Source organism: Phoenix dactylifera, chromosome 7, assembly GCF_051530095.1.
Source record: "Phoenix dactylifera cultivar Ajwa chromosome 7, Ajwa_hap1_PhDact_Kaust_v1.1, whole genome shotgun sequence".
NCBI classification, from domain to species: Eukaryota; Viridiplantae; Streptophyta; class Magnoliopsida; order Arecales; family Arecaceae; genus Phoenix; species Phoenix dactylifera.
In genome coordinates, this window is record NC_143196.1 from 12,152,076 (window position 1) to 12,296,254 (window position 144,179).

General features: G+C 41.8%; 4 protein-coding genes across 11 annotated transcripts; 2 read left to right on the forward strand and 2 right to left on the reverse strand.

Annotated features, from left to right (window-relative positions):
- Positions 1 to 29,591: 29,591 nt before the first annotated feature.
- Positions 29,592 to 75,928, reverse strand: LOC103724067 (myelin-associated oligodendrocyte basic protein). The gene is made up of 6 exons (XM_088701228.2): positions 75,103 to 75,928; positions 74,013 to 74,115; positions 36,444 to 36,499; positions 34,979 to 35,143; positions 30,038 to 30,151; positions 29,592 to 29,924 (listed from the first exon to the last, which is right to left on the reverse strand). Exons 1-6 carry the CDS (start codon positions 75,781 to 75,783, stop codon positions 29,832 to 29,834), a joined length of 1,212 nt encoding a protein of 403 aa, XP_088557354.2. The 5' UTR covers positions 75,784 to 75,928; the 3' UTR covers positions 29,592 to 29,831.
- LOC148702918 (uncharacterized) lies at positions 38,966 to 42,370 on the forward strand. The gene has a single exon (XM_088724383.2). The coding sequence runs from the start codon at positions 39,705 to 39,707 to the stop codon at positions 40,764 to 40,766; it is 1,062 nt and encodes a 353-aa protein (XP_088580509.1). The 5' UTR covers positions 38,966 to 39,704; the 3' UTR covers positions 40,767 to 42,370.
- Positions 75,929 to 86,282: 10,354 nt separating the features above from the next.
- On the forward strand, positions 86,283 to 87,152 carry LOC148702919 (uncharacterized). Its single transcript, XM_088724384.1, has one exon. It carries the CDS (start codon positions 86,283 to 86,285, stop codon positions 86,931 to 86,933), a length of 651 nt encoding a protein of 216 aa, XP_088580510.1. The 3' UTR covers positions 86,934 to 87,152.
- Positions 87,153 to 87,986: 834 nt separating this feature from the next.
- LOC103697269 (ChaC-like family protein) lies at positions 87,987 to 112,217 on the reverse strand. Of its 8 annotated transcripts, none has more exons than XM_089924295.1 (8): positions 111,970 to 112,206; positions 111,804 to 111,880; positions 108,918 to 108,971; positions 88,836 to 88,871; positions 88,697 to 88,737; positions 88,546 to 88,617; positions 88,380 to 88,459; positions 87,987 to 88,279 (listed from the first exon to the last, which is right to left on the reverse strand). In XM_089924295.1, the coding sequence occupies exons 1-8, from the start codon at positions 112,076 to 112,078 to the stop codon at positions 88,203 to 88,205; spliced, it is 546 nt and encodes a 181-aa protein (XP_089780421.1). In that variant the 5' UTR covers positions 112,079 to 112,206; the 3' UTR covers positions 87,987 to 88,202. The 8 variants fall into 8 exon arrangements, with proteins under 8 accessions (XP_089780421.1, XP_089780420.1, XP_089780424.1 ...); XM_089924294.1 differs by having other exon boundaries at positions 88,815 to 88,871; positions 111,970 to 112,205; XM_089924298.1 differs by lacking the exon at positions 108,918 to 108,971 and having other exon boundaries at positions 111,970 to 112,215.
- Positions 112,218 to 144,179: the final 31,962 nt, after the last annotated feature.

Sequence of the window (144,179 nt, forward strand, 5' to 3'; positions counted from 1 at the left end):
TCTAATATCGATTCCGAGAAATGGCTGGAAGCTATGAAGTCAGAGTTAGACTCCATGCATTCCAACCAAGTCTGAACTTTAGTAGACCCACCAGAAGGTATTGTACCTATTGGATGCAAATGGATCTACAAGAGGAAGATAGGTTCGGATGGAGAGGTAGAGACCTATAAGGCAAGGCTTGTGGCAAAAGGGTATAGTCAGCGCGAGGGCATTGACTATCAGGAGACCTTTTCACCTGTAGCCATGCTAAAATCCATCCGAACATTGCTTGCCATTGCAGCATTTCATGATTATGAAATCTGGCAGATGGATGTGAAAACTGCTTTCCTGAATGGATATCTTAATGAAGATATCTATATGGAACAGCCTTTGGGTTTCACTTCCAGTGATGGAGATCACAAGGTCTGCAAGCTGCAAAGGTCCATCTATGGACTAAAGCAAGCATCTCGGAGTTGGAACACTCGTTTCGATGACGCAATCAAAACGTTTGATTTCATCAAAAACGAAGAGGAACCGTGTGTTTACAAAAAGGTTAGTGGGAGTGCTGTCGTTTTTCTCGTACTGTACGTAGATGACATTCTCCTGATTGGGAATGGTATTCCCATGCTAACCTCGGTCAAGGTCTGGTTGTCAAAAGAATTCTCCATGAAAGACCTTGGGGAAGCATCCTATATTTTGGGAATAAAGGTCTATAGAGATAGATCTAAAAGGATGCTTGGCCTTTCACAGAAGATGTACATAGAGGAGGTGCTGAAGAGATTCAGCATGGAAAACTCCAAGAGGGGTCTCTTACCCCTAAGACATGGAATTCATCTCTCCAAGAAGATGTGCCCCAACACATCTGAAGAGATTCAACATATGAGCAAGATTCCCTATGCATCGGCAATAGGAAGCCTCATGTATGCCATGCTGTGTACACAACCTGATATAGCTCTTGCTGTGAGTGTCACAAGCAGATATCAGTCGGATCCAGGCAAGAAGCACTGGACAGCTGTGAAAGAACAGTCTTAAGTACTTGAGAAGAACTAAGGACATGTTCTTGGTCTTTGGGAGAAGATCAGAGTTGAAGGTAGAAGGATGCACACATATTGATGATAGAAAGTCTACATCAGAATATGTGCAATTGTGGTTCAGTAAATTGGAAGAGTTCCAAACAACCGATCATTATAGATTCTACCTTAGAAGCTGAATGTTAAGCCGTATCTAAGGGTGCAGTGGAAACCTTCTGATTAAAAGTTGATTGCAGAGTTAGGTGTAATGTCATTAGATGCCATAACACTTAACTGCGATAACATTGGCACCATAGCACTAGCTATGGAGCCATGGTCTCATCAGAAGTCCAAGCACATAGAGCGGCGCTTCCATTTCATACGCGACTATGATGTAGAGGTGCAGAGAGTAGACTCCGCGGATAACGTGGCAGACCCGTTCACTAAGCAGCTAAGTCAGCAAAAGATTGAAGCCCACCTTGAGAAGATGGGGCTTAGATATATGACTGATTGGCTTTAGTGCAAGTGGGAGATTGTTAGATGTATGCCCTAGAAGCCAATCTGGCTGACGCATTGTTAATTCTAGGGACATAATTTTGTACTTGACTATTTATTATTGAATAAATAAAAGGCATCTTTTCATTCATATTATTTATGTGTCTATGAATCGTCCAAGAAATTAATAAGATGATGATACATATTCTCAAGAGTTGAGAATTTAAGCCATGTATCATTGGTGATTAATTTCTAAATGCTCCTGATCAATGGATCATCACGAGGACGGTGATCGATCCGATCAGTGCACAGATCACTTTCCTTCTGGATGGACGAGACTTAAGTCCACAGTGTAGGGACACTGAAGTGATAGTGCAGGTGCTTGTTAGAGAACAAGGGTACTGAGCGTGACCAAGACAAGAAGTCACTTGGATGTCTATCCACTCGTCAGTGACTTGCTTGATGTTGCAGTAGTGTGACTGGTCCTTTGACCTGCGGTGCTTCGGCTACTCACAGTGAGGTTATTGTAGTTTGACTGCACACATACATGGTCTCTAGCCATATGGGTCCATGCAGTGTAGATTGGCTGCAGTAAGTTCCCTGTAGGAGTAGGGTATGCACCTATAAGGAATCTATCGACCTTGATAGAAGAGGAGTGATCCTATGTGATTTGTTAGACTGAGTTCTAAGACCTTGGCCAGGACAGTAATATAAAGTGGAAAAAGAGTTTTCCACTATCGAACTCAAGTCGAATAAATCTTGACATATGACAGACGATGGGGTTTGACGAGTTGTCCATGACCTCCGTCCTGTAGGGATCCACGATAGTAGGACTGTATCACACGTTAACTGCACCTAGAGGTTCATCATTCCATTCTGCTGGGTAGCCACTACATGCTGCTAGGTGTCACTGGTGGATGGTGGGACTCATAGGGATTATTTTGATGATCGATAAACCCTAACGAGTTGAGTTGGAATCGTTCCAACCTATTGAAAGGAGTTTTCAATGATATAGTGATAGAGATCACAATATATCTCACTACCAGTCAGAATAGAACCTATGGGGTCACACACACTAGAAGTATTGACCGATCCGATGGTTGAAATCGTGATTAGGAATCACAAGTAATCAATTTGATTGATAAGAAGTTGAAGAAGGAACAAAGGGAATTAATTAATTGGACTTGAAACAAGAGTCCTACTTCGAGTAGGATACCTAGAGTCCTAATTGGATTAGGACTGAGAATCCTAGTTGGAGTAGGACTGGGATTCCTACTTGGAATAGGATTCCTACAATCCTAATGAGATTAGGAATTTTGAATTAAAATTGGATTCCTACTTGGAGTAGGATTCCTAGAAATCCTAATTGGATTAGGACTTCGGATTCAAATAGAGTCCTAATTGGATTTGGACTAAAATTAAATACATCCTAATTGGATTAGGATTCCTTAAGTCTAAATTAATTATTAATCTAATGAATCAATATGACTCCTAATTGGATTAGGATTGAAGAGTTCAATTGAGTCATGGTTCATTCAAGTCCTAATTGGATTAGGACTAGCCTAGTTTGGATCCAAATTGGTTCACCCTTGGGCTAAGCCTAATTGGATTAAGGCTAAACCACATTAGGGCCTCCCAATCCTCATTAGATGAGGATTAGGGCAACATGAGAGGGAGGGGCTCACGCCCCTCCTCCTTGGATCTCTTGGTGCGGCAACAAGAGGGGCCGGCGCCCCTCTTGGTAATACATCAAGGGCTCCTAACTTGTAGGAGCCCTAGATGTTATAAAAGGAGGACTCTTGGGGGCTTACCTAATGGATATAGGAATCCCCCTCCTCTCCATCACGTGGCCACCCTCTCCCTCCCTTGGTTCAGCCGCCTGCAAGAAGAAGGGAAAAAGAAGCCATGGCGCCCTCCTCTCCCTCCTTTCCTCCTTCCAACGCAGGGAAAAGAAAGTAGGCTGCAGGGGCCTTGCTTCTTCCTCTTCTTCTTCCTTCTTCTTCCTCCTCTCAAGTACATTCATGAGTTGAAAGAAAGAGAGGAGATCAGCCATCAAAAGTTATCTCTGCAAGGGAGCTAGCACCCCGGTGAGATAGAAAGCTTGGATCGGATCCTGCTTCGTGTGGATACCCGTAGAGGCCGGGCACTTGAACGGCTTCAAGCGAACCCTCTTCCAAAACCACGAATTCAGATTTGCGGTGATCATCTACCCGCGCAAGGTGAAGATCTGATCTTCCTAATAGTTTTAAAAGTTTTAATTCTTACCTAACTACGAAAGGTCTTGAAACAACGTTCATGCGATGAACGTCGATCCCGCACATGCCCCTTTCCGCTGCCATCTGATTTTTGTTTTGAAATATCAGCGGCATGGGCGGGTTTCCAACACCAATGATTGTACTTCTGTACAAGGAGGCTTATACTAACGACCTTAACCCTTCTTTGCCTAGTGTTGCTATATCTCTTTTGCAGGAATTTGCTAATGTTTTTCCCAATGAGGTTCCCTATGGATTGCCACCACTTAGGGGAATAGAGCATCAGATTGATTTCATCCCTGGTGCATCAATTCCCAATAGGCCAGCCTATAGGAGTAACCCCGAGGAGATGAAGGAACTCCAAAGACAAGTTGAGGAGTTGATAGCAAAAGGGCATGTTAGAGAAAGCTTGAGTTCGTGTGCTGTTCCTGTTTTGCTTGTGCCTAAGAAGGATGGAACTTGGCGAATGTGCGTTGATTGTAGGGCTATCAACAAGATTACGGTAAAGTATCGCCACCCCATTCCTAGGTTAGATGATATGCTTGATGAATTGCATGGTTCTTGCATCTTTTCTAAGATTGATTTAAAATCCGGTTATCATCAAATTCGCTTGCATGAGGGTGATGAATGGAAAACTGCTTTTAAAACTAAATATGGTTTATATGAGTGGTTAGTTATGCCTTTTGGGTTAACTAATGCCCCTAGTACTTTCATGAGATTAATGAACCATATCTTGCGTGCTTTTATTGGTAAGTTTGTTGTTGTATACTTTGATGACATTCTGATTTATAGCAAAAGCTTAAATGAGCATCTTGATCATTTGCATAAGGTTTTAAGTATTTTGCGAGATGAGAAGTTGTATGCTAACCTCAAAAAATGTTCTTTTTGTACTAGTCAAATTGTATTTCTTGGTTATGTTGTTAGTACTAAGGGAATTGAGGTTGATGAAGAGAAGGTTAAGGCAATCCGTGAGTGGCCTACACCTAAAACCATAACTGACGTACGTAGCTTTCATGGGTTGGCTAGTTTTTATAGAAGGTTCGTTAAGGATTTTAGCACCCTAGCTGCACCTTTAACTGAAATTGTGAAAAAAAGTGTTGGATTTAAATGGGGAAGTGAACAAGAATCGGCTTCCAATTTGATCAAAGAAAAACTAAGTTCAGCACCATTACTTGCTTTACCTAATTTTGCTAAAACTTTCGAAGTTGAGTGTCATGCTTCAGGTATAGGTATTGGAGCTGTCTTGCTGCAAGAAGGCCGACCCCTCGTCTATTTTAGTGAGAAACTCAATGGGGCAGCTTTGAACTATCCAACTTACGACAAAGAGATGTATGCTTTGGTAAGAGCCTTGGAGACTTGGCAGCATTATTTGTGGCCCAAGGAGTTTGTCATTCATACAGATCATGAATGCTTAAAGCATTTGAAGGGCCAAGGTAAGCTGAACCGACGCCATGCTAAATGGGTGGAGTTGATCGAGTCATTTCCTAATGTGATCAAGTACAAACAAGGTAAGGAAAACGTGGTTGCGGATGCTTTGTCTCGAAGGTACACTTTGATCTCTACTTTGAATACTAAATTGTTAGGATTTGAGTACATTAAAGATTTGTATTCTAATGATTCTGACTTTGGTAATGTGTTTGAAGCTTGCGAACATGCGGCATTTGGAAAATTTTATAGGCATGAGGGATTTCTATTTAGAGAAAATAGATTATGTGTGCCTAATTGTTCTTTGAGAGAGTTATTTGTTCGAGAGGCTCATGGTGGGGGACTAATGGGACACTTTGGTATGAGGAAAACCTTAGATGTCTTGGCTGAACATTTCTTTTGGCCACACATGAAACGAGATGTAGAGAGGGTTTGTGCGAAGTGCATCACTTGTAAGCAAGCTAAATCTAGATCTTTACCTCATGGATTGTATAAGCCATTGCCAATACCTAGTGAACCTTGGGTAGATATTTCCATGGACTTTGTGTTGGGTTTACCGAGGTCAAAAAGGGGTATGGATTCTGTTTTTGTGGTTGTAGACAGGTTTTCTAAAATGGCACATTTCATTCCATGTCATAAAACTGATGATGCTAACCATATTGCAGATTTGTTCTTTAAAGAGATAGTGCGACTACATGGCGTGCCAAGGAGCATTGTTTCAGATAGAGATGCTAAGTTCTTGAGCTACTTCTGGAAGACTTTGTGGGGTAAGTTAGGTACTAAGCTCATGTTTTCTACAACTTGCCACCCACAAACTGATGGGCAAACCGAGGTAGTTAATAGAACTTTATCTACTTTATTGTGTGCCATCATTCAGAAGAATTTGAAGAATTGGGAAGAGTGTTTGCCACATGTTGAATTTGCTTATAATAGATCCGTGCATTCTGCTACTAACTTTTCTCCTTTTGAAATAGTGTATGGATTTAATCCTTTAACTCCAATGGATTTGTCACCTTTACCTATTGACGAGCGTGCTAGTTTAGATGGCAAAAGGAAAGCTGAAACGATGAAGCAATTGCATGAGAAAGTTAGGCAAAACATTGAGAAAAGAACTGAACAATATGCTACTCAAGCCAACAAAGGGCGGAAGAAAGTGATCTTTGAATCAGGAGATTGGGTTTGGGTGCATATGAGAAAGGAAAGATTTCCAGCAAAACGGCGTTCTAAGTTGCACCCTAGAGGAGATGGGCCATTTCAAGTCATTGCTCGCATTAAGGATAATGCATATAAGCTTGACTTACCAGGTGAGTATAATGTTAGTACTACATTTAATGTTTCTGATCTTTCCCTTTTTGATGCAGGTGATGAAGATTTGAGGACGAATCCTTTTCAGTAGAGGGGGAATGATGGAAACCAGGATGCAGCCACCAAGCAACCTAAGGAGGGACTATCCAAGGCCGTGGGAAGCAAGGAGCAATGTATGGAGCATTCTGGTCCGATACATCTTGATGATCCATTACAAACTGGTGGAGGACCAATCACTCAGTCCAAAGCTAAAAGAATGAAGGAAGCACTTAATGGGCTGATTGAGGAAGCTTGGAACCAGCAAGAGGCTATTGGAGTGGATTTGGACGTGAAGATAGCTTGTGGACTAGTCAACATGATCCATGCAATTATTAGGCCAAATTAGATGCTTACTTGGTGGAAATATTGCTGGAGTTTTCAGATTTAGTTTTATGTTGCTGAATGTCTAAAGGCTAGTGGAGCTTCATTAATGTTCTAGGAAATTGTCTTCATTAATTTTCTAGGAGATTGAACTTTGACTAGTGGAGTTTCATTAATGTTCTAGAAAACTGTCTTCATTAATTTCCTAGGAGATTGAACTTTGACTAGTGGAGTTTCACTAATGTTCTAGAAAACTGTCTTCATTAATTTTCTAGGAGACTGAACTATGACTAGTGGAGTTATTATTGTTCTAGGGATTAGACTTTAATTAAAGGCTGGTAGGTTTCCCTTTGGGCTATAAAAAGGGTGTTCCTTATGTAAACAGGCAGATCTGAATTGGAATGAAAATGGTGAGGTTATTCACTTCTCTGGTTCTTCATTGAACTTAGAACTTATCAAGGCAACCCTTGTGGCGTTCAAGTGACTTATCATCCTGATTCTATTAGGATGTGGCGTCAACAACCTTCTATACCTTTGGTTCATGTTTTGCTAAACATCGGGTCAAGGTTCCATCTCTTCCAAACTGATTTTCAGACTTTCTTGGGTTATTCATCAACTTGTTCGTGGGTTTCTAAGAATCTATCTTACGGGGTTCACATCAGGTGACACTTGTCCAACCTTTAGTTGACAAGTTGTTTAAGAAGTTTATCATTTGATTTGAATTTTAAAAAGTATCCTTATTTGGTTTTGAGTCCAAGTAAAGCCTCGTTGTAGTCCTTATCTTTTCCAACCTTCTTTTCTATATAAAGGAAGGTATGAAGAATAAAATGGGAGAAAAAAAGTTTGGACGAAATTTGTGAGAAATCTCTGGGTATTCCAGTGTTCTTTCGTGATGAGAGATTCCTCTACATGCCTGGTGAGATTCCAAGTAAAATTGGAGAAGAAGGTGAGACTCCTTCCTCTCTAATGGTTGGATCTTTTGGAGGTGAGACACTTCCATTGATTCAATAGTTATCCTTTTTATTTTCTACTTTAATTTCTTATTTCCTTAGTCTTCTTTAACATCGGATTATATTCCATTCATTTATCCCATCTACAACTTGTTAAACTTTAGTTTCCACCTGAAATCCAAATAATTCAGCCATACAACCATCTCATCTTTATTCCCTCTTTGAATCAAGTTTTCTTTGTTTAGATCTTCTGGAATCATTCCATCATCATCTAGCCTTTCTCCCACGTCTCACACAATCCAAATCCCATCACTTTTCATTGAAAATCCACGTCCGGATCAAGTTCCACGAGATCAGCCCGTCCGTGAAGTTCAGGATCTTCTGAAAGAGTTGACTCCTCCCGACCTCGGGTCGACTCCACGTCGTCTCGAGTCGACTCCAACTTCATCGAGTCGACTCCAAGGTTGACCCAAGTGGACCTCCAGAGCCTCTCAGGTCGATCCGTTTGGTACAACAGAGAGCTCATTCCCTGACACGCCCTGCGAGTTGACCCCTTCAGAACTCGAGTCGACTCCAACCTTGCTCGAGTCGACCCCAAGGATCCTTGAGTTGACCCCAGCTGGAAAACATAAGTACACGTTCTCTGGATTCTCTAAGAGAGTCGACCCCAGCCTGACTCGAGACGACCCCAACCTTGTTCGAGTCGACCCCAAGGAACCTTGAGTCGACCCCAACTGGAATACAGAAAACTTGTCCTCAGGATTCTCTGAGAGAGCCGAGCCTAGCCTATCTCGAGTCGACCCCAGCCGGTCTCGAGTCGACCCCAGCTTAGCACGAGTCGACCCCAAGCCTGCTGATAGCCTACAGCGAGTTTGCAGAAGTGTTTTCCAAGGTTTCATCCTCCTTTCTTCCATCCACATGAAGTCTTAGGATCTATTGCCATTACCAGAGGAAAGAAAAGAGGAAGAAAAAGACATCAAAGAGAAGTTTAGCCCTTGCCCATCATCAAGAAAAAAAAAATTACAACAATCGGAGCAAAGGATGCTTCACCTATCAGAGCAAAGGATCCATGAAGATCCTTTAACCTGATTGGAAACCTAGGCTCTGATACCAAATGATGCAAACCTCAACGAACCTGCCGTGAGACCCAACAACAATAGTTTGGAAAATCAATTCCTAGATCGTCCAAAAAAAGGTTAAAAGGAAAGGAATATAGACCCCGTTGCTATAAAGAACAAGAAACCTATATTATCAAAGGATTAGGAATATTGACCCCGTGACTATAGGGAGTCAGAAACCAATATTATCAAGGGTTGGAGGTTCAAGTGGTTGTACTTGAAACTACCGTAAGTTCTACTCAAGTACAATAAACAGAAAATTCTCGCAAGAAGATTATATTTCGAAATTCCTTCATTACAAGTGAAAACACCAAGTATTTATACACAAAACAAGCCTTGGGTGCATTGAAACCACTAGACAAACATTAAATGAAAGTTGGTAAAGATGAAAGAAATTAATACTACTTAAAGTCTTAGCAACAATTAATTAACCTTGGGAAGTTGCAGCAATACTCCCAACTATTTTGACTAGGTTCATCCTTTCATTTGCAAACCTCAAAATGTCCTTTAGCCTTCCAAAAGCCTATGATAAACGCACCATAAAGAGGAGTCCAAATTTGAAAGGTTTAGACTCTTCTTTTCCATGTTAAATAATTAATTGGGCTAGATATTGTCGAAATGGACTTGCCACATATTAACCATCTTCAAGTCCAAATCTTCATGTGGGCTAGAACCTTCTCCTTGGGCTTGAGTTAATAAAGTTTGGATAGCTTCTTGAAGTTTCTTGGCCCGAGCTCTTGTGGTTGGCCCAATTGGAATCTCCACATCATCTTGAGCATCTTCTTTGTCCTTGTCAAAGCCCTTGAGCTGGATCATATCAGCAAGGATTGAGTGAAGTTATATTGGGTCATGTGTGGAGAATTTAGTTTAGTCGTGTGAGTGAAATTGAGTCCTTATGTGAGAAGATTGAGTCCATGTGTTTAAGATTGAGTCCTTATAATTGAGTGCCATTAAGAAGGATTACTAATGCCGTGAAGATCACCACTCATTACGTGGAGAAGTTCAACCATGAAGATCTCTCACATGTGGAAGAAATTCAGATTTCAGATCCAGTTGAAGTTCGTGACAGATTGAACATCGTATAGTATTTTATAGATTTCGGAAACTATAGAAGTCCAATTAAGTTGATTCAAATTTTGTTGGAAATTAGACATCCATAGATTTACAATGATTGTAATAACATAAAATTTGGAGATTGGATGAATTTTGAAGAGTCTTCCAAACTTTATGCTGATGCTGGTACTCGAGAAGGAGTTTGAGTCAAAGTAAGAATTGTATGCGGTTGAAGATTATCCATTTAAACTCCAACCCACACACAATCAAGGGGTGACACTTGTCCAACCTTTAGTTGACAAGTTGTTTAGGAAGTTTATCATTTGATTTGAATTTTAAAAAGTATCCTTATTTGGTTTTGAGTCCAAGTAAAGTCTCGTTGTAGTCCTTATCTTTTCCAACCTTCTTTTCTATATAAAGGAAGGTATGAAGAATAAAATGGGAGAAAAAAAGTTTTGGACAAAATTTGTGAAAAATCTCTGGGTATTCCAGTGTTCTTTCGTGATGAGAGATTCCTCTACATGCTTGGTGAGATTCCAAATAAAATTGGAGAAGAAGGTGAGACTCCTTCCTCTCTAATGGTTGGATCTTTTGGAGGTGAGACACTTCCATTGATTCAATAGTTATCCTTTTTATTTTCTACTTTAATTTCTTATTTCCTTAGTCTTCTTTAACATCGGATTATATTCCAATCATTTATCCCATCTACAACTTGTTAAACTTTAGTTTCCACCCGAAATCCAAATAATTCAGCCATACAACCATCTCATCCTTATTCCCTCTTTGAATCAAGTTTTCTTTGTTTAGATCTTATGGAATCATTCCATCATCACCTAGCCTTTCTTCCACATCCCACACAATCCAAATCTCATCACTTTTCATTGAAAATCCACGTCCGAATCAAGTTCCACGAGATCAGCCCGTCCGTAAAGTTCAGGATCTTCTGAAAGTGTCGACTCCTCCCGACCTCGGGTCGACTCCACGTCGTCTCGAGTCGACTCCAACTTCATCGAGTCGACTCCAAGGTTGACCCAAGTTGACCTCCAGAGCCTCTCAGGTCGATCCGTCTGGTACAACAGAGAGCTCGTTCCCTGACACGCCCAGCGAGTCGACCCCTTCAGAACTCGAGTCGACTCCAACCTTGCTCGAGTCGACCCCAAGAATCCTTGAGTTGACCCCAGTTGGAAAACATAAGTACCCATTCTCTGGATTCTCTAAGAGAGTCGACCCCAGCCTGACTCGAGACGACCCCAACCTTGTTCGAGTCGACCCCAACTGGAACACAGAAAACTTGTCCTCTGGATTCTCTAAGAGAGCCGAGCCTAGCCTATCTCGAGTCGACCCCAGCCGGTCTAGAGTTGACCCCAGCTTAGCACGAGTCGACCCCAAGCCTGCTAATAGCCTACAGCGAGTTTGCAGAAGTGTTTTCCAAGGTTTCATCCTCCTTTCTTCCATCCACATGAAGTCTTAGGATCTATTGCCATTACCAGAGGAAAGAAAAGAGGAAGAAAAAGACATCAAAGAGAAGTTTAGCCCTTGCCCATCATCAAGAAAAAAAAAATTACAACAATCGGAGTAAAGGATCCTTCACCTATCAGAGCAAAGGATCCATGAAGATCCTTTAACCTGATTGGAAACCTAGGCTCTGATACCAAATGATGCAAACCTCAACGAACCTGCCGTGAGACCCAACAACAATAGTTTGGAAAATCAATTCCTAGATCGTCCAAAAAAAGGTTAAAAGGAAAGGAATATAGACCCCGTTGCTATAAAGCGCAAGAAACCTATATTATCAAAGGATTAGGAATATTGACCCCGTGACTATAGGGAGTCAGAAACCAATATTATCAAGGGTTGGAGGTTCAAGTGGTTGTACTTGAAACTACCGTAAGTTCTACTCAAGAACAATAAAGAGAAAATTCTCACAAGAAGATTATATTTCGAAATTCCTTCATTACAAGTGAAAACACCAAGTATTTATACACAAAACAAGCCTTGGGTGCATTGAAACCACTAGACAAACATTAAATGAAAGTTGGTAAAGATGAAAAAAATTAATACAACTTAAAGTCTTAGCAACAATTAATTAACCTTGGGTAGTTGCAGCAATACTCCCAACTATTTTGACTAGGTTCATCCTTCATTTGCAAGCCTCAAAATGTCCTTTAGCCTTCCAAAAGCCTATGATAAACGCACCATAAAGAGGAGTCCAAATTTGAAAGGTTTAGACTCTTCTTTTCCATGTTAAATAATTAATTGGGCTGGATATTGTCGAAATGGACTTGCCACATATTAACCATCTTCAAGTCCAAATCTTCATGTGGGCTAGAACCTTCTCCTTGGGCTTGAGTTAATAAAGTTTGGATAGCTTCTTGAAGTTTCTTGGCCCGAGCTCTTGTGATTGGCCCAATTGGAATCTCCACATCATCTTGAGCATCTTCTTTGTCCTTGTCAAAGCCCTTGGGCTGGATCATATCAGCAAGGATTGAGTGAAGTTATATTGGGTCATGTGTGGAGAATTTAGTTTAGTCGTGTGAGTGAAATTGAGTCCTTATGTGAGAAGATTGAGTCCATGTGTTTAAGATTGAGTCCTTATAATTGAGTGCCATTAAGAAGGATTACTAATGCCTTGAAGATCACCACTCATTACGTGGAGACGTTCAACCATGAAGATCTCTCACATGTGGAAGAAATTCAGATTTCAGATCCAGTTGAAGTTCGTGACAGATTGAACACCGTATAGTATTTTATAGATTTCGGAAACTACAGAAGTCCGATTAAGTTGATTCAAATTTTGTTGGAAATTAGACATCCATAGATTTACAATGATTATAATAACATAAAATTTGGAGATTGGATGAATTTTGAAGAGTCTTCCAAACTTTATGCTAATGCTGGTACTCGAGAAGGAGTTTGAGTCAAAGTAAGAATTGTATGCGGTTGAAGATTATCCATTTAAACTCCAACCCACACACAATCAAGGGGTGACACTTGTCCAACCTTTAGTTGACAAGTTGTTTAGGAAGTTTATCATTTGATTTGAATTTTAAAAAGTATCCTTATTTGGTTTTGAGTCCAAGTAAAGTCTCGTTGTAGTCCTTATCTTTTCCAACCTTCTTTTCTATATAAAGGAAGGTATGAAGAATAAAATGGGAGAAAAAAAGTTTTGGACGAAATTTGTGAGAAATCTCTGGGTATTCTAGTGTTCTTTCGTGATGAGAGATTCCTCTACATGCTTGGTGAGATTCCAAGTAAAATTGGAGAAGAAGGTGAGACTCCTTCCTCTCTAATGGTTGGATCTTTTGGAGGTGAGACACTTCCATTGATTCAATAGTTATCCTTTTTATTTTCTACTTTAATTTCTTATTTCCTTAGTCTTCTTTAACATCGGATTATATTCCATTCATTTATCCTATCTACGACTTGTTAAACTTTAGTTTCCACCCGAAATCCAAATAATTCAGCCATACAACCATCTCATCCTTATTCCCTCTTTGAATCAAGTTTTCTTTGTCTAGATCTTCTGGAATCATTCCATCATCATCTAGCCTTTCTCCCACAACTCACACAATCCAAATCCCATCACTTTTCATTGAAAATCCACATCCGGATCAAGTTCCACGAGATCAGCCCGTCCGCGAAGTTCAGGATCTTCTGAAAGAGTCGACTCCTTCCGACCTCGGGTCGACTCCACGTCGTCTCGAGTCGACTCCAACTTCATCGAGTCGACTCCAAGGTTGACCCAAGTCGACCTCCAGAGCCTCTCAGGTCGATCTGTCTGGTACAACAGAGAGCTCCATCCCTGACACGCCCAGCGAGTCGACCCCTTCGGAAATCGACTCGACTCCAACCTTGCTCGAGTCGACCCCAAGGATCCTTGAGTTGACCCCAGCTAGAAAACATAAGTACCCATTCTCTGGATTCTCTAAGAGAGTCGACCCCAGCCTGACTCGAGACGACCCCAACCTTGTTCGAGTCGACCCCAACGAACCTTGAGTCGACGCCAACTGGAACACAGAAAACTTGTCCTCTGGATTCTCTGAGAGAGCCAAGCCTAGCCTATCTCGAGTCGACCCCAACCGGTCTCGCGTTGACCCCAGCTTAGCACGAGTCGACCCCAAGCCTGCTGATAGCCTACAGCGAGTTTGCAGAAGTGTTTTCCAAGGTTTCATCCTCCTTTCTTCCATCCACATGAAGTCTTAGGATCTATTGCCATTACCAGAGGAAAGAAAAGAGGAAGAAGAAGGCATCAAAGAGAAGTTTAGCCCTTGCCCATCATCAAAAAAAAAAAAATTACAACAATCGGAGCAAAGGATCCTTCACCTATCAGAGCAAAGGATCCAAAGATCCTTTAACCTGATTGGAAACCTAGGCTCTGATACCAAATGATGCAAACCTCAACGAACCTGCCGTGAGACCCAACAACAATAGTTTGGAAAATCAATTCCTAGATCGTCCAAAAAAAGGTTAAAAGGAAAGGAATATAGACCCCGTTGCTATGAAGAGCAAGAAACCTATATTATCAAAGGATTAGGAATATTGACCCCGTGACTATAGGGAGTCAGAAACCAATATTATCAAGGATTGGAGGTTCAAATGGTTGTACTTGAAACTACCGTAAGTTCTACTCAAGAACAATAAAGAGAAAATTCTCACAAGAAGATTATATTTCGAAATTCCTTCATTACAAGTGAAAACACCAAGTATTATTTATACACAAAACATGCCTTGGGTGCATTGAAACCACTAGACAAATATTAAATGAAAGTTGGTAAAGATGAAAGAAATTAATACTACTTAAAGTCTTAGCAACAATTAATTAACCTTGGGAAGTTGCAGCAATACTCTCAACTATTTTGACTAGGTTCATCCTTCATTTGTAAGCCTCAAATGTCCTTTAGCCTTCCAAAAGCCTATGATAAACGCACCATAAATAGGAGTCCAAATTTGAAAGGTTTAGACTCTTCTTTTCCATGTTAAATAATTAATTGGGCTGGACATTGTCGAAATGGACTTGACACATATTAACCATCTTCAAGTCCAAATCTTCATGTGGGCTAGAACCTTCTCCGTGGGCTTGAGTTAATAAAGTTTGGATAGCTTCTTGAAGTTTCTTGGCCCGAGCTCTTGTGATTGGCCCAATTGGAATCTCCACATCATCTTGAGCATCTTCTTTGTCCTTGTCAAAGCCCTTGAGCTGGATCATATCAGCAAGGATTTAGTGAAGTTATATTGGGTCATGTGTGGAGAATTTAGTTTAGTCGTGTGAGTGAAATTGAGTCCTTATGTGAGAAGATTGAGTCCATGTGTTTAAGATTGAGTCCTTATAATTGAGTGCCATTAAGAAGGATTACTAATGCCGTGAAGATCACCACTCATTACGTGGAGAAGTTCAACCATGAAGATCTCTCACATATGGAAGAAATTCAGATTTCAGATCCAGTTGAAGTTCGTGACAGATTGAACACCGTATAGTATTTTATAGATTTCGGTAACTACAGAAGTTCGATTAAGTTGAATCAAATTTTGTTGGATATTAGACATCCATAGATTTGCAATGATTATAATAACATAAAATTTGGAGATTGGATGAATTTTGAAGAGTCTTCCGAACTTTATGCTGATGCTGGTACTCGAGAAGCAGTTTGAGTCAAAGTAAGAATTGTATGCAGTTGAATATTATCCATTTAAACTCCAACCCACAAACAATCAAGGGGTGACACTTGTCCAACCTTTAGTTGACAAGTTGTTTAGGAAGTTTATCATTTGATTTGAATTTTAAAAAGTATCCTTATTTGGTTTTGAGTCCAAGTAAGTCTCGTTGTAGTCCTTATCTTTTCCAACCTTCTTTTCTATATAAAGGAAGGTATGAAGAATAAAATGGGAGAAAAAAAGTTTTGGACGAAATTTGTGAGAAATCTCTGGGTATTCCAGTGTTCTTTCGTGATGAGAGATTCTTCTACATGCTTGGTGAGATTCCAAGTAAAATTGGAGAAGAAGGTGAGACTCCTTCCTCCCTAATGGTTGGATCTTTTGGAGGTGAGACACTTCCATTGATTCAATAGTTATCCTTTTTATTTTCTACTTTAATTTCTTATTTCCTTAGTCTTCTTTAACATCGGATTATATTCCATTCATTTATCCCATCTACGACTTGTTAAACTTTAGTTTCCACCCGAAATCCAAATAATTCAGCCATACAACCATCTCATCCTTATTCCCTCTTTGAATCAAGTTTTCTTTGTTTAGATCTTCTGGAATCATTCCATCATCACCTAGCCTTTCTTCCACGTCCCACACAATCCAAATCTCATCACTTTTCATTGAAAATCCACGTCCGAATCAAGTTCCACGAGATCAGCCCGTCCGTGAAGTTCAGGATCTTCTGAAAGTGTCGACTCCTCCCGACCTCGGGTCGACTCCACGTCGTCTCGAGTCGACTCCAACTTCATCGAGTCGACTCCAAGGTTGACCCAAGTCGACCTCCAGAGCCTCTCAGGTCGATCCGTCTGGTACAACAGAGAGCTCGTTCCCTGACACGCCCAGCGAGTCGACCCCTTCAGAACTCGAGTCGACTCCAACCTTGCTCGAGTCGACCCCAAGAATCCTTGAGTTGACCCCAGTTGGAAAACATAAGTACCCATTCTCTGGATTCTCTAAGAGAGTCGACCCCAGCCTGACTCGAGACGACCCCAACCTTGTTCGAGTCGACCCCAACTGGAACACAGAAAACTTGTCCTCTGAATTCTCTGAGAGAGCCGAGCCTAGCCTATCTCGAGTCGACCCCAGCCGGTCTCGAGTTGACCCCAGCTTAGCACGAGTCGACCCCAAGCCTGCTGATAGCCTACAGCGAGTTTCCAGAAGTGTTTTCCAAGGTTTCATCCTCCTTTCTTCCATCCACATGAAGTCTTAGGATCTATTGCCATTACCAGAGGAAAGAAAAGAGGAAGAAAAAGACATCAAAGAGAAGTTTAGCCCTTGCCCATCATCAAGAAAAAAAAAATTACAACAATTGGAGCAAAGGATCCTTCACCTATCAGAGCAAAGGATCCATGAAGATCCTTTAACCTGATTGGAAACCTAGGCTCTGATACCAAATGATGCAAACCTCAACGAACCTGCCGTAAGACCCAACAACAATAGTTTGGAAAATCAATTCCTAGATCGTCCAAAAAAAGGTTAAAAGGAAAGGAATATAGACCCCGTTGCTATAAAGAGCAAGAAACCTATATTATCAAAGGATTAGGAATATTGACCCCGTGACTATAGGGAGTCAGAAACCAATATTATCAAGGGTTGGAGGTTCAAGTGGTTGTACTTGAAACTACCGTAAGTTCTACTCAAGAACAATAAAGAGAAAATTCTCACAAGAAGATTATATTTCGAAATTCCTTCATTACAAGTGAAAACACCAAGTATTTATACACAAAACAAGCCTTGGGTGCATTGAAACCACTAGAGAAACATTAAATGAAAGTTGGTAAAGATGAAAGAAATTAATACTACTTAAAGTCTTAGCAACAATTAATTAACCTTGGGAAGTTGCAGCAATACTCCCAACTATTTTGACTAGGTTCATCCTTCATTTGCAAGCCTCAAATGTCCTTTAGCCTTCCAAAAGCCTATGATAAACGCACCATAAAGAGGAGTCCAAATTTGAAAGGTTCAGACTCTTCTTTTCCATGTTAAATAATTAATTGGGCTGGATATTGTCGAAATGGACTCACCACATATTAACCATCTTCAAGTCCAAATCTTCATGTGGGCTAGAACCTTCTCCTTGGGCTTGAGTTAATAAAGTTTGGATAGCTTCTTGAAGTTTCTTGGCCCGAGCTCTTGTGATTGGCCCAATTGGAATCTCCACATCATCTTGAGCATCTTCTTTGTCCTTGTCAAAGCCCTTGAGCTGGATCATATCAGCAAGGATTGTGTGAAGTTATATTGGGTCATGTGTGGAGAATTTAGTTTAGTCGTGTGAGTGAAATTGAGTCCTTATGTGAGAAGATTGAGTCCATGTGTTTAAGATTGAGCCCTTATAATTGAGTGCCATTAAGAAGGATTACTAATGCCGTGGAGATCACCACTCATTATGTAGAGAAGTTCAACCATGAAGATCTCTCACATGTGGAAGAAATTCAGATTTCAGATCCAATTGAAGTTCGTGACAGATTGAACACCGTATAGTATTTTATAGATTTCGGAAATTACAGAAGTCCGATTAAGTTGATTCAAATTTTGTTGGAAATTAGGCATCCATAGATTTACAATGATTATAATAACATAAAATTTGGAGATTGGATGAATTTTGAAGAGTCTTCCGAACTTTATGCTGATGCTGGTACTCGAGAAGGAGTTTGAGTCAAAGTAAGAATTGTATGCAGTTGAAGATTATCCATTTAAACTCCAACCCACACACAATCAAGGGGTGACACTTGTCCAACCTTTAGTTGACAAGTTGTTTAGGAAGTTTATCATTTGATTTGAATTTTAAAAAGTATCCTTATTTGGTTTTGAGTCCAAGTAAAGTCTCGTTGTAGTCCTTATCTTTTCCAACCTTTTTTTCTATATAAAGGAAGGTATGAAGAATAAAATGGGAGAAAAAAAGTTTTGGACGAAATTTGTGAGAAATCTCTGGGTATTCCAGTGTTCTTTCGTGATGAGAGATTCCTCTACATGCTTGGTGAGATTCCAAGTAAAATTGGAGAAGAAGGTGAGACTCCTTCCTCCCTAATGGTTGGATCTTTTGGAGGTGAGACACTTCCATTGATTCAATAGTTATCCTTTTTATTTTCTACTTTAATTTCTTATTTCCTTAGTCTTCTTTAACATCGGATTATATTCCATTCATTTATCCCATCTACGACTTGTTAAACTTTAGTTTCCACCCGAAATCCAAATAATTCAGCCATACAACCATCTCATCCTTATTCCCTCTTTGAATCAAGTTTTCTTTGTTTAGATCTTCTGGAATCATTCCATCATCATCTAGCCTTTCTCCCACATCTCACACAATCCAAATCCCATCACTTTTCATTGAAAATCCACATCCGGATCAAGTTCCACGAGATCAGCCCGTCCGTGAAGTTCAGGATCTTCTGAAAGAGCCGACTCCTCCCGACCTCGGGTCGACTCCACGTCGTCTCGAGTTGACTCCAACTTCATCGAGTCGACTCCAACTTCATCGAGTCGACTCCAAGGTTGACCCAAGTCGACCTCCAGAGCCTCTCAGGTCGATCCGTCTGGTACAACAGAGAGCTCGTTCCCCAACACGCCAAGGGAGTCGACCCCTTCGGAACTCGAGTCGACTCCAACCTTGCTCGAGTCGACCCCAAGGATCCTTGAGTTGACCCCAGCTGGAAAACATAAGTACCCGTTCTCTGGATTCTCTAAGAGAGTCGACCCCAGCCTGACTCGAGACGACCCCAACCTTGTTCGAGTCGACCCCAAGGAACCTTGAGTCGACCCCAACTGGAACACAGAAAACTTGTCCTCTGGATTCTCTGAGAGAGCCGAGCCTAGCCTATCTCGAGTCGACCCCAGCCGGTCTCGAGTTGACCCCAGCTTAGCACGAGTCGACCCCAAGCCTGCTGATAGCCTACAGCGAGTTTCCAGAAGTGTTTTCCAAGGTTTCATCCTCCTTTCTTCCATCCACATGAAGTCTTAGGATCTATTGCCATTACCAGAGGAAAGAAAAGAGGAAGAAAAAGACATCAAAGAGAAGTTTAGCCCTTGCCCATCATCAAGAAAAAAAAAATTACAACAATTGGAGCAAAGGATCCTTCACCTATCAGAGCAAAGGATCCATGAAGATCCTTTAACCTGATTGGAAACCTAGGCTCTGATACCAAATGATGCAAACCTCAACGAACCTGCCGTAAGACCCAACAACAATAGTTTGGAAAATCAATTCCTAGATCGTCCAAAAAAAGGTTAAAAGGAAAGGAATATAGACCCCGTTGCTATAAAGAGCAAGAAACCTATATTATCAAAGGATTAGGAATATTGACCCCGTGACTATAGGGAGTCAGAAACCAATATTATCAAGGGTTGGAGGTTCAAGTGGTTGTACTTGAAACTACCGTAGGTTCTACTCAAGAACAATAAAGAGAAAATTCTCACAAGAAGATTATATTTCGAAATTCCTTCATTACAAGTGAAAACACCATGTATTTATACACAAAACAAGCCTTGGGTGCATTGAAACCACTAGACAAACATTAAATGAAAGTTGGTAAAGATGAAAGAAATTAATACTACTTAAAGTCTTAGCAACAATTAATTAACCTTGGGAAGTTGCAGCAATACTCCCAACTATTTTGACTAGGTTCATCCTTCATTTGCAAGCCTCAAAATGTCCTTTAGCCTTCCAAAAGCCTATGATAAACGCTCCATAAAGAGGAGTCCAAATTTGAAAGGTTTAGACTCTTCTTTTCCATGTTAAATAATTAATTGGGCTGGATATTGTCAAAATGGACTCGCCACATATTAACCATCTTCAAGTCCAAATCTTCTTGTGGGCTAGAACCTTCTCCTTGGTCTTGAGTTAATAAAGTTTGGATAGCTTCTTGAAGTTTCTTGGCCCGAGCTCTTGTGATTGGCCCAATTGGGATCTCCACATCATCTTGAGCATCTTCTTTGTCCTTGTCAAAGCCCTTGAGCTGGATCATATCAGCAAGGATTGAGTGAAGTTATATTGGGTCATGTGTGGAGAATTTAGTTTAGTCGTGTGAGTGAAATTGAGTCCTTATGTGAGAAGATTGAGTCCATGTGTTTAAGATTGAGTCCTTATAATTGAGTGCCATTAAGAAGGATTACTAATGCCGTGAAGATCACCACTCATTACGTGGAGAAGTTCAACCATGAAGATCTCTCACATGTGAAAGAAATTCAGATTTCAGATCCAGTTGAAGTTCGTGATAGATTGAACACCATATAGTATTTTATAAATTTCGGAAACTACAGAAGTCCGATTAAGTTGATTCAAATTTTGTTGGAAATTAGACATCCATAGATTTCCAATGATTATAATAACATAAAATTTGGAGATTGGATGAATTTTGAAGAGTCTTCCGAACTTTATGCTGATGCTGGTACTCGAGAAGGAGTTTGAGTCAAAGTAAGAATTGTATGCGGTTGAAGATTATCCATTTAAACTCCAACCCACACACAATCAAGGGGTGACACTTGTCCAACCTTTAGTTGACAAGTTGTTTAGGAAGTTTATCATTTGATTTGAATTTTAAAAAGTATCCTTATTTGGTTTTGAGTCCAAGTAAAGTCTCGTTGTTGTCCTTATCTTTTCCAACCTTCTTTTCTATATAAAGGAAGGTATGAAGAATAAAATGGGAGAAAAAAAGTTTTGGACGAAATTTGTGAGAAATCTCTGGGTATTCCAGTGTTCTTTCGTGATGAGAGATTCCTCTACATGCTTGGTGAGATTCCAAGTAAAATTGGAGAAGAAGGTGAGACTCCTTCCTCTCTAATGGTTGGATCTTTTGGAGGTGAGACTCTTCCATTGATTCAATAGTTATCCTTTTTATTTTCTACTTTAATTTCTTATTTCCTTAGTCTTCTTTAACATCGAATTATATTCCATTCATTTATCCCATCTACAACTTGTTAAACTTTAGTTTCTACCCGAAATCCAAATAATTCAGCCATACAACCATCTCATCCTTATTCCCTCTTTGAATCAAGTTTTCTTTGTTTAAATCTTCTGGAATCATTCCATCATCATCTAGCCTTTCTCCCACGTCTCACACAATCCAAATCCCATCCCTTTTCATTGAAAATCCACGTCCGGATCAAGTTCCACGAGATCAGCCTGTCCGTGAAGTTCAGGATCTTCTGAAAGAGTCGGCTCCTTCCGACCTCGAGTCGACTCCACGTCGTCTTGAATCGACTCCAACTTCATCGAGTCGACTCCAAGGTTGACCCAAGTCGACCTCCAGAGCCTCTCAGGTCGATCCGTCTGGTACAACAGAGAGCTCGTTCCCTGACACGCCCAGCGAGTCGACCCCTTCAGAACTCGAATCGACTCCAACCTTGCTCGAGTCGACCCTAGCTGGAAAACAGAAGTACCCGTTCTCTGGATTCTCTACTCGAGTCGACCCCAGCCTGACTCGAGTCGACCCCAACCTTGTTCGAGTCGACCCCAAGGAACCTTGAGTCGACCCCAACTGGAACACAGAAAACTTGTCCTCTGGATTCTCTGAGAGAGCCGACCCCAGCCTGTCTCGAGTTGACCCCAGCCTGTCTCGAGTCGACCCCAGCCTGTCTCAAGTTGACCCCAGCTTAGCACGAGTCGACCCCAAGCCTGCTGATAGCCTACAGCGAGTTTGCAGAAGTGTTTTCCGAGGTTTCATCTTCCTTTCTTCCATCCACATGAAGTCTTAGCATCTATTGCCATTTCCAGAGGAAAGAAAAGAGGAAGAAAAAGACATCAAAGAGAAGTTTAGCGCTTGCCTATCATCAAGAAAAAAAAATTACAGCAATCGGAGCAAAGGATCCTTCACCTATCAGAGTAAAGGATCCTTCACCAACCAGAGCGAAGATCTCCATGAATACTTGCAGCGGACACCCCTACTATTGGGAGAGAGAACTTGCTGAAACCATAAACCCCTATAGTCACCGAACTAAGCAGGTTCGTATAGAGATTGCTAATTACAGCAGAAGCATGGACCCAACCCACTTTCAGGATTGGCTGATGTCCCTTGAAGATTACTTCGAGTAGTTCCCCATGTCCAATGAAACAAAGATCCGTTTCGTTAAGATGAAGTTGAAGGGCCAAGCACGCGTGTGGTAGTATAGCATTGAAGAGAAGCTTCATTGACTCCGACAGCCTCCTATCAATGATTGGGAAGAGATTTAACTTCATCTGAAGGAGAAGTTTCTTCCCCTCGACTATGAAGATCGACATTATCCCTACAATGTTGATCGACGCCGTTCCTACTAGGATGATCGTTGCCATCCTTATAATGATGATCTGCAATGGGAAGTAGAAGAGATGGATCATACGGAGGCACGACTATGATTTCGACGCCAACAAGATAAGAAGTTGACTGAAGTCCTTCATCGAATGGATCTTATACAGCAGAAGGAGGAAGCGTACCAACTTCCGCTTCGCATGGAGTCACAGCAGCAACAACGGCGCCTTGCACAAACACCGATTATGCGACAGCCTCCAGAACGCAGCAGCCGAGGAGTTCTTTTCCTAGAGGTAACGCCTCTGTTTTCAGATCTAAATCCTCTATTAATCGAAGTACATATCAGGATGGAGGTATTAGAAGGGGCCAAGTACCTATGCCCCAATCCATGCTGCAAAGAAGAGGCAAACCCGATTGCTACAAGTGCGGCGGTCGAGGTCATTCCGCCATCGTTTGCCCCACCAGAGACCAACATTTTGCATTGGTACATGAGGACGACGAGATCATAAAGCCTTTTGATGTTCCTCCTCAGTCCACTGATGCCAAAAGAAGTGGAGTAAACGAAGGAACCGAAGCCTACGAAGAAGAAGATCTTGATGCTGAGAATTCAACAGCAACGTCTGAAGATGTCCCTGCTGCTGAGATCCCTTCTCCATCCCTTGAAGTTTTCCCTAGAGCTAAGGTTGACAACAAGGAGGAAGACAATGAGAAGGAAGAAATTTCAGAGGTGATACTATCTAAATCTGAACATATTTTAATTGAATTTCTTAATATATCTTTAGAAGAATTGCCCGAGAAAGATAGTTCACAAGATTCAGTAGAGATCAACCTTGAATTCGGAACCACGCATGCATCGATTGTTATGAAAGATGGTTCTAAAATTTTAAAAGAAGTATCATCTGATTTCGAAGTGGGTGATTTGATCATTACTGGGCACCAAGAGGAACAAACCAGTGAAAAGGAAGCAACCGTGTTCGCATCGGTTGGTTCTAAAATTTTAAAAGCTGATGCGGAGGTTGCTGCAAGTTCAGAAGGCAGCAGCGATGAGCTTCCATTACAAACAGAGGCGAGCATAGAGGTTTTTCATAAAACTGAGATCATGATCGTTTTGGATCTCAAGAAGACCGATTCTAAAATTTTAGCAGAGCATGCAATTTGTCTCGCCCCAATAGCACAGTGGGCGCCCCCTTCAACCGTGGACCAGAGCTTGCCATGCATTAGCCTCGTGATCTCTAAGTGCAGAGCGTGAGTCGACTCCGACTGAGATCGAGCCGACTCTAAGAGAAAGAAAGAGAAGTATTTTTTGAGGTATAGTGCCCGAGTTAACTCCAACTGTGGACGAGTCGACTCCTGCGAAAAGACAGAAGATCAGTTTTTAAGCCAACTGATAGGGAGTCGTCTCCAACTGACATCGAGTCGTCTCCAACTAATATCGCATCGGCTTCAGCTATGGACGAGTCGACTCCAGTTATAGACGAGTCGACTCCGACAAGAAAGATAGAAGAATAGTTTCTGTCCAACTAAGACCGAGAAGATCACGAGTCGACCCCATACAGATGCGAGTCGACCCCGAAACTGTCTCAAACAAAAGATAGAAAGGCAGCCGAAAACAGCCAAGCCTTAGAGTTGACCCCACACATATTTGAGTCGACTCCGAGGACCAAGTCAGAAAACGAGCTGCCTCTAACTGAGAATGAGTCGACTCTGTTGCCCAGAGGTGCAGCCCAAGAGGGGGGGTGAATTGGGTCTCTTTAAAAATAATTAAAGTTAAAACGTATGGAGAGTATGAGTTACTGTTATCTTATAGATTCAGCAGCGGAAATAAGATTGCACAAGTACAACAGTGAATAAAGTTAGGAAAGCAGTTAGGAATATGCAGAGGAAAGGACGAGAAGAACCACAATCACAAACACTAAGGTTTATAGTGGTTCGGTGCACTCCCAGCACCTACGTCTACTCCTCAAGCCTAGCTTGAGATTTCACTATAACCTAGCAGATTATAGCCTGATTGTTTTTCGGGCTCACAATCAAAATCCAATTGGTTTTTCCAGGCAACCAACCGAAAATCTTTTATTTTTTGGGATCATAAACAACCCAGTTGGTTTTTAGATAAACCAACCAAAAACTTTACACCGTTTATTTTTTCGGGCTCACAAACAACCCAGTTGGTTTTTAGATAAACCAACCAGAAACTTTTCCCTTGCTGAATATTCCCGATTCAGCAACTTCCAATCGAGACTTTGAAGAGCCTTTACAAGTTTCAAATCAATAAAACTGTTACAACAGCAATTAATCCAACTAAAAGAATGTTGTAACTAAAAAACTTAAAGCTTCAGAGCATATAAAGAATAAATCAATGAAAGTAAAAGCTGAAGCCGATGAAGAAGTTGGCTATGAAAGGATGTTCCAATGTCCGAACAGCAGCTCTTCACGATGCAGTGAGAAACTTCGACTGATCTCCACATAAGAAAAAGTTTCAGATTACAATGTTGGTGAGGATGATGAACTGTTAAGCTTTTCTTCTCTTTTTCTCAGTGAAAACCTTTTGTTTTCAAAAGAATCTTTTTTCTTTCCCTTTGTTGTTTCCATTCTGAGGTTCCCTCGTATTTATAGACAAATTCTTAGGCGAGATTTGAATTCCTTTCTTCCCGTTCTGATGAGAATCTTTTTCTGTTACAGAAGAAGACAAAAGTCGTTCACAGCTTTCCGTTGTGGTCCCAGCAGTACAAGGATCGACTCATGTTCATTCTGGATCGGCACTTCAAAATGTGGAGAAAGCTTTTGCTGTGTCATCTTCAAAGGGTCGACTCTTAATTCTTAAGGATCGGCTCATCTTTATCAGGAGTCGCCTCTTTAAACACAAGGGTCGACTCATCGTCTTCAGGAGTCGCCTCTTTAAATGCAAGAGTTGTCTCATACCATAATTTTTCGGCTGTCGCTTAAACTGAGCTGGGGTCGACTCTTCAAATGCAAGGGTCAACTCTTCAATTTCGGGGGTTGACTCATTTTGAACAAGGGTCGACTCTTCAAGCTTCTCTCAGGCGGTAAAAACTTTCTGTTTACTTTTAAACTACAAGGGTCGACTCATGTTTTGCGAGGGTTGACTCATTGACTATATTTTAAATAATTTATATATATGTACAAGCATATTAATTTTAGATTTCTTAACCTAGTTAGTACCTTCTTGTATTACTTCTAGCCTATCCTAAATCTCTTTAGAAGAAATATAAGTAGAAATACAATTAAATTTATTTGCATCTAAAGGCTCGTTCTTTGGTGGATAAATATCATAAGAAAGTTGGTCAACTTTTCCGTTGACCAACTTACTTTTCTAGATGAGTAAGTTATTATTCTATATGTTGCATTTGCACATAAAATGGAGGAAAAGTATTACCCACTTAGGAGGTGGGTAAGTCATTTTTTCATCAGCCTAAATAAAAATCTTTTTTTGTTCTTATAATACACTTAACCCTATAATAATATAATAATAATATAATATATGTTATATTATGATATAATATAATATAGTATAATATTATGATAATATATATTACATTATATAGTATAAAACATTTTAATATGTATAATATAATATTATCATATATAATTATATATTATAATATAATAATATGGTATTATTATTGTGTAATATATTATTATTATTATCATATAAAATATTATAATATAATATATTATTTAATATAATATATAATAATAATGTATATTATATTATATGATATTATATATGATATCTAATATAATTAAATTATTATATAATATTTGTATAATAAAGGGTGTTACGGCAAATATGGATAGATCTTAGCAACTTATCCGAAAAAGTAGTAATACAAAAGAACATAGATAACAGATTCTAAAGCCACTTTTTAATACATAAAAAATATACATAAATTATTTTTATTTCTAAAAGTTGCTTAAGAAACACTTACCAAGAAAATTATAATTTCCGAGTAAGTCTTTTATCTACCAAAAACAAACCCTAAAGAATAATACAAGACATTCATTTTTTTAGCATTAAGCTGTGCTATTTTCTTATCAAGTTCATTCAATTTGCTTTCTAGTTTGGGAGAGATCACACCATGAATTAGCTTTGTGAGTGTATAAAGTCTGTTGATTATGATATCTGGTGTCATAATCAAGTATTTAAATGAAAATCTTCATGCTTGCTTTCTAATACATATAATGTATACCATTGAAAAGAGTAGATATGTTTCTGGATTGTCGCTGAGTGAGAGAAAATCTAATTTGGGCCGCCATTGATCTTTTATATAGGCCGTTAGGTCTATAAGAGGCAAGAGTATGAATGTTCTGGTACCACGTATTGCCAAGATATGCAATCCAAAAGAGGGGGTAAATTAAGTTCTTTAAAAATTATTCGATATATGTAGCGAAAAATAACTTTTTCAAGTATTTGTGAGGTGAGAGAATAAGTATATATAGCTAAAGCAAGGATACATGAATGCAAATAATTAAAGCATGCATAAGCACAACAAACACAATAATCTTTATGGAGGTTTAGAACCAAACCCAACTCCTACAACCTATCCCCAAGGCTCCCTTCTTGGAAATTCAATCCACTATTCGTTCATCCAACTAATACACCAATGTTGGTTCCTCACCCACCAATCACCCTTAACTTATCCCCAAGCTAGTTTACACCCCATTTCAAAGCATGGATCAATCTATTCCAAGTTTCAATGCCCTTTGAAACTTGACACCTCAAATACAAGATTGAAAAGAAAACTTTTACAAACTTGATGCTCCTTGAATGAGCTGAATCGAACCCTTTTGATGCACTTTGAATTCGAGGGAAGCCTTGAATTATCGCTTCTCTTGGTCGATGCTCAAGTTATGCTCTAGAAATGGTGGTTGCTCTTGTATTAAATGTTCTTTAATGTAATGACTTGTTCTCCTCTTTTCTCTATTTTCTTTCTTGATTTTTGGAAGCGGTTATATCTTCAAGAATGGTTGGAGAAGCTCTTTTGGCCGTTAGAGAGATAAAACCAGTCATTTTAAGCCATTAAAAGTAAACTATGCTCGCTGGAAAGCTAGCTATTGAAGCAGTCATGCACAAAGGGTGTTGACTCCTAGTCACTTGGGTCAAGCACTGATAGGCTGGGGCCAACTCTTGCTTAGTTGGGATCAACTCCTAAAACAACTAAAAATCATAGACTTCTATCTTCACCTTGTGGCCATCCAAGGGTTGAACTCTTGGCTTCTTAGGGTTGACTCATAGCTTACAGAGGTCGACTCTTGACCTATAGGATTAACTCCTGACCTATAGAGATCCACTCCTAAAATACCAATATTTTAGCCCCTTCTATTTTCACCCTATAGCTTTCTAGGATCTACTCTTCACTCAATAAATTCAGCTTTTAAACTTGTGCCAATCAACTCCCATGTGCCAAGATCGGCTTTTCTGCACTTCGGGTCGACTCTTGATATCCTAAAAAATTATGGTCTTTTGTTTTGGGTATGTGGCATCTAGGGATCGACTCTCATATCATTCTAGAGTTGGCTTCTCTGCTGCAAAATCACCTAAAAATTTTCAAATATTTTTATGCACTTCCAAGCTTTCTTACCTTTTAAATACCTCAAGCTTCCTTATAAAACAACTCCAAGAATACGCAATCATCAGTACCATTTTCAAATATTTTGTAGCTCATTAGGTAAACACTTTTGGTGGTGTTGAATGGCTGCTGTGCTGCAATGTTGTAGTTGCTTCTTGGGTACTCACTTGAAGGGGAAATGGTGGGATGGGACTTTTATTAATTAGATGGAGTGAAATTCCCATAATGCCCAATTCGTTTCTTTCCCTTGACCATGAAGTGCCATAGGATAACCTTTTCCTATTCTGCTCTTGCTTGGCATGGTAAACAGTATTGCCAAGCATTATCCCACCCTTCTTTTAGAATGCTAATTTTTCCGCGCTTCCATTCAACAATTATTTTAAACTGAAGAGACTTCTTGCCTATCATTGTTAAATTCATACACATAATTGTTGAAATAGTGTACTTGACAACTATCTATTTTCATATCATTTTTTTAAATATTTTATACTTATTAAAAATTTTAATTTTTTTTTTAAAAAGCCTCATTTACTGAATTCGCATGTACTCGTATCCCTAGAGATGCAATGCACGTGCCATGCTGCAGTAGAAGACAAGTGTAAATTTGACAAAACAAAACTAAAGAGGCTGAAAAGGTCTGCTGCTTTTTGCAAGACTGCCGGTTCATGGAAAGGGTATGGTGAGCGGCCTTGCAAGCTCCTGGGTCCATAAACACCAAAAATAATAGAAAAAAAAAAACGATCTGGATCACAAATATGGCGCTGTGAAGGTGGTGCCTCTCATTATCTGCCCAACATTCACAACACGTCACCCAAAACCCAGCTGGTTGCCATCCTAGCGTTGATTCAACATTTGCTGCTTTATGCTGTAACTCAAATATATGACCAATTGCTGGAACACTGAGTGTACCCAATTTGAAGATTGCCACATGCCTATCGTTCCAAAACAAGAAACAAAAGTTGACATGCCCCCAGTTGTCCCACAAGCCTTCATCTAAAAACAAATCATCCTCAACCAAGAGTTTTTCATGCACATCTTTCTAACCCAACAGACTAAAGAAACTATATCCACAGGTTGCCCTGTGTTTGCCATTGCTGCTGAGATTAGAATCAACAAAACCAAGCCAAGAATAATGAATAACTACACTCACATATTACTGGTATGCTAGCAGTGCTCCAAAACCTAACATATTGTAACAAATGACTGTCGCAAGAGTTCTACAGGTCCTCTATTAGAAAAATCCTCCATTTTGTGAGACTGAATATCCTAGAATTTGGGCATGCTTATCTATTAACATTTTTTGTTTACATGAACCACATGGCTATAAAGAGCAGCTCAGAGCACCTTACAGACAGAACAAATAATTCCCCTTACAACGGCCTCAAGAGGGGGTAGTCTTCAAGCAGCTCCCGCTCTGAAAGTGTGTCAGTTTCATTCTGAGGGGTCCACAGCACCTCGACAGCCTGCATTTAATGGTTCACAAATATTATATTTGAATCGCTGGATTAAGATAACAAAATTCTGTTTCCTTCACCACTTATAAAGCAATTTCCAATGTATAAGATATTTGTAATACCAGAGTTTGGCGGGAAGGTATAGATGCCAGCTTTTGCAGTGCCTCCTTCAAGTCTGCACTCCCATTAATAACAGGTAGCTTATATACACCCTCAGCAGCAACCAGAATTGTAATCTAAATATGGAGTGAGGAATCAGAGAAAGAAACATACAAAATTGTGACCAAGGAAAACATTGTCATTATCTAGGTATGAAGCTACTAAACGTTGTACTATAAGAATGACGGGTTCTGTGAGATCATGAAGATTTTACACATTGATATAAGTATAGCATAATATACACTTTGTGGAAAAAATTTGATGTGTTTAAAATACAGTAACAAAATTAAGCAGGTAATTTAGTACACAATATAGTGCAGAAGATGAGGTGGTACTCACTATAACATTATAAATGGTGCCTCATAACCAAATAACCTTGCTAGAATTTATTTGAAAATGATCATATTTTGAATCCAAACCAAGACCTCTAGATTTAGTGAAATGAGCTAGATTCCTATTTGTGAGATCAAATTTCTGTTCATTCGAGTTAATTGCCACATATGCAATATGTAATTATGCATTACTAATGAATTGCATGAAACACTAAAAACTCAAATATGAACGTAACCCCAAAAGCAAATTAGATAAAAATAAACTTTTTGAAATGAAAATTATGGATATCATTTGTTTCAGTCACATAAGTTGGAGTATGTCTCATACATGACCAACATTTGAAAAGCATCCATGAAGTGTCTTCTCATGGTTGGTTGCCATTACAATAAAAGGATCGAACTATTTAAAATGCCTGATGGTTGTTCGGAGTTACTAATGAAATTAAGCATCAATCATTTCGCTTCCATAATGACAAATGTCTAAAGAAAAGTTTTTCCTCCATCGACCAAAGTGCTGACTTTAAAAGCTTAGTGTACTTCTCATTGAGGAGCTCAACGTCACGAATCCATTCCAAGAAACAAGTGTCAAAAATAATAGATGAAGATTCCTGATATATGACATGCAACCCTGAACTAAGAGCATGATGACACATTACATTTTGCCACTCCACAGCCAAATTTGTGTACATAGACCATCTGTGAGGAGCTAGCATGGCCGTCAAGACTAGTCACGAGTTAGACTGACCAGCAATAAATCCACCAAACCTATTTATACAATTTAGACAGAATCATGGTGAAGTAAACTGCTAGCATAAAATAAGTTGATTCTACTGCTAATATATAGATTATCCACCAAACAATAGATAAGCAAGGAGCTACTTCATGAAATCACATCTCAATATAGGCACAGAACTAATCCCAAACAACAAAGAAAAAAACTTTTCCAACTAGTAATAGCAATCAATATCAACTTTAGAGCACAAAGATCAGGTATTCCTTTGGAAATAAGAAAACACCTGAAATATGGAGCTTGACATCTCAGAAAAAGAAAGGAAATAGTGGCAGAATGGAAGAACTCTCATGCGAGCAGCGACAAGGGATCCTAAGGTGCTGCAGGTCAACTCCACAAAACCCTCATTTCCAAAACTTGAAACCCTTACTGAGAGAACAGCAGCTCTAGAGAAAGAAACAGCAGAAAAAAATAGCCCCTTCAATGCCTCTCGAGTTCACATTGAGAAGCTTCATGCCTCAAAAAGTCAAACCTCTGAAACCTCATGTCTCTTTTCCAAAAATTCCCTATGCATAACTACTAATACAAATATGACCAAGAGACGAAATGACCCAAAATCTGCCCCAACCTGATCAGAAGTGGAATACCAAGTCAATGTCCAAACAATTTCTGCTCCTGCGGAACTGAATGATAGGTAGTTTTCTTTCTTCAAAAAGTGAGTCGGCTCAACCTGACTGAAATAACAACACGAGATCCTAATCTTCTTACCGACCACAATTCTCTCAATAGTGAAAGTATATTTTCGAGTGGAACGTGGCCATCTCCATGTGCGAGGTGTTGTTAGAACAGTTGAAGCTTCAGAAGCAGAATGAAAGCTCATGGAAGCAAGCAATTAATCTCACAGAGAGAAATATAGAGAATCAAATTGGGAACAAAAATACCCCCGGACCAGACAGACCATTATGACACCCTCAAAACTCTATTTTCACTCCAACAGTAGTATTAGCAACTACTTATGTATTTGCGATCACTATTTTGCTTCATAGGATCAAACAAATCCTAGATTTGGATTTATAGTACGTTATTTTAAAAGTTGATTGAAAGTTTTATGAGCAATATTTTGTTTTCTAAATCCAGATTAGTAATGTCCATTACTTGTGACAATTAAGGGTTCAACAATGATTAGATATGACCAAAGACCATTAGAAGATAGAGAAAGGACAAAGTGCTGGATTGCAAATATTTATTGTACATGGAGAACTTTTCCGTTAATTCTGCTCTATTGGAGACAATAGAAATTATGCATCTTCTATATAACATTGCTGGTCCATGTGGCTGAGTCATGGCCATATTGAAACGACTAAAATAATAGGAGATGGAGAAAATTTTCTTGACAACTTGCCCACACAACTTAACCTTTCAAAACTTCCACATCATTTTTCATGAAAATATCCTTCATCAAAGTTTTAAAATCTAGCAGTTCATGTGAAGCTCAAAACCTTTTTTCCTTTTACTTTGTTGGAGTTTAACTTGTTTCATAGATGCATCTAACCATTCATAAGGATTGTAAGGATTTATATTGAAGCCTTCATATCAGTCGCAACCAAGGTTCACCAACCCACTATCGGAGGTTGGACCAGCCGGCAATCGGTTCAGTATAGTATGAGATGAGTCCGCACCATACCATGCTAGGGCATACCGAAACAAGGAGAGGGAGGGAAGAGAGAAGCAGATCAAGAGAGAAACAGCGGAGGGGAAGAGAGAGAGAGGAGGGAGGAGAGAGGGAGAGAGGGAGAAAGGTGAAGGGGCTTACCTAGGCACCCTTGAAATTCCTCACCTCTAAGGTGTTTCATCGAACATGCTCCGAGCGGGCATCAAGGAGGCCGAGGGTGCTGTAGAAGTGGAGGGAGGTGGCGACATGGGAGTAGGGTTAGAGGCTGTGGTGGAGGGTGATCACATGGGCGAGGGAGGGATTAGCATGGACATTGGTGGAGCGGAGGAAGGGGAAGGAGAAACAATCCGAATAAAGGCCAATGGAGCATGTTAGAGAAGAGGCAACGACGGCGGCAGCAATGGTGACGTAGGTGGAGACAAAGGGGTCGTGGAGGAAGCTGATGGCGACTGCTCAAGCAGGGATTTGGAAGAGAGAGAGAGATGGAGAGGAAGAAACGGCCAGAGAGGACCTCAGAGAGCATGGCGGATGGGGGTGGTAGGGGAGCAAGGGAGAGAGGGAGAAGACTTAGAGGGCATCAGGGGGTGGGGGGTGGGGGGCCTTTGGAGGCTCTAAAGGGGTGAACAAACCGGACCACCTAAAACATTCCAATTGACTATTTCAGTTTGATACAACCCGAACCACCCCGTTCGGGTCAGTTGGCCTTCCTTGGGAACAACTTTTATTTTCATAGTTATCTTCCTATAAATGAATGCCATGCTCAATAAGCACATTCAACATAAGCAAAAAAATCCATTCATCTCTTGATGCTTGAACCCTTCTAAGAGAAGTCCACCAAAAAGCATTACATGCATCTTGTTAACTATCGTACGGTTATTTTTCAGAAATCTTCTTAAGTAGATTAAGGGGAAGGTTGATGAACAAATCTCAATTAATCAATGTTTCTTTAAAAATGTAGCATCCCAGGAAACGGAAAAATCCTACTTCAAACAGTAGTTGTGGTAAGAATGCTTTAGTTCATTCATCTCTGCCTCATGACAATCATCATTTATGAAAACAGCTCCGTATCAATTTTTTATTTTTTATTATGGGAGTACGGAGATTGTCCAAAAGGGCCTCTTTTAAGCTCTTTAACCTCTCCAAAACAACAACATAGCTTCACTATATTGACTTACTTCCCAATTGGTGCAAGTTCTGATTTTTATTCAATAAATCCTACATATAGTTGGACATAATTGTAGAAATAGAAAATACAAAGAAACTATCAGCATGCATGGATAAACACCAAGTTTTTGCCTCCAAATGAGAGAAGCTTGTGATGCGAATCTAAGCATGGACAATAATAGTAACAACAATAGATTTTAGAGTTCTCTCGAATCTGAAGTTGGTCACAGTTGGTCATCATTAATAAGAGTTGGACCTACAATCTTGCCTCTTAATTTATGTGGGTATGTTGGCAAGAAATTCTGCTCCACCATTTCATTGACCATGCTTTCTCTTGATTGATTTAGAAAGTAGCATTTCCAAATAGCTTGTTATGTTCCAAATGACAATTTAGACTGCATGTATATGTTCAAGAGAGCAAAGGAAAAAAAGATGACCTTGAAGGATGTCGCTAGCAGAACTAATACCACCTTGCTCGACCTAGTCTCATTTACATCCCTAAGGATTGCATGATTGGTCACTTTGTTCTTCTTTTACCTTTATTTGTGCTCTAGTTGTTTTCATCATAATTTTCTGGGTAATAAGCACCAATGCTCCCATGGATACCAACTTTTGATATTTAGTTAAATCTGTATAGAAACTTTACATTCTTCAAAAACTAATAGACACACAACAGTTCAAGAGTAGTTCCTGCTTTTGTTCAATTAAATTAGGTCCAGATTTATGTTATTTTTAATTAATCAAAGCATAAATTATAATTACAACATACTCCTTGTTCACTATATATCATCACAAAACAGAACACTGGCAAGTAGAGACAGACTATAACATTTATCAAAATCTGGTCCAAATACACATCCTCCTTTCATGTACAATTAGTTACTTTATAGGAAAATATATAATAGAGAACAACGTCCCTTTCTCAAACATAAGATCACAGACTTATGCAAGAAAAGATTTTAATAGCATGGCAAGGCAAAGCTAATTTTTAAGGAGCTATACATACCACAATATACTCATTGCTGAAACCCTTTGATCTCTGGCTGGTCGTTTTTCGCCTCTTAAAGTTGTTTACATTGACAAGTGTCTCTTCATCAAATTTACCTCTCTCCTCAATTGAAAGTTTATTGAAACGTTTCTCCCCATCTTCTATAGTCCGTTTTACATCCACCTTCAAAATTTCCAATCAGATAGGGTCATATTCAGGCTATCGCAATGGCTTTAAGCAGCAACATCGGAAAAAAGTTTCACAATAAAACCATCATTGCCAGGGGATGAATTGTTCAAGAAATTTGGCATCATTGAGAGAAAAAGAATGATCCTGATGCTTAACAACAGTTAAACAGTGCAGTTAAGAATATCTTTACTTTATTTCTGCATGAAAAAAAAAACAGCAGATAATCAAAACCAAATGCTTACCCAGAGGTGACTCTTTATTCGTAAGTGCACAATGAAAAACTTTACAACTTACAATGAATATCATTTTCTTGAGTCATAGAAATTACAATTGGAAGTTTCAATGGCCTTTAAATTAATATGGAGCATTATAGGAAATTAATTCTTACCTTGTATTCGTATTCTAAATCCAGCATCTATTTTCACTACATGAGATTCAAATTTGCCAAACTCCAATATAGGAAAAAAAATGCATTCACACTCTTAATCTTGCATGGTGCAAATTAACAAATATGCATGTGCATCAAACAAGCATATGCACATCAATAGAGGGATGGGCATGTACGCAAAAATCTGGGCAGCATTAGTAACTAGATTAATAGATAAGGTGTTGAAACTAAAAGATAACAAATGAACTAGGTAGAAGAAAAATATCGCTAAACTATAAAAATTAAGGTTATGTACAAATCAAAAAGTAATATATGACATTAGATGTGGTCTTAACATCAATTTGATGGTTTCATATGCATTCTCAGTGATGTTCATTAAAACAAATGACGTGATTTGTGAGATGTCATAGTTTATGATTTTAAAATAATTGAAATTAAAAGTCAAAGTATTTCAATTCATCACGAAGTAGCTTCTAATATCATGTAAATCAAGGGCAAATTTTACCAGAAATTTTCAATCATCTTTAGAGTATGGTCAGTGAGTATATATCAGTGTTAGTTCCTACAAGTAGTAATCAATAGGTACATTAGTAGTACGTAGACCAAGGTACGCCGTATCGGCCTGAACCGGGCCATACGGAGCATACAGTACCATATCGATTCGGTACTGGCACCTAGTATGGGTGACGTACCAACACTCGGTACACCCAAAAAAATTTGTACGATATCGACATTGTACTAGTGTGGCACCGGTACGGGGTCCGGTACCGAGATGGCGAACCTTGATGTAGACATCTAAATTCATACTAATGTTAATAGATCAACGCCCAAAGACTAATAGCAATATGCAATGAACGGGGATAAAAATGTCTAGAAATGATTCAAGAAGATAAAACCATTGCTTACAGATGAGTAGGCAGAAATACAACAATCTGGATGTCGAAGCAAAGCTAATGTTGTCTCTGAAAATAGATAAGAAAGTGTTAGGGCAATGTAAAGCCCATTAATAGAATAAATACTATCTCAATTGAAAGCAAAAATTGTAATTAGTAACAAATTTCAAACAAGGTCTAAGAACTGGATTCCAATTTTGGTTAGGTCCATGGAATTTTGGTTTTGGCAGTTATAAAAGATTTTAGAGAATTTTGTATTATATAAGGTTCTTTGTCTATGTACTTTCGACCAGTTTAGTTGAAGATAACATTGGACGTAAGTAAAACTCACTAAGATATTGGTAATATACTTATTAAACATCAATTGTTTGAAAATTCATAATATTTATCAATTTTGAAGCTTTTTAATGCCTAGTATTGCACATCTTTCTTTCATTTCTGAATAGAACTCACTGATATATTAGAGTTTTACATTTCTTTCTCAAATTTAAAGGGTCAAGTGGCTACTATTAAACTTTATTTTGCAAAGTATTGTCATTCATGTTAAAGTTCTTGTACTTGGTTGTTCACATTAGTCCTTATAGATTGCGGAAGAAGCATCTTTTTGAAGGCCTTGACCCGTCAAGAGATATGTTTATCGTCTATTCCCTCTTTAACTTAAGGAAAAGAAAGAAAAACTATTGAGAATGATACCGTACATTATAGCCTATGTACGTAAACAGAAAAATCCAAAATGAAAATAAACAGCAAAATGGAACTTGAAAAGCATCTACCACTAATTTTGGCCACTTGCAACTGAAACTAGCTGAAACTATTCAAGCTGGACCAAGATTGCTGAACCTAACTACCCCAAAAGAGGACCTCAATTTCATTTCAGTCTCAACCAAAAGAAGTTGATTTCAGACAAAACTTCAAACCTTGATTTCAAACAATTGCATCATGTAAAATGCTAAAACTTCTGGTGGAAGGACTTTGAAAGAAAAATCACAACATAAAAGTCATCTAAATTGCTATTGACAGATCAAGGATCCCAGGCAACGAAATTGCATAATATAGTAAATAGTTTACTCAGTGTTACAAAGAATAGAAAATAACCAGCCTCAAAGAATATGGATGCAAAAGGAGAAAAAAAAGGCAATATCATGTTAAGAGCTGCATGTTGGCAGGTTAAACCATGCAAGCAGCCAAAAACATTACCTAAGCTATCAGTCTTTGTGCTGCCCCATGGTTAGGTGGCCATAATTGAAGGTATTATGCATTTCTACATCTTGTACTTATGGAGGAAAAAGACACAGAAGAGGTGGGGCAAAGCAAGTAATTTGTAGGCCTTGATATTGGAAAGTAAAAACGTATCTGGAGATTCACCAAATTTCATTCTAACTCGGGATATTAAATCCCAATTTAGTTGAGAATCATATTGTTATTTTGATGTTTACAAAACCATGAAGGCCATATGGAAGTACCAATGCAATTAACAAAGTTAATCAAGTAAATAAGCACTCAAGGAAGAGAGAAGTGATACACTCTCGATACATCCTACAATCTTGATACATTCATGATACACTCATCTACAATGTTTTAATATGACCTACAAGAACTCATCCAAAGATAATTCTACTAGAAGAACTTGAGAGAAAATCTAATTTTCAGTTTGATCAAACTAAGAGCGAAGTTTTCTTGATAAGGGGTATTTCCGTATTTTTGTTAATCGAAGAAATGGAACTTGAATGTGCCATACTTCATCAATTTAGTTGAAATATCTTTTTATTACTTCAATGTGTTAAACTAACCTTCAAATGCAGAAAAACAGAGTTAGAGTCGACCCCGAGTAGTTTGGAGTCGACCCTGATACATTTGACACGACTTGGTACGATGTGGTACACCCTTGTAACACTTCGCACAGAGTTGAAGTCGACCCCAGAAGTAATGGAGTCGACCCTGGCACGATTTGGTACATTCTGGCACAAAATGGCACAAATGGCATAGAACTTGGGTCGACCCCAAGAAACCATGAGTCAACCCCAGGTTGAGTCGACCCCAAGAGAGGATGAGGCGACCCCAGCCAAAAAAGCCTGAAAAACAACTCACTAAAATTCTTGAGAGAGCCGACCCCAGATAACCTTGAGTCGACCCCACTGTAGCTTGGGTCGACCCCAGTTTGAAGAGTCAGAAAATCAAGTCTCTGAAATCCCTGAGAGGGTCGACCCCAGAAAAGCTCGAGTCGACCCCACTGTAGCTCGAGTCGACCCCAAGAGAAGTTGAGTCGGCCCCGCCCAGAATGACAGAAAGACAAGTCTCTGGAAACCCTGAGAGGGCCAACCCCAGCCAAGCTTGAGTCGACCCCACTGTAGCTGGAGCCGATCCCAGTCTGTGGAACAATAACTTGGGTCAACCCCAGATTTGCTTGGGTCAACCCCAGCACGACTGACAGCATAACGACTAGTTCTGCAGAAGTACAATTTAAGTCTCCAACAGCTAGAAATGGCTAGTTTCTCTATTCCAACAGTTAGGGAGTGACTATTAGAAGTTGGGAAAGTATTTAAGAGGAACCATTCATCAGGAAAAAAGTATCTTTTGCAAAAATCAAGAGTGCATTCAAGAGAAAAGAAAGTCCAAGTGTCTTCATTAATTGTGCTTCATTCAAATTCTAAAAGAAGGTGGTTGAGCAGTCTTTAAGTGTATTCAAGAGCTCTACCAACCCCTTGAGGAGTGAAGCAACATTGGCAAAGAAGAGAAGAGCAATCTACAAAGCGATAAATACTTTCTTAACTCTTCTTTAAGTGCATTATTGTATTACTTGCTCATTTAGGAGCTTTAAACCATTTCTCTTTCATTCCTTGTAAGGTTTGTTGGTGAGCCCGCAAAACCAACGGTGTAGGTTGTTGGTGAGCCCGTAAAACCAACGGTTAGGTTATTGGTGATCCCGTAAAACGAATTGAAGGATTTTTGGATTATGAGCCCGGTAAAACAATCCAACTGTAATCCGCGGGATTATAGTGAATTCCCAAGAAGACGCTTGAGGAGTGGACGTAGGTGCTTAGGAGAGCACCAAACCACTATACTTGTATGTTTGCATTGTGTTCCTTTTGATTCCACTGCACCTATATAATTAGCATAAGCTAAATTACTCATACATCTATCGTCTTAAGTAAGGTCCTAAAAATTTAGAAAACTCAATTCACCCCCTTATTGGGTTGTTATCTTGGGCAACAAGTGGTATCAGAGCAGGTGCTCTTGTATTAATTGTTAATCTAACAATCAAGAGCTAAAGATCATGACAACTCATATAGGTAGCTCTCTATCCGAGGGACAATCAACAAATAGACCACCCCTATTTAATGGCACTAATTACATGTATTGGAAAGCACGAATGAGAATATTTATACAAATACTAGACTATGATATATGGGGAATCATAGTTGAAGGACCACACACACCCACTATAAGCTTAGATGGCACGGTCATCCCTAAGCCACAAAAGGAATGGGATGATAATGATAAGAGGATGGCTCAACTTAATGCTAAAGCCATGAATGTCCTCTATTGCTCACTAGATGCTAATGAGTTTAATAGAATATCAACATGTAATTCAGCTAAGAAAATTTGGGATAGATTAGAGGTTACACATGAAGAGACAAACCAAATTAAGGAATCTAAGATAGATATGCTAGTACACAAATACGAATTGTTTAAAATGAAATCCTCTGAAAGTATAACTGAAATGTTTACAAGATTCACCGATATAATCAATGGTCTCAAAAGCTTAGGCAAATCTTATTCTAACTCTGAATTGGTACGCAAAATTCTCAGATCTCTATCGCGTATGTGGGAGGCCAAGGTGACTGCAATTCAAGAGGCCAAGGACCTCAATACTTTTCAGCTAGAAGAGCTTCTAAGGTCCCTTATGACCCATGAGCTAACAATGAAGCAAAAGTCGGAGGAAGTCAAGAAAAAGAAGACAATCGCCTTGAAGTCCACAATCCCTAAAGAGGACAGCGAGTCGGATGAGTCCAATGATGAAGAGGGGTACGATGAGGAAGAAGTAGCTATGCTTGCCAAGAAGTTCAGAAAATTCATAAGAAATAAGAAAGGACTTCACAAAAGAAAGCCATTCTCCAAAGGCAGCACAAGCAAAGAAAAGAGTAAGGACAAAGAAAAGGAAAGTAAAGTGCCAATCTGTTATGAATGCAATAAGCCCAGGCACTTCAAAATAGATTGTCCACAATTAAAATGGATGGCAAGGAAACTCAAAAAGAAAGCTCTCATGGATGAATGGAGTGAGAGTGACGAATCAAGCTCAGAAGAGGAAGATCAGCAACATACAGCTCAAATGTGATTCATGGCAAACGACAATTAGGTAGATGCTGAACTTGATTGTGATTTTACTGTAGATGAATTGCATGATGCTTTTCTAGATCTTATGAAAGAACATAAGAAGCTTATTCATAAAAATAAAACTTTAAAGAATAAAAATCAGACACTTATGCAAGACAAGTTAAAACTATCTATGATTATGAAACATTACGAAAGAAGTTTACTAATGAAACTAAAAATCTAATTAATGAAAACATTAAACTAAATGGAGAAGTAGAAAAATATAAATCCCTAATAGATAAATTTACACTCAGCTTAAGTAAATTAAATATAATTCTTGATAGTCAAAGAGCTGTTTATGATAAAGCAGGATTAGAATATAGAACAAACAAAAAGCAAAAATATTTGAGAAATGTATTTGTAAAATCCAAAAATGAAAACACTACTTGTTATTGCTGTAACAAAATAGGACATAAAGCATATGAATGTGATTTGAGAAAATCTAACAATAACCAAAAATTAAATGAAAAAGGCAAACCAAGATTTAAAAAAATTTGTATTCCAAAAGGAACCATAACTACTAACCCTAAAGAACCCAACATAATTTGGGTACCTAAAATGGATCCTTGATTTTACTTGCAGGTATGTCTTACAATCAATGAGAAGAATAGACTATGGTATCTAGATAGTGGTTGTTCAAGACATATGACAGGTGATAAGGATCAATTCATTACCGTGGAATCTAAAGATGGTGGAGTGATAACCTTCGGTGACAATGCCAAAGGTCACATTATTGGAAAGGATAAAATTCATATCACTTCATCTACATTCATAGATAATGTTTTGTTAGTTGATGGTCTAAAACATAACTTGCTAAGTATAAGTCAATTTTGTGATAAAGATAATAGTATTGTACTCATAGAACATAGGCATGGAAATATTTATATAATAAACCTTGATGTTCTAGCCAAGAAAAATGGATTATGCCTAATTGCCAATGAGAATAAGATAAATGAAACTAGTTGGCTATGGCACCGAAGACTTGGTCATGCTAGTATGGAATTAATTTCAAAGTTAATTAAAAAGGAGTTAGTGAAATGTTTACCAAAATTAACTTATGAAAAGGATAAAATTTATGGTGCATGTCAATTGGGTAAACAAACAAGGTCATCTTTCAAATCTAAGAATATAGTCTCAACTACTAAGCCATTACAGCTTATCCATACGGATTTATTTGGACCAACTAGAACTGCAAGTCTAGGAGGCAAAAAATATGGACTAGTAATTATAGATGATTTTTCAAGATATACATGGGTGTCATTTCTTGCACATAAAAATGAAGCATTTTTAGCCTTTTTGAAATACTACAAAAATGTTATAACTGAAAAGAACACCACTCTAATCTCAATTTGTAGTGATCATAGAACCGAATTTGAAAATCAATACTTTGAAGAATTTTGTAATGAAAATGAAATATCTCATCAATTATCAGCATCTAGAACGCCTCAACAAAATGGAATTGTTGAAAGAAAAATAGGACCTTAGTAGAAATGGCTCGCACTATGCTATGTGAGTCAAATCTTCCAAAGTACTTTTGGGTTGAAGCTATAAACACCTCCTGCTATATTTTAAACCATGTTTTAATTCGTCCAATAACAAAGAAAACTCCTTATGAACTTTGGAAGAATAAAAAACCAATTGTCAAATATTTTCGAGTTTTTGGTTGTCGATGTTATATTTTAAATAATGACAAGGAGAATTTAAATAAATTTGATGCCAAGTCAGATAAGGGTATCTTCTTAGGATACTCTACATCTAGCAGGGCATACAGAGTCTTCAACAAGAGCACCATGGTTGTTGAAGAATCAATAAATGTAATATTTGATGAAACTAACGGTGGTCCTCTAGGAAGGAAAATATTTTTGATGATGATACAGGAACGTTCAAGCTTGAGAAGCTAAGTATTCATGATACACCGAATCATGAGCAAGAGGATACATCAAAGCAAGGTGAGGAAGAAAAGAAAGATGATCATAGTTTACCACAACATCAGGATCTACCTAAAGAATGGAGGTATGCACATGGTCACCCCAAAGACTTAATAATAGGTGATCCATCACAAGGGATAAGAACTCGATCCTATCTAAGAAATGTTAATAACTATCTTGCCTTTGTATCTCAAATAGAGCCTAAAGGCCCTAAAACTTATGAAGAAGCCGAACATGATGTAAATTGGATCAATGCCATGCAAGAAGAATTGAATCAATTTAAAAGAAATAATGTATGGACATTAATTGAAAGACCTAAAAACAAAACTATTATTGGAACCAAATGGGTATTTAGAAACAAACTTGATAAAAATGGCATAGTAACTAGGAACAAGGCTAGGCTAGTAGTGAAGGGTTATAATCAGGAAGAAGGGATTGACTTTGAGGAAACCTTTGCCCCAGTTGCTAGATTAAAAGCTACTAGATTACTACTTGCATTTGCTTGCTATATAGATTTTAAATTATATCAAATGGATGTAAAGAGTGCTTTTCTAAATGGTTACATAACAGAGGAAGTATATGTAGAACAACCTCCTGATTTTGAAGATCATGAATTTTCCGAACATGTATTTAAATTGCATAAGGCACTATATAGTTTGAAACAAGCTCCTAGAGCTTGTTATGATAGACTAAGCAAATTCTTGCTAGATAATAAGTTCAATAGAGAAAATGTAAATGTAGATAAAACACTATTCATTAAAAGAAAAGATCAAAATCTTCTTGTAGTGCAAATATATGTAGATGATATAATATTTGGTGCTACTGCTAATTCCTTATGCAAAGAGTTTGCTGAGTTAATGCAGGGTGAGTTCGAGATGAGCATGATGGGAGAACTCAATTTCTTCCTCGGACTTCAGATCAAGCAAACTAAGGAATCTTCATTCACCAAACCAAATATACAAGGAAAATCCTCAAGAAGTTTGGGAAAGAAGATTACAAGAAAATGGGAACTCCGATGAATTCTTCTAGTAAGTTGGATAAAGATGAAAAAGGTAAGAGCATTGACACTAAACTCTATAGAGGTATGATTGGATCCTTACTTTACCTTACTGCTAGTAGGCCTGATACTATGTTTAGTGTTGGAATGTGTGCTAGATATCAGTCTAATCCTAAAGAATCACATTTATCTGCTATTAAAAAAATTCTTAGGTATCTAAGAAATACATCTAGCATAGGATTATGGTACTCTAGAGATTCATGTTTTGAATTAATTGCATACTCAGATGCTGATTTTGCTGGATGCAAACTAGATAGAAAGAGCACTAGTGGGATATGTCAATTCTTAGGTGCAAATCTAGTATTATGGTTTAGCAAAAAGCAAAATTCAGTTGCACTATCAACGGCTGAGGCCGAATACATTGCAGCTAGAAGTTGCTGTGCTCAAGTATTATGGCTTAAGCAACAATTAGAGGATTATGGAATTAAGCTTGATAACATTTCCATAAAATGTGATAACACAAGGCAATCAATTTAACCAAAAATCCTGTACAACACTATAAAGCAAAACATATTGAAATAAGGTATCACTTCATAAGAGATCATGTGCAAAATGGAAATATAAATATTGAACATGTGTGCACGGAAAATCAATTGGCTGATATATTTACAAAGCCTCTTAGTGAAGATAGATTTTGTATGCTTAGAAGAGAATTAGGAGTATGTGACCCCTTTGCTTAGAAAAGAAAAAATGTTTCATGATACGCTCCTCTCATTTCCTAAATCCTATGAAACATTGATCAAATCATTGATTTAGAGCTTCCTCTCATGTATATCAGTGACCCATAGAAATTTGGTAAGGATCAGAAAACTGAAACATCAAAAAAAAAATTGTTTGGGGATTCGAACTCGGGTCGACCCGAGATCCAAGCAGGGTCGATCCCCTGCAAGCCAACCTAAGCAAAAGCTGGGGTCGACTCGACGGCGGGACCCTTACTTTTTAGGGCCGGCCGAGAGCATTTTTTAGGGCATTCCATTGTTGCTAAATTCCTAGAAACACTATTTCCTCTCCTTCATCCACCTCCAATCGCCGGTAAACTCTAGTTTCACCCTCTCCCAAGCCGGTAGATCGAATCAAAAGGAAGATTAGGTCAAAATGAGACCCAAACAAGCCGTGGCCAAGCGATCTAGCAGAGTGACATGTCAATCTACAGTGGAAGAGCAAACTAGTGGGCCATCTACAGTTCCTCCACGAGCTGAACCACGAGTAGAGCCTCCCCAACCGCCTTCTCCTTCAGTTTTGCTTGCTAGATACGCGGGAAGACCGGTTACGACAGGTAGACACATAAACTTCGAAGTTTTGGATCAAGAAGGGTTTAGACTAAGTGGTTGGATCAAGCATCAAGGATAGGAGTACCTCTGCTCCCTAGATCTACAGACCTACCCGGGTTTAGTCCGTGAGTTTTATGCAACCCTACGGATCGGTGCGGGCGGGCTCGTGTCCGAGGTCCGAGGAGTTGAGATTCATGTCACTGAGGACAGTCTAGGACATTTGCTCCATCTTCGTTGTGAGGATGCCATACCAGATAGGCTAGAGGATAGGATCAAAGCTCTACAATTGATCATGGAGAGAGATGAGATCGACTACTCTGATGATCTGGTAGCCAGTGCCTTCTCTGCTGAGATGAGATTGCTTCATAACTTCATAGGGAGGATATTGTTTCCGAAGAGTGGGAGATTCGACCATGTATCCGAGAGAGATTTGGCTATTATGGAGCATGTTATTCAGGGCATTCTCCTGAATCTCCCAGCTATGATGATCAGACAGATGCGTGAGACCGTGACTAGGGTGAGGGTCTTTCTACCCTATGGTATGGTACTCACACTGATCTTTAGACAGTATGAGATATGTTTAGTTGGTGAGATCTCCAAAGACTTACTGCATACCGACATCTATACTGCACGGTCACCTATTCGCATGGGCTACGACAAGCTGAATGGCCACTGGATGCGCGTAGGTGCAGGGCCACAGGCACTAGAACCTGATGTACCAGAGCCCAAAGACTCTATTCCTGAGCCCGAGATGCCTGCTTATCATCCTTCATCACATACAGAGGCAGGACCGTCATCCTCTACACCTACTGGATACACGGAGGAGTACTGGAGTAGGATGACTGAGGTTGCAGTAGCTCAGGTGATGGGTCTCTCTGATAGGATGATGAGTCGGCTGGATAGCCTTAAAGCTGAGGTTAGGGGAGTATCTGCCCAGGTGACGAGTCTCATGGACCGGATGACCACCTTAGAGAGAGAGTATCATGGTCATCCTGCAGCTCGAGCAGCTGAGTCAGAGGTCTCGGCACAGAGCCAGCCAGTTCATAGGGCTCACAGACCATCCCAGTCAGATCAGACCAGACCTCCTCTCGCCACCTACATAGGAGATCTAGAGCTAGATCACAGCCATTAGATGCTTCTAGGCCTACTAATAGCACTACTGGAGCTCATTTAGATTAGTGCCTAGAGTCACTCTAGTTCTCTATGTATTTTGCCTTTTGTTGATTGTAAACGTTGTTATCATTTATGGCATTTTGGATTACTAGAACATTGTAATTTTGGCTTATATGAAATACAATATCTTATTTTGGCTTATGATCATTGTCTTTATCATGCTATTCACCTTTGAATTACATACTCATTTTGATAATGACAAAAAGGGGGAGAAAGAAATAAGAAGAAATAAGAAAAGGGAGAAAGAATTTAAGAAGAAAAATTAATATTTAAGGGGGAAAATATTGAAAACATGTAAATCTGAATTTTTATAGCTTGATACATAAACTTTTGGCACACAACTAAAGAAAGTTTCAATGCCTCGATACATAATATGAAACTCTTCATTTGGCACAAATCCTTGAAAATTTTGAATCAATGAAACATAAGAGAAAGGGGGAGTAAAGATAAAACAGATTTGGCATCAATTTGATTATGATAGGGGAGATCTTGGTTACTTGATACATACTTCAAAAATAACTATTTTGAAAATCTTGAACCAAAAACATCTTATGATGTTAAATTAAACTTTTTTTATTAATGGCAAATCAACAATACGTAATATTTTGTAATCATCAAAATGGGGAAGATTGAGAATCATAATGTTATTTTGATGTTTAGAAAACCATGAAGGCCATATGGAAGTACCAATGCAATTAACAAAGTTAATCAAGTAAATAGGCACTAAAGGAAGAGAGAAGTGATACACTCTCGATACATCCTACAATCTTGATACATTCATGATACACTCATCTACAATGTTTTAATACAACCTACAAGAACTCATCCAAGGATAATTCTACTAGAAGAACTTGAGAGAAAATCTAATTTTCAGTTTGATCAAACTACGAGTGAAGTTTTTCTTGATAAGGGATATTTCCATATTTTTGCTAATTGAAGAAATGAAACTTAAATGTGCCATACTTCATCAATTTAGTTAGAATATCTTTTTATTACTTCAATGTGCTAAAGTAACCTTCAAGTGCAGAAAAACAGGGTTAGAGTCGACCCCAAATAGTTTGGAGTCGACCCTGATACATTTGGCATGACTTGGCACGATGTGGCACACCCTTGGAATACTTGGCACAGAGTTGGAATCGACCCCAAAAGTAATGAAGTCGACCCCGGCACGATTTGGTACATACTGGCACAAAATGGCACAAATGGCATAGAACTTGGGTCGATCCCAAGAAACCATGAGTCGACCCCAGGTTGAGTCGACCCCAAGAGAAGATGTGCCGACCCCAGCCAAAAGAGCCTAAAAAACAACTCTTTAGAATTCTTGAGAGGGCCGACCCCAGATAACCTTGAGTCGACCCCGCTGTAGCTTGGGTCGACCTCAGGAAAGCATTAGTCGACCCCAGCCTGAAGAGTCAGAAAATCAAGGCTCTAAAATTCCTGAGAGGGTCGACCCCAGAAAAGCCTGAGTCGACTCCACTGTAGCTCGCGTCGATCCCAAGAGAAGTTGAGCCGACCCCAGCCCAGAATGACAGAAAGACAAGTCTCTGAAAATTCTGAGAGGGCCGACCCCAGCCAAGCTTGAGTCGACCCCACTGTAGCTGGAGCCGACCCTAGAAAAACATGAGCCGACCCCAGTTTGTGGAACAGTAACTTAGGTCGACCCCAGATTTGCTTGGGTCGACCCCAGCACAATTGACAGCATAACGACTAGTTCTGCAGAAGTACAATTTGAGTCTCCAACGGCTAGAAACGACTAGTTTCTCCATTCCAACAGCTAGGGAGTGACTATTAGAGGTTGGAGAAGTATTTAAGAGGAACTATTCATCAGGGGAAAGTATCTTGTGCAAAAATCAAGAGTGCATTCAAGAGAAAAGAAAGTCCACGTGTCTTCATCAATTGTGCTTCATTCAAATTCTAAACGAAGGAGGTTGAGCAGTCTTTAAGTGGATTCAAGAGCTCTACTAACCCCTTGAGTGAAGCAACATTGGCAAAGAAGAGAAGAGCAATCTACAAAGCGATAAATACTTTCTTAACTCTTCTTTAAGTGCATTATTATATTACTTGCTCATTTAGGAGCTTTAAACCCTTTCTCTTTCATTTCTTGTAAGATTTGTTGGCGAGCCCGCAAAACCAATGGTGTATGTTGTTGTTGAGCCCATAAACCAACGGTTAGGTTATTAGTGATCCCGTAAAACCAATTGTAGGATTTTTAGATTGTGAGCCCGGTAAAACAATCCAACTGTAATCCGCGGAATTATAGTGAATTTCTAAGGGGATGCTTGGGGAGTGGACGTAAAGGCTTAGGAGAGCACCGAACCACTATAGTTCTTGTGTGTTTGCATTGTGTTCCTTTTGATTCCACTGCACCTATATAATTAGCATAAGCTAAATTATTCATATATCTATCATCTTAAGTAAGGTCCTAAAAATTTAGAAAACCCAATTAACCCCCCCTCTTGGGTTGTTATCTTGGGCAACATTAGTGTTCATGATTGTCATAGAAAACAGGAAATCAAGCCAAAACTCTTCAATGCACTGATTTAAACAACAATTAACTGTAGGGAAGAATAACATAACAGGAGTTAGTTACACAATCGGTACTTCATAGTTACTGGTTTTCTAGTTACATATTTTTGTTACTATTGACAAGAAGCCTGCTAAAGAGCATCATTGATAGCAAACGTAGTAAAGGCATGGAAGCTTTAACAAGGGCATTCTATTACATGATTAGGATTAAAGTCATCAAGCAAGCGACAATATAGGTGTAATGGTTTATCATGGAAGACCGAACCATCCAATTTGGGGAGTACCAAACCATGTACCCCCAAACCAGGAAAATATAGCTGGTTGGCTCATTTCGCGACCTGAATTAGGGCCGAAACTGCTTTTAAACCTAAATTGAGCGGTTCAGGTCCGAACTGAGCTGAAAAGCCTAGTTAAACTTGATTCAAGACAGTTCACCCTTCTCTCCTCCTTAAATGATTGAGAGGGTGGTAGAGAAGACCTCCCGTGCCTTCTCTGTCTCACCTCTCCTATTTTTTTCAACTGATAAAAAAAATCCAGAAAGGGAGGACTTTCGTGCCCAAACACTCGCCTCATGGCAAACTGGAGGAAGCACCACCAGCAAAATAGGAGTGGGTTGTCTATGTTTGGGCAATAACGGCTACTGGAGGAAGCACCACCAGCAGAAGCAACTGCAAAGGTAGCACCACCCATGGCTACTGCAGGTGGCACCACTAGCATTGTCAATGGTAATGGCAGCTGCTATAGGCATCACTGCAGGCATCACAGACAACAACACCAGCTGCTGAAAGCAAAACTCTTGGTGGAGGTGACAACACAAGCGATAGTTGTTTGTACCCATGGCACCATCAATAGCTGTTTTTGGCAACAACTTAGAACCACCTCCACCATCTTGCTGCCCCAATCCAAAAAAGAAGAGAGATTAAAGAGAACAAGAATTATGAGAAAAAACATAGGTGGAATCAGCACCTTCAGCCATCATATGGCGTTCTGCATCCGCCACTCACTGACAACCCACACAGCCACACTCCACCTGGGTTTGGGTTGTGTGGCCACTTGGGGTTTAGAGATTAGATGGGAAAAGGTGGTGAATCAAGAAGCAAGGAAAGGTAAAGTGAAAAGGATAAAAGGTGTGGCTCAGATAGTTGGGTTAAAGGGGTTATCCAAACCCACCCACTCTCCAAGACAGTGCTTAAGCACCCATTTAGAGAGTGCTTTAGGTGAAGACTCATGCCCAAACACTCGCCTCATGGCAAACCACCTTGTGAGTTGCCTACGCCTAGGCAAGGTGCCTGAGGCCAACTTGCTCAAAGCGAGCACCTAAGCAACTGCCTGGCCCTTTTTTTTTTTTTTGAAATAGTGACCACCACCACTATTCCTAACAAGAGAAGAGTTTAAGGATATTTTGATGACTAGATAATGGTTATAAGTGTCTTCAACTGATTTCAAGCTACTTTAGCACTAGATGTTATGTGCCGTATTAGTGCTTGGTATGAATTGACACGAAGGGTGTGATGAGCTTTGCTCGAGCAAGCTGAGCCCATCTCAAGCTCAATTCAATGATCAACAAGCTCATGTTTAAGACAGGTAGAGATTAGACAATTCAATGACAAGTTAATGAAGATATAAGTCTCCCTAGTCCTTTATTTAAAAAATTTTACTGCAACAATATTATCGCTATGGTTTGTATCTTGATTGATTAATTTAGGAAGAATTTTTTTATTATCCAACTCCCAAAAAGCATGCCCAGTCCGACCTCTGCTAGGAAGAAATTCCAATAAAGAAATCTCCAAACAGGTAATCTATTTTAATTACTAGCCTTTTCTTACTATAACATTTATTCATATTTATCATGAAAAAGAATAATAATAAATATTTACATTAGTCCAGTTCTACTATCACGACATCATCACCTATGACCTTCGCAGACCTACTCCAAATACCGCCCACAAAAAAGACCCGTATAAGGTGATCTACTACCATGCCATTAGGTTACTTATTTTGTTCATTATTTTTTTTGTTACTTATATCATTTTATATGCACATATATTTTAGCTATTATTTGTACCAGGTCTTACCAATGGTGGTCACACTACAAATTGTTTAACTCATATTTTCTATGCAATAAACCCAAATAAAATGATATAAACTAAAAAAAATAGCTTCCATCAAATTTGTTTATTCTTTTTCCATCAATGCTAATAATCTTCATCAACATTTTCTTTCTTTTGTTACTTTGGGCAAGGATGAGATAGGAGAAGCAAAATAAAAGTGAAGATTCCACACTCTCCTCAACCAACATAAGAAAAAAAAAGGAAAATTATAGAGAAGAAAATTATAGAAGCACCCCTTCAACTTTGGTGAGAATCATAATGTTATTTTGATGTTTACAAAACCATGAAGGCCATATGGAAGTACCAATGCTATTAACAAACTTAATCAAGTAAATAGACACTCGAGGAAGAGAGAAGTAATACATTTTCGATACATCCTGCAATCTCGATACCTTCATGATACACTCATCTACCATGTTTAAAATGACCTTCAAGAATTCTTCCAAGGATAATTCTATTAAAAGAACTTGAGAGAAAATCTAATTTTCAGTTTGACCAAACTAAGAGTGAAGTTTTCTTGATAAGGGGTATTTCCGTATTTTTGTTAGTTAAAGAAATGAAACTTGAACGTGCCATTCATCCTAAATTAATTGGAATATCTTTTTATTACTTTAATATGATAAACTAACCTTCAAGTGCAGAAAAATAGGGTTAGAGTTGACCCCAAGTAGTTTGAAGTCGACCCTGATACATTTGGCACGACTTGGCACAATGTGGCACATCCTTGAAACACTTGGCATAGAGTTGGAGTCAACCCCAGAAGAAATGGAGTCGACCATGGCACAATTTGGCACATTCTGGCACAAATGGCACAGAGCTTGGGTCGACCCCAAGAAACCATGAGTCGATCCCAGGTTGAGTCGACCCCAGGAAAGCATGAGTCGATCCCAGCCTAAAGAAGTCAGAAAACAAGTCTCTGAAATTTCTGAGAGGTCCGACCCCAGATAACCTTGAGTCGACCCCACTGTAACTTGAGTCGACCCCAGGAAAACATGAGTCGACCCCAGCCTAAAGAGTCAGAAAAACAAGTCTCTAGAATCCCTGACAGGGCCGACCCCAAATAACTTTGAGTCGACCCCACTGTAGCTCGAGTCGACCCCAAGAAAAGTTGAGTCGACTCCAGACCAAAATGACAGAAAAACAAGCTTCTGAAATTTTTGAGAGGGCCGACCCCAGCCAAGCTTGAGTCGACCCCACTGTAGCTGAAGCTGACCCCAGGTAAACATGAGCCGACCCCAGTCTGTGGAACAGTAACTTGGGTCGACCCCAGATTTGCTCGGGCCGACCCCAGCACGACTGACAGCATAACAGCTAGTTCTGCAGAAATACAATGAGTCTCCAACGACTAGAAACGGCTAGTTTCTCCATTCCAACAGCTAAGGAGGGACCATTTGAGGTTGGAAAAGTATTTAAGAGGTAATATTCATCAGGGGAAAGGATCTTTTGCAAAAATCAAGAGTGCATTCAAGAAAAAAGAAAGTCTAAGTGTTCTTCATCAATTTGCTTCATTCAAATTCTAAAAAAAGGTGGTTGAGCATTCTTCAAGTGCATTCAAGAGCTCTACCAACCCCTTGAGGAGTGAAGCAACATTGGCAAAGAAGAGAAGAGCAATCTACAAAGCGATAAATATTTTCTTACCTCTTCTTTAAGTGCATTATTGTATTACTTGCTCACTTAGGAGCTTTAAACTTCTCTATTTATTTTTTGTAAGGTTTGTTGGTGAGCCCGTAAAACCAACGGTGTTAGTTGTTGGTGAGCCCGTAAAACCAACGGTTAGGTTATTGGTGATCCCGTAAAACCAATTGTAGGATTTTTGGATTGTGAGCCCGGTAAAATAATCCAACTGTATTCCGCGGGATTATAGTGAATTCCCAAGGGGACATTTGGGGGAGTGGACGTAGGTGCTTTGGAGAGCACCGAACCATTATACTTCTTGTGTGTTTGCATTGTGTTCTTTTTGATTCCACTGCACCTATATAAATAACACAAGCTAAACTACTCATACATCTATCATCTAAATTAAGGTCCTAAACATTTGGAAAACCCAATTCACCCCCCCTCTTGGGTTGTTATCTTAGGCAATAAGTGGTATCAGAGCAGGTGCTCTTGTATTAATTGTTGATCTAACAATAAAGAGCCAAAGATCATGACAACTCATACAGGTAGCTCTCTATCCGAGGGACAACCAACAAATAGACCACCCCTATTTAATGACACTAATTACACGTATTGGAAAGCACGAATGAGAATATTTATACAAGCACTAGACTATGACATATGGAGAATCATAGTCGAAGAACCACACACACCCACTATTAGCTTAGATGGCATGGTCATCCTTAAGCCACAAAAGGAATGGGATGATAATGATAAGAGGATGGCTCAACTTAATGCCAAAGCCATGAATGTCCTCTATTGCTCACTAGATGCAAATGAGTTTAACAAAATATCAACATATAACTCAGCTAAAGAAATTTGGGATAGATTAGAGGTTATACATAAAGGTACAAGCCAAGTTAAAGAATCCAAGATAAATATGCTAGTACACAAATACAAATTATTTAAAATGGAACCCTCTGAAAGTATAACTAAAATGTTTACCAGATTCACCGACATAATCAAGGGTCTCAAAAGCTTAGGCAAATCTTATTCTAACTCTGAATTGGTACGCAAAATTTTCAAGTCTCTACCGCGTATGTGGGAGGCCAAGGTGACTGCAATTCAAGAGGCCAAGGACCTCAATACATTTCAGCTAGAAGAGCTCCTAAGGTCCCTCATGACCCATGAGCTGACAATGAAGCAAAACTCGGAAGAAGTCAAGAAAAAGAAGACAATTGCCTTGAAGTTTACTATCCCTAAAGAGAACAGTGAGTCGGATGAGTCTGATGATGAAGAGGGGTACGATGAAGAGGAAGTAGCGATGCTTGCCAAGAAATTCAAAAAATTCATAAGAAATAAGAAAGAACTTCACAAGAGAAAGCCATTCTCCAAAAGCAGCACTAGCAAAGAAAAGAGTAAGGACAAAGAAAAGAAAAGTGCTAATCTGTTATGAATGCAATAAGCCCGGGCACTTCAAAATAGATTGTCCACAATTAAAATGGATGGCAAAGAAACTTAAGAAGAAAGCTCTCATGGCTGAATGGAGTGAGAGTGAGAAATCAAGCTCAGAAGAGAAAGATCAGCCACATACAGTTCAAATGTGCTTCATGGCAAACGACGATCAAGTAGATGCTGAACTTGATTGTGACTTTACTGTAGATGAATTGCATGATGCTTTTCTAGATCTTATGGAAGAACACAAGAAATTTATTCATAAAAATAAAACTTTAAAGAATAAAAATCAGACACTTATGCAAGATAAGCTAAAACTATCTAATGGTTATGAAACATTAAGAAGTTTACTAATGAAACTAAAAATCTAATTAATGAAAACATTAAACTAAAAGAAGATGTAGAAAAATATAAATCCCTAGTAGATAAATTTACACTCAGCTCAACTAAATTAAACATGATTCTTGATAGTCAACGAGTTGTTTATGATAAAGCAGGATTAGAGTATAGAACAAACAAAAAGCAAAAGTATTTGAAGAATATATTTGTAAAATCCAAAAATGAAAATACTACTTGTTATTGCTGTAACAAAGTAGGACTTAAAACATATGAATGTGATTTTAGAAAACTTAACTATAACAACAAATTAAATGAAAAAGGTAAACCAAGATTTAAGAAGATTTGGGTTCCAAAAGGAACCATAACTACTAACCCTAAAGGACCCAACATAGTTTGGGTACCTAAAATGGATCCTTGATTTTGCTTGCAGGTATGTCTTACAACCAATGAGAAGAATCGACTATGGTATCTAGATAGTGGTTGTTTTAAGACATATGACAGGTGATAAGGATCAATTTATCACCGTGGAATCTAAAGATGGTGGAGTGGTAACCTTTGGTGACAACGGCAAAGGTCACATTATTGGAAAGGGTAAAATCCATATCACTCCATCTACATTTATAGATAATGTTTTGTTGGTTGATGGTCTAAAACATAACTTGCTAAGCATAAGTCAATTTTGTGATAAAGATTTTGAAGTTTCTTTCAAATCTTCAGCATGTATAATCACTAGTCCCAAAGATAATAGTATTGTACTCATAGGACATAGGCATGGAAACATTTACATCGTTGACCTTGATGATCTAACCAAGAAGAATGGATTATGCCTAATTGCCAATGAGGATAGGATAAGTGAAACTAGTTGGCTATGGCACCGAAGACTAGGTTATGCTAGTATGAAATTAATTTCAAAATTAGTTAAAAAGGAGTTAGTAAAAGGTTTTCCAAAATTAACTTATGAAAAGAATAAAATTTGTGGTGCATGTCAATTGGGTAAACAAACAAAGTCATCTTTCAAATCTAAGAATATAGTCTCAACTACTAGGCCATTACAGCTCATCCATATGGATTTATTTGGACCAATTAGAACTGCAAGTCTAAGAGGCAAAAAGTATGGACTAGTAATTGTAGATGATTTTTCAAGATATACATGGGTGTCATTCCTTGCACATAAAAATGAAGCATTTTCAGCCTTTTTGAAATATTACAAAAATGTTATAACTGAAAAGAACATCACTTTAATCTCAATTCGTAGTGATCATGGAACCGAATTTGAAAATCAACACTTTGAAGAATTTTGTAATGAAAATAAAATTTCTCATCAATTTTCAGCTCCTAGAACGCCTCAACAAAATGGGGTTGTCGACCCCACTGTAGCTTGAGTCGACCCCAGAAAAGCATGAGCCGACCCCAGCCTAAAGAGTCAAAAAAGCAAGTCTCTGGAATCCCTGAGAGGGTCGACCCCAGATAAGCTTAAGTCGACCCCATTGTAGCTCGAGTCGATCCCAAGAAAAGTTGAGTCGACCCCAGCCCAAAATGACTAGAAAAACAAGCTTCTGAAATTTCCGAGAGGGCTGACCCCAACCAGGTTTGAGTCGACCCCACTGTAGCTGGAGCCGACCCTAGATAAACATGAGTCGACCCTAGTCTGTGGAACAGTAACTTGGGTCGACCCCAGATTTGCTCGGACCGACCCAAGCACGACTGACAGCATAACGGCTAGTTCTGCAGAAGTACAATTTGAGTCTCCAAGGGCTAGAAACGGTTAGTTTCTCCATTCCAACGGCTAGTTTCTCCATTTGAGGTTGGAGAAGTATTTAAGAGGTAATATTCATCAGAGGAAAGGATCTTTTGCAAAAATCAAGAGTGCATTCAAGAGAAAAGAAAGTCCAAGTGTTCTTCATCAATTTGCTTCATTCAAATTCTGAAAGGAGGTTAAGCAGTCTTCAAGTGCATTCAAGAACTCTACCAACCCCTTGAGGAGTGAAGCAACATTGGCAAATAAGAGGAGCAATCTACAAAGCAATATATATTTTCTTACCTCTTCTTTAAGTGCATTATTGTATTACTTGCTCACTTAGGAGCTTTAAACTTTTTCTCTACTTATTTCTTGTAAGGTTTGTTGGTGAGCCCGTAAAACCAACGGTGTAGGTTGTTGGTGAGCTCGTAAAATCAACGGTTAGATTATTGGTGATCCCGTAAAACCAATTGTAGGATTTTTGGATTGTGAGCCCGATAAAACAATCCAACTATAAATTTCTAAGGGGACGCTTGGGAAGTAGACGTAGGTGCTTTGGAGAGCACCGAACCACTACACTTCTTGTATGTTTGCATTGTGTTCTTTTTGATTCCACTGCAGCTATATAATTAACACAAGCTAAACTACTCATACATCTATCATCTAAATTAAGGTCCTAAAAATTTGGAAAACCCAATTCAACCCCCTTCTTGGGTTGTTATCTTGGGCAACATTTGGGCTAGAAACACTTAGACCCTAAATTTTTAAAAAGCTTCAATGAGCTACCAAAACTTAGTTTTTATTATGTGGCTCAACAATCTATCTAGGGCTAGATCATGGTTGTATCCTTCAAGGAAAGAAGGATTTACTTTCCTTCATGAGAAACCACCATTGGATCACCTTCAATATAGATCTCAAAGCGCCCCATTATTGTTCCATGGGCATGGACCTCAAAGCAAGCTGGATAGAGGAAAAAGGTGAAGATTTCTCCACCCATGACCATCAGATCTCAAAGCCTTCTGAACATCATAGACATGGATGGCCCAATCAGAGATAAGAAGGACAGAGATGAGAAAGAGGACGAGGAGCTCCCACTTCTAGTGGCAGATGCCCAGAAGGCCTTCTGCCGGAGGGCAAAAATGAAGAGGATGTAAGCGAGAGTGGTGAGGATGAGAACAAGACTCGTCCACTTGAAGATGGTGCACTGCCGGAGCCGACCGCACTTAAAGTTCTCTTTACCAGGAGCATCCTTGCCAAAGGGGTCCTCATCATCGGCGACAACGGCCGGTCGAGAAGCCCCGACCAAAGATGCTCCAATGAATACAGAGACTGATGGCACATCTTGCCATCGTTCGCTAGTGGAGGAGGCATAGGGTCTAACGGCCACGATCAGGTTTTGCCCAAAGAAGGGTCGAGCTCCACCACCCGAAGGAGGCATTCAATGTACACTATAAGGCCTTCACTTTATTATCCCAACCATCGACATCAGAGGCGGAGGGGTAGAAAGGAAGCCTCTGCCCTGCCACCCATAACCACTTCCCCTTCTTCCTTGCACCCAAGCCCTCCTCCCCACCCCCACCTTCGATCCCCACCAAATCGCCGACCCGGGCCCACCAAATAGCCCACCTCCTCAAAGCGCTCCATCCTCCATGATTCATCCACTTGCACAGATCTCAAAGCAAACAATGGGTGGTCCAACCAGCTACATACTCAAAGCAATCAGTGGGTGATCTAACTTGCTTGCATAGATCTCAAAGTAACTAATAGGTGATCAATGGATTACCTTAATTTTTTTGTCTTTCTTCTATTTTTTTTAATAATCTTTCATGATAGATTGAAAGTGGGAAGGGCATTTATGAAATTATAGGCCGATTTTGTTATCACACGACAATTACGTGATAACAATTATGTGGTGGGCCCAATCAACCCATCCAGTAAAGCCAAGCTAATAGGGACATCTAGAGAAAGAAAACAATTCTTCAAATCAGCAAGGATGGGAGAGGGAACGATAGTTCCACTATAGAGAGTGGATGAGGAGTTTGTTTACTCTAATTTCGAGACTGATGAACTCTCAGATGATCGGTTGCCCAAATCATCTCACGATAACAGTGATAATGATAAGCAATTATACATCTGGTGGCCATGAAGGTGACAATGATATGGCACGAGTGCATATGACTGAGCCCCACGGTCATCGATTTACCGATGAGTCATAGTAGTTCATTCATGCCATACAAGATGGAACCATAGTTTGCAACCTAGTAGAGCCCATGAGGATACGATTACATAGAAAAGATGAGTCTCTCAAGATGGTTTGAAATATGGTGTTGCTACCGTAGATGACCTTACAAGTGTGGTAAAGTTTCTGGACATATCTGGATCTGAGTTGTAAACCAAATTCTATTCCACACAGTTAGGCTATGACCTACATGGATATTCTTCATCTAAGACATTGTATTCGAGTGGCTACCATCCTCGGCATTCTCAGGCAACTTATAAGTCAGATTTCACTACATCAATCTTTTGATGGCCAGTCCAGCATCAGACAGAAGATCGGTATCAGGATGGCTATCCAGGAGGTGGAGATTATAGACCACAAGGATAGATGACAGATTATCTAGAAAGTTGGTGTAGTATCTCAGTCTAAGACTCTGACTAGGATTCGACATGTATGAGGGACACAGAAACTTTACAAAATTTTAAATGTTGGCACGTATTTTGTACTTCAAATCTATTTGATATATTATATGTATATTCAATTATATGTACTCATACATTCAATTATGTTGCAATTACATTAATTTATCGATTATAGTATGTTTGTCAAGACTCGAGACTAATCTAGCATCAAAGATATCAAAACAACATTGAAATCCTAAATTAAACAACCACAATCATTAAAATAATTAGTAAAAATAGTAAAATTGAAAAATAAAAAATTGAAAAAATAATATATATATATATAGAGAGAGAGAGAGAGAAATGACAAATTAGTACAAAACCAATACACCATTGCGTATTGTGTCGGTATAGTACCGAACTGGTATTGTACCATACTGTTCACCGATAGATACAACACTGATACTAGTTCGGGGACATTGATCCTGATGTTACAATATGAGATCTTTTTCCTAGTTTCCATTATTTTCTCTTATTATTTTTTCTAGCATTTTCATAATATTTCCTAATTATGCTTAGCTAAAACTCCATAGCCAAAACAAAACCATCGAAACCATCCAAAATTCAACATTCTCAAAACTAAAACTCTATGGGCCCAATGAACTAAAAAGAAATCTAATTTTGATGATTGGTCTAGAGACTGCACAAGATAAACAATTGATTTGGTTCATACATGAATTGATCAGATAATAATGCCGCTTTCATCTCTTTTTGAGAAAAATCTAAACAACTCTAGATCTAAATGAGCAAACTCATATAAGAATATGCTATGTAAAAGAAGAGGAGAGGAAAGATGCTAGTATGCCATTAGCCTTGCATGATCTTTCACTTAAAATCTGCCTAGTACAAATAAATCACCACACAAAAATAGCCAGTTGCTACATATCTTTTGATAGACTTAATTGCATGCCTTTCCTGCTACAACTAGGATTCTTCAATTGGAAATCAAATAAGTCATGACAGTGGACAAAAACCTTCATTGATGTGTGTTACGGGGGAACTTAGCCACCATGCCCCACGTGACCGGCACGCGCGCCCAGGAAGACTACGGCTGCCCCTTGATCCAGCAATCCGACCTCAGATCGGATATCTTCGGCTCCGCAGCCCGACCCCGAGTCGGCTGCCCCTTGATCCAGCAATCCGACCTCGGGTCGGATATCTTCGGCTCCGCAGCCCGACCCCGAGTCGGCTGCCCCTTGATCCAGCAATCCGACCCCGAATCGACAATCTCTCGACAGCAACAGACTGTTCCTCTGAGGCACGCCGCGGCCCCCCTGCTCCACTACTCCCTGCAACGGCCGTATCCGGCGCTGCCCCACGATCCCCTGTAACAGCCGTACAAAGCGGAGCTCCACTATGCCCTGCCATGGCTGTACCCAGCGCTGCCCCACGACGCCCTGTAACGGCCATGTCAGCGGCAGCCCCATCGTGCCACACGATGACGAATCCCCGGAAAAACCCTCCAGCCTGATATATATGAGGCTGGGGGGGAAGGGGGAGGGTAAGAGATATCTTCCAGAGTATCAACTCACCTGCTACCTTCTCCTTCTCCTTCTCCTTCGATCTCCTCTGACTTGATCGTCGGAGGGCCCCCACTACCCCGGTGGTGGTGCGAGGCTTGTTTGCAGGTTTCACGGCGGAAGGCGGAGCGCAACCAAAGCAACTCAAAGGGAACCCCGTTCACACCGCTGTGCCAATCGTTCTCGGTTTGGACCACCAGCAACAGTTGGCGCTAAAGGAAGGGCCCGGATCACAGAGCGATCGTAATGGCACGGCGAGGTGGTCGTGGAGCTTCCAATGCTTCCGGTCGCGGGGCCTCTCGCGCCACTGGCCGGGAGGCCGCTGCATCCCCAACACGCTCTCAGCAACACTCCACCGCCCCACCGCCCATTCAGATGGTCGAAGCCGCCCAGTTCGACCAGCTAACCCAGCAGGTTCGCACCCTCGCGGAAGCGGTGCAGAATCTGCAGGGTGCGATGTCCCGGGCGCCGCAGCAGGCTCAGGAGCCGCCGCTGCCTGAGCGTTCGCCTGTCCTCCTCAACCCGCGTTCCTTCCTCTCCCATGGGGAGGAGCGCCGGCGCGAGGAGGATTCTCGAGCACGCTCCATTCTGTCGGGACCTTCCCACCGGAGCTGCGCGGGGTACGAGAGGCGGGCCCGGGCGCGTTCCCAGACCCCCCAGTCCTCGAGGAACCCGCGCTCCAGTCGGTCCCCCTCTCGCCGCTCCTTGTCTCCCACCCGCCGGTCGCGTTCCCTGGACCGGCGGGTGGACGATCTCCACCGACAACTCCAGGTCTTGAAGGGCCATTCCAAAGATCCCTTCGCCGACTTAGAGATCTCCTCCCAGCCGGCGCTCGCCTCGAGGATCCTGCGGACCCCGAATCCGCCGGGGTTCAAAATGCCGGCGATCGAGCCCTATGACGGGGCGGCGGACCCGCGGGATCACGTCGAGAGTTTCAGGACCCTTATGCTCCTCCACGGAGCATCAGATCCCCTTCTCTGCAAGGCTTTCCCGGCAACCCTCCGTGGCCCGGCGAGGGCATGGTTCGCCGGGCTGGAGGCTGACTCAATCCGGTCCTTCGACCAGTTCACTCGCCTCTTCATCACTCATTTCGCCGTCAGTAGCCGGCGGCGACTGGTCTCCGACTCCCTCTTTGATGTCCGGCAAAACGAGGGAGAAAGCCTGCGGGATTATCTTACCCGCTTCAACAAGGCTACGCTGGAGGTCCGGAACCTGAGTCAGGAGGTAGCTCTTTCAGCCCTGAAGCGTGGCTTCCGGAAGGGTAGACTCACCTTCTCCCTGTACAAACGCCTGCCGCGGAGCTTCCCAGAGCTGTTGTCCCGGGCGAACCAGTATGCGGACGCCGAGGAGGCGGCCGCCCACCGGAGCAAGGAGGCCGCCGAGATCCCACAAAAGCTTGGGAAGAAAAGGCGGAAAGAGGCACGCCAGAGGAGGAGCCCGACGCCCCAGCGTCGGCGCAGAAGCCCGACGCCGGCGAAGAACCACGGCGCCCCACGCCCTCGTTCTCCGCCCCGACGTTTCAACCGGTACACCCCTCTCCTGACTCCCCGAGCCCAGATCCTTATGGAGATCAAGGGGCGAGAGGACCTCCCGGCCCCGAGACAGATACGAAGGATCCCTGGAAAGAGGCCCTCCCGGGCGTACTGTGAGTACCACCGAGACCACGGTCACGACACAGAGGACTGCTTCCAGCTTCGGGACGAGATCGAGGCTCTTATCCGTCGGGGGCGTCTCGGTCGATATGTGAGCGACCGACGTCCCCCCGCAGACCCGCGTCCGGCCGACCCGGCTCCTCCGGAGCCTCGGGAGCAGAATCGACCCGTTGCGGGCGTGATCCACACTATCACTGGGGGCTGCTCTCGGCCCGTGAGGAACGCAGGGGGCTCGACGGAAGCGTCAGGGACGGCCGTCGTAAAGAGGCAGAAGGTCGGCAATGTAATCACCTTTTCTGATGAGGATGTAAAGGGGGTTCAGACTCCCCACGATGACGCCATGGTGATCTCCCTCACTATGGCAAACTATGATGTAAGGCGTGTTCTTGTGGATAGTGGAAGCTCAGCTGATATTTTGTTTTACGAGGCCTTCCAAAAGATGAGCTTGTCCAGACAGTTGTTGCACAAAATGTCCACCCCCCTCGTAGGATTCACCGGTGACGCTGTCCCGGCGGAAGGTGTCGTTGAGCTGCCTGTGACTGCGGGCGTCGCACCCGCAGAAGCCATGGTGCGACTCGGGTTCTTGGTCGTCCGTGTTCCCTCGGCCTACAACGCTATCCTCGGGTGACCCGGGCTGAACGCCCTTCGCGCGGTGGTCTCCACGTACCACTTGCTCATGCGATTCCCCACGGCGGTCGGGATCGGAGAGGTCCGAGGTGACCAACCGACCGCACGGCAATGTTTTCTAGCAACCCTCAAAGGGAAGAAGCCCGTGGAAGCCCTAAGCGTCGAGTCCCTTGATGCCAGAGACGAGGTGGCCTTGCGGCAGGGGGAGCCGGCCGAGGGTGTGGTCGAAGTCCCCCTTGAGGAAGGCCGCCCCGACCGGGCGGTCCGGGTCGGTACCAATCTCGACCCGGGAGCTCGGGCCCGGTTGGTGGAATTCCTCCGAGCCAATGCCGACGTATTTGCCTGGTCAGCGGCCGATGTACCTGGGATCGACCCGGAGGTCATTTCTCACGCCCTCAACGTCGACCCGACCCACCGACCAATAAAGCAGAAGAAGAGACACTGTGCCCCGGATCGGATCCGGGTGGTCGACCAGGAGGTAGACAAGCTCTTGGAGGCAGGATTCATAAGGGAGGTAAGCTACCCCGAGTGGCTGGCAAATGTTGTACTTGTCCGGAAGGCGAGCGGGAAGTGGAGGATGTGCGTCGACTATACCGACCTGAACAAGGCGTGCCCTAAGGATAGCTTTCCGCTTCCGCGGATAGACCAACTGGTCGACGCGACTTCCGGATATCAGCTGCTGTCTTTCATGGACGCCTTCTCCGGTTACAACCAGATAATGATGGCCCCACAGGACGAGGAGAAAACTGCCTTTATAACAGACCGGGGGCTGTACTGCTACAAGGTAATGCCCTTCGATCTGAAGAATGCTGGCGCCACTTACCAGCGCCTCGTCAACAAAATCTTCAAAGAGCAAATCGGCCGGAACATGGAGTTGTACGTGGACGATATGCTGGTGAAGAGCCGCCATGCAGACCAGCACATCGCGGATTTGGAGGAGACTTTCACCACCTTGCGGAAGTTTCGCATGAAGCTGAACCCAGCGAAGTGCGCCTTCGGCGCTTCGGCCGGGAGGTTCCTCGGTTTCATTGTCAACCAGCGGGGTATCGAAGCCAACCCGGACAAAATCAAGGCCATCCAAGGTATGTCCCCTCCGACCAAAGTAAAGGAGGTTCAGGAGCTCGCTGGAAGGGTCGCCGCGCTTGGACGATTTATGGCAAAATCGGCCGAACGCTGCCAACCATTCTTCAAGGTGTTAAAACGCCCGAAAGACTTCCTCTGGACGGCCGAATGTCAAGCAGCATTCGACCAGCTCAAGGAATACCTGGCGTCTCCTCCCCTACTGTCCAAGCCGCAAGAAGGGGAGATGCTCTACCTCTATCTGGCGGTCTTCCCAACCGCGGTCAGTGCGGTGCTGGTTCGGGAAGAGGCAAAGCTCCAGAAGCCTGTGTACTACATCAGCCGGGTCCTACGGGATGCCGAGACGCGGTACACGAAGGCTGAAAAGATCGCCTTCGCGCTGCTGACCGCGACCAGGAGGCTTCGCCCCTATTTCCAGGCTCATTCGGTCACCCTCTTAACCGATCAACCACTACGGCAGATCCTCAGCAACCCCGAGAATGCGGGACGACTGGTGAAGTGGGCAGTAGAACTCGGTGAGTTCGACATCCGCTACCAGCCTCGACCCGCCATCAAGGCCCAGGTGCTCGCGGACTTCCTCGCTGAGTGCACGGTGCAGGAGGCGGAACCTAGACCGCCGGAAACGCCCAGCCTCGACCTCCCGATCTGGACGCTTCACATCGATGGGTCGTCGAACCCCGAGGGTGGAGGGGCCGGGCTGGTCCTTACCAGTCCTGATGGAGTGATAGCCGAGTATGCCTTGAGGTTTGGATTTCCAGTGACCAACAACGAGGCGGAGTACGAGGCCCTAGTCACGGGACTCAAACTCACCAGGGAGCTCGGCATTCGGCGTTTGAAGGTCTTCACCGACTCCCAGCTGGTGGTCGGGCAGGTTCGTGGGGAGTTCGAGGCCCGGAGCCCGACCATGCAGAACTACGTCCGGAAGGTGCAAGCACTCATTCCCGACCTCGGCAGTGTCGACATCCAGCAGGTCCCCAGAAGCGAAAATGCCAGGGCCGACAGGTTGTCCCGCTTGGTGGGCACAGAGGCGCACAACTTGTCAAGGGCAATCTACCTGGAGACCCTGGATGCCCCGAGCATCGGCGAGGCTGGAGCGGTGATGAAGATTGATCCGGAGCCGTCTTGGATGGACCCGCTCGTCGCCTACCTCGCCGAAGGGATCCTCCCTGAACACGAAGATCAAGCTCGGCGACTTGTCAAGAAGTCCGCCCACTACGTACTCTATGAAGGGAGGCTGTATCGGACCTCGTTCACCGCCCCCCTCTTAAGGTGCCTCCGCCCCTCGGAGGCGGCCTACGTCCTCGGCGAAGTCCATGAGGGCGTCTGCGGATCGCACTTGGGGGCTAGGTCCTTAGCGCACAAGATCATGAGGCAAGGCTATTATTGGCCTACCTTGTTGGAGGACTCGAAGGATCACGTACGGAAATGCGACGCCTGCCAGCGCCACGCCAACGTCCAGAGAGTCCCTTCTGTCCCCTTGGCACCAATCACCGCGCCCTGGCCCTTCGCACAGTGGGGAATGGATATCCTCGGACCATTCCCCGTCGCTTCAGCCCAGCGGAAATTTTTGATTGTTGCAATCGACTACTTCACCAAGTGGGTGGAAGCAGAGCCGCTGGCCACTATCACGGAGGCGCAAGTCCGGAAGTTCGTGAAGAAAAACATCATTGTCCGATTTGGGGTACCTCGGGTCCTCATCTCGGATAATGGTCGACAGTTCGACAACAAGCATTTCCGTGACTTCTGCGAGGAGTTCGGTATCGAGCATCGGTTCACATCTGTGTCGCATCCCCAAACCAACGGTGAGGCCGAGGTCACAAATCGGACAATCCTCCAAGGAATTAAGGCGCGAATCGGTCGGACGGGGCAAGCTTGGGTTGAAGAACTCGAGAATGTCCTTTGGGCGTATCGGACCACGCATCGGACCCCTACCGGGGAGACGCCTTTCAGCCTAACCTATGGCACGGAAGCGGTTGTTCCCGTGGAGCTCGGACTCCCCTCGCCCCGGGTGGCCGCGCACCGACCCGAGGCCAATTCGGAGCAACTCCGAGGGAACCTGGACCTCTTGGAAGAAGCAAGAGAAATGGCACAGGTTCGGATGGCGATGTATCAGCGGAGGGTGGCCCGATATTATAACTCCAAGGTCCGACCAAAACTTTTCAGAATCGGAGATCTGGTGCTAAGGCGAGCCAAAGCATCTCAACCCGCGGAAGGTGGGAAGCTGGCGCCAAATTGGGAAGGCCCGTATAGGGTTCGCTGGGTAAACCGACCTGGCTCCTACCAGTTGGAGGCCCTAGATGGTCGAGAAATTCCGAGAAGCTGGAATTCCGCTAACCTGCGGGTGTATCACCAGTAGAACGACAAAGCCAGGAAGACAGTTCGAAAAATGTACAATTCTTTTCATTTCAATAATTCCTGGTTACAACGGTGTGTTCGTGTGATCACAAAGAATTCCCAGAGGAGAATTGGGGAATAAAGAAAACAAGGAAGAGGTGGAGACTCCGTGGAGCCGAAGATCTGGGATCCCGAACCCTCCATCCGAAGCAGCTGCAATCCCACCGGGCGTGGGTGCTTCTCCCCGGAGGCGCCATCAACGCCTCACGCAAAAGATAAAGAGCCGGCGCGGACGAAGAAGAAGTGGACGAAGGGGGAGTTCCCGCTACCTCCAGAGGAACGCCACCTCCAAGGGATATTCCGGTCCTCCCCAGGAGAAGGGGAGGGAAGGAATACAAGGAAGAAGAGCGCGAGGAGTCGCGATCCCGGATGAAGCGTCTGGCGCAGAGCTCAATCGGGAGGCGGGGCTGAAAGGAGGGGGGATGTGATCCCGGATGAAACGCCTAGAGCGGAGTTCCGCCGGGGAGAACCTCCTTGTTGATCCCAGATGAAACGGCTAGTTGGCGGAAGTCGCGAGGGGCGCGCCTCCCGTTCCTCCGGCGGGGGTTTCCCAGCCACACGCCGGAGAGAAGGTCCACGATCCATGGCAACCTGAATAGCTCCGACTTGGCAGGCTCCACCGCGCCTGCACTTATATTTATAGCCAAACTGTGGCCCCCCGGTCGTTCCGATGCGGGTGGCTCCAATAAAGGCGGGCGCACCGAATCCGGAGCCGTTCCAGCTCTCGAGGCGTATCCTCCCACGATCTCCTAAGCGTCGTTCTCCTTAATTGCATTCCTCATGCAGGACACTCCGGGCGGTGTGTATCCCACGGCCCACGTATCTCCGCTCGCGCCCAGGCCGCATCCGCCTCGAAGAACGCGCGTATCGCGGCCGCTTAACTGACACTCCTTGCAAGCAGCAACTGGCGATCCGATTTCCCAGGTAACGCCTCAATTAGCATTTAATACCCTTCTGGTGTTCCCCAGGCGACGCTTGGAGAAGAGGAGAAACACGATTGTAGCTGGCCACGGAGAAATCCCGTCGAGCGGCAAGCGACAGGCGCGTGGCCAACGAGCGGAATTTCCCGAGGCTCGGCCCTCGGATGCCAGGCTAACCCGATGATCATCCCGGGAGCAGACTAGCCTGAAGCCCCGACCGGTCGCCTCGGCTTGCGCCAGCCTTGGTCGACCAACGAGCGGAATTTTCCGAGGCTCGGCCCTCGGATGCCAGGCTAACCCGATGATCATCCCGGGAGCAGACTAGCCTGAAGCCCCAACCGGTCGCCTCGGCTTGCGCCAGCCTTGGCCGATCAACGAGCGGAATTCCCCGAGGCTCGGCCCTCGGATGCCAGGCTAACCCGATGATCATCCCGGGAGCAGACTAGCCTGAAGCCCCGACCGGTCGCCTCGGCTTGCGCCAGCCTTGGCCGACCAACGAGCGGAATTCTCCGAGGCTCGGCCCTCGGATGCCAGGCTAACCCGATGATCATCCCGGGAGCAGACTAGCCTGAAGCCCCGACCGGTCGCCTCGGCTTGCGCCAGCCTTGGCCGACCAACGAGCGGAATTTTCCGAGGCTCGGCCCTCGGATGCCAGGCTAACCCGATGATCATCCGGGAGCAGACTAGCCTGAAGCCCCGACCGGTCGCCTCGGCTTGCGCCAGCCTTGGCCGACCAACGAGCGGAATTTCCCGAGGCTCGGCCCTCGGATGCCAGGCTAACCCGATGATCATCCCGGGAGCAGACTAGCCTGAAGCCCCGACCGGTCGCCTCGGCTTGCGCCAGCCTTGGCCGACCAACGAGCGGAATTTTCCGAGGCTCGGCCCTCGGATGCCAGGCTAACCCGATGATCATCCCGGGAGCAGACTAGCCTGAAGCCCCGACCGGTCGCCTCGGCTTGCGCCAGCCTTGGCCAACCAACGAGCGGAATTCCCCAAGGCTCAGTCCTCGGATGCCTGGCCTAGCGCCGGAAGAATTTCCTGAGGCCTAACCCTCGGATGCCTGGCCTAGCGCCGGAAGGATTTCCTGAGGCCTAACCCTCGGATGCCTGGCCTAGCGCCGGAAGAAATTTCCTGAGGCCTAACCCTCGAATGCCTGGCCTAGCGCCGGAAGAATTTCCTGAGGCCTAACCCTCGGATGCCTGGCCTAGCGCCGGAAGAATTTCCTGAGGCCTAACCCTCGGATGCCTGGCCTAGCGCCGGAAGAATTTCCTGAGGCCTAACCCTCGGATGCCTGGCCTAGCGCCGGAAGAATTTTCTGAGGCCTAACCCTCGGATGCCTGGCCTAGCGCCGGAAGAATTTCCTGAGGCCTAACCCTCGGATGCCTGGCCTAGCGCCGGATGAATTTCCTGAGGCCTAACCCTCGGATGCCTGGCCTAGCGCCGGATGAATTTCCTGAGGCCTAACCCTCGGATGCCTGGCCTAGCGCCGGAGGAACTTCAAGAGTCAGGAGTCGGCGAGGCGCTACCGAGAGTTAAAAAGAGGAAGGATGAAAGTGAAATGAGGAAACACTCTGTTTGCATTAACTTTCGTTGCACCAGGGCCGAGACCCATACAACATGGCAAAACGCCAACATACAAAGAAAAGAACAAAGAAAAATACAGAGGGTCAGCTTGGAGGAACCCTTGGGTCGGGAACGGCGAGCACACCCGCAAGGGGTAGGGAGACAGTTGGAGAATCAGCAGGCTATGGCATCGAAGGGGAGTCGAGGAGGGAGACCCCACTCAGGTCAATTTCGGGGTATCTAGCGGACACCCTCGCCAGGCCTTCATCGAAGCCTAAGACAAAGGAGTCGGACCCCGCGTCCGACATGTCACGGATAAACTCGGCGGACTGACGATAGGCCTGTACCGCCTGACGCCCGATTTCCGCGCTCTTCTCGGCCAGTGCCGCCTCCGCTCGCTCCGTAATCTGAGCTTTCGGCTCCATGACCTTCGCCACAATCCGGTCGTCCGCCTCGGAGGAGACCCTCAGCAGATCGGCCCGAGCCTCCATGTGCTTCGCCTCGGCAGCAACGCGAGCAGCCTCAGCCTCCTCCAGGCGCGAATGAAGCTCCTGGTTGCTCGCGCGGGACTCCTCCAAGGCCGATTCCAATTCGGCCAGCTTGGCTTCAAGAGATTGGGCTCGGTTGCGGGCGTTGTCGGCTGACTGCTGGGCCTTCTCCCACCTCTCCCGGAAGTCGACAGCCTTCCGGGACTGCTCTTCGGCCCGCTCCTCCGCCTTCCTGATCTCGCCTTCGAGACCCGAGGCAACCTTGAGTTGCTCCTGAGTCTCCAACAGTTGCCTCTCGAGGGCGGCGAAGCCGAGTACCCGCTCTTCGGCCACCTGGAGCCTCGTCTCGAGGTCCCTGGTCATCCTCCCTGCCGCAGCCTGGCCTCCCTCCTCTACAGCTTTCAGTCGGCTCTCGGCCCTCGCCAGAAGCCTCGCCTGTTCCTCGTGGCTTTCCTCCAGACGGATCATGTACTGGGCGAGCTAAGAAATAGGAAAAATGAGGGTGTCAGGCGGGGATCAATAGAGCCTATAAATGACGAAAGCGGCCAGAAGAACACTCACCGACATGAGACAGACGCAGCTGGCAGCTCCGACGTCAGGGATCCCCATCTGCCGGACCCGCCTACAGTCACTCTCCAGCAGCACCGTCTCGATGAGGTTTCGGGCGCCGGCGAAAGTGAAGGCTGACCCCGACTTCGCCCCGGAGCCGGACGGTGGTTCTGCGGCCTTACCCTTACCCATTGCTTGGGGGAGAGTCATGCTGACCGTGCTCGGGGCGGGGGCCGCTCCAGAAATCGACAGGGTCCCGCTCGGCCGGGGCCTCGGCACGCTCCTTCTCGTATCATCCGAAGCCGACCGAGTCGAAGGCCGGGCTGGGGACCGATTGCGTCCGACCCGGCCGTCTCGGGCGCGCCCGGGTGACGCCTCCGGAAAAGCGGTAGTCTCATCACCGGAGGGCTGATACGGTGTCAACTGTCGGTCCGAGCCCGCGGCGCCCCCCTGATCGGTGGGTCCGGACCCGTCTGTCGGCGTCGGAGTCGCCTGCTGGCGGGACTTCTTCGCCGGTGGGACCCCGCTCGGAGGAGTCCGTTTCTTCCTCCGGACCGTTTCCAGTAGGGACGCCCTACTGACAGCCATCGCCTTGTCCGACCGCATGACGTCGTCGATTTCTGCAAAAAGGACGAGATGGTTGGAGACTGAGAAACTGATGGAAAGAAGAAACGAAAGAGGAGAAAAGAGCTAAAAAAGAAGTGGTGGCGGGCTCACGGTCGGCGGGGACCGAGCTCAGACCGACGTTCACCAAGGCATCCTCGGAAATAAGGCGGGCCACCGGGGGAAGCCGGCCCTCGGCAACCAGCCCCCTCAAGACGGCAACGCCATCGGACTCCTCCCTCGACAACCTCGATAAGCCGATCGGGGACTTCATCGGCGTCTCCCAGGTTGTCCCGATTCTCCAAGAGGGATCTACGTCAATGAAAAAGAAACGCTCCTTCCAGCCGTGAATGGAGGAAGGAGCATCCTTGACGAGGCCGCACCCTCGCCGCGCCCCGAAGCACCACCACCCTCTGTCCCGGGGGTGGCCGTTCAGGCCGTAGCATTCCCAAAAGACATTCAGGGTGGCGGGAACCTCATGCATGCGGCAGAGAACCTGGAAGGCCGTCAGGATACGCCATGAGTTCGGCACCAGTTGCGTCGGCGCCACTCTTAAACCCCGAAGCACCTGCACGACTAAGTCCGAAGGGGGAAAGCGGAACCCAGCCCGAAGGATGTCCTCATTGATGGCGACCTTCCCTGGAGGAGGATGGGACATCCTCTCCTCAGGCCCCGGGAGCGTAATGTTGCAGGCTTCGGGAAGGTGGTACCGGGCCACGAACCTATCTAGGTCTTCAGGGACCAGCTCCGACTGAATGCGGTCCGCCCTTACTTCGTCCATCCCTAATGGCCAGTGAACCTACGGTCAGGACGGGGTCAAGAGGGGGGAAGGCACCGGAACGACTGGAGTACACTAACACGAAAGGAGAAAGTACGGAGAACCCTAAATTGAAGAGTGGGGCAACTCACCGGAAAGGATGGAAGAACGGCTCCGAGAGCGTCAAAGGAGGAGCGAACGAACAGTTCGGCGGCAACGGCAGCGGCACAAGGGAGAAACTTGAAAATGCCTGTGAAGAGAGAGGCGGACGGGGGAGGGCCCCCCGGTTAAATAGGCGGAAAGGCGGGTGACGCCTCGGTGACGCCAGAGGACGCCTGGCTGCCGAAAGTTTGTTCGCGCCCCAAAGGCGAATCGACGCCATTAAGGAAGGATGTCCGCCGAAATCGCAGACCGCCAGATCAGCGACAACTGCCATACGCCATAAAGAATGCGGGAAGCTCGGAGCGCGCGCGCCCTTCCGAGGGATGGCGGCAATCTCGAAGCATCACTCCCTTCACCCGTTCCCCTCCTGGTTCCAGGCTCGGGAGTGGGGGGCTACTGTTACGGGGGAACTTAGCCACCATGCCCCACGTGACCGGCACGCGCGCCCAGGAAGACTACGGCTGCCCCTTGATCCAGCAATCCGACCTCGGATCGGATATCTTCGGCTCCGCAGCCCGACCCCGAGTCGGCTGCCCCTTGATCCAGCAATCCGACCTCGGGTCGGATATCTTCGGCTCCGCAGCCCGACCCCGAGTCGGCTGCCCCTTGATCCAGCAATCCGACCCCGAATCGACAATCTCTCGACAGCAACAGACTGTTCCTCTGAGGCACGCCGCGGCCCCCCTGCTCCACTACTCCCTGCAACGGCCGTATCCGGCGCTGCCCCACGATCCCCTGTAACAGCCGTACAAAGCGGAGCTCCACTATGCCCTGCCATGGCTGTACCCAGCGCTGCCCCACGACGCCCTGTAACGGCCATGTCAGCGGCAGCCCCATCGTGCCACACGATGACGAATCCCCGGAAAAACCCCCCAGCCTGATATATATGAGGCTGGGGGGGAAGGGGGAGGGTAAGAGATATCTTCCAGAGTATCAACTCACCTGCTACCTTCTCCTTCTCCTTCTCCTACGATCTCCTCTGACTTGATCGTCGGAGGGCCCCCACTACCCCGGTGGTGGTGCGAGGCTTGTTTGCAGGTTTCACGGCGGAAGGCGGAGCGCAACCAAAGCAACTCAAAGGGAACCCCGTTCACACCGCTGTGCCAATCGTTCTCGGTTTGGACCACCAGCAACAATGTGGTTATGACTCCTATAAGGGCTCCATTAAAAAGAGATAGCAGCAAAACTAACCAATCATCTTAAAAATTCACTCCTATAAGACTCCTATAATGGTTTAATAATCAGCTTTCATCTCCTAAGTAAACTTTAGTTATGAACCTTTCAAGGCAAAAGCAATGAATGATCCTATGGGCACCCAAACGAAGCTCATATTGGCAAACAATAACCCCTACAGACATAAGTCCACACAAAATAAAAAATTAGAAAAAAATAAAAGGAGCTCGACTACATAAGAGTTAAGACCCATGAAAAGGGCTGGTAAAGCCTATATGGCTAGCTTTTTCCCTTGACTACTAAGAGCTTCCCAAGGGGCTTTGTTTAGCCAGTCCTTTAATGTTCACAGCTGCACAACAAGCCCAGTGCCTCCTTCCTATTACCATTTATCCTTCTGGTTAATCCTTAGAATCCTAAGCTAATAATTAACAAAATTAGCCATCAATACTATTCAAACTCAGCCCTACAATCTTTCTAAAAACAGTAATCATGTTTTCCCCCAAAATTCCCTTCGCCACTTCAAAACCCATCATTATCCCTTAATTTCAAATTTATTAACATCCCAGTCTATCACCTTTCATCCCATTTCCTTATAGATGGAGATTTGCTTGGCACCATATTTCAATGGACACAATCTTGCATGCTCCCAAATTGCATTTGTAGATGATTTGTACAGTTGTGACAGAACGGAATGATAGAATCCTTCATACACCTTCTGGAATGGCTTCCAAGGATCTAACAACCACCATCCTGTAGGTATAATATTAGATTTACCTTCTGGATATCCTAAAATATCACCGAGGCCCAACAGATACTTGCATCATACCATTTCATTAGCCTATATCTTAGTTTAGCTATTTGTTATTGCATTAGTTTACAGTCTTCCTCACAGCATATTGGTTTTGTACCACTATATGGTAGCTTCAGACTAATCAAGCTAATTAATTGTATACATTTATCATTTAGGAGAGTGTCACTCTAGAGTTGTTCTCCTGCATCACTTCATGCAGGATGTAAGGGAGTTGGTTCGATCTTTACATTTCTAGCATGATTTTATGAAAAAGGTGGTAGTGTTCTCAAGAGAATTTTTCAATTTTAACGATCATACATGATCTAGACAGTGGGATCTGTATTCATTCTTGTGTTTGTGGTCTTGTTGCCTTCTCTTTGTATGAGGAATATGGTTCAGGGTTTCTTTAAAATTGATGTTCATAACCATAAGCTACAAAATCTCCTCAGTAAGACTTAAAGATTTGTTAATTTATGTTGATGCAACAGCTTGTCATCTTTCTTCCTTCCATATCAGTCACATAGAACATTGTGGACTCAACAGAGACATGGCAAATTGCATCAACTAAACTAACTGCTTTGAGTAAAAAATGCTTCAAAACACTGGTATTGATTATCAAGTTTGCCATGACATTTCCACATAAAATGATGTTATGAACAGAAAAGATCATCTCAAAAGTAGCATATTATTCAAAAAATGAAAATATAAGCAAGAAGCAATTTCATGATCAACATGTCTTAATTCCAAATGGTTAATGCGCCCAATGATAGCATGTTAAACACATCAAAAGACACATCATGAGAGACATACATGAGTTACCATCTATAACAATTTCAAACTGATTCCCATTACTGAAATTAAATTAGGAAATGAAATATAAAAGAAGCTCCAAAAAAAGCAATAAAATGAAAAATAGAGTGAAGCTAGTTAAAAGTTTCAAACACAGATATTTGCACTGAAGAGATAAGCATATACAAGTAACAAGTTCTTATTTAATATCATAGAATTGTGATAATTTGATAAAATGAGAAACCTTGTAGATCTGGCTTTACTTTACCTGTCAACACATAGCTCAACCCCTCTGGAGTAGATGTGTCTGCAGTTTCAGCAATTCGATCAAGATCTTTCTGAAGTGATCGTGCCATGCCCAATAAGCCAACCTACAAGAGCATGCCGACTGGTCAAAAAGGGAAAAATTCAAATCATCTAGAAGACCCTCTTTTGTACTGTATGTGAACACTTTGGTCAACTTCTTCATCTTGCAGTAGATGCAAAATTGTTTAATTCCAGCACCAAATTCTAATAACTCCCAGAGGCAGAAAAAGGGAAATAGAACAAGATTCAGAATAAATATTTAGATTCAAATAATGATGTCTCTCTAATTACAGTACAACATAGCAGGTGTTCACAAGTTCTCCAAGTTCTTGAAAGAAATAACTTCTTACATCTATAATTACAAAAGAAATAATTCCCTATAATCTATATGTTGAATAACACTACTATTATATTCAGGATCTTCACACACATAAAAAAGAAGAAAAAGAAGATGATGATGATGAGGAGGAGGAGGACGATAGACTCACTTAACCTCAGTATGCAACTACACATAAAGTTTCAATTAGCAAAAATAACCAGAAGCGGCTTTAGTACCCACTCCTAATGAACAAATCAATTTTTGTGCAAGATGATATTATGTATATAAAACTAAGTTAATTTCGCAAACATTAACAGGGTTATGGGAAAGGAGAATAGCTGAGATTTTTAATACTGCCCGTGAACAAAGAGTTCAAGGACCAGCCACTTTTGAATGCTGAATGACTTTGTATAAATTAATAAGAATTTAGAAAATGTTCCATCAAGTCTAATACTTTAGATACTCAACTTTGTAATATCTTTCAATGATTAAATACTCTTCAGATACTCTCACGCAGAAAAAGATAAGATAGAGACTACGCCTTAAACATGAAGCTTGAATACTGTGACAGGCATAGAGAACAGCTTAATTAATCAAGCAATGAAGTCAACCACAGAAAAAAAAAAAAGTAAAACATACCCAGTAGGACAAAAAGAAAATAGAGAATCAAACACCTTCAGCTAAAAATTTACTAATATTAGTGAAGTATAGGAGAATTAGATATTCCTCAAACCTGAAGTTTGAGGACACTTGTCTTGCGGGTGTCAGCGAGGACGCTCCCACCATCCCTCTGGTCCGAAATAATTCCAGCGAGCAAAATAACTGCCGCAAAACCAAGCATAAGGAGGATAAATCCACCCTCCGAGTTGAAGCCCACCCCGATGGCCCGAACTAAACCTCCTCCTGCTCCGAACGGAGAGGGAGCGTAGTACGGAACAGAGTATGAGAAGCTAGAGATTGAGGGTCTCGAATAAGAATGCACAGAAGAAGAAGTATGGGACCGAGAAGAAGAAGAAGAATGGGACCGAGAAGAAGAAGAAGAGAAGGCACTTCCTCCCATCCTTCCCCCGGAGGCCGCGAGGGCGGCCAGCGGATCGGCCGTCAGGAGGAACCCTAGAAAGACGACGGCGATCGCCGATTTCCTCAGCCTTCTTAGGGTTTCAAGAACCGCCCTCGCGAATTTGTTCCTCTCCTCCGGGGAGGAGGGCGCAGCGGCAGCGGATGGCCGAAGCGCCGCCACCGGATTCAGGACGGATTGGACAGAAACTTTGATGGATTTAGCGATTGTGGGAAGAGGAAGAGGCAATCGGGATTGGAATTTGTGGAAGAAAGGGTTCCATTTCAGAGGGCGAGGCCGGAATTTGGGCGGTTCTCCGAGCAAAGCGGTGGCTTCGAGGAGCGAACCGGTGGCCATGGGTGATGAGGTCGTCGTCCTCTTCCGCGTTTTTACGACGGCGGGGAGATGAGGTTTTGAACCGCAAACGCCGGTTCGAGGGATGTGCGGCTGGGATTGGAAGGGCGAGTCACGGCGGGGAAATGGGATGGGTGGAAATTGCGGATCACCGTCGAATTGATGGGTCCTTAGTAGTTAAATCGGAGTCAGAACATAATCGGAGACCGGATGGACGCGCGCCTGGCCGGGTTACGGTAAAAGGTTTTTTTTTTTTTTTTTTTTGTCTCAAATTGACGCCGATCTGGCCCGATTATAGAATACTACTATAACAACCCAAGATCTCACCCAAAATGGCTAGCCGGATGGTATTATTTAGATTCCTAAATTCTATATAAATACCCAAAATCTACCCAATAAATAACCGATGTAGGACTAAACACATGCCCGCATGGTTCCTCACATACTCTTTCCGTTCAAGTCCTGACGTCCTCATCAGACTAAGGGTTCAAATCTATTCAAATCTAATCACAAACACCATAATTGGCTCATGGTCAGCCCCTATCGATCCGTGCTGTAGTATCCCTTAGTCCACATAGGTTATGGGTCGGATCCTCTCTGATACCATTTGTAACAACTTAGGATCTCCCCCAAAATGGTTAACCAAAAGGTATTATTTGGGTTCCTCGATTCTATATAAGTACCCAAGATCTACCCAGCGAATAATCGATATAGGATTAAACACACGCCTGCATAGATCCTCACATGCTCTCCCGTTCAAGTCCTGATGTCCTCGTCAAACTAAGAATTCAAATCCATTCAAATCTAATCGCAAATACCATAATCGGCTCGTGGTCAGCCCCAATGAATCCATATTGCAGTGTCCCGTAGTCCACATAAGTTATGGGCCAGGTCCGCTCTGATACTATTTGTAACAACCCAAGACCTCGCTCAAAATGGCTAGCCGGAAGATATTATTTGGATTCCTATATTCTGTATAAGTACCCAAAATCTATCCAGCGAATAACTGATGTGGGACTAAACACACGCCCGCATGGTTCCTCACAACTACAGATGCAGATGGTTAAGGCCCTGCAGCCAGATTCTCACTGCAAATAGATCAGATGGACCTGTGACCCAATCCGTCCCAGTTAGACTCAATCTGGACCCAAATTGGAGGACCCGCGGGGTCAGATCGAATCCAAAAATTGAACCTGTTTTATTTTCAGATCGAATTTGAGTTTACTAAATTCAAACTCGACCCGAATGACCCATATATAAAATATAAAAATATTTTTATAAATAATAAATAAATTTGCTTCAATATGGGTAGGTGCTCGCATTGCAGGCTTGTACGCCACAGAGATATGAGAGATATGACTTATGAGTGGTTTGCAGGCAGAGATATGAGAGATATGAGTGGCTGCCGACATCTGAGTGGTTCAATAGGCAGAGATATGAGTGGTTCTTTCTTTTTGTTTTTTTGCTGAAGCTACTTTCTTTCTTTCATAAGAGAGGAGGAAAGGAGGGTAACGGTCGCTTAGTTCGGGACTACTGGGTTCTTTGGAGATGGGAGAGGACAAGGCGACCAATCTCGATGAGATCAAAAACGAGGCCATTGATCTGGTGAGCTGCTGCTTCTTCTACTAGAAATATCCTTCTTCTTCTTTTTGCTCCCTTCTCTTCTTGTTTCTAACTCTCCCGCTTTTGCTTAGTTAGATTTTTGATGATAGCCGCAAACCCGATCAGACCCGAATGACCCATTGGATCTATCGTAGACCCGACCCGACCCGATTTTCTATTGGGTCAGGTTTGGGTCCAAAATTAGGACCCGAATAAGAAATCGGGTCGAGTCGGGGTCACTCAGGATCCGATCCGATCCGACCCATTTGCACCTCTAGTTCCTCCCGCTTCCATGTCATGATAATGGTAATCAGTGGCTGCATCGCTTTATGGTGTCACGTGTGTTGGATCCACGCTCAAGCCCTTGATACTATTTATTTTCAGATTTTTTGTGTGAATAACTCACTAAACATTCAATTTTTTATAAATATTCTCTCAAAATTTATATATATATATATATATATCCTCATAAATATACTTTTTTTATATGTATATTTTTTTTTTCTTTTTGCATATATCCATCCCATTTAATACTGCTAAGAGTAAGCATCTTAAATTTAAAATGATTGAAATATCTTTAATAAGTAGATATGCAAATCGAAAAATTTATATGAATATATATACAAATAGTAACTACGAGGGTATTCATGCAATTTTTTACATTTAGGAGGGCATATGATGCAGGAGCATGAGCCCAAGCATCGCGCGTGCATGGAGATTGAGTCCTCTTCTCGGGTGTGCACCAAATTACATTGGGTCCAAGGTTCCAACGCCAAAATACTTTAGGTCCAAGGAGTTCCAACATCAATTACATTAAGTCCATGTGACGTTGAAGAAGTCCTAGTTGATTAGGAGTCTTAAGTTAGGAGTTTACCCCAACGTTGGGTGTATCCAATATTATATTAAGTCTAGAATTTTCAGTCTAAAGTTAGAAACAGTCCTTGGATTTTGATTAGTTGTTTGCTTGATTGACTCGATCAAAAGTCTGAATTTAGGGGTGGAAATAAGGGCGTGCGTGAATGCTCATTCAAGACGTGCGTGAACTCCTTCATAGAGCGTGCACAAGCTAAGGAGTCCTAATTTCTTTGGAGTCTTATTTATTTAGTCCATGTGTCATTAAAGAGTCCAAGCCGCATGAGAGTCTTAAGTAATTTGTTAGTTGATTGAGTCAAATGATTGATTTGATTTAAAAAAGCCTATGTTAAGTAGGAGTCCTTGTTAAAAAAGGAGTCATCAAATTTTTGGTTGTAAAAGTCCTAATTTTTCCAACCTCTTACTTTATATAAAGGAGAGATTGAAAAATAAAATTCAGAGAATAGAATTGGAATGAGTTTTAAAAACCCTTGAGAGTTTTTCTAGTGAGAGGTGAGACGCTTCTCCTCTTGGTGCGACACCAAGCATTGGTAGAAGTCGGTGAAGGTGAGACTCCCTCTTTTTTATGCCAACCCTTAGAGTTTGTATGTGAGTGAGACTCTTTCATACAATCTCTTAGTTATCCTTTTTTTATCACGCGACAACCCTTCTCACGCCATCCTAGCAAATCTCTTCTCATCCTCATGCCAATATCCTTTCTCAATCTCACGCCAACCTTTCATTCTCATGCCTGTCCTTATTTAAGAGTCCTAGCGAAAGAAGGACTCTTCCATTCCTCACGCCATATTCCATATCTCATGTCCTAAATTAAAGAGATTGAGTCTCATTAGGACTCTTCGCTACTAGCCATGCCACCTTCAATTAACCACACCACATCAAGCCCAATTTAACCTCATTCAACCTAGCTAATTCCACCCAAGTCATCACATCCCAACCCAATCCTAAATTGGGTCCAACACAATCCCATCTCATTTTGAATTCCTTCAAGCCATCCCACACCCCAATTGAATCCAATTGAACCTCAATTTGCCATCTTCCCATCATCTCTTTCCTCCCATCGACAAGAAAAACCCTAGCAAAGCATAGCCGCAATAGAAAAAAAAAGAGAGAAGAAAAATCAGCCGCCATCATCCCCTAGTTGCACCTCCCACCCATCCCCGTCTGCATCATCATGGCAAATAAGGATTGGTGTAGTACACATGGGCCCCATTTGGGGGAGCTTTCGGAGGGCTAAAAAATACTTTCTGGCCTTCCAAAAATACTTTTAGATGAAATAGGGGGTGTTTGGTAAAAATTTTAGAAAACTATTTTATCTTTCTCAGAAAGCTAAAAATAGCTTTTTGGGAAAAGCTCCATTTTAAAGCTTTTCGGAAAATCACTTTAAAGCCCAGTCGAAAAGCTATTTTTTTACTAAAATACCCGTGATAAAATATAACAATTACACAAAATATCCTTTTAATAATTGTTTAACCAATTTTATCACCTATCTAGAAAATTTGTATATTATGAAAAATTAATTTACGCTAATAATTTAATATTTTTTATCTTTATTATTATAGTATACTATAAATATTATATTATATTACATTATATCATAATATATTAATATGTTATGTTAATAATTTAATATTATATTAAATTATTATAGTATACAATATTATATTTTATTATATTTGTTATATAATACTATGCAATATTCTTAATGGTCATTTTATCATACCAAAAGTACTTTTTTTATTTGTTTACCAAACACATGTTAAAGTGGCACAACACTTTAGAAATATAGTTACCAAACAGCAAACAACTTTTTATAAAAGCTCAACTTCAGAAAGCTCTATTTTCAAAAGCTCTACTGCCAACAGCTCCCCCAAATGGGGCCATAGTCACTTAGGTGATATGCCAACCTTATGCACCAATCCATACGACATTGGAATAAGGAATGGAGAGGTATTGTGAAATATTTCTCTTTTTCCAAATTAGGGTTAAAAACTGAATCCATTTCCATATCTAGTTTTGATTGGATTTAGATAGAAATCTTCGAACACGATCATATTCAGATACAACTTCAGATATATGCTTACAATGTTGCCACATATTGGAGACAAATATAAGTGTTATGGTTTTTGTTGGATTTGGATTCAGATATGTTGAGTGATTGTTGTTCTCCTATTTGATTTTGATGAACCCAAAATACTTGAGTATATTTCATATTATACAAAAGAATTCAAATGAGTGTTTCAGAGAATATATTGTTAAAAATGCTAGAATGACTTAGAAAATGGTTCAAGAATTTTAAGCTCAGTCTTTACAAAGTTTGGAACCATTTTGATCTTCGCCCTGCACTCGAGTCGACTCCGAAGATTCTCGAGTCGACTCTGGCATAAAGGCTGTTATTTGGCACGCCCTCGAGCCAACTCCTAGTTTGGGCGAGTCGACTGCTGACAGATTAGCAGAGAGCAGAATTTCTGAGCGCAGAGCGCAAGTCGACTTCGACTGAGACCGAGCCGACTCTTAGAGTAAAGACAGAGAAGTATTTTCTAAGGTACAATGCCCGAGTTGACTTCAACTATGGGTGAGTCGACTCCTGTGAAAAGACAGAAGACCTACTTTCAAGCCAACTGATATCGAGTCGTCTTTAACTAATATCGAGTCGACTCATGCGAAAAGACAGAAGATCCATTTTCAAGCCAACTGATACCGAGTCGACTCCAGCTGTGGACGAGTCGACTCCGACAAGAATAACAGAAGAATATTTTCTGCGGCACTGAGATCGAGTCAACTCCTGTTGAGGCCGAGTCGACTCCGAGGACCAAGTCAAAGATCAAGTCTTCAAAGCTTTTGATACCGAGTTGTTACCCAAAGATGCAGCCCAAGAGGGGGGGGGTGAATTGGGTTTCTTAAAAATTAATAATGTGAAGTGAATGAATCACTGAAAACTTTTGATAACTCGGAGATCTAGCAGTGGAATTAAAGTAGCACAAATAAAGCAGTAAATAAGGTGAGGAAAACAGTTAGAAGCATGCAGTGGAAGAAGAGAGACAAGCCACACACAAACACAAGAATTTATAGTGGTTTGGTGCACTCCCAGCACCTACATCCACTCTCCAAGCCAAGCTTGAGATTTCACTATAACCCAGCAGATTACAGCCTGATTGCTTTTCGAGCGCACAATCAGCAACCCAGTCGATTTTTCCAGGCAACCAACCAAAAACTTATTACCATTTATTTTTCCAGGCTCACAAACAACCCAGTTGGTTTTCAGACAAACGAACCAAAAACTTTACACTGTTTGTTTTTCCAGGCTCACAAACAACCCAGTTGGTTTTCAGATAAACCAACCAGAAACTTTCTCTTTGCTGAATACTCCCGATTCAGCAACTTTCAATCAAGGCTTGGAAGTGCCTTTACAAGTTTCAGATGATGAACCTGTTACAACAACAAATAATTCAAATAAATGATTGCTGCAACCAGAAAACTAAAGCTTCACAACATATAAAATAAATCAATAGAAGCAATGCTGAAACCGATGAAAAGATTGGCTGATGATGTGAATCTCAAAGCCGAGCACCAACTCTTCTTGTTGCAATGGATGAGAAGCTTTGACTGATTTCTTCACAGGAGCAAGTTTCAGAAGAATGCCGGTGAGGATGATGAATTTTTTAGCTTTTTTCTTCTCTTTTTTTGTGGAATCTTCTCTTTCTTGATAGAATATTTCTTTTTTTTCCTTGTTGTTTTCCTTCTAAGGTTTCCTTGAATTTATAGACAAGTGCTTCAGAGGGATTCAAATTTCTTTCTTGCCGTTCTGATGGAAATCTTTGCTGTTACAAAAAAGACAAAAGTTGCTACAAGGTTTTCGTTGTGGTCCCAGCTGCACAGGGGTCGACTCATGTAACTCAAGGGTCGACTCATGTTTATCCTGGGTCGGCACTTCAAAATATTGAGACGGCTCTTACTGTTGTAACTTCAAAGAGTCGACTCTTTAACCTTAAGGGTTGACTCATCTTCTTCAGGAGTCGCCTCTTTAAACACACGGATTGACTCATCCAATAATTTTTCTGGCCAACACTGAGACTGAACTAGGGTCGACTCTTTAAACATAAGGGTCGACTCTTCAATGTCGGGGGTCGACTCATTTGGAATAAGAGTCGACTCTTTAAATCTTATCTCAAGCGGTAAAACCTCTCTGTTTAATTTGAACTATACAAGGGTCGACTCATGTTTTGCAGGGGTCGACTCATTGACTGTGCCACTTGAAGAAAATGTGCCAGAGTCAACTCAAACTTGTCCTTTTTGCTTAGGGATCGACTCAAGTATCTCAAACAAAAATCTTTAGACATCATTTTTGATCTCCATGGATTGGATTAAGATCATTCTCCTTTTAGAACATATCCAATAAAGTGTTTATGAAGAATTAAGGATAAGGATTTTGCAGTGCTTCATTTTTTCTAATTTTTCTTGACTTATAGAACTTCACAATTAAGCCAACATCATCAGTATACTTTATTAACTCAAGTGTTTTGTAATCATCAAAATTCAACCAGTTTTCACAGGCTCACCGACTAGAACCAACCCGATTATTTTTCCGGGCTCACAATCCAACCTAGTTGGTTTTTCTAGATTACCAACTACAATCTATACAATGTTGATTTTACACAGGCTTACCAACAACCCTTAATCCTCTTAATTCAATCCCCTGATCGAATCAGGAAACAAAAAATAGAATATATAAGTTACAACATAATATAAATAATATGAGAAAGGTAGAAGCTCATAAATAGATTTTATGCTGAAGAAAGATGTGGCTTCTTCTTTTCTGGATCATCTCTTGAATGCACCGGTGGTTGAGGATCAGATAATCGAGCCTTGAATGTGGAAGTATTTCTGAAATTAATGTAAGCGTAGTTACTCCTCTTTCTCTTTTCAAAAAGGCTCTAAACTTTCTTTTGAGAAGATGTAAACTTGAATGCTCTTCAATGAATGCTTTGTTCTTGTCTCCCATCTCCTTTTAAACACTTTTCAAGGCTCTTCTTTTTAAAAAATAGCCGTTAGAGAGAGTAAGAGAGTCGTTCTGACATTACTGTGCAACCTAACAATATGACCGTTGAGATTGGAGTCGACTCGCGCAATTGGAAGATAGCTCGGCTGAAACTGGTGACGACTCGTGTTCTTCATGAGACGACTCGCTCATTGTATTCTCTAATAGTACTGTCCAGGCATTTCTTTCAGGAGACGGCTCGCGACATTTAGGAGTCGACTCGCCAAACAAGAGACGACTTGCGACCTTCAGTGTCGACTCGGTCTCAGTATACCAAAAACTGATTTTCTGTCTTTTCTTATTGGAGTCGACTCGAGCACAATTGGAGTCAACTCGATCTCAGTGTATCAGAAACCGATCTTCTACCTTTCTTGTTGGAGTCGGCTCATTCTCAGTTGGAGTCGACTCGATCTAACCTGGTCTTTGGAGTCAACTCGGCCTTCACTGGAGTCGACTCGATCTCAGCACCGCAGAAAACATTCTTCTGTCATACTTGTTGGAGTCGATTCGTCCATAGCTGGAGTCGACTCGATATCAGTTGGCTTAAAAATGAGGCTTTTATTTTTTCGTAGGAGTCGACTCGCCTACAGTTAGAGCCGACTCGGACACTGTACATCAGAAAATACTTTTGTCTTTGCTCTTAGAGTCGGCTCGATCTCAGTCAGAGTTGACTCGCGCTTTGCACATAGAAATCTTTCTTTCTGCCAATCCGTCAGGAGTCGACTCATCCGAATTAGGAGTCGGCCCAAGGGTGTGCCATTTAACAGCCTTTGTGCCAGAGTCGACTCGAGAATCTTCAGAGTCGATTCGAGTGCAGGGCGAAAATTGAAATGGTTCCAAACATAGTAAAGGTTGAGTTTAAAAAATCTTGAACCAATTTTTAAGTCATTCTAGCACATTCAACAATATTTCACTGAAACACTCATTTGAATTCATTAGTATAATATGAAATATACTCAAGTATTTTGGGCTTATCAAAATCAAATAGGGGAACAACAATCACTCAACAGAAATATTTATATAGTTGACCTTGATGATCTAGCCAAGAAAAATGCACAATGCCTAATTGCCAGTGAGGATAGAGTAAATGAAACTAGTTGGTTATGGCACCGAAGACTAGAACATACAAGTAGGGATTTAATTTCAAAACTAGTCTGAGAATCTTAATGTTATTTTGATGTTCACAAAGCCATTAAGGCCATATAGAAGTGCTAATACTATTAACTCAAGTGATTAAGTATATAAACACTCAAGGAAGAAAGAAGCGATACATATTCGATACATCCATGATACACTCTTCTACCACATTTAAAAAGGACTCTCAAGAACTCATCTTAGGATAAATCTTTTAGAAGAACTTGGAAAAAACCTAATTTTCAGTTTGACAAAATTAAGAGTGAAGTTTTTTTTGATAAGGGCCAATTCTATCTTTTTACTAGTCAAAGAGATGAAACTTGTATGTGCCATTCATCCTAAGTTCATTGAAATATCTTTTTATTGATTTAATGAGCTGAACTAACCTTAAGATGCAGAAAATTAGGGTTAGAGTCGACCCCAGAAAGTTTAGATTCGACTCTGATATAATTGATACGTTTTGGCACGCTATGGCACACTATCGAACACTTGGCACAGAGTTGGAGTCGACCCTAGAAGAATTGGAGTTGACCCTGGCACTTCTGGCACATTTGGCACGCCTGGCATAAGGTTCGGATCGACCCCAAAAATCAGCATTGAAGCTCGGTCGACCCTAACAAGTTTCACAAGAAAACAACTCTCTGGATTTAATGTCAGCGTCGACCCCAAGATAGTTGTAGTCGACCCCACTCAAGGTCGAGTTGACCCCAGTTAAGCTCGAGTCGACCCCAACTTGAAACATCAGAAAAACAAGTCTCTGGATTTTCTGAGAGGGCCGACCCCAGCCAAACTCGAGTCAACCCCACTGTAGCTCAAGTCGACCCCAAGAAAAGTTCAGTCGACCCTAGCCGGAAATGTCAGAAAAACAACTCTTTGGATTTCCTGAGAGGGTCGACCCCAGCCAAGGTGGAGTCGACCCTAGAAAAACATGAGTCGACCCCAGCCTATGGAACAGTAACTTGAGCCGATCCCAGATTTGCTCAGGTCGACCCCAGTACGACTTACAACATAAGGGCTAGTTTCGCAGATGTACTTTTTGGTGCTCCAACGGCTAGAAACAGCTAGTTTCTCCATTCCAGCAGCTGGGGAGTGATCATTTGAGGTTGAAAAATTATTTAAGAGATACTATTCATTAGAGAAAAAAATCTTTTGAAAAAATCAAGAGTGCATTCAAAAAAAAAGATCCAAGTGTTCTTCATTTATTTGCTTCATTCAAATTCTGAAAGAAGGTAGTTGAGCAATCTTCAAGTATCTTCAAGTGCTCTACCAACCCCTTGAGGAGTGAAGCAACATTGGCAAAGAAGATAAGAGCAATCTACAAAGCGACAACTATTCTCTTACCTCTTCTTTGTGTGCATAATTGTACCACTTGCTCATTTAGGAGCTTTAAACTTCTTCTTTATTTCTCTTTGTAAGGTTTGTTGGTGATCCCGTAAAACCGATGGTGTAGGTTGTTGGTGAGCTCGTAAAACCAACGGTTAGGTTTAATTGGTGATCCTGTAAAACCAATTGTAGGATTTTTGGATTGTGAGGCCAGTAAAACAATCCAACCATAATCCGAAGGTTTATAATAAATTTCCAAAGGAACGCTTGGGGAGTGGATGTAGGTGCCTTGAGGTGCACCGAACCACTATAGCTCTTTTGTATTTGCATTGTGTTTATTTTGCTTCCACTGCACTCATATACGTTAACACAAGCCAAAACAATTCACTCATCTATCAACTTAATTAAGATCCTAAAAATTTAGAAAATTCAATTCACCCTCCCCCCCTCTTGGGTTGTTATCTTGGGCAACAAGTGGTATGAGAGCAGATGCTCTAGTATTAATTGTTGATCTCATGATCAAGAGTCAAAGATCATGACAACTCAAATTGGTAGCTCTCTATCTGAGGGACAATCAACAAATAGACCACCCCTATTTAATGGCACGAATTACACCTATTGGAAAGTAAGAATGAGGATATTTATACAAGCACTAGACTTTGATATATGGAAAATCATAGTCAAAGGACCACACACACCTACCACTAGTATAGATGGCATGGTCATCCCTAAGCCACAAAAGGATTGGAATGACAATGATAAGAGGATGGCTCAACTTAATGCCAAAGCAATAAATGTCCTCTATTGCTCTCTTGATGCAAATAAATTTAATAGGATTTCAACTTGTAATTCTGCTAAAGAGATTTGGGATAGATTAGAAGTCACACACGAAGGCACAAATCAAGTTAAAGAATTAAAGATAAATATGCTTGTGCACAAGTATGAATTATTTAAAATGGAACCTTCTAAAAATATAACTGAAATGTTTACAAAATTCACCGATATAATAAATGGTCTCAAAAGCTTAGGCAAATCATATTCTAACTCTGAATTGGTGCGCAAAATTCTCAGATCTCTACCGCATATGTGGGAGGCCAACGTAACCGCAATTCAAGAGGCTAAGAACGTCAACACATTTCAACTAGAAGAGCTCCTAGGATCACTCATGACTCATGAGTTGACCTAAAGGCAAATTCTGAAGAAGAGGTCAAGAAAAGGAAAACCATAGCATTGAAGTCTACAATCCCTAAAGAAGATAGTGAGTCAAATGATTCAGATGAGGAAGAGGGATACAATGAAGAAGAGATGGCAATGCTTGCCAAGAAATTCAAAAAATTCATGAGGAAATAAGAAAGGATTTCACAAAAGAAAGCCCTTCTCTAAAGCCCTTCTCTAAAGGCAACACTAGCAAAGAAAAGAGTAAGGATAAAGAAAAGAAAAGGAAAGTGCCCATTTATTATGAATGCAATAAGCCCGGACACTTCAAAATAGATTGTCCACAATTAAAATGGATGACAAAGAAACTCAAGAAGAAAGCTCTCATGGCTGAATGGAGTGAAAGTAAAGAATCAAGCTCAGAAGAAGAAGATCAGCAACATACAGCTCAAATGTACTTCATGGCAAATGAAGATCAGGTAAACGCTGAACTTGATTGTGATTTTACGGTTGATGAACTGCATGATGCTTTTCTAGATTTTATGTAAGAACACAAAAAACTAATCCATAAAAACAAAATGTTAAAGAATGAAAATCAAGTCCTTATAGAAGAAAAATTAAAACTATCTAATAATCATGAAACTTTAAGTAAGAAATTAACTCATGAAACTGAAAAGTTAATTAAAAAAAACAGTGAACTAAAGAGAGATGTTGAAAAATATAAATCCTTAGTAGATAGATTCAAAGCACCTGCATTTTATTTTCAGTACGTTCCATCACAGAATCAGCTGGTGCCATCAAAAACTTTAATCTCAAACTACATATTAGTAGAAGGAAGCTAAAAGATATGAATTTACGAGTCTAGTCTGTGCCACTTGGGAGCAGAATGAAAAGTTGAGCTGCTTTTAAGAAATCAGGTAAAGAATGACTAGGATTATGCTGAGGGTACTCAACATAAAGTCCACTTAATTACTCTTTCTTGTGGTAAAGACCCACTTAATTACTCAATTAATTAGAAATGCTCTTAAATCACAAGAATCAAGTGAATAATAAGGTTAACATACACAGAAAAGCACCTTACCTGTATAACAATCTAATGTTCCTATTGCTGATGGCATTTAACAACTTTAGAAAGGGTTAAAAATACCAGCATTTGCAACCACAAAATCTGGTCCAGTAAACTATGACACTGAGCCAAGCTGAAGTTACAGAAATAAATAATCAAGTACATGGGGTGATGAGCATTCTATTGTGCTCAAATTCACAAGCAATATTGGAGGTATAATGCCAAGAATCGAACTTATGAACCAGTCTTCATCTCTAAGAGAAATTTTCGGACAGCATTAGCAACATCTCTGACATGCAAGTCCAAACATCCTACACAAATTGACAAGGAAAAATTTAGTTGTACCAAAAAATAAAATGAAAATATAAACATCAACATGCTACCAAGCATAGCAGACTGAAATGAACTCACCCAATTGGTTTAATGCATCTTCAAGATGGAAAACATAGTCCCTGTTGGGTCCGGATGGTCCTCCAGCATGGATGATTTGTCTGTATAACAATAAAGATATTCACATGAATTCCTATCACAAGTCAAGCAAGTACAAACTCGCAAATTTAGGATGAAAATTTGGTACTTGGCCATTTCTTCTAGTGGTGCTGGTCCTAAGTAATTCTTATTGGTCCTCGTGTCCGGTGAAGCCATGTATCTAGTTGGTCACAAGCATTATGTAGTGTTCACCACTAAAGAAAATTAATTAGTATAACTTAAATTAATTTGCCACTTACACCATTACACCATTGATAGTTGGAGTCGTAGAATCCGGGTCCTGAAATCATTTTGCATCCCCACCTTGTAGAAGATAACTTTGAAACAAGGAAAGCTGTGATAGTGTAAAGGACTTACAGTAAAGAAATCAAGATAAACCTTTGAGTCGTATTGCTTTTCCCTTACTTCTAGGTACTGCAAAATAAATCAACATATTGTGTAAATGGTTAAATTTTTGCATGCAACATAACTGTTTTTGATATATTAACAATAGAAGTTCAAAATTTTCTCTCCTAAAACCTAGGAATATTTTCTGTGCAGTTCTCACTTGATCTTGAAAATGAGAATTATTTAAGACAAAATAATGGTAGAACGTAATTCCACAAATACTTCAATTACAATTACATGTCAAAGTGCAACATCATTTCTGGGAGCATCTCCAAAAACCAAGGACAATTTTTCAGCAATTCCCAATACAAACTTTAAGATTTGAATGCTCCCCCACCTTTTTTTGATAATATTGTAAAACTAAATGATGATAGCAAGAAATTTCCAACATACTGGAGCAGAATTGCATGTAAATAGAAAAAGGAAAATAGGGGTACTTTTGGTTAACTGTTTCAAAATCAAGTATTTTAAGTTTTGTACTGCATAGGTTAAACCCCAAACTGCATGATTCTATGGCATAGACCTTGCTTCCAACCATAAGGTCATGGTCAGTTCCTTGGATAATTTTACTTAAAATTATAATTAAGCCTTTTATTATGGATCTTAACTGGGCTCAACCTGAGCGCCCAAATGATAATTCAGGAGTGGTTTGGGTCTCACTCAACCAGGGAATTGATTCTGCAAGATCTGGATTGAGTATAGTTTGACTCAGCCAAAGTCAAGCCTGGTTCAATTGAGCAAGTCATCAAAAAGGATTGGCCCAGGATTCAAGGCCAAAATATTCACTACTGGTCTTGCTCAACCAGGTGTTTGATTTTGCAAGATCTAGATTGAGTATAGTTGACTCAGCCCAAGTCAAGCCTGGTTCAATTGAGCAAGTCATCAAAAAAGACTGGGCCAGGATTCAAGGCCAAAATATTCACTATTGGCTTGAAGGCTCGTTTCACTGAGAGAAACCTCAAGAAAACCTATCTAAACCAAGAGCTCTTTCACCCAAAAAAAGAAGAAAAAAGGAGGAGACAATCAGGCTCAAAATCTCCTACTGTATGACAGATGCCTAGACAGCCACTCATAAATAAAAAAGTGTGGGAGTTGCTTTCACCCAGGATAAGAATCCAGTTCTAAGCAAATGCAAACCTTAAAAAAAAGACCATCTACAAGTACAGCTGTCTTCATCAGTCCTCTTTTATCTTATTCTTTTATCTTCTTCCTTTTGTACCACCATCCAAAATCACGTTGAGAAGCATAATTGTCTTTCAGATCCAACTCCTTCAGGTTTCAAAACCTTCGAGCTTAGGAAATAGACCTAGATCCCCTCGAGTCCCAACTCATGTTGGACTCAAAACATGAAGGCTTTTGTTAAGCTATATCTCATTTAACCAAACCAAAGAGCACAGCTTTCAAAAGGCTGGATATAGCTCTTTTCTTTTCTTTTTTTTTTTTGAACCAAATGTAATTTGAATGGTAACATAATTCCAGTGATCCCACAACCTTTGTAATCATGCATTGAAGGGAAAAGAGAAGAAAGAGTATTAATTAAATTTTTTCCATCATCAATTGGATTTAGCCTATGTGAATTTGCTAATTAAAGAAATTTTAGTAAAGAAATGAAGAACTTGATGTAAGATATGGACTTCCGGGCTTTCATAAAGAGGCTAGGTGGGCTGCTTACTCTCCCTTCTCCTATATAACTCATAATATACTTCTAGTCACTAGGTGGGCTCACACTTCAAAGGTTACAAGGCACTTCGGAGTGGAGAAGACTCTGTTGAACTTTAAAAGGTACGTCTATTGGCCAAAGATGCAGTAAGATGTGGCCCAATTCATCAAGGGTTATGTACCATGCAGCACATCAAAGCCCTCCAATAGAAAGTTGGGACTTTATATGCTGCTGTCAGTACCTAGTAGACCTTGGGAGAGCATCTCGATGGATTTTCTAGGAGGGTTACCAAGGACAAGACGTGGCCATGATTATTTGTTTGTCGTAGTTGATCGATTTAGCAAGATGGTAGCCTGAACCCATGCAAGAAAACGGTTACTGGAGAAAAAGCCGCTCGTTTATTCTTTCAGCAGGTATGGAAGAATTTTGGATTGCCTTCTTCAATAATTTCAAATCGAGATAGCCGTTTTCCGAGTAATTTTGGGAGATCTTTATGGGGAATGATGGATACTCAGCTGAAGAGAAGCACTGCCTTCCACCCGCAAACTGATAGACAAATTTACATTGTGAATCGTACAATAGAATATTGCAAAATGAGAGAAATAGAGAGAGTGGATATGAGAAGGGAACGAGACTACATCCAGCCATTCCACCCACATTTTTGTCCTTAATGCAAAAATATTACCAAACTCCCATGAATTTTCAACCCCCTTTTTCTAGTTGCTAATTGGCTATAAAGAGAAAAATATAACTCATGCCAATTTCTTTTCTTTTTCATGATGGCATCCAGTGCATTAGATCCAAACATTTTTAATGTGGCATGAAATTCAAATATGTTATGAGGTGGGCATCATTATATCACAAAGCACTTAAACATGGAAAAAAGCAAAAAAAAATTCATTTAAGATGCATTTAGAATAAAAAAATAAACAAAATGAAAGAACATGAGAAAGGTCCCAATACATTACTGAGATGTAGCATGGTACGGAGAGTCAATAAAGTACATTCCAAAATTGTACTGGTATAGTGGAAAACAAGTACCACCATCAGTATCGGTATTTAAATCCTTGCACCATACCCTCAGCACATGTGATGTACAAACCCATATTTATGCATGAAAAGAATACAAAATTTATGCACATAAAAATATCTATAAAAACAAAATGTCTCAAGTTGTGGATTTGAGGGCATACAATCACATCACAATTATTTTTCTTAATACATAGCATAGAGTGCGTAAGGCTATTTACTGACCAAGCATATTTGATCTTGGGACATCAGATCAAACAATTCATTCCTATGTCCTGGGAATATGTTCTTCAGTAATATCCACCTTAGTAGCATGAGTCTTCTATCTTGGATGGCCCACACGCTTCCTAGTCTCCTCTTATAGTTTAGTTGCAAGTGGATCAACAAGGGTTCGAACATAGTTTAAGTCGAGAAATAAATTTCTAATTCCACTTATGCTAGTTTGAGATTCAGCTCTAGCCAGTCACCAGCCTAGTCTCCAAAATATTACCAGACTTAGGTCTGGCATGAAATATGAGTAATATAACTTGGATTGGAATTGGTCTAGCATAGCATAACCACACCCAAAACATTTCTAGTAGAAAATCTCATTATGGTAGGCACCAAATGGTATGAAGCTCTAGTTCACCATTTGGCTATGAGCAACTTCTAAGGTGCATATATAGACACAAGGCTCATTTTTGTCATGCTACTTGTGGGCAATTCTAGATTGGCTCTAATACCAAATGCATGCTGCACATAGACATACTTATGAAAGTAAAATAAAAAACATATACATGTAAACTTTTCAACAAAACACAATGTTAAATTATAGGTTTTAGGACATACAATTTCAACACCAAACCAAGTATTTAAAACTCAATTTAGGTTTCCATTTTGGCCGCTGCAACAACAACCCCCCCCCCCCCCCCCACTTCCCCGGAGTAAAGTTTCAGCTATAGCAGTTTTGGCAATTTTTCTCTGAGTTTTAGAGTTTTGGTCAAGAGCACCAAAAATATCTAACAAAATAGAAAATCAGAAAATGCAAGAAAATCAAGACAAGTTCTTTCACAACATCTTAATGTCTTATGAGTTATATAGGATCATCCTTGATGCACCAATATCAGATTTATGAAGATGTTTATATTTCTCAGAAGAAACTACGCTGTTTTGGACAAGACCAAAAATCCGATCTGACCGACTTTTTTGGTTTAAATAAATTTCAGTTAGTTTGACTAGTTTCATTCACTCTCGCCATGATTTCAATCTTTGCTGCCAAAACTACTGTTTGTTTACTTATTCATTTTGTTTAACAAGTTAATAAGATTTTCCAAAAATTTTGTAGGAGAGCTCTGTTACTTTGATGAATAAGTTGCATTTTAAAATAGTGAAATAAAATGGGTTCTTATTTATGCGGATTTTTCTTTCTTGCTTACATGGGTTGCTCAAATAAAATAAAATGACATCCTTTTATAGTTTTATTTCTGTTTCTTTCTGCTTAGTGTTAATATGGAACAAAATGAAATATTGCTGGTTGGGTGTTTTGTTGCTTAGATGGGTTATTCAAATGAAATAAAATGAATTAGGCTTCAACGGGTTTCCTCCTTGCTAATTATATGCTTAGTAGCTATCAAAATGAATAGGATGAAATATGCTTAGATACATTTTTCCTTACATAGATGACTAATTTAAATGAAATAGAATGAAATATATATTGAGAAAAATTTGGTCTAATACAAAAAAATGGTAAATATGGGAAATGTACGAAAACAGAAAACTGTAGCTAGATTACAACAGTTAGGGAAAAGTTCAAGGAAAAAGATGGCATTTATAGTGACTGGAAGTTTAGCATAATGCATTAAGCTTCTTGCAGCTTAATTGCATCTTGAAATTAGCCTTACCGAAGATGTTATGATCCTAAATATCTCAAAATATAATAAGAAATGTCAAATAACTTTCCTTGATTTTTTAGTTGTTTTACTTTTTTGTATTTTTGACTTAATTGTCCAAAACTCTAAAGCTTGGAATGAAGCTACTAAAATCATGAAAATTACCAACTGAAACTCTACATTAGGGACTGAAACTGAGTTTGAAAACCTTGGTCTGTTCAACTCTGCAGTGCTCAATAGTATTTTACTATATGTTCAATAAATGTTCCATTATTGACTTGGTTTCTTAGCAGAATTTTAAGTCCACTTCAATTGGTAAATTTATGACACTAGATGCTACTTTAAAATTGCTAAATATTCAAGACATATCCTATTAGTTGAACAAAACTGCAATGTATACAATATGTAAAAAAGTACTAATGCTTGATAGATACCTCTTTGCCAACATGCAACCCATACATGAAGACACATCAAACGAGTCAGAGGACTGAAAACTAAAATTACCTAAACACCCTAATTTCAACCTCAAGAATGGATTGGTTCATCAACTTGTTAAACATAGAAGCAACTCATCATTTTATGTAGTTGCATCCACAAAACATCTAAAAACTCATAGCAACCTATTGAATTTTCACCACTAAGATATACCATATATCAAATAAACATAGAATAGAGAGAATAGGAAACATATTAACTTCTTAAACAAAACAAAGTAAAAAAGGGCAATATTGGTCAATTTTGGTCCAAAATATGAAAATCGATCAAAACTAAAAAATTTGATCAATGATGACCCAAAAAGAAAAATCCTAGTATTCCCAGTCAGTTTCCACTGAAGCTTTAAACCTTCACTAAAACCAGTGGGTTTTAATCTTGTGGGAGCAGTCTAACTGGTATGTCATATTATTCTAAATTACCTTAATATCCTCCTTTATAGCCATTTTCTAGCAGCCATGTTTCACTACCTCTCAACAATAAGAGGTCCACAGTTAGCATATGGTCAAAAGAGACCAACTTTACTTCTCCGTTTTTTTTAAATCTCCAATAAAGACTTCAATTTAATAGAGGTTGTAGATGAGGAAGTGGATGATTTCCTATTATTCATGGTTAAAGTGTCAACTATTGAAGATGATGGTGCATGTCTAACAGGCTAGCACATTTTATTGCCATGATTAAGCATCTAATTGTCAGCTATTTGTATTTCTATCCAAATGTGTTTCTTTTGTATGTCTCCATCATTAATTGTCACACCTCACCTTCACTAAGGATACATATGTTGGAGTGTGTGGAGACCCAAGGTGTTTCAGATTGCACATGGATGTATTCCGGATCGAAATCTTGGATGTAGAAAGCTTCTACAGGTTTTTTCAGCAGCAGTGGAGTCGATCCCAGTAGTCCAGGCGTCGCCTCGCACCGTGCCGGAGTCGACTCGCGTTTTGTCCAGATTTCGGATGTTTCCGTCTCGCCTGAGAGAGTCGACTCGCGCAATCTGGAGTCGACTCGCGCTGTGCGGGAGTCGACTCGCGCTTTGCTCGAGTCGACTCGAGCTTTGTCCAGTTTTTCAGATGTTTCTATTTCGTTTGAGAGCGAGTCGACTCGTGTTGTGATGGAGTCGTCTCGATGTCGGAGAGTCGACTCCAGCTCGGACGGAATTTACGGGAATTTACTGAAACGGGCGAAAAGAGTGCTATTTTTGGGAAATCTCAAGGATATAAATTTGTGGCCAAAGACTCTGGGGAATACAGAAGGTTGTGACGGCTAGGGTTACAACGAGATAGAGAGAAAGCCCTAAGAACGTGAGAGATTGAGGGAAAGAGTTTTTTCTCTTGTAAAAGGAAGAAGGTTGTTTCTCCTTTGTTCGAGCAATCAGTTTGTGATTGACTCCGGATTGTGTTCTCTATTGTAATTGTTCTACTGCAATAGAATCGAGCGGTCTTGAGGAAGTAGGCAAGCTTTGCCGAACCTCGGTAAATTCTGGTGTGTCGTGTTAACTGTTTTCCATAGCGATTTGTTTCGTATTGTTTTTCGTCTCGTGCAAGGTGTAAGATCCTGCAGTTCCGCGTTAGGATTATCCTCCCCAACAGGTTGTCGAAGTTGCTGGGGATTACGGGCTCTCCTTGATTTGTTTATCTTAGAACGAGTGGTATCTGGGCATACCACCTCTTCTCCCAACAACTGGTATCATAGCGCAAGGTTCGTTACACATGGCGAGCGAAGGCAAGATGCAGATCGAGAAGTTCAATGGTGCGAACTTCGGATTCTGGAACATGCAAATAGAGGATTACTTTTACCAGAAGGATCTGTATTTACCTCTCGGAGGAAAAGCACAAAAACCAGAAAGGATGTCCGACGCCGATTGGGAAGTCCATGATCGGAAGGCGCTTGGCACAATCAGGTTAACTCTCTCTCCACAGGTTGCGTTCAACATAAAGAATGAAAAGTCGATGATGGATTTGATGGCAACATTGTCGAAGATGTACGAGAAACCATCGACATCAAACAAAGTCTTTCTCATGAAGAGGCTGTTCAATCTGCGCATGAAGAACGGTGATAGCATGGCTGAGTTTCTCAACGACTTCAACGAACTCACGGCTCAGTTGGAATCAGTAGAAATCAGTTTTGATGATGAGATTGGGGCGTTGCTGATTCTGTTTGAATTACTGGATAGCTGGGAAGGCCTGGTGATGGCAGTGAGCAACTCGTCGCCGACGGGTAAGCTGAAGTTCGATGACGTAATCGGAGTGCTTCTGAGTGAAGAAGCAAGAAGAAAGTCCACAAGTACTGTAGAGTCTTCAGGAAGTGCATTGAACACATATGAGCGCAGTAGATCGCAAAAGGACAGTCGACATCGAAGCGGCTCGAAATCGAGAAAAAGCAGATCTAGACCACCTCAGAACAAGGAGGCCAAGGTATGCGGTACCGACTGTACCGACGTACCGGTGGGCATCGGTACCGGTACGGTACCAAACCAAACCGAACCGAACCGGTACTGTACCGATGGGGCTAAAAGCCAAAAAAAATTTGGAGCCGGTACCGGATCGGTATGCATCGGTACCGGTTGGTACGGTTCGGTACCGAAATATGTAGCTGTACCGTACCGGTAGAGTCCGGTACCAGTATGTACCGGCCGGTACCAACCCGTACCGACCGGTACGGCAGACCATGAAAGAGGCAGCATGCTGAAAATGCGGGAAGAAAGGGCACTTTAGGAGGGACTGCAAAGCTCCTAAAGGGAAGCAAGGCGAACACACTGAAGGAATTAGCGGAGATTCGACCAATCTTGCTGAAGGCAGTGATTCTGATGCCCTAGTCCTATCTTTGTCTACCGGTGATGAGTCTTGGGTTGCGTCTTTCCATGCTACATCCCAAAGAAAATTTTTTAGAGGATATCAGATTGGTGACTTTGGCACACAGTCTACCTAGGGGATGGAGAGCCTTGCAATATCGAAGGAAAGGAAGTCGCGAAAGTGAAGATCAATGGTGGTACTTCACTAGAGCTGAAGGACGTGAGGCACGTACCTCGGCTACAAAGAAATCTGATTTCTGTTGGACAGTTAGCAAGCGATGGGTACAGAACAGCTTTCACGGATGACTAGTGGCAAAAAAGTTGGGACTCTCTATATCACCAACGGCACGCAAAACTCCATTACTGTTGCAGCTGCAGTTGTGGATGCCAAGGTGTGGCACCACCGACTTGGACACATGAGCCATCAAGGCATGATGGTTATGCATCAGATGGGCAAGCTGCAAGGTCTTAAGGCGGTCGAGTTAGATTTCTGCGAGGACTGCGTTCTTGGAAAGCAGAAAAAGGTGTCCTTCAGCAAAGACGGTCAACCTTGAAAGCTGGAAAAACTTGATCTCGTGCACACTGACATGTGGGGACCCGCTCAGGTATCTTCAATTGGTGGAGCTCAGTATTTTCTGACCTTTATTGATGATGCTACCAGGAAGTTATGGGTATTCTTCTTGAGACACAAATCATAAGTGTTTGGTGTCTTCAAGAGATGGCGAGTAGCGGTTGAACTCGAGACATGGAAGAGATTGAAATGCCTAAGATCCGACAATGATGGTGAATACTGCAGCAAAGAATTTGAAAATTACTGTGCAGAGGCTGGACTAATTATGCAGAAAACTATTCCAGGAACACCATAGCAAAATAGAGTTGCTGAAAGGATGAACAGGACAATCAACGAGCGTTACAGGAGCATAAGGATACATGCTGGATTGCCACAACAATTCTAGGCAGAGACGGCTAGTACTGCTGCCTATTTGATCAACAGAGGGCCATCTAAGAAGTTACAACTTGGAATTCCTGAAGAAGCATGAATAGGGAGAAGATTGACTTGGCGCACCTACGGGTTTTTGGCTGTACCGCATACGTCCATGTGGATTCCACCGAAAGAGGTAAACTAGACACCAAATCAAAAAGATGCATCTTCGTTGGATATGGTGGTCATCAGTTTGGATACAGGCTTTGGGATCCAGAAAATAGAAAAATTATCAGAAGCAAAAATGTGATCTTCAACGAGAAAGAGATGCAGAAGAACCCAGTTTCAGAAGAAAAACCTAAGGAGCCAAATTTTGTAGATCCTGAAGAGGAGTCTACAAATTCTGATCAGAAAGTTCAGTCCAGGCAAAAGATGGAAACTACAGTTATGGCACCCCCTCCACAGCTAAGAAGATCCATCCGTACCACACACGGAAAGCCTCCTCAGCGATATGACGGGACTCTTAGCTATTTGTTGCTCACAGATAGTGGTGAACCTGAATGCTATCAAGAAGCATTGCAGGTTGATGCCAATGCCAAGAAGGAGTGGGAGTTTGCCATGGATGACGAGATGAAGTCATTGGAGCAGAATCAGACATGGGATCTGGTGGATCTACCCAAAGGTAAGAAAGCACTATCAAAGAAGTGGGTTTACAGGCTAAAGAAAGAGCATGTTGGTAAGAAAAGATACAAGGCCAGATTGGTTGTCAAAGATTTTCAGCAGAGAGCCGGTGTCGACCTCACAGAAATATTTTCTCCTGTAGTGAAGATGAGCACTATTCGAACAGTGCTGAGCATGGTAGCTGCAGAAGATCTACACTTGGAGCAGCTTGATGTGAAGACAACCTTTCTTCACGGTAATCTCGAGGAAGATATCTACATGCAGCAGCCTGAGGGATACGTTAAGGGTGACTTAGTATGTAAGCTCAAGAAGGGCTTGTATGGATTGAAGCAAGCACCCAGACAGTGGTATCTCAAGTTCGATAGCTTCATGCTTCAGATTGGTTACAAGATATGCAATGAAGATCATTGTTGCTACTTCCAGAATTTCGGGTCATCTTATATTATTTTGCTGTTATATGTTGATGATATGCTAGTTGCAGGTTCTAGTATACGTGAGATAGCTAAATTGAAAACGGAGCTATCCAGAAAGTTTGCAATAAAGGATCTAGGAGCAGCAAAGCAGATCTTTGGCATGCGGATCACCAGAGATAGGTCCAAGCACATCCTCAGACTATCTCAGGCAGAGTACATTCGTCGAGTACTTAGAAGGTTCAGCATGGAGGGTGCTAAACCAGTTAGCACACCAAAAGGTGCTCAATTCAAGCTTTCAAAGGAAAAAAGTCCGAAGACACGGAAGGAAGCAGAGGACATGTCTAGAATCCCGTATGCATTGGCGGTAGGAAGCTTGATGTACGTAATGGCGTGTACACGATCAGACATTGCTCAAGCAGTGGGAGTAGTGAGTCGCTTCATGAGCTGCCCAAGTTTGGAGCATTGGAGATCAGTCAAGTGGATACTCAGGTATCTGAAGGGCACGGAAAGCATGGCACTATGCTATGGAGGGTCTGAGTTTCAGCTACAGGGATTTGTAGACTCAGACATGGCAGGAGACTTGGACAGCAGGATATGCACGACAGGGTACTTGTTCACCCTGGGCGGCGGGGCTGTCAGTTGGATCTCCAGGTTACAGCCGGTTGTTGCACTATCGACGACAGAAGCTGAATACATGACAGCCACAGAGGCGTGCAAGGAATTGATATGGCTTCAGAACTTAATAAAAGAAATTGGGAAGGAACAGAAGGATTGCAGGTTGTACTCCGATAGTCAAAGCGCAATTCATCTAGCGAAGAATTCAACCTTTCACGCGAGGACGAAGCATATTGATATACGGTATCACTTCGTGAGGTCGATGCTCGAACAGAAGCTTGTCAGGCTGGAGAAGATCCACACCAGTAAGAATCCTACGGACACGTTGACAGAGGTTGTCACGGTGGAGAAGCTAAAAGCGAATTCAGCTTCTGCTGGTCTTTTTTGAAGACATTGAGGAGGTACCGTTCCGATTCAGTTAAAGTGGGAGCAAAGAAATCAGAGTCTATGAGAAGGCACACCTAAGATCTCCAAGTGGGAGATTGTTGGAGTGTGTGGAGACCCAAGATGTTTCAGATTGCACATGGATGTATTCCGGATCAAAATCTTGGATGTAGAAAGCTTCTACAGATTTTTTCAGCAGCAGTGGAGTCGACCCCAGTAGTCCCGGAGTCGACTCGCACCGTACCGGAGTCGACTCGCGTTTTATCCAGATTTCGGATGTTTCTGTCTCGCATGAGAGAATCGACTCGCGCAATCTGGAGTCGACTCGCACTGTGCGGGAGTCGACTCGCGCTTTGCCGAAGTCGACTCGAGCTTTGTCCAGTTTTTCAGATGTTCTGTTTCGTCTGAGAGCGAGTCGACTCGCGTTGTGATGAAGTTGCCTCGATGTCGGAGAGTCGACTCCAGCTCGGACGGAATTTACGGAAATTTACCGAAACAGGAGAAAAGAGTGCTATTTTTGGAAAATCTCAAGGATATAAATTCGTGGCCAAAGACTCTGGGGAATACAGAAGGTTGTGACGGCTAGGGTTACAACAAGATAGAGAGAAAGCCCTAAGAACGTGAGAGATTGAGGGAAAGAGTTTTTTCTCTTGTAAAAGGAAGAAGGTTGTTTCTCCTTTGTTCGAGCAATTAGTTTGTGATTGACTCGGAATTGTGTTCTCCGTTGTAATTGTTCTACTGCAATAGAATCGAGCGGTCTTGAGGAAGTAGGCAAGCTTTGCCGAACCTCGGTAAATTCTGGTGTGTCACGTTAACTGTCTTCCATAGCGATTTGTTTCGTATTGTTTTTCGTCTCGTGCAAGGTATAAGATCCTGCAGTTTTGCGTTAGAATTGTCCTCCCCAACAGGTTGTCGAAGTTGCTGGGGATTACGGGCTCTCCTTGATTTGTTCATCTTAGAACGAGTGGTATCTGGGCATACCACCTCTTCTCCCAACAACTAGTATCAGAGCGCAAGGTTCGTTACACATGGCGAGCGAAGGCAAGATGCAGATCGAGAAGTTCAATGGTGCGAACTTCGGGTTCTGGAATATGCAAATAGAGGATTACCTTTACCAGAAGGATCTCTATTCACCTCTCGGAGGAAAGGCACAGAAACCAGAAAGGATGTTCGATGCGGATTGGGAAGTCCTCGATCGGAAGGCGCTTGGCACAATCAGGTTAACTCTCTCTCCATAGGTTGCGTTCAACATAAAGAACGAAAAGTCGACGATGGATTTGATGGCAACATTATCGAAGATGTACGAGAAACCATCGACATCAAACAAAGTCTTTCTCATGAAGAGGCTGTTCAATCTGCGCATGAAGAACGATGGTAGCGTGGCTGAGTTTCTCAACGACTTCAACGGACTCACGGCTCAGTTGGAATCAGTAGAAATCAATTTTGATGATGAGATTCGGATGTTGCTGATTCTGTCTGGATTACCAGATAGCTGGAAAGGCCTGGTGATGGCAGTGAGCAACTCGTCGCCGACGGGTAAGCTGAAGTTCGATGACGTAATCGGAGTGCTTCTGAGTGAAAAAGCCAGAAGAAAGTCCACAGGTGCTGCAGAGTCTTCATGGAGTGCATTGAACACATATGAGCGTGGTAGATTGCAAAAGGACGGTCGACATCGAAGCGGCTCGAAGTCGAGAAAAAGCAGATCTAGACCACCTCAGAACAGGGAGGCAGGATGCTGGAACTGCAGGAAGAAAGGGCACTTTATGAGGGACTGCAAAGCTCCTAAAGGAAAGCAAGGTGAACACATTGAAGAAATCAGCGGAGATTCGGCCAATCTCGCCGAAGGCAGTGATTCTGATGCCCTAGTCCTATCTTTGTCTACCGATGATGAGTATTGGGTAATAGACTCAGGCACGTCTTTCCATGCTACATCCCAAAGAAAATTTTTTAGAGGATATCAGATTGGTGACTTTGGACAGTCTACCTGGGGATGGAGAGCCTTGCAATATCGAAGGAAAGGGAAGCGCGGAAGTGAAGATCAATGGTGGTACTGTACTAGAGCTGAAGGACGTGAGGCACGTACCTCGGCTACAAAGGAATCTGATTTCTGTTGGAGAGTTAGCGAGCGATTGGTACAGAACAACTTTCACGGATGACCAGTGGAAGATCTCGAGAGGCTCGCTGACGGTGGCTAGTGGCAAAAGGGCTGGGACTCTCTATATCACCAACGACACTCAAAACTCTATTGCTGTTGCAACTGCACTTGTGGATGCCAAGGTGTGGCACCACCGACTTGGACACATGAGCTATCAAGGCATGATAGCTATACATCAGATGGGCAAGCTGTAAGGTCTTAAGGCGGTCGAGTTAGATTTCTGCAAGGACTGCGTTCTTGGAAAGCAGAAAAAGGTGTCTTTCAGCAAAAATGGTCAACCTCGAAAGCTGGAAAAGCTTGATCTCGTGCACACTGACGTGTGGGGACCCGCTCAGGTATCTTCAATTGGTGGAGCTTAGTATTTTCTGACCTTTATTGATGATGCTATCAGGAAGTTATGGGTATTCTTCTTGAGACACAAATCAGAGGTGTTTGGTGTCTTCAAGAGATGGCGAGTAGCGGTTGAACTCGAGACAGGGAAGAGGTTGAAATGCCTAAGATCCGACAATGGTGGTGAATACTGCAGCAAAGAATTTGAAAATTACTGTGCAGAGGCTGTATTAATTATGCAGAAAACTATTCCAGGAACACCACAGCAAAATGGAGTTGCTGAAAGGATGAACAGGACAATCAACGAGCGTGCCAGGAGCATGAGGATGCATGCTGGATTGCCACAACAATTCTGGGTAGAGACAGTTAGTACTGCTGCCTATTTGATCAACAGAGGGCCATCTAAGAAGCTACAACTTGGGATTCCTGAAAAAGCATGGACAGAGAAGAAGATTGACTTGGCGCACCTACGGATTTTTGGCTGTACCGCATACGTCCATGTGGATTCCACCGAAAGAGGAAAACTAGACGCCAAATCAAAAAGATGCATCTTCGTTGGATATGGTGGTCATCAGTTTGGATACAGATTTTGGGATCCAGAAAATAGAAAAATCATCAGAAGCAAAAATGTGATCTTCAACGAGAATGAGATGCAGAAGAACCCAGTTTTAGAAGAAAAACCTAAGGAGCCAAATTTTATAGATCCTGAAGAGAAGTCTACAAATTTTGATCAGAAGATTCAGTCCGGGCAAGAGACGGAAACTACAGTTATGGCACCTCCTCCACAGCTAAGAAGATCCATCCGTACCACACACGAAAAGCCTTCTCAGCGATATGACGAGACTCTTAGCTATCTGCTGCCCACAGATAGTGGTGAACCTGAATGCTATCAGGAAGCATTGCAGGTTGATGCCAAAAAGGAGTGGGAGTTTGCCATGGATGACGAGATGAAGTTATTGGAGCAGAATCAGACATGGGATCTGGTGGATCTACCCAAAGGTAAGAAAGCACTATCAAACTAGTGGGTTTGCAGGCTAAAGAAAGAGCATGACGGTAAGAAAAGATACAAGGCCAGATTGGTTGTCAAAGGTTTTCAGCAGAGAGCCGGTGTCGACTTCACAGAAATATTTTCTCCTGTAGTGAAGATGAGCACTATTCGAACAGTGCTGAGCATGGTAGCTGCAGAAGATCTACACTTGGAGCAGCTTGATGTGAAGACAACCTTTCTTCACGGTGATCTCAAGGATGATATCTACATGTAGCAGCCTGAGGGATACGTTAAGGGTGACTTAGTATGTAAGCTCAAGAAGAGCTTGTATGGATTGAAGCAAGCACCCAGACAGTGGTATCTCAAGTTCGATAGCTTCATGCTTCAGATTGGTTACAAGAGATGCAGTGAAGATCATTGTTGCTACTTCCAGAACTTCGGGTTATCTTATATTATCTTGCTGTTATATGTTGATGATATGCTAGTTGCAGTTTCTAGCATACGTGAGATTGCAAAATTGAAAACGGAGTTATCCAGAAAGTTTGTAATGAAGGATCTAGGAGCAGCAAAGCAGATCCTTGGCATGCGGATCACCAGAGATAGGTCCAAGCACATCCTCAGACTATCTCAGGCAGAGTACATTCGCCGATACTCAGAAAGTTCAGCATGGAGGGTGCTAAACCAGTTAGCACACTGATAGGTGCTCATTTTAAGCTTTCAAAGAAAAAAAGTCCGAAGACACGGAAGGAAGCAGAGGACATGTCTAGAATCTCGTATGCATTGGCGGTAGGAAGCTTGATGTACGTAATGGCGTGTACACGATCAGACATTGCTCAAGCAGTGGGAGTAGTGAGTCGCTTCATGAGCTGCCCAGGTTTGGAGCATTGGAGATCAGTCAAGTGGATACTCAGGTATCTGAAGGGCACGGAAAGCATGGCACTATGCTATGGAGGGTCTGAGTTTCAGCTACAGGGATTTGTAGACTCAGACATGGCAGGAGACTTGGATAGCAGGAGATGCACGACAGGGTATTTGTTCACCCTAGGCGGCGGGGCTGTCAGTTGGATCTCCAGGTTACAGCCGGTTGTTGCACTATCGATGACAGAAGTTGAATACATGGCAGCCACAGAGGCGTGCAAGGAATTGATATGGCTTCAGAACTTAATAAAAGAAATTGGGAAGGAACAGAAGGATTGCAGGTTGTACTCCGATAGTCAAAGCGCAATTCATCTAGCGAAGAATTCAACCTTTCACGCGAGGACGAAGCATATTGATATATGGTATCACTTCGTAAGGTCGATGCTCGAACAGAAGCTTGTCAGGCTGGAGAAGATCCACACCAGTAAGAATCCTGCGGACACGTTGACAGAGGTTGTCACGGTGGAGAAGCTAAAAGCGAATTCAGCTTCTGCTGGTCTTTTTTGAAGACATTGAGGAGGTACCGTTCCGATTCAGTTAAAGTGGGAGCAAAGAAATCAGAGTCTATGAGAAGGCACACCTAAGATCTCCAAGTGGGAGATTGTTGGAGTGTGTGGAGACCCAAGATGTTTCAGATTGGACATGGATATATTACAGATCGAAATCTTGGATGTAGAAAGCTTCTATAGGTTTTTTCAGCAGCAATGGAGTCGACCCCAGCAGTCCAGGAGTCGACTCGCACCGTTCCGGAGTCGACTCGCGTTTTGTCCAGATTTCGGATGTTTTTGTCTCGCCTGAGAGAGTCGACTTGCGCAATCTGGAGTCGACTCGCACTGTGCGGGAGTCGACTCGCGCTTTGCCGGAGTCGACTCGAGCTTTGTCCAGTTTTTCAGATGTTTCTGTTTCATCTAAGAGCGAGTCGAGTCGCGTTGTGATGGAGTCGCCTCGATATCGAAGAGTCGATTCCAGCTCGGACGGAATTTATGAAAATTTACCAAAACGGACGAAAAGAGCGCTATTTTTGGAAAATCTCAAGGATAAAAATTCGTGGCCAAAGACTCTAGGAAATACAGAAGGTTGTGACGGCTAGGGTTACAACGAGATAGAGAGAAAGCCCTAAGAACGTGAGAGATTGAGGAAAAGAGTTTTTTCTTTTGTACAAGGAAAAAGTTTGTTTCTCCTTTGTTCGAGCAATCAGTTTGTAATTGACTCGGGATTGTGTTCTCCGTTGTAATTGTTCTACTGCAATAGAATCGAGCGGTCTTGAGGAAGTAGGCAAGCCTTGCCGAACCTCGATAAATTCTGGTGTGTCGTGTTAACTGTCTTCCATAGCGATTTGTTTCGTATTGTTTTTCGTCTCGTGCAAGGTGTAAGATCCTGCAGTTCCGCGTTAGGATTGTCCTCCCCAACAGGTTGTCGAAGTTGTTGGGGATTACGGGCTCTCCTTGATTTGTTCATCTTAGAACGAGTGGTATCTGGGCATACCATCTCTTCTCCCAACAACATATTTAGTAGCCACGACTTTGTTAATTAGACAACTATAACCATTAAGCTATAGGCTTCTAACTATATCCAGCAAAGATGCATTTTTCTCCAATATCATCTAACTTGTTTCATTTGGCCTTTGATACTCAAGCCAATGAACCTCATCCAAATATTGACAGGATTGCCAATATTAAACCTGTTGCTACTACATGCCTCCTACGGTCACATATTCGTAAGTCCTTCACTAAGTCCTTTATCTGAAAGCATAAGTCTTGTCAAATTGAAGATTGTTTGGTGATTTCATTTTCTGATCCCATTCTGTTGCAATGGATAACAACTATAAAGTGCTGTCAAATGCCTTGGTGTGCTTAAAATATGTTTTGACATATTTGATTTATACTTTTGACCACTATCAGATATGAACATACTTAACTTTACAATTGCTCTCCAATGCAAATTTCTAAAAGCAGTAAATGCTTATGTTGATGAAGAACCACATGGCCAAGTTCACATTCCAACCACTTGTGCACATGAAAGTTTGTATCATGCTTGCAATCATATCGAATTCAACAGCAAAGGGCCTAGCATTCAGTAAAGTTGATGCAGAAGCGCGTACGACACACATGACAACACCCGAGTTGCAAGTCCTGGCTGCATGGGTCATGGGTCTTGATCGTTCGGGTTTCAGGTCCCATGCACATGGATCTCGAGAAACGATTAGTTTTTGATGATTAGCTATTTTCCTGTCTTAAGTAGGAAAGTTTGATTTTAGTTAATTATAGAAAGTTTTGATTTTTGTGAACTTTTTTTGGAGAACTTCTGATGTCAGCAAGAAAGTTAGTAGTTAGGGTTCTTCGAGTTAGAATAGGACTTGGAATTATATATTAAAAAGTTGAAGAAAAGAATCTCCTTGTACTACTTATAAATACCCCAATGAGGCTCCTCTTGTAACCACACTTGAGATATTTGAGATCCTTGAGTTATTGATTGGTGAAAATTCTCTTACAGAATTGTTCTTACATTATCCCTATTCCCTCTTTCCAAAGGTTTGCGAATTGAGTGTGTGAGAGTTGTATCCTTAGAATGGTTAGCCAAGATGGTATTTACGACCTTGGAAGAGTAATTTGTCCTTGCTCCTTTTCCAACTATCGTCATCCCCTCTTGTCCTACATGTCGTAGTGGGGTTGCTACCTTGCCACAATTAGTTGTGTTGCCGCTGGGAATCAATATGACCGAGGCGCCGAGCGGCTGAGTCGCTGGAGGGCTTGGCAATCGACTGTTCAGACCGTGGAGGTCAGTATAAGGTCATAATGTGCCTCTGAGGTGGCGAGGTAGGGGTCGATGTGTAACTAATGTTTTTTTTGGGTAATTTGTAACCTCTGAGGTGGCGAGGTGAGGGTCGATGTGTAACTAATGCTTTTTTTGGGTAATTTGTAACTACTGATTTTCATAATAGCTGTTTGATTGACAAAGCATTCACGAAAAGAAACTGGGAGTGTATAGTTGAATATGGGTTGATCATGGAGGATTTGCATCTAGAGTAAATATCCTTTTTACTCTTCTTGCATTTGAGTGCTTTAGTTTTCAATTTTCTTACAATGCAATGATTCTTGCCAGATGGCAATCGTTCAGATGGCAATAGTTCCAACACATGTCCTTCCCAAGATGGTGCTAGGAAGAGGAGACCGCTCTCGGACTTTCAGTCTGATGCCTGATTTGACTTGAAGCAACAAAGAAGAAAAAGTTCTCTTACTAGAGAGTGTCCAGTGGGAGACCCTCCGATGCCTAAATCAATAGACTCTCAGAGAATAGTGATATGTTGTGAAAGTGGTAGAGCGATAGCATAAAAGCATATGGCAGCTCGAGAGCAGTTACATAAAGGGTCCTTCAAGATTAGTTTTATAGGCAGGGGTCGATGCCCGTCACCGAAGGGTTCAGGCGTGCGGATCAGTCGTCTTTGGTAACCTATCAGACATCCCGAAGGTCACATGCGGGCGTTTCGCTCACGCATCACGTTCTGCGCAACTCGCCCTTTCGGTTAAAGAAACCGCTTGCGATCGTGGCCGAGGTGTCACCAGCTGGAAAAAGATTTTGAAATTTGAAGGACTCTTCGCACGCCTCTAGGCTGGCCACCTGGCAGGCTTTGACTGGTTGATTGGGGGCTTCATAGCGATATCTAATTGGTCGGTCCACCATGTTGGCTGTGGCCGGTTCCGAGGCGTATCAGGTTGCATTGGTTTTCTATTTCTTCTTTGAATTTTCAGCACAAGTTCAACACCTCTCCAGCATCAAAAGTTTTCCTTCTAATTCCAGTTTTATTAGTAAAGGCACCATAGAATGACATTTTTTGGAGCCTCTTTTTAATGTTTCAACAGCAGAATTGCAACTACATCCTCTTATTATATCTATATTTGTTGGGCTAAGGCAAAAAGATAATTTTTGTCCAGCACCCTCTAGAGATTAGAAGAAATAACATGAAACAATGCTGCCATACTAGTTAACGACCAAATATTTCGATATCAAAAGATCGTCCACTACCTTTATGACACCAATAAACAAGAGCAAGATTTCTTTGAACAACCTTAGACAAGTTTCTTCTTGACTGTGTACAAAGATCCTTTTGTTGTTCCAAAGTCTAGCTGAACCCTAACTATCCCTTTAAAATAATAAAGAAGCAAAGGGAAAAAAAATAATGAAAGGAAGAGAGAACTAAAAAAAGTATCCAACAGTTTCTGATGCACAGAAACACCCAAATGCCTAAAAGAGGAAAATGTATCCAAGATTTACAATTTGAAAGAAGAAACCAAATCTTTCAAAATCTTCATCTAATTGCAATGACCACAATCCAACATTCAAAAATAACATTACCTAGGCTTTGAAGTTGTAGTCCAAACACCTACAAAGGTCATCCTGATTACCTCACCACCAGATCCATACAACTCATTCAGGTGAATTGAAGAGAAAGCATAGAAAGCATAGTAGAATATGTGTGTAAATGGATTGCATTATACCAAGAATTAGGATTAAGCATCTTGGAGAAGATCAGCAAATGCATCAATTAAGATGTAGCATGAAGTTGTGTTGTCTCTACTAAATTCATTACAACATGGTTCACATAAAAAAGAAAATATCACTTCAATTCATATTCAGCAAATGAGAGAAAACTCAACAAGGTGATACATCCACCTTGTCAAGAATTTGATTTGGTGTCAGATGATTCATGCGCAAATTGATGAAATGAGTGATACAAGATGCAAGAGCATATGATACAAAGCACCTCAAAGTATATTACGCTAGCAAATGTTTCATTAAAATGATGATAAACATTGAAAACGGTCTTACTTCTAATGCATTCTTCTGATCTTCCTCTCTAGATATTTTGTATGCAACCCCCCACTAAAATCATGGAAACAAAAGGAAATTTTCATGTTAGTTTTGTGCAGCAATTAACTAAAATTAATATAATAGACTGAAATAAATATATGAAGCAAGTTTATGTCCGAGAATTAAATCCATATGAATGTTTTTGTAGTTGTACACATAAATAGGTTTGATGATTGTACTAGTGATCAAGGATCGTCGAATCGGTCCGGTAGGCATACCGGCCGGCCACCGGACCAGTTCGGTACCGGTTCAAACCGGTTCGAACCGGTACCAAACCGATACAATTGGTTCGGCTTCCAAAAGCCCAAAAAAATTGGCCTAGCTGGTGCCGGCTGGTACGGAGACCAGTACGGGCTAGTACGATCTAGTTTGGACCTGTACGGGCCGATACCATTTTTTAATGCCGAACCATACCGATTCAATACGGGCTAAACAGACCGATACGGGCCGGTTCAGCATTTCTTGCTAGTGATTGCACATGCCAGCTAACCGCACATACCATACACATACAGCATAGCAAAGACGCAATATCACTGCTCAAGATACTAAACATTCTAAGAGGTCCCATATTATTATTTATTAAACGAAGGCATTGATTAAAGCATACAAGAACATGACAATAGGGGCTTGTGGGTTTAAGCTTGTGAGTCGAGTCCAGAAGAGTGCACCTTGACCCAAGCCCAACCAGTAGGTGACCAAATCATAGAAGATAAATACTACCACAAGAAATAAATGCAGAAAACAATGTTTAAGCAAAAAGATATGAGGGTTAGTAAAAGTGCCTGAAGAAGGAAACAGATTTGTAAGCACTAAAGAAGCAAGGAACAGTTGGTAACTGCCAAACAAACTAGCCTGCAGTGTCTTTTGAGTGGCATCGCTGTATCTTTTAGTAACTTGAACAATCTTTCTACTGGTTTCCCGCCAATTTTCTACAATGTAGCCTCTTATTCCCATTCTATGGTATAGCCAAAATAAATTGTTTCCCAATGCATTACTTAATGATAATGATAAGTTGTGCAAGAAATGCATTTCTGAGAAAATTCATTCAAAGATGCCAAATGTTACATCAGCGGAACAAGGTAAGGAAAAAAAATGCAGCTAGACAAGATGATTGTTTTTAAGCATCTATCATAATATGGTTCCTGTGGGATTTGACTGCCTTTTTTTATTTCCTATAAGAATGATATTCATTTTAAGGCTACTTTAGAGTCAATATTGGGTAAGTTTATAGGAGCCTAGTACTCACAAGTTAGAGAAAGATGGAACGTCCTACAGTCACAAGGACTGAGCTTGAATTAGGTTTAGATGTCTGAAAATAGAGGTTCATGTACAAAGCACACTTCCCAAGCTTGACCAAAACAAAAAGTAGGGTAACATTTATTAGCATCTACCCAATCCCGGAACTGGGCCCCGAATTGAGTACCTTAGCAGCTCAAGCCTAAGCCCTAAGCCCAATTTATTTTTCCACCACTTCTATCAAACAGCATGATGCGAATGAGGATCTTGTTCAAATTAGGACTCTGTGAGCAAAATCGTGGATGAATCCACCCCACTTTTCATTTAATATGAAATGAAACAAAGAACAGGGGAGGAGAGAAAAGGCCACCCCTAGCCCCAACTTTGCTTCTAGTTACGAATCCCAGATAGATTCCAAGTACCCGCACATAGCAAAACATAATAAAGATACATCAATTTTCCCCTAACAGAGACCTCTTAAAAGTGCAGACAGCAGCACAAACACAGAGATACACACCACCAAAATAGGACTCAATTCTCCTGCTGTCCATGATCTTGTACCCTTGAAATTCTTTCCCTCCTTTTCTCTGCTCTCCTCCACACACTCCAATGTTTTCCTGTCCAAGCTTCGATGAAGTTATTCATGGAATGCGGAACCTGCAGAGCATTCCTTTCTTTCTTAGTGAAACATCTAGCAACTTTCAAGCCAAAACAGCCACACCAAGGCCAAACAGTGAAATCCCAAATCTCCCGAGTCTAGCATGGCACTCTTTTCGCTCACCATGTTGTCCACAGTGATTGCACAGAACCAGGCCACCCTTTAATATTAAGCCTATGCTTCAGATGCATCCATAATAATGATCAGACAAAGTGATACCTTAAGAATAGGTGTTGCATGGTCTCCGGAGCAGATTAACACAAAACACAAAGTCTACCCTCACTTCCTCAAATTCTTGATGGTTAAAATTTGATTCCTTGATTGCCTCCTCTGCTCACTATAGGCCTTCTAACCACAACCTCCCATCTGGAGGAGAAGACAATCACTGGCAACATTATGGTTGCCTTCCAATCTCATCCGAAGATAGCTTTCTCCTTCCAAGGAAACACCTCGGTGGAACCCTTGATGGCCTCTAACTTTGATCCTCAGAATCTCTCCTCCCACTTCCGTACCTCCTCATTGCTCAACTCCTTAGGCCTCCGTTGGTCATCTGGACATTGAATTTCCTTCTGGTGTCCAATATAAACATTAGGCAATTTACGTCAGCCATTTGATAACATATATATTTTCATTTTTCAACTGGCTAGAACTTCTTCAGATGACTACGAGCCTGCACCATACCTCATTATTTTTCATTTTTCCCTTTAAAGTTTAACAAATAAAATCTCACGGTTATCATATTTATAATAATGAAAACAAAATGGAAAATAAATAAACACAATCACTGCAATAGCCCTAACAAAGTCTTAAAAGATTATGGTGTCCATTCAAAACAAATATCAATAACCAAATCATCATTTTTCTACTACAGAAGATCAGGAACACTTTTCTTAACCAAAACATTAATACAAAACATGAGGCATTTTTTGTGAGGGCAAAAGGGACCATACGCAGAGTTCTCCGGGGAAGGCCTGCAGCGTGACGGTTCTCCCGGGAAAATCAGGGGTCCCTCGGTGATCGGTGCTGCCTGCCCACACACATCCCACAAAATCAAATCCCGGACTCGATCATCAGAAACAAATAAAGAGATGACGAAACGAGACAAGAAACGAATGCCTTGGTAGAAGACTCTGCGGTATCCTCGGATGAAGCCAACGACCCGCTCGTCGTAGTGGAAGCCCGTCTTCCATATGAGAGAGCCGTAGCCGAATACCCACATCACCATCTCGCTTGCTCTCTCTTCCTCCCTCTCTCTCTTTCTCGCTCTCGGTCTCTGGCGTCGAGAAAGACGACAGAAGCGGAGAGGGAAGGAGAGGGTGGGGGCTTTTAGGAGACGGCGCCTAAAAGAGAGGGCAAGAGGGTGGTGATTGGCCCTTTCCTTCCGGATCGTTGTCCGGAAATAATTTGGTAACGCAGGAACTCACGGAGATGGGAATCATGCTGACATGTCGCTTTTGTGTTATTCGGCTACACCAGTGGCAGTTACAACTCAGCTATAATACTTTTTTGTGTAAGAATCTGGTATAATTTTAGGGTTCTCCTTTTGGTTCTTCCAAGTCATGTATCATCATTTTTGTATGCATGAGGGCAAATGGGTCGGGTCGTTGAGCGACTTCCATCACCCCAACCGACCCGTTTTAGATTTTTGATTTTGGATTCGGAGATCACCAGATTTATAGGCAAAATTTTAGATGTAATGGACGCATCAGTTAAGCATCACTGAAACCCTACCTACAATGTTTAGATCCCTTAGACCACGTTTGCTCAGATATATACTAAATTAGAAAGAATTTTTAAATAAAACTAAAATAAATGTTAATTTCCATTCAAAAATTTTAGTTCCATCCAAAAAAAAAATGTCCATTCTCAAGCTACAAGTTTACAAGATTACCATATCATACATAATATTTTGACAAATTATGTAAAAAAACCTCTCCTTATTTGTTCCGATTGAAAAAAAAAGGGTAGAATTCGCTCACTCTGTTCAACTTAAATCTCTTTAAAAAATTAAAAAAAATAGAAAATTCGGTGAAAGAAAGATTTAGGTCCATTTCTTTTGTTGATAAATAATTAATTGAGATATATAATCTTTATTTATGCCGCGTAATTTTGGTCTGATTCTTTTTTTAGTTCAAATAAAATAACTTTTTCAAAATGGAGATGACTAGTGAAAATAAATATTAAAAGCTAAAATTCTAAAAAAGTAGATCTTAATTTCTACTTCAACTTTTCTTCAATCGCTCCATCTAATTCTTCTCGGATTAAAAGATGTATCCAATCAACTTCTTTCTTGGAAAGAAAATTTTTAATTTGACCAACATGTTCAAAAGCCCAAACAATGAAATTTGGATTGATCGCTTGGTGTGCCCTATACTTTATGGGGAGATGCCATATTGTAGGGCTCAAAAATTTATTTGATTTAGGCATCATACGACTAGATTATGGCCTTCAGAAATTTAACATGCGATTAGGCTTTCCAATGTGGCGGATCTTACTTATAGACCCTGCCTAATTTTATTTATAATGACCAAAGTAATCCATATAGAGTCTCGTAATCCTTTTGGATCATTATCCCTATTTATAAATTAAGCTTGATAAAATTTTTTTATGATGCAACTAAAACCTTGGGCTAAAGTTTCTTTAATAGGCCCAAGTCAAAAACATTACCATAGGCAATTTGGGGATATTATAATCAAAATATCCCTAGATTCACTACCTTTTTATGTCGTCTTTTGTTCTAGCCATTGTGTCCTTAGCTTTCAGCCCTTCGTTACCATTTTCTGCCCTTGCTTCCCTAGATCCTCTCCCTAAGAACCGTACCGTCGATGATCAGCTAGTGGAAATAAACAGGATGGCACGGGCGGGAGCCTACTTAAGTTGTAGAACTACTTAGTAGAAGGCTAAAGCCGGCTATGCAATAAAATTAAACTAATCCTAGAATTTTGAAATGATAGTCAAATTTATCCTGATGGGAGCAAGAGTAACAATACAGTCTATAATACTACATTAGGATTAGTTTAAGAAATCTAAAGGTGGGGCAATCAAGAAATCGATCTAAGAAATCTGGACGGGAAAACTGGTAGCTACCTTGCTGCCAAGGGTGATCTATTATTGGCAAAACTCCATCAACTGGCCATAACACTATCCGCGAAATCCATGATCATGTAGAATATACCATGCAGAGAAAAAAACGCCATAGTGCAATCAAAAGAAAGAAGTTTATTCAATTTTCAATGATCAAAATCAAATCTACGGGTTGTAGCTCTGAGATTGCTTACAATAACAGGGACAAGCAAGTACCCTCAAAGTTTGAAAAGCATAGGAAAACTGAATCTAAGACCATCAAATTAAGTTTCCTTGCCATGGGTGAGTATCTAGAAGAGAACTTTTACCAACGGTGAACCATCTGCAATTAATATGATTGGAACAATAGGGGAATTGACAGTTCATAGGGCATCATCAGTTCATTAAGTCTTTCAAATTGAGCCCAATTAAGGCCCTTGATCTTTGGACAGTAGGTAACTACCATCAGCACAAATCAGATGATTACTAGTTCATCATCAGTTGACTCAATATTTGGCTTGGAGTGGAATTCAGCTTTGGGTTTCTAGAAGGCATTATTCACTATCAGATGTTTTGAGGGTTGGCTTTCTCTTGACAGTGACCTTTGTGACGTTGGAAGTGTCTGGATGGCACAAGGGTTGTCATCAATTCATTGTCAAAGCCTGGTTGACCCGATGTTTGATTGGCTTGCATTACTTTGTAGTCAGTGATGGAGGACTGCTGCTGATGTAGCACTTGATAAGCTCTATACCATAAACCTACTGCTCCAATGAAACTTCATGATCGCCGCCCAATAATTTGCTTCCCCTAGCCTACCTGGATACTGTTGGACTAATGACAGAGAAATTTCTATGCTGCTATTTTTGTAATTCTCATAATAGTGTTATAAAAGGAAAAAGCAACTACTAAAGGAAAAATACAAGATTGAAAAGAACTTTTTTTGGATCAAGATATTTGATATATACTACCTAAGAACGTGATTCGCTTCTATACGAGAATTTGGATGATCTCATCCTTAAAGTACAACAATCCGACTCGGTCCGATCTTTCTTTAACGAGCACGATCGTTGGAAGACTGGATCCGAATGTCCCCTTCAAATGCGTAGAAAGCAAGATTGTGAACAGGAAAGCAGAAAGTGAAAAAAGAGAGTGATTGAGTCTCTATCTCATAGGGGAAGAAGAGTCTCTCTAGAGACAAAGCACCAGTGGATGATCGGATTGTGTTCAAATATTCCATAGTGCTGGACTTAGAGCCTATTTATAGACTCTATCTGGGTGACTAAGGAGATGCTCCAGTTCCAAAGTGACATGATATTTTGTAAACACCATAACCCTTCAGAAACCAACATTCTCTTCCAAAAAAGCAATACTGTTGCCCAAGGAGACAACCCAAGAGGGGGGGGGGAGTGAATTAATTATTGACAAATTAAAACTTGATGAGTAATTATTTAATTCTAATGCAAGTAGGTTAATTAAGCTACTTGATGAGGAGATTGGAAGAGACGAATAGCCAATGCAAACACAAGAAAATTTTATAGTGGTTCGAAGCCAACCCTTGCTCCTACGTCCACTCTCCAAGTTTCACTTGGGAGTTCACTATAATCCCTTGGATTACAACCGGTTGTTTTACAAGATCACAACCCAACTTGTTGTTTTCGCGAGATCACAACGAACTCGGTCGGTTTTCACAGGCTCACCGACTAGAACCACCCGATTGTTTTTTCGGGATCACAATCAAACCCTTACACCGTTGGTTTTAACTTTGGCTCACCAACAAACCTTAGAACCCTTGATTCAATCCCCTGATTGAATCAAGTAAGAAAAACAGTTTGGGAAAAGATACAAGGAAAGCTTCCTAAAAAGTAAATGTGAATCAATATGAATAAAGTTAGAAGCCCTCAAACAGATTTCGAAAGAGGAAGAAAGGGCTTCTCGAACTCTGAGTCTCCTCTTTGAGTGCACTGAAGATTTGATGTCAGAAGAAGAGCCTTGAATGCGAAGGAAAAACTTCAAGGAATGAATTAAATGCATTTCTTCCTTTTTTTACTTGTCTTTTCTCTCAATGGACTCTTGGTAGTTGGAAACGACTTAATGCACAGATGGAGTAACTCTCTTGTTGTCTACTACTATTTACTCTGGCTATTTAAACAGTCCTTTTTAAAAAATAGCCGTTAGACACTGATTTGTAGCCGTTCTGCACAGTCTGCACCTCCTGATAATGTATCCGTTGGGATTGGAGTCGACTCGCTCGATCTGGAGTCGACTCGGTTGTTGCTGGAGTTAACTCATGCTTTACTGGAGACGACTTGCCCACTATTCAGGATTTGAATTAAAGTGTCGTCTCAACCTGGAGTCGACTCGCCAAGATCTGGAGATAACTCGGCATTTTGGAGACGGCTTGTTCTCAGGATTTCAGAGATCTATTTTTCTTCATTTCTCTCTCGAGTCGACTCGGATCCTCTTGGAGTCGACTCGGCTCTCAGAGCCCGAAAAACTGATCCTCTGTCTGTTGATCTGAGCTGCCTCGGAGTCGACTCGTACTTTGTTGGGGTCGACTCGGCTGACTTGGGGTCGACTCTCGAATTCTCAGAGTCGACTTGTTCACAGGGTCACTAAGTTTGGTATTCTGCCTTTCAGTCCGCTTTCCTCTGAGAGTCGACTCTGGCATGATTAGGAGTCGACTCGCCAAACGTTGGAGTCGACTCGCATCCTTCTGGAGTCAACTCGGTAACAGGATCTAAAAAACACCTCTCTGTCTTTCTGTCTGTTACTCCTTGGAGTCGACTCGGATCTGTAGAGGTCGACTCGTCAAGCATCGGAGTCGACTCGAAGCCTTCTGGAGTCGACTCGGTAACAGGGTCTGAAATTCATCTTTCTGTCCTTCTGTCTATTCTCAATCGAAGTCGACTCGTAGTGTACCGGAGTCGACTCGAGCTTGTGCCAGACCCTCTGAAACACTTAGAGTCGACTCGCAATCTTCCGGAGTCAACTCGAGCTTCAGACTTTGGCTCAATTGAGTTCAACACTTAGCCAAATTACTTTGAACCAAGACTCGATGCTCTTAAAGATAAATTCATATATATTCGCCTGAAACACTAGATTGAATTCATTAGTACAACATGAAATATACTCAAATGCTTTGAGCTCATCAAAATCAAATAGGGGTATAACCAATCACTCCACAATCTCCCCCTTTTTGTTGATGACAAAATATTGAGTATTTGTAAAGTGAATAGCTCAACCAAGAGGTGATTTATTGTAAAGTTTTGAAATGAATTCAAATGTCTAGTCATTTAATTTATCCAAAATTGAAAGGTATGAATCAGTAAATCCTGAAATTAAAGCTTCCCCTTTCATTTGGAATTATATAAGCCTTCAAATCATGCAATCAATTGTTTGGCTTATATGTGTTTAATGAATTTGCTTTCTTAAGATTTCAGATTCTCCCCCTCAACATGTGCATTCAATTTTGTTTAAGTTTTCTGAATTTTCTTTTAATGTTTTGAAACTTTTGAGCTTAAATTCTTACTTTCAGAGGAAAAATCTGATAATTTGTTCTTGAGTATGATTCAACTAATCTCCGAATATCCCTTGAATAGATTCTGAAGATTACTCCTTGAGAAGCCCCAACAGAGAGATAATGAGCCTCGAGGTATCGAATCCACTAAGAACAAATTACATTTTGCTTTAAGGATTTTCTTTTGTTTAGTGATTCCCTTTACATTTCAATTCATCATACTTTCTCCCCCTTTTTGTCATCATAGCAAAAAGGCACATAACACAGAAAGAGATAACAAGTCAAATTGCACAGTTTTTTTTAAAAGAAAATTTCTATTCATTGTATTAAAGTCAAGATTGAGTACAAAAGTGAATACATATCAGAAAAGTTCTCAAGGGACTGTACATCATAAAATCAAAAATACACTAGGGTCGTCTAGTAATGGAGGATGTGGCTCCCTTACTCAGTCTAGCATGTTGCATGACTAAGCTTATCCCCTCAGATACATTCCCTAGTTGTGTGATGATCTCCAAGGTGGCCTTAGATTGTATCTCAGTTAGCTGGGTCACATTCTCCTGAATAGTGTCAAGCTTGAAGATTAAGGCATTTGCAAGCCTTTCCGCACCTTAACTTTGCCTTCCAGGCTCCTCTCTGATGCTGTCTCGCATCTATCTCGTGTCTTCCTTTATGTTGCTAAGGCTCCAGTATTGATCCTGGACTAGGCTCCTTATGTTGGACATTTCCTCCTTAAAGTCTGCTATCATCATGGATACCGCTGTTGTGGAGGGAATGACGTCAGTGGAGGGTGCACTGTGTGAACCTCTCAGCTCCCTCACTATGTCATCTCTCAGCTCCCTCACTATCTCATCTCTCAGCTCCCGGAGCTGCTCAGTGCTGATTCTGACCTCTAGGGGCTGCTGAGGTGGTGGAGCTGTAGATGGTCCAGCTGAAGTGGATGGTTCAGTTGGGAATGAGAGACCAAAAGTAGATGGAAAAGTGGGAGGAGCTGTGTAGTGGTCCTGGTCATGGTCAGGGCTAGATGAATGGTGAGTAGTAGGGTTAGATGGTGTGGATGAAGATGTTTTCCTAACCCAGACACCCTCTACTTTATGGAAGCCCATTCTGTGAAGAGTCCCTCACCCATATGATCAGTGTACCTGAGGGAGCATGTGGGTTCTCTCTCAAAGATAGGGACCTCTAATTCCCTAAAGATAAGTGTAAAGAGCATACCGTAGGGAAGACTTAGCCTAGGCTTATCTAAGGGTTCACAGAGATACCTATAGATTAGCTTTGGAAAGTTTAGGGGAATGTCATGTAGAATGTAGAACATCAATGCTAGGTCCTTTTCTGAGACAAAGTCAAACCGACCAGTCTTAGGAAAAAGGGTCCTAGATATGATGCTTAGGAGGAGTCGCATTTCAGCCGAAAGCTGATTTGCAGGCACCTCCTCTATGGAGGATTGGGGTGGTCTCCCTAAAATGGCCGTAAGGGCCTCTGTCATGTCTCTGGGATGTGTGGGAGCAATCCCATCGCGAGACAAGTGGAGGACCCTAGCAATGAGATCTTCTAAAATGAGAATGGGGACATTGGCTACTACCCCTTGGACACCACCGCCATCCCTTGTGATGGTCCCATAAAATTTCCTAACTAACCCTGGGTAGGTAGGGAGGTCAAGAGAACAAAAATATTCTAAGTTTTGGGCTCTAAGGTGATGCCCTAGGTTGAACCTGTTGGGAATTGTATCCTAAATGTCAATCGTCAGCATATTGATGATTGAATTTTGTAAATGAATTGACAAATTAATAAAGTATTATTTGGCATTATTCATCATTTCATCTTCAAATGAACTCTTATATGATGAAGTCCTTAGAACTTATTTTATGATAAAGGAGGATTTATCTTTAAGTCCTTAAACTTGTTCGCGACCAAATGATATGTTGTTACTAGGACGACAACATTATCGAGATTAGGTTGTTGTGTGACATATACGTTGGTTGTCCTCTTAACCAAGGAGTGTGGAGACACTGGTATGCCACACAGGTGAAGTGTAGGAGTACATTTCACCGAACGTGACCAACTCCGGAATGCTCTACTGTCAAGAGATGTTCCGAGTGGATATGGATATAAGTTTGGCCCTCTGACCTAAGATCGCAACCTGTGACTAGCAAGCAACTCACTGTACTTTGGTACCGAACTACCTAAATTTCTAATTCAGTGACGGAAGGTCACTGGGTGCAGTCAAGTACTTGCGTAGTCAGTTGTGAGTCGAGATGGAATTGACCCCTCCTGAAAACAGGAGATAATGTCTTGTGATTAATTTAGCAAAATCTTAGCCAGGGTAATCCCAATGAGGAGTCACGGAATATCTAAAGTTAATCACATAATGGATGTACTAATTATAGGGTTGACAGTGAGCTCTAAGTCATCCTGGCATTAGGAGTCAAAGGGACTGAATTATACAGTAACCATAGTCTAGGGTTCCAGAATATTTGCTTCGTATATATTCGGCCTATCTGGACGTCGGGTACCATTGCTAGATGGTCACATCGATTAGTATAGGAAGACGTTCCTATACTACCGGCTTAGGTTCGAACCTATGAGGTCACACGCATAGAAGTTTCTAGGTTGATCAAATGGCTGATTGATGATTAAGAATCATTTAAGGATAATTTGGTCAATTCGATTGACAAATTATCCAAAGCAAAAGTTGCATTAAAATAATTATTAAATTATTGGAGGATTAATTAGCAATTAGATTGCTAATGAACTTAATTTGATTGAGTAATTGGGCTTAGGTTGAGCCAAATTGAATAGGATTCAATTTGGGCTGCATCAGGGTTTGATATAATTGGATTGGGTTCAACCCAAGTAGATTGAGCTTGACCCAATTGATGGAACTTGACCCAATTGGATTAGGCTTGATCCAAATCAATTAGAAGATCTTATTTGATAAGGATTATGAGTCCAAATAATCAGAATTGGATAAGGATAAGAATCCCTAAATTTTAGGAACCCATCCTTATCTTCTTGGAGAAGAATGACACCTTAATTTATTCCCGATATTTTCTATACCTATCCGCTTTATTTTTGGCCAAAAATTGGCGTGAGAAGAGAGGAGGCGTGGGGCTATATTTTCTATAAAAATGGAGCCTTAAATCTTTCTAGAAAGATTTAGATGAATTTCCTAATTTGTAGGGATTGCATGGTGCATGAAATAGGGTGGTCTGCAACTGAAATTTGGATGCATGAATTCCTATCTTTTAGGGATCCAAAATGTACGAAATTTGGATATGTTTATCTCCTCTTAGCTGCCAAACCACCAGAAATTTTTGGGAATTTTATCAACCAAATTAGTTGGCTAAATTAGGTGTGAGGCGTGGGGTGGTCTTTTGGCTATAAAAGACCCCCATGCCTTGGGTTCAAGATATACCATATTTAAAGGTTTCAAAAAATTCTGAAAAAATTCTCTGAGGGCCTCCATCCCTTCTTCTCCTTCTTCCTCACGTTCATCCTCCATCTCCTTGAAGAACAATCAAATGTTGAGTGTTTAGAAGGAGAAAGCTTTAGCCATTGCTGCGTTCCTGCACGAGCTAGCACTCCCGTGTCTTGTGTTTCTAACAGATCCTTTACGGGTCCTTTTCTTTCTTTTCCTTGGGTGACCTTTTTTATCAAAACATCACCTGGAAGATGATCTACCTAGAGCTTCGCGTGTACTTCTCGTAGAGGCCATTCATGTGCGTAGCTGCGAATTCAAGGATCGATCCATAAGTTTCTTCCATCATAAAAGGTATTAATTCTATATTAATCTTTTTATTTTGGAGTCAGGGTCTAGGTCCGATTTCCTAAGGTTTTACCCTCCTTTGGGGCTCCTCACGGAGTTATCTCCAAAATCCATTCGATGGATATTCAGAGATTAATCAGAATAGAGTATTTACCTTTTAGATCTGATAGTTAATCATGCATAAAGTTTTAACATAATTGTTTAAACAATTCCGGCATAATCCTATGTGTTCTTAATATGCTGATTTCTAGATTTGATCTTGTAAGCATGCATGAATTAAATTGTTTGATTCATTTTTCTGCTGTATTTTTGAAACTTAAAAAGAACTACGTGTGGCTTGATCCCCCTTGTGAAGGGGTACGTAGGCAACCCGATCAGGTTCAGCCATGGTTTTTTTTTTTAAAAAAAAATTCAGCATGCTTAATACCGAAGAACCTAGGATTCACTTTCAGAACCCTTTCCGGGAGAGGAAGCCAAAGTTGACTCGTCTCTCGGTAGAGACAACCCTCCCGGCGCACGGTTGCGAGGGAACCGTCCTCGGTAGAGTTGGGCAACGGGCCGTGCCGGGCCGGCCCGGCCCAGGCCCCCCGGGCCCAAATTCTAAGCGGGCCGTGCCTGGCACGGCCCGTGAGGCACGGAAGGCCAGCCCGGCCCGGCCCCCGGCCCCTCTATTGGTGGGCCGGGCCGGGCACGGCACGGCACGGGCGCAAACGGGCCGTGCCAGGCACGGCCCGTAACGGGCGCAAACGGGCCGTGCCAGGCACGGCCCGTAACGGGCGCAAACGGGCCGTGCCAGGCACGGCCCGCAACGTCTCCAGACGGGCCGTGCCTGGCACGGCCCGTAACGGCTCCAGACGGGCCGTGCCTGGCACGGCCCGTCTGGAGAGGGGTAGGGAAAATAGCCGTTTCCAACGGCTATTTTCGGGAAAAAGTCGATTTTACCCCTCCCAACAGTCCAATAACGGCTGAATGGAGGGGTATTTTGGGAAAAAAAATTTTTGGGCTTCTATAAATAGCCCATTCCTCCCTCATTCTCACCACACCAAACCTCTCATTCTCTCCTTCTCTACTGCTATTATTTCTCTCCTCTAAAGTGCTCTTCTAGCAATTTAATTTTTAGTTTGTTCAAGTGCTACACAAGAGGAGGTTCCTGTTGAGAAGAGAAGGTCGCTTCTGTTGAGAGCACAAGAGGAAGCTCGGAATCTCGGCTCTGCCTCTGCCCTCCGACCCTCTACTCAATTCCTCCTTGCGGTTAGTTTTTATTTTTTGAATTAATCATAGATATGTCATCTTTTGAGGAAAGTCAGTTTGGCATTCCTGTTTCTGAGGGAGAAGAAACTAATCCCCAATCCCCTGTTCCTAGTTCCTCTAGAACTGGTGAACCGAGTGAAGGTCAAACCTCTTCTCGTAAGAGGACTAGTACTGTATGGAATGAATTTGATAGAGTTATGGTTGAGGGAGTCTGGAAAGCTAAATGTAAAAAATGTGCCAAACTTTATAGTTGTAGTAGTAGTGGGGGAACAGGGCATTTAAAAAGACATCAAGAGAGTCATAGGATGCATGATTCTCATGCTCAAACTCAAAGTAGTCTTAATATACAAGGGGGATTACTTGTAGGTAATTTTGCATATAATCATGAAAATCAAAGAAAAGCACTTGTAAAATGGATAGTTAAGGATGAATTACCTTTTAGTTTATGTGAATCTTTTAATTTTGAAGAATATGTTCAATTAAACCTACAACATGCTTACAAAAGAACTAGTAGGCGTACATTTAGAAGAGTAGCTATGACCAATTTTTTAGCAATGAAACAAAATTTAATTGAAACACTTTCTACTTTAAATGTAAAAATTTCATTAACTTCTGATATTTGGTCAGCATCTGTAGGTAGTAATTGTTTTATTGCCATTACTGCTCATTATATTGATAATGATTGGCAATTAAATAAATGTATTCTTGCTTTTCGTACTTTTGATTTTCCACATTCTGGGCAACAAATTTCAAATATAATTTATCAAACTGCATGTTCATATAATATTAATGATAAAATTATGTCTATTACTTTTGATAATGCATCTAATAATAATTCTGCTGTTGTATTATTAAAAGACTCATTGCATCCCATATTAGATGGAAATTTACTGCATATTAGATGTGCATGTCATATCTTAAATCTTTCTGTTCAAGCTGGCATGGGCATGATTCAAGATGTGATTTCAAAAATTAGAAATGCAGTTTCTTTTATTCATGCTTCTAGATCAAGACTTCAAGAATTTAAGGAATTATGCATAAATCATGGTAAACGTTTTAAAAAATTTAAACTTGATGTAATTACTCGTTGGAACTCCACATATAGCATGATACATGATGCATACCCATATAAAAATTTATTAAGTGCATATATTAATGATCGTGGATTAGGATTTACATTGACTGAAACTGATTGGAATAAAGAAAAAATTTTGGAAGATTTTTTGCTTAGTTTTTATAATGCTACCAATGTTCTTTCTGGTATTTATTACCCTACTTCATGTTCATTTTTACAACAAGCATATATAATTAGTCAAAAATTTGCAGAACATAGATATGATGATGTTTTAATGCCTATTATTCACCTAATGGAATCTAAATGGAATGAGTATTGGGACAGGATATGTCCTATGCATAACTTAGCTGCTGTATTTGATCCTAGAGTTAAATTAAATGGCATGCTAATTTTACTTGATGCATACGCTGAAAATATGAATCAAGATGCTGAATCTGCTAAAGATGAGGTAAGACAACTTCTTTATGATATTTATGCTATATATGATGAAAAAATTCGTGGATCTAGAACACAAATACAAACCTCTATTCCTCCTTCTAGTAGTTCTCGTTCGTCATCTATTTTTTCATTCATTGCACAGAGAAGACACACACATGCTTCAAGTTCCTCTTCATCTTCTTCATCTTTAAGTAGTGAACTAGAATTTTATTTACGAAATGATCTTCAGTCTGCATATGATGAAAATCAAATAGAGAATCTAGATGTATTATCTTGGTGGAAGAGTGTTAGAAATCAATATCCTGTTACGTCTGCAATTGCACGCGATATTTTAGCTGTGCCGATGTCCACGGTAGCATCGGAATCCGCTTTTAGTGCAGGTCGGCGTGTTCTTGACGAAAAGAGAAGTAGGATGACGGGCAAAACGGTGGAGATGCTGATGGTGTGCGTGCAGAGGGCTAAGCATGAATTTCAGAAAATTTTTATGCGGAAAGAACGGGTTAAACATTTTAACCAAAAACATGCTTGATATTTTAGATATTTTAACTCTGGTACCAGTCGAAGACAGTCTTCAACTGCACATCACATGTGGCGCAGGCTCAGTCCCAATACATAGGGTGACACCCGCGCGTGCCTATCAAAGCACTCATCATATGAGCCCCCGGGTGGAGAGCCACGCTTCGTCACACGATCACGCGTGAGAGTTCCCGAGAATCGGATAGTCTCCACTAATCCTTTGCTTTGACACCATATATCACAAAGCCCTCAGATCCCATGGATTGTGTAATTCAAATCAATATGCATAAATCACAATTTCTTGTGATTTGAAGATTGAGATCATATCTCAACCATAAAAGAGATCAGATCTCTTACCTTTAGAAGGGGGTTCCTTCAAGGATGCTTCGCAGCCGCACAAGCGTCCGGCCTCGATGACTCGTCCACGCGAAGCTCCGGAATGATCAGCTTCCCGGGGAGTGCTAGCTCGCAGGGAGGCAGAAGGTTGGCTGAAAGGGAGAAGGAAGAAGATGGACCTTCACAGCTCAAGAACTCCTTCTTGGGCTTTCACCTTCAGAACTACTCTCTCCTCTCACTCTCTTTCTCTGGTGCTCTCCATGTGTTGGGAAGAAGGAAGAGGGGTGGCCTATTTATAGGCCAAGAAGAAGGTGAGGTGTCCCTATGAGGTGTCCTGTGAGGTGTCCTGCCAGGACACATGTCACACATGCAAGGAAGAGAGATGTCCTGCTCCGCCACGTGTCACGCATGCAAAGGGGTGAGGTGGCCTGGAGGGCGATGTCATGGATGACCTCATGAGGCAGATGAGGTCATGGATGACATCAGGAGGAGTGTGAGGTGTCCAGGCCCGCCACATGTCACACATGCAAGCAAAAGAGGTGTCCTGCTCCACCACGTGTCACGCATGCAAGCAAAAGAGGTGTCCTGCTCCGCCACGTGTCACGCATGCAAAGGGGTGAGGTGGCCGGGATGTGGGTCCCACATACAGTATGTGGGTCCCACCTAAGCAGGACATGGGTCCCACATACAGTATGTGGGTCCCACCTAGGCAGGACGTGGGTCCCACATACAGTATGTGGGTCCCACATAGGGAAGGAAGTCCTAGTCATACTAGGATCATAATTGATTTTAATCCAATTTGACTCAAGCCAAATCTGATTTGGTTGGGGCAAATTAGACATTTTCACCAAACCAATTTTGGTGTCAATTACGGTTTTACCAACTTCAAATCATATTTGAATTTGGTCAAGCCCAATCTCTATTACTCAATCAAATTGAGTCTAATCAGTGATCTAATCACCAATTAACTTCTCCAAGCAACAATTGCTTAGGGCAATCAGTCAATCACATTGACTATTTTACCTCTAGACGATTCTCAATCGTCAATCAGCCATTTGATCAATCCAGAAACTTCTAAGCGTGTGACCTCACAGGTTCGAACCTAAGCCGGTAGTACAAGAACACTTCCTGCACTAATCGAAGTAACCATCTAGCAATGGGACCCGACGACCGGATAGGCCGAATAGATGCAAAGCAACATTCTAGAACCTATGGACTATGGTTACTGCATAATTCATCCTCTTGACCAGAAAATGCCCAGGATGGGTTTAGAGTCTGTCTACCCTGAAACGATCCATCCGGAAATATGTTTCAATTCAATAAGTCAAGTGATAGTGATTTGACTTTCCCTGGCCAGGGTACTACTTAATTGAAAACACAAGGCATTCACCCTTATTTCTAAGGGAGGTCAATCCCATCTTGATCTGCAACTGACTACCACAAGTACTTGACTGGACCCAGAAACCTTTCGTCGCTGGATTAGAAATTCAGGTAGTCCGGCACCAAAGTACAGTGAGTTGCTTGCAAGCCACCGGTTGCAATCTCAGGTCTAAAGGATACATATACCCATATCCACTCGGAACAACTCTTGACAAGAGAGAGTCCGTCAATTGGTCACGTTCAGTGAACGTACACTACCATTCACCTGTATACCATACTAGTATCTCTATACTCTTTGGTTTGGAAGACAACCAACAAATATGATACACAATGACCTACGCCCGATAATACTATCGTCCTATTAATAGTATATCATACGGTCATGAACATTTAAGGACCTGTGTGACAAAATCATATTTCATTACACAAAGCAGTCCTAAGGACTTCATCACATCGGAGTTTGTGAAGATGTTCTGGTGATGAATAAATACCATGTTATTTATAATTGATTCAAATACATTTACAATCAACAATTGATTGGATTTAGGACATAATTTCCAACAGATGCTTCTCTGCTTCAAGGATTGGCTGGATGCTGAGGCAAGACTTCAAGATAAAGGTGGACATAATACAACATCCTCTGATGATGATGATACAAACACTACTGAAGACTGAAGACTGAAGACTGAAGACTGAAGACTGAAGACTGAAAACTGAAGACTGAAGACTGAAGAGTGAATACTGATTCACTGAATCACTGATGATTAGTAAGATTTCTTAATTTTTTATAATTGTACATTTTTATTGTATTCTGGAGGTCAGACCAAGGTCCAAACCTCGGCCCTTTCTTAGTTTCTTATTGTATTCTAGAATCTAGAGGTCAGACCAAGGTCCAAACCTCCCTTCATGTACCATTTTGATTTAAATTAATAAACTGGTAGGGGTCTATGCCAAACCCCCCACCATTAAGGTGGCTTTATATTCATAAATCAAGATTTCTTAGTGTTCAATATTTATTAATTTATTAAAAAAATTTTATCGGGCCGAGCCAGGCCCAGGCCCGGACCGTGCCAGGCTCGCGTGCCAGCCCGGCCCAGGCCCTTATGGGCCGTGCCGTGCTGGCCCGCGGGCCGTGCTGTGCTTGGCCCGCGGGCCTAGACCGGGCCGTGCCGGCCCAGGCCCGAAGCGGGCCGTGCCTGGCACGGCCCGCTGGCCAGGAACCTCTAGCCCAGCACGGCCCTATCAAAGGGGCCGTGCCAGGCACGGCCCGCTTCGTGCCGTGCCGTGCCGGGCCGTGGGCGGCCCGGCCCAGTGCCCATCTCTAGTCCTCGGCGGAGAAGGAACCAGAGGTGGTGGCCTCACAGGTTCGTTTCTCACCTTGGACCGTCTCTCGGCGCCGCTCGCGGAGACAAGTCTCTTCCGGCTTGGGACAACTGCTTTTCTAGGCATTTTTGACCTAATACGGAAGGATGGACTCGAAGGACGGAAGAAAACAAGGAAGAAATGACGGGAAAAAGGGTCGGGGACGATGTAGGAGATGACTCTAGGTTTTTGAACAGTGGCGGCCGAGAATAGAAGTGGAGAAAAGGATATTTCACTTAGGGTTAAAAGTCGGATTTCCGACCTCGAGTCGACTCCTGAACATGCGCGAGTCGACTCGACCTAGAGTCGACTCCTAAACATGTGCGAGTCGACTCGCCCACAAGCCGACTCTAAAATCTATTCGAGTCGACTCGAACTCTGGCACATAACCAAAAACTCAGTTAATTCCATGCCAGAGGAGAGAGATATGGAAATTTTTTGAACTTAAGGAATGATTTAGTGACCATAGACGAGAAATCCCATATCCAACTTAAACTAATCATCAAAATCAATGAATTATAGGAGAGTATCACAAAAATGGATCAATCACTCCTAACCCTCTTCTAAGGATACAAAATCGATCTTCACTCAAGGGTTTTGTGAGGATATCAGCAAGTTGATCATCAGTGCAAACAAATTTAAGCATCACATCACCATTTTGTTGGGATCCCTTGCACTTTGCAGAAAAATTAGAACGATTAGAGCGCAGCGGAAAGGGGCATGCACGGATCCCGTTCATTGCATGAACGTATTTCAAAACCGACGTTTGTAGATAGATTAGGATTAATTTATTTTTCATTAAATTAGGAAGATCAGATCTTCACCTTATGCGGATAGATGAACACCGCAAATCTGATGATCGTGGATTTGTTGAAGGTTCGCTTGAAGCTGCACACGCGTCCGGCCTCTACGGGTATCCACACGAGGCAGAGGACCGATCTAAGTCTTTGAATCTCTCCGGGGTGCTAGCTCCCTTGCAGAGAATACTTTTGATGGATGAATCTCTTTCTCCTTGCAGCAACCAAACCTTTGATTGCTTTCTCTTAGGGAAGAGGAAGAGAAGAAAGTATATTAAAAGGAAGCAACTGTTTGCAGCCTTTTAATTTTATGGAAGAAGGAAGGGAGAAGAAAGCCCAATGCCATCTCCCTTTTTTTTTTCCTTTGTTGGCGGCTGAAACCCCAAGAAAGGAGGGTGCTGTTCACGGCTCAAAGGGAGAGGAGAGAATCCCACGTATTTTCGAGGAGAGGTATTCAAGGGGGCCCGCATACCCTCCTTTTGAATCATCTTAAACGTGAGCTCCTAATTTTTAGGAGCTCATGTTTATCTCCCCTTTTTTATGTTGGCGGCTGAAACCCAAGGAAAGGGAGAGTGGTTGCTGCCGTGATGCACTTGGGAGTCATATGAAAGGGGGGCCACAAGCCCTCCTTTAAATTAATCCCTAGACTTGAGCTCCTAAAATTTAGGAGCTCAAGTTTATCTCTAAGAGAGGAGGGCGTAGCCCCTCCTTTCTTTGCTCACGTAAAACCAAGAGAGGGGCGTACGCCCCTCCCTCTTATCCCCTCTAATCTTACACCCCACTTAATCAAATTAAGTGTGTGTGTGTGGGGGGGGGGGGGGGGGGGGGTGGCCACATAGATGGGAGTCTAATCCTCTTCCAAGGAGGATTAGGTGAACTCAATTCCTTCTTTCATTCAAATCCTAATCTAATTAGGATTCAATTGAACCATGACTCAATTGAACTCTTCAATCCTAATCCAATTAAGAGCCATCTTAATTTGTTAGATTAAAATTAATTAGGACTTAAGAACTCCAAATCCAATTAGGACTTATTTAATTTTAGTCCTAATCCAATTAGGACTTTAGAAATCCTACTTCAAGTAGGACTCTAATTTAATTTGAAATCCTAATCCCATTAGGACACCAAGAATCCTACTCTAAGTAGGACTCATGATCAAGTCCAATTAATTAAATTCAATTAATTAAATTAACTTGCAATCCGATTGCAATTATTCTTCTTCAACTCACTAACTCTTAGTGGGTTAACCAATTATCAATCAAATTGATTATTTGTAATTCCTAATCATAATTCAACCATCGGATCGGTCAATACCTCTAATGTGTATGACCCCATGGGTTCTATTCTGTCTGGTAGTGAGATATACTGCAATCTCTATTACAATATCATTAAAAACTTCTTTCAATTAGTTGGAACAATTCCAACTCAACTCACCAGGGATCATCGATCATCAAGATAGTCCCTGTGAGTCTCACCATCCACCAGTGACACCTAGCAGCATGTAGTGGCAACCCAGCAGAATGGAATGATAAATCTCTAAGTGCAGTTATCGTATGATATAGTCCTTCTATCGTGGATCCCTACAGGACGGAGGTCATGGATAACTCGTCAAATCCCATCGTCTGTCATATGTCAAGATTTATTCGACTTAAGTTCGAGAGTGGAAAACTTCTTTTCCACTGTACATGCTATCCCAGCCGAGGATTTACGAACTCAGTCTCATAAATCACATAGGATCTCTCCTAATCTATCAAGGTCGATAGATTCCATCTAGATGCACCCCTACTCCTACAATGAACCTACTGCAGCCAATCTGCACTACAAGAACCCAAATGGGTAGGGTCCATGTTTATGTGCTCGTCAAACTGCAGCAACCTCACCGTGAATAGCTGAGGCATCGTAGGTCAAATGACTAGTCATACAACTGCAGCATCAAGTAAGTCACTGACGAGTGGATAGACATCCAAGTGACTACTTGCTTTGGTCACGCTTAGTACCCTTGTTCTCTAACAAGCACTTGCACAATTACTCCAGTATCCCCACACTGTGGACTCAAGACTCGTCTATCAAAGAAAGCAATCTGTGCACTAATCTCAGCGGATCGATCACCGTCCTCGTGATGATCCATCGATCAGGAGTAATTCAGGAATTAATCACCAATGACACATGTCTCAAATTCTCAACTCTTGAGAATATGCGTCATCATCTTATAATTCCTTGGACGATTCATGGGCACATAAGAACATAAATGATAAGAATGCCCAACTTAATAAATTCATAATTAGGTCAAGTACAAATTTATGTCCCAGAATATAATAATGTGTCTGCCAAATTGGCTTGTAGGGCATACTTCTAACAATCTCCCACTTGCACTAAAGCCAATCAGCCATAAACCTAAGTTCCGTCTTCTCAAGATGCGCTTCAGTTTTCTACTGACTTTGCTACTTAGTGAATGGGTCTACCACGTTGCCTGTGGAGTTTACTCTCTGTACCTCTACTTATTTCTTTTCGAGGTAGTCGCATAACAGGCTAAACCGTCGCTCTATGTGCTTAGACTTCTGGTGAGACCTTGGCTCCTTAGCTAGTGCTATGGTGCCATTGTTATCACAGTAGAGTGTTATGGCATCTAATGACATTACACCTAACTTATAATAAACATCTTGAACCAGAAGGTTTCCACTGCACCCTTAGAGACGGCTTAACATTCAGCTTCTAAGGTAGAATCTACAATGATCGGTTGTTTGGAACTCTTCCAATTTACTAAACCACTATTGCACATATTCTAATGTAGACTTTCTATCATCAATATGTGTGCATCCTTCTACCTTCATGTCTGATCTTCTCCTAAAAACCAAGAACATGTCCTTAATTCTTCTCAAGTACTTAAAACTGTTCTTCACAGCTATCCAGCGCTTCTTGCCTGGATTTGACTGATATATGCTCGTGACACTCACAGCATGTACTATATCAAGTCACGTACATAGCATGGTATACATGAGACTTCCTATAGCCGAAGCATAAGGGATCTTGCTCATCCGCTGAATCTCTTCAGATGTGTTGGGGCACATCTTCTTGGAGAGATTTATCCCATGCCTAAGGGGTAATAATCCTCTTTTAGAGGTTTCCATGCCGAATCTCTTCAGCACTCTCTCTATGTACATATTCTATGACAGGACAAGCATCCTCTTAGATCTATCTCTATAGATCTTAATTCAAAATATAGAATGCTTTCCCAAGATCTAACATGGAGAATTCCTTACAAAACCAAACCTTGACCTAAGTTAGTATGGGAATATTATTCCCAATTTGAAGGATATCATCCACGTATAATACGAAGAATGCAATAGCCCTCCCACTAACTTTCTTATAAACATATGGTTCCTCTTCGTTCTTGATGAAATCAAACAATTTGATTTTATCGTTGAAACAAGTGTTCTAACTCCGAGATACTTGCTTTTGTCCATAGATGGATCTTTGCAGTTTGCAGACCTTGTGATCACCATTACAATATCTCATAATCATATTATGCTGCAATAGCAAGCAATTTTCGAATGGACTTCAGCATGGCTACAGGTGAAAAAGTATCCTTATAATCAGTGCTTTTGCACTGACTATAACCTTTCGCCATTAGCCTTGCCTTATATATCTCTACCTAGCCATCCGAACTTAATTTTCTCTTGTAGATCCATTTACACCTAATAGGTACTATACCTTCTGATGAATCTACTAAGGTTCAGACTTGGTTGGAATGCATGGAGTCCAACTCTGACTTCATTGCTTCCAGCCATCTCTCGAAATCGATGTCTAACATCGCCTCGTTGTAGGTATTGGGATCCTTACCTTGATCCCTATCTCCCATGAGGAACACTTCCTCTACATCCTCTGTAAGCATACCTAAGTACCTTTCAGACGGATGGGAGATCCTACTAGATTTACGAGGTGGAAGAGGTACTACGTGTACTGGCTTAATATCAATAGATTCTATAGGCACAACGACTCGTTGCTCTTTAGAGACTTTCTCTTTGAGTTCAATTTTTCTTCCACTGCCTCTGTCAAGGATAAACTATTTTTCATGAAGATAGCATGTAGGCTTACAAACACTTTGTGATCCTTTGAGACGAAAAGTCGTATCCTAATGACTCTTTAGGATATCCTATAAAACGAGCATTAATTATCCTATCCTCTAACTTGTCCGTGTTGGGAACCCGCCCATGCCGCTGATATTTCAAAACAAAAATCAGATGGCAGCAGAATCGGCATGCACGGGTTCGACGTTCATCGCATGAACGTTGTTTCTAGACCTTTCGTAATTAGGTAAGAATTAAAACTTTTAAAACTATTAGGAAGATCAAATCTTCACCTTGCGCGGGTAGATGATCACCGCAAATCTGAATTCGTGGTTTTGGAAGAGGGTTCGCTTGAAGCCGTTCAAACGTCCGGCCTCTACGGGTATCCACACGAAGCAGGATCCGATCCAAGCTCTCTATCTCACCGGGGTGCTAGCTCCCTTGCAGAGATAGCTTTTGATGGCTGATCTCCTCTCTTTCAATCAACTCTTGATTGTGCTTGAGAGGAGGAAGAAGAAGGATGAAGATGGGAAGAAGATCAAAAGCCCCTGCAGCCTTCTTCTTTTTCCATGCGTTGGAGCCAAGGAAGAAGACCAACAGGAGGGAGACGCCTCCTCTTCTTTTCCCTTTGCTGATGGCGGCTGAACCAAGGAGAGATGGAGAGGGGGTGGCCACGTGATGAAGAGGAGAAAGGTCTATCTAGGGCGCCGGCCCTAGTCCTCCTTTAATAAGGATGAAGGGCTCCTACAAGTTAGGAGCCCTTGACTACTTTCCAAGAGGGGGCGCCGGCCCCCTTTCTCTCTTCATGTCGCACCAACTAAGTGAAGAGGGGCTGATGCCCCTCTTACTTGGTTAACCCAATCCTCTTCCAAAAAGGATTAGGTGCCTCTCTCATGGTTTAATCCTAATCTAATTAGGATTAGCCAAATTTGGGTTCAATCTACGCTAGTCCTAATCCAATTAGGACTTGAATGAATCATGACTTAATTGAACTCTTCAATCCTAATCCAATTAGGAGTCATGTTGATTCATTAGATTAATAATTAATTTAGACTTAAGGAATCCTAATCCAATTAGGATTTGTTTAATTTTGGTCCTAATCCAATTAGGACTTTATTTGAATTCGAAGTCCTAATCCAATTAGGATTTCTAGGAATCCTACTCCAAGTAGGAATCCAATTTTAATTCAAAGTTCCTAATCTCATTAGGATTGTAGGAATCCTATTCCAAGTAGGAATCCCAGTCCTACTCCAACTAGGATTCCCAGTCCTAATCCAATTAGGACTCTAGGAATCCTACCCAAAGTAGGATTCTTGTTTCAAGTCCAATTAATTAATTCCCTTTCCTTCTTCAACTTCTTATCAATCAAATTGATTACTTGTGATTCCTAATCACGATTTCAACCATCGGATCGGTCAATACTTCTAGTGTGTGTGACCCCATAGGTTCTACTCTGACTGGTAGTGAGATATATTGTGATCTCTATCTCAATATTATTGAAAACTCCTTTCAATGGGTTGGAACGATTCCAACTCAACTCATTAGGGTTTATCGATCATCAAGATAATCCCTATGAGTCCCACCATCCACCAGTGACACCTAGCAGCATGTAGTGGCTACCCAGTAGAATAGAAAGATGAACCTCTAGGTGTAGTTAACGTGTGATACAGTCCTACTATCGTGGATCCCTACAGGACGGAGGTCATGGACAACTCGTCAAACCCCATCGTCTGTCATATGTCAAGATTTATTCGACTTGAGTTCGCTAATGGAAAACTCTTTTTCCACTTTATATTACTGCCCTGGCCAAGGTCTTAGAACTCAGTCTAACAAATCACATAGGATCACTCCTCTTCTATCAAGGTCGATAGATTCCTTATAGGTGCATACCCTACTCCTACAGTGAACTTAGTGCAGCCAATCTACACTGCATGGACCCATATGGCTAGAGACCATGTATGTGTGCAGTCAAACTATAATAACCTCACTGTGAGTAGCCGAAGCACCGCAGGTCAAAGGACCAGTCACACTACTGCAACATCAAGCAAGTCACTGACGAGTGGATAGACATCCAAGTGACTTCTTGTCTTGGTCACGCTCAGTACCCTTGTTCTCTAACAAGCACCTGCACTATCACTTCAGTGTCCCTACACTGTGGACTCAAGTCTCGTCCATCCAGACGGAGAGTGATCTGTGCACTGATCGGATCGATCACCGTCCTCATGATGATCCATTGATCAGGAGCATTTAGAAATTAATCACCAATGATACATGGCTCAAATTCTCAACTCTTGAGAATATGTATCATCATCTTATTAATTTCTTGGACGATTCATAGACACATAAACAATATGAATGAAAGGATGCCTTTTATTTATTCAATAATAAATAGTCAAGTACAAAATTATGTCCCTAGAATCAACAATGTGTCAGCCAAATTGGCTTCTAGGGCATACATCTAACAATCTCCCACTTGCACTAAAGCCAATTGGTCATATATCTTAGGCCCATCTTCTCAAGGTGGGCTTCAGTCTTTTGCTGACTCAGCTGCTTAGTGAACGGGTCTGCCACGTTATCCGCGGAGTCTACTCTCTGCACCTCTACATATTTCTTCTCCACATAGTCGCGTATGAGGTGAAAGCGCCGCTCTATATGCTTAGACTTCTGATGAGACCTTGGCTCCTTAGCAAGGGCTATGGCGCCATTATTATCGCAGTAGAGTGTTATGGCATCTGATGTCATCACATCCAACTCTGCAATGAATTTCTTGAACCAGAAGCCTTCTTTAGCAGCTTCAGAGGCGGCGATGTATTCAGCTTCCATAGTAGAATCAGCAATGATCGGTTGTTTAGAACTCTTCCAATTCACCGCACCACCATTGCACAAGAACACGTATCCAGATGTTGACTTCCTGTCATCGACATCAGTCATGAAGTCTGAATCTGTGTACCCTTCTACCTTTAACTCTGATGATCCTCCAAAAACCAAGAATAAATCTTTAGTTCTTCTCAAGTACTTAAGAATATTCTTCACAGCTGTCCAGTGTTCTTCACCTGGATTCGACTGATATCTGCTTGTGACACTCACAGCAAGAGCTATATCAGGTCGTGTACATAGCATGGCATACATGAGGCTTCCTATTGCCGATGCATAAGGAATCTTGCTCATGCGTTGAATCTCTTCAGATGTGTTGGGGCACATCTTCTTGGAGAGATGAATTCCATGCCTTAGGGGTAAGAGACCCCTCTTGGAGTTTTCCATGCTGAACCTCTTCAGCACCTCCTCTATGTACATCTTCTGTGAAAGGCCAAGCATCCTTTTAGATCTATCTCTATAGACCTTTATTCCCAAAATATAGGATGCTTCCCCAAGGTCTTTCATGGAGAATTCTTTTGATAACCAGACCTTGACCGAGGTTAGCATGGGAATATCATTCCCAATCAGGAGAATGTCATCTACGTACAGTACGAGAAAAACTACAGCACTCCCACTAACCTTTTTGTAAACACATGGTTCCTCTTCGTTTTTGATGAAATCAAACATTTTGATTGCGTCATCGAAACGAGTGTTCCAACTCCGAGATGCTTGCTTTAGTCCATAGATGGACCTTTGCAGCTTGCAGACCTTGTGATCACCATCACTGGAAGTGAAACCCAAAGGCTGCTCCATATAGATATCTTCATCAAGATATCCATTCAGGAAAGCAGTTTTCACATCCATCTGCCAGATTTCATAATCATGAAATGCTGCAATGGCAAGCAATGTTCGGATGGATTTTAGCATGGCTACAGGTGAAAAGGTCTCCTGATAGTCAATGCCTTCGCGCTGACTATACCCTTTCGCCACAAGCCTTGCCTTATAGGTCTCTACCTCTCCATCCGAACCTATCTTCCTTTTGTAGATCCATTTGCATCCAATAGGTACAATACCTTCTGGTGGGTCTACTAAGGTCCAGACTTGGTTGGAACGCATGGAGTCTAACTCTGACTTCATTGCTTCCAGCCATTTCTCGGAATCGATATCAGATATCGCCTCGTTGTAGGTTTTGGGATCCTGTATGTGATCCCTATCTCCCACTAGGAACATTTCCTCGGTATCCTCTTCTAGTATACCTAAGTATCTATCGGGAGGATGGGAGACCCTACTAGATCTACGAGGTGGTCGAGGGACATTGTGTACTGGCTCTGTATGAATGGGTTCAATAGGATCCATGACTCGTTGCTTTTCAGAGACTTTCTCTTCAAGCTCAATTTTCCTCCCACTGCCTCTATCAAGGATAAACTGATTTTCCAAGAAGATGGCATGACGGCTCACAAACACATTGTGATCCTCTGAGACGTAAAAATTGTATCCTAATGACTCTTTAGGATATCCTATAAAACGAACACTTATGGTCCTAGCCTCTAACTTGTTCGCCTGTAGTCTCTTGACGTGGGCCGGACATCCCCAAATCTTGAGATGACCCAGACTTGGTTTCTTACCATGCCATATCTCATACAGTGTGGTAGGAACGGATTTAGAGGGAACTCTATTCAATAAATAAATCGCTGTGAGTAAGGCATCTCCCCAAAGGAACATAGGTAAATCAGTGAAGCTCATCATGGACCTGACCATATCCAATAGGGTCCGATTCCTCCTCTCTGACACCCCGTTGAGTTGAGGTGTACCCGGAGGTGTCCATTGTGAGACTATGCCGTTTTCTTTGAGATAGTCCCGGAATTCCCTACTAAGGTATTCTCCTCCTCGATCTGATCGAAGAGCCTTAAGAGGTTTTCCAGTTTGTTTTTCTACTTCATTCTTGAACTCTTTGAACTTTTCAAAAGACTCAGACTTGTGTCTCATAAGATACACATACCCATACCGTGAGTAATCATCGGTAAAGGTAATGAAGTAAGAATAACGTCCCCTGGCTAGCACATCGAATGGGCCACATACATCTGTATGTACTAGGGCAAGTAATTCAGTGGTCCTCTCCCCATGTCCTACAAAAGGGCAGTCTTGCCATTTTTCCTTGAAGACAGGACTCGCAAACTGGATATGACTCGGAAGTCAATGAGCCTAAAAGCCCATCTTTATCCATTTTGTTCATTCTGTCCTCTCCAATATGGCCAAGCCTGAGGTGCCACAAATATCTTTGGTTTATCTCATCTCTGGATCTTTTGGATCCTTTGGCACTCACATCTTGCTCGGTAACATTCACAGATACATCCATATGTAAATGATAGAGACTGTCAATCATGAAACCACGTGCGACTATTTTATTTCTCAAATAAATAGAACAGCAGTCTTTGTCAAATGTAAAAACATGACCTTCCTGTGCTAGACATGAAACAGAAATCAAATTTCTGCTAGCAACAGGTACATAATAGCAGTCTCTAAGTATTAAACTAAATCCAGACGGTAGTCGCAGATGGTAGATGCCCACAGCCACAGCAGCAACTTTTGCCCCGTTGCCAACCCAAAGGGTTACCGCATTTTCCGCCAGCCTTCTACTTTCCTTTAGACCCTGCATGGTAGTGCACAAATGAGCACTAGAACCAGAATCTATAACCCAACTAGAAGTAGAAGAAACCGTTAGATTAGTTTCAATCATGAGCAAGTCTATACCTTCTGAAGGTATGTCACCTTTCTTGTTCTTTAGGCTCTCGAGGTATGAAGGACAGTTTCTCTTCCAGTGGCCTTCGACATTGCAGTGGAAACATTTTCCTTTGTCGTTAGCCTTTTTCTTTTGAACTTCCTTCTTTTGCTTCTTGTCTTTCTTCTGCTTCTTAGCAGGCTTCTTTTTCTTCCAAGTAGACTTTCTCTTGGAACCAGAAGTCAACTCAGCAGTAAGGACATTGCCCCTTGAACCTTTCAAGGCTCCCTCAGCAGTTACCAACATGTTGATTAGTTCAGTCTTAGTGCATTCAATCTTATTCATGTGGTAGTTTACTATAAACTGACCAAATGAATCAGGAAGTGACTGTAGGATCAAATCCACTTGCAATTCCTTGTGCATGTCCATACCGAGCTTCTCAAGCTCCTCTAGGTCCTTGATCATGGTCAGACCGTGATCATGGACAGACTGCCCTTCGCGCATCTTCGCTTTGAAAAGCCTCTTGGACACTTCAAAACGAGCTGTGCGACTCTGCTCACCATACAACTCTTGCAGGTGTGCCAGTATGTCCCTAGCAGTCTTTATATTTTCATGCTGGCATTGGAGTTCATTAGACATGGATGCCATCATATAGCATTTTACTCTAATGTCATCATCCAACCACTTTTTATGCAACTCACGCTGAACATCAGTAGGACGTGCTAGTAGTGTGGGGATATCTGAATCGAGTATGTAGCCTATCTTCTCACAGTCCAAAACTATTTTGAGATTTCTAAGCCAGTCTTTGTAATTGGTTTCGGTCAGTCGGTTGGTCTCAAGAATACGGGTCAGAGGGTTTGAAGCCGACATTGTATCTGCAGAGAGTAAAGATTCTAGTTAGACTTTTGTACTTGATCCTAATCTGTTCTAAGGTCTTTTAGAACAAATGTAACTCCCACTATTTTCTCGAATCCCTCACACTCCCCTGGTAGGGAAACGGAAATCCTACACGACTAGGGTTTCTAGTGGGTATTGCGGTCCCACCAATTTACATGCCACCTCACCTAACAGTTATTGGTGACACATAGATGGATGAGTGTACAACTCTTGTACAATGCTTCTCAAGCATGTTGCAGTGTAACTTGGTCTCTAAGCCATGAAGACCTCACCTAACAGTTATTGGTCCCATTTCTTAGTTAAGTCAGACCCACCGTATAACCGTAGGAATAAAGTCGTCATTGGGTCCTCACCTAACAGTTATTGGTGCCCAACCCCACCTTTATCCTACAACATCTCATGTCTATAGAGAGGTCCAGCCCCCCGATGCAACTTGACCACTGTGTCTAGCCGAGACAAATCAACATCAGAAAGGCCTTAGTAGCTCTACTACAGTAGAAGACCTATTGACTTAATATTGGTTAATCAGGTCTTAGTGTTTGCAACTTGAGCCCTTCATAAGAGGTAATCGAACAATTGGCCAGGTAAGCAGGTGGAAGGCTCCCCTTACTCAGAGAGTAAGGTCCTAATTAAGTAACCACCTTTCATGCTTTCCTAGACACCAATTAGATCAATTAATCTAATATGACTTGCTCATGTCGGTTCACTCTCGACTTGATTGAGGAGGTTTTGATTTAGGTCTCAATTGGGTTTGCTACATCACATGTAAACCTATCTACCCGACTCGCATTCACATCTCATGCAAACGGTACATCACAGGCAGTTATAATCGCAGCATCAAATAAAGTTAAACTTTAAATAGGTGATGATCATGGATTCTAATTAGGTCGTATTACAAGCACATGCACATCAATCGATCAAGTGGTCTTCAACTCTTGAATTGGTTCTAAGCCACCTTGATTCGATCCTTGATCAACTCTTGATCCCATCGCCATCAACCGCTTAGATCACCTTTCATCTCATGCCTTTGCTTCAACTTGATCGTTGATGTACATCACATCACAGAAATACAACCAGATGTAAAATAAAAATAAAAATAAATTACATCTCCTTTTAGGAGGCACGCAGGCCTCTCAAAACATCAAATAAGATGCATGCAAGCATCTGAAAAATTACATGACATCGCAGATCACATCGCAGGTCATTACATTTGATACCAAAAGGGGTTGAATCCTATGATCATCACCGTATGCAACAATTATAATTTTCAGATCTGAAAACTAACTGATTGTATCATGACATAGGTCGCTGATCATGCTAATCATGATTCTAAACTTTGTAATCCCATTAACAATGCATTTAGAATCATCTTTTTATCACATAAAAATCAGCATGCAAAAAACAGCACCCCTGAAAAATCTGCATGCAGAATTTTTCAGCATGCATGATCATTCAATTTTCAGATCTAATATGCCTTTAGATATTTAATTCTTACCTTAATCTACGAAGCCTAGGCTCTGATACCACTGTTGGGAACCCGCCCATGCCGCTGATATTTCAAAACAAAAATCAGATGGCAGCGGAATCGGCATGCACGGGTTCGACGTTCATCGCATGAACGTTGTTTCTAGACCTTTCGTAATTAGGTAAGAATTAAAACTTTTAAAACTATTAGGAAGATCAAATCTTCACCTTGCGCGGGTAGATGATCACCGCAAATCTGAATTCGTGGTTTTGGAAGAGGGTTCGCTTGAAGCCGTTCAAACGTCCGGCCTCTACGGGTATCCACACGAAGCAGGATCCGATCCAAGCTCTCTATCTCACCGGGGTGCTAGCTCCCTTGCAGAGATAGCTTTTGATGGCTGATCTCCTCTCTTTCAATCAACCCTTGATTGTGCTTGAGAGGAGGAAGAAGAAGGATGAAGATGGGAAGAAGATCAAAAGCCCCTGCAGCCTTCTTCTTTTTCCATGCGTTGGAGCCAAGGAAGAAGACCAACAGGAGGGAGACGCCTCCTCTTCTTTTCCCTTTGCTGATGGCGGCTGAACCAAGGAGAGATGGAGAGGGGGTGGCCACGTGATGAAGAGGAGAAAGGTCTATCTAGGGCGCCGGCCCTAGTCCTCCTTTAATAAGGATGAAGGGCTCCTACAAGTTAGGAGCCCTTGACTACTTTCCAAGAGGGGGCGCCGGCCCCCTTTCTCTCTTCATGTCGCACCAACTAAGTGAAGAGGGGCTGATGCCCCTCTTACTTGGTTAACCCAATCCTCTTCCAAAAAGGATTAGGTGCCTCTCTCATGGTTTAATCCTAATCTAATTAGGATTAGCCAAATTTGGGTTCAATCTACGCTAGTCCTAATCCAATTAGGACTTGAATGAATCATGACTTAATTGAACTCTTCAATCCTAATCCAATTAGGAGTCATGTTGATTCATTAGATTAATAATTAATTTAGACTTAAGGAATCCTAATCCAATTAGGATTTGTTTAATTTTGGTCCTAATCCAATTAGGACTTTATTTGAATTCGAAGTCCTAATCCAATTAGGATTTCTAGGAATCCTACTCCAAGTAGGAATCCAATTTTAATTCAAAGTTCCTAATCTCATTAGGATTGTAGGAATCCTATTCCAAGTAGGAATCCCAGTCCTACTCCAACTAGGATTCCCAGTCCTAATCCAATTAGGACTCTAGGAATCCTACCCAAAGTAGGATTCTTGTTTCAAGTCCAATTAATTAATTCCCTTTCCTTCTTCAACTTCTTATCAATCAAATTGATTACTTGTGATTCCTAATCACGATTTCAACCATCGGATCGGTCAATACTTCTAGTGTGTGTGACCCCATAGGTTCTACTCTGACTGGTAGTGAGATATATTGTGATCTCTATCTCAATATCATTGAAAACTCCTTTCAATGGGTTGGAACGATTCCAACTCAACTCATTAGGGTTTATCGATCATCAAGATAATCCCTATGAGTCCCACCATCCACCAGTGACACCTAGCAGCATGTAGTGGCTACCCAGTAGAATAGAAAGATAAACCTCTAGGTGCAGTTAACGTGTGATACAGTCCTACTATCGTGGATCCCTACAGGACGGAGGTCATGGACAACTCGTCAAACCCCATCGTCTGTCATATGTCAAGATTTATTCGACTTGAGTTCGCTAATGGAAAACTCTTTTTCCACTTTATATTACTGCCCTGGCCAAGGTCTTAGAACTCAGTCTAACAAATCACATAGGATCACTCCTCTTCTATCAAGGTCGATAGATTCCTTATAGGTGCATACCCTACTCCTACAGTGAACTTACTGCAGCCAATCTACACTGCATGGACCCATATGGCTAGAGACCATGTATGTGTGCAGTCAAACTACAATAACCTCACTGTGAGTAGCCGAAGCACCGCAGGTCAAAGGACCAGTCACACTACTGCAACATCAAGCAAGTCACTGACGAGTGGATAGACATCCAAGTGACTTCTTGTCTTGGTCACGCTCAGTACCCTTGTTCTCTAACAAGCACCTGCACTATCACTTCAGTGTCCCTACACTGTGGACTCAAGTCTCGTCCATCCAGAAGGAGAGTGATCTGTGCACTGATCGGATCGATCACCGTCCTCGTGATGATCCATTGATCAGGAGCATTTAGAAATTAATCACCAATGATACATGGCTCAAATTCTCAACTCTTGAGAATATGTATCATCATCTTATTAATTTCTTGGACGATTCATAGACACATAAACAATATGAATGAAAGGATGCCTTTTATTTATTCAATAATAAATAGTCAAGTACAAAATTATGTCCCTAGAATCAACAATGTGTCAGCCAAATTGGCTTCTAGGGCATACATCTAACAGTCCGCCTGTTGTCGCTTGTCTTGGGCCAGACATCCCCAAATCTTGAGATAACCAAGACTCGGCTTCTTACCATGTCATATCTCATACGGTATGGTGGAACAGATTTAGAGGAAACTCTATTCAATAAGTAAATAACTGAAAATAGGGCATCTCTCTAAAGAAACAAAGGTAAATCATTGAAGCTCATTGTGGACCTGACCATATCCAATAGGGTCCGATTCCTCCTCTCTGATACCCCATTGAGCTGAGGTATTCCAGAAGAGGTCCATTGTGAAACTATACCATTCTTCTTGAGATAATCACGGAACTCTCTATTAAGGTGTTCACCTCCTCGATCCGATCGAAGAACCTTAATGAGTTTTTTTGTTTGTTTTTCTACTTCATATCTGAACTCTTTGAACTTTTCAAAAGTTTCAGATTTGTATCTCATATACATATCCATACCATGAGTAATCATCGGTAAATGAAGTAAAACTTACAACCCCTAGCCTGCATATCGAATGGGCCACACACATAAGTGTGTACTAGGGTAAGTATCATAGTGGACCTCTCCCATATCCTAAAAAGGGTAATTTGGTCATCTTTTCTTGAAGGCAGGATTCACAAATCAGATATGACTCGGAAGTCAATGAGCTCAGAAGCCCATATTTCTTCAATTTGTTTATTCTATCTTCTCCTATATGACCAAGCCTGTGCCACAAATACTTTAGATTTATCTCATCTCTAGATCCTTTTGGATCCTATGGTACTCACTGTTCGCTCAGATACATTCACAGGTACATCCAAATATAAGTGATAGAGACGGTCAATCATAAAACCATATGCATCCAATTTATTTCTCAAATAGATTGAACAATAGTCTTATAAAAATCTTTCTGTGCTAAACAAGATACAGAAATCAAATTTCTGCTTGCAACAGGTAACAGTCCCTAAGTATCCTTTTAATAATGAGCATATCTGACATACCTTCTGAAGGTCTGTCACCCTTCTTACTCTTTATGCTTTCCATGTATGTAGGACAGTTCCTCTTCCAATGGCCGTCTTATGATGAATGGAAACACTTTCCCTTGCAATCGGCCTTTTTCTTGGAACTTCCTTACTTGGCCTTTTCTCGGTCTTCTGCTTCTTCGCAGGCTTCTTCTTCTTCCAGGTAGACTCTCTCTTGGAAGTAGAAACCAACTCGACAGCGAGAACGATGCCCCTTGAACTCTTCAAGGTCCCTAAGGTAGTTACCAATTTATTTAACAATTTTATTTTGGTGCATACAATCTTGTTCATATGGTAGTTTACTATAAACTGTTCATATGAAGCTGGAAGGGATTACGGGATCAAATCCATTTGCAATTCCTTGTGCATGGTCATGCCGAGCTTCTCAAGCTCCTTTAAGTCTTTTATCATGGTCAAACCATGATCATGGACAGACTG

Bases quoted from the DNA above. Each gene is read 5' to 3' on its own strand.
- LOC148702919 (XM_088724384.1), top strand. From the start codon at position 86,283: ATGACAACTCAAATTGGTAGCTCTCTATCTGAGGGACAATCAACAAAT.
- LOC103724067 (XM_088701228.2), bottom strand. From the start codon at position 75,783: ATGGCCACCGGTTCGCTCCTCGAAGCCACCGCTTTGCTCGGAGAACCG. The intron at 35,144-36,443 runs GTAAGCAATGGT...GAAATTTTGAAG, and splicing joins GTATTTCTGCCTACTCATCT to GTGGATGTAAAACGGACTAT. The intron at 29,925-30,037 runs GTATTACAAATA...CATTAAATGCAG, and splicing joins TACCTTCCCGCCAAACTCTG to GCTGTCGAGGTGCTGTGGAC.
- LOC103697269 (XM_089924294.1), bottom strand. From the start codon at position 112,078: ATGGTGATGTGGGTATTCGGCTACGGCTCTCTCATATGGAAGACGGGC. The intron at 111,881-111,969 runs GCATTCGTTTCT...GTGTGTGGGCAG, and splicing joins CCGCAGAGTCTTCTACCAAG to GCAGCACCGATCACCGAGGG. The intron at 88,280-88,379 runs GTGAGTTCATTT...CAATTTGTGTAG, and splicing joins AGATGCATTAAACCAATTGG to GATGTTTGGACTTGCATGTC.
- LOC148702918 (XM_088724383.2), top strand. From the start codon at position 39,705: ATGACAACTCATATAGGTAGCTCTCTATCCGAGGGACAATCAACAAAT.